We start from the raw sequence: 144,179 nt of genomic DNA on the forward strand, positions 1-144,179 counted from the left end.
TGTTTGAATAAAGACATTTTACTCACGAGTTCTCTTTCCATCACACTAACTAAATAAACATTAAAGTTTATGATGCTTTAATTTAACTCTCTTATTCATTGGCCTTACATTATGCAGTCCTTTCTTTTTTCAGAGAAATCTTTGTGAAATTCAGTGCATTATGTTCAATATATTTAAGAAAACCAGTGCGTTCGTAATGCATTCGTTCCTTGTTAAAGTCTACGAGATTCCAGGAGAGAAGCCGTTGCTCCTATTTGCAGGGACAGGTGGCTATTTGGTTCAGAGCATATTCAGCTGCATAGCATTCTCCGTACTTTTCCGGCCTTATCCATTTGCCATTTTTCTTGCATTTCTGTTCCTTTACATCCCAATTCCTCTGAGGCCCGCAATGGGAAATCCCACCCACCCCCAGACCACTGAAGATGACAAACTTGAAATGGCCTGGGCGGCGTTAGGGAGCTGTTGTCCACCAGGGGGAGCCGTCGTTTCTGTCTGGGGTACCCGCGGGTGAAGAGCGGGACGGAGGGGGCAGGTCAGGGGCATCAGCACCTGGATGTGGCAGCCGCGTGGGGACGCGCCTTGTGCATTACACTCGCTACCAGGAGACTGAGGCTTGCGATGACAAAGTGGGCTGTCTCCAGCCTCGGCTCTGCAACCCGAGCGCGTGGATGCCGCCAGAGGCGCGGGGTCTGCTGCAGAGCCGGGCTGAAGGCGACAACTTGGGCTCCGCTGCCCTCACTGCCCGGGAGAGATGGCGCGTTGCCAGGCAGTATGTGCCGGGGCAGGGGGAAAGGGACGAGTTCCGTGGGCGGGTCACAGAGTCGTCGATGACCCATGTGGCCCCTGCGCAGAGGAACCGGACTGACTTGATTTTTGGTCACACTTGGAAGTGGCTGACTTGGCGCTGTGGTAGCCGGAGACTGGCCCCGTGCGGATGCCCTTTGCATGTCCACCAGCTGCAGCCCTGTACTTCCTTGCCTTTAAAAAGAAAAATCCTGTTTGTGGGTGGGAGGCGGGGGACGGCGGGGAGTAGGTGGTGGAGTGATTGGGCAAAAAGGAAAAAGGGCTCTTGGCCAGGGACAACAGTGTGGTGATTGCGGGGATGGGGGGGCAAGGGGGGTAAGGGGAGGTGGCGAGGCAGGGGTGTGTGGGGGGGCGGGGGTGTGGCGGGGGTGAGGATGTACAAGGGACTAAACGGTAATGGGAAAAATTTAATAAAAATATAAAACTCAAAAAAAAAATATCATGTTTCTAAATGCCTAGCCAAAGGCTCCTATCCTCAATAGGGGATCTACCTTTCATTGGGGTTCTTGAAATCAAAAATCACTAGAAGCAATTTCCTAAACTTGATTTTTCCCCCTGGGGTGTGCACTGGGGACTGTGGCCCAGGGCGAACGAGGAGATTTGAATGGCCTCCAAGCATGGGGCTTCTAATGTTCATGTCCCCACTCACGAGTGGCTGGCGGAGAACTAGCAGTTCTGCTCCAGAAGCTGTGCTAAGTCTCAGATCAAATGAGCACATTTCATTTTCTTGGCCACCCCTCACCCTCATTTTGCAGAGGACAAAGTCAGGGCTCACAGAGGCCCAGTAACTTGCCAACGCTTACACACCCCGTTGTGAGTCACACTTCCCCTGTGGAGAGAGGGTCTCGGTTCCCCTTAACCTGCAGCCAGGAGCCTAGTTTCAGGAGAGGTTTAACTCTTACTCTCTCCTGTATTGAGGGGAGTGAGGAGTGGGCATAGGGGGTTCCGGAACTGCCGCCCAGCACTGCAGGGGTCAGGACTCCCTGTGTGTGAAATGAAAGGAGGCGGCCCGCATCCTCACCGTCAGTGTGACCAGGCTCCCTTCCCGTGTCCTAAAATTTTCCCAGCTTCTGGAGGAAAAAGTTCAGGTGCTATGTTAGGGTCACCATAACAAAATACCTTGGACGGGGGTGTTACAGAAAAGAAATTTGTTGTCTCGTAGTTCGGGGGCTGGAAGTCCAAGACTGAGGGTTGGTATCTGCCGAGGCCTCTACCGGCGGGCTGCAGATGGCCGTCTTCTCTCCGTGGCCTCCCGCAGCCTTCCCTCTGTGCCTGTGCGGTCTGTGTCCACATTTCCTTTTCTTGTAAGGACACCAGTCAGAATGGACTAGGGCCCACTTCAAAGATCTCATTTTAGTTACTTCATCTCCAAATTCGGTTACATTCTGAGGTACTGGATGTTAGGTCATATTCTAACTTCATTTTAATATTTTGGGGGGACAAAATTCAGCCCATAACAAGGGCTCAAGTATGATGCCCCATCCAGAAAGATACACACTGCTCTTCCACATGCAAATAAGGCAGCTTTTTATGTGTGCACGCAGACCTCTTTCCTAAAGACAGCCAGCCGTGAGAAAATTGCCCAAATACTCTGTCCTCTGCTTATTCATTGTTTTTAAGAGTCATGAGTTTTTGGTTTGGCCCAAGAAAAATCATGTGCAAAGTCCAATAAATGGGAAGTCTTTATTGCTCAACCACTTTTGAAAATGTCTATTATAGAGGCCATTTTTTTTTCTCTTTCAAGTCTCCTGTTTCTGTATGAAACCAGCTCTTTACAAGAAAAGGCCCAAGAAGGATTAAAACCACAGTACAGGCTGGTGGCCACTAGAGGGTGCATTCAGTCGTGCTTGACTGGCTTCCTTCAATCAAAAAGAAACTAACTGCTCTGATTCTAATGGAAAAGTAGGGTTTGTTTGTTCGTCTGTTTGCTTTTTGGTGGTAAGGAGCCCTCTGTAATCTAGGCATCCTAACTGAGTCAAGCTGAAGTGGTAATGATTATTTGTATTTTTTACTCCATCTGAAAAGTGAGGCATCTTCTGTGGCTGTTCTCAGATGAAAAGGGTCTGTGAAATGGATGCTAATGATGTCAGATTCTCCAGGCCACCACAGTCAAGCTGTGAGTGTGATTCCCAGACTCACATTCGTTTGTTCTCCTGGGGGACTGCAGGTGGGTGGTTGGGGGACCCTTGCTGGCAGCCACATCTCCTCTGGGCTTGGAGGATGGTAAGAAAGGACAATAGGAGGTTTATGTACCACTTGAAAATGTTCTCCTGGATGGCCCCCAGCCTGCAGAGTCTGATGTCCTGTTGGACTCACTTTTCCACACCAAGTGCTCTGCATCCTTATGTTCACAGGGAAAAACTGGGTGCTACACTCGTTTCCAATACTGGCTCCGCTTTTACCATCTGTGTTGGACGGTTTCCTGGTCCCCCAGCTCCCATCTCATTCTCAGCCTTTGTCTACTTTGCTCAGTGCCCCAGAAGCTGTTCTCCCCAGGCAGTGTCTGGACCTGGACCCCCAGATCTCCTGCCCCACTGCTTCCAGCTGGGCTTGGCCATGGGCTGGAGGAGAGAAAAGTTCCTCTGCTCCTTTCCAGCTGGTAGTGGTGGGCGTCCTTGGAGATCCCAGCTCCTGTTAAGGGCTAGCCTAGACTGAAACAGCCCACCTCATCAGAAAGGTGGGAATCGAACCATGTGCCCTGGCTGGGAATTGAACCGGTGACCTTTCACTTTGTGGGACAACACCAAACCCACTGAGCCACAGCAGTCAGGGGGTCATCTTGTTTTAGACAAGTCATTCCTCTGATCTCAGAAAGTCTTTGACATTTCAGCCCCTTCTCCGTAAGTTCCCTGCAGTGGAATGGCTCCAAGTCCCTTACTTCAATTGTGGATACAAGTACAAAGTAGCTCATGTTCCAGATCTGAACCCTTTGTAAGGACACCCCAGATCAACTCTCTGGACTGAGCCCTGTGACTTGACCTCTCCTTCTGGCAGATGGGATCACTGTGGCTCCCTCTGACTCATTTCCCATCCAGGCTAATCCTGGCGCCCGGGGCTCAGCAGAGCACCACCTCTTGAGCTGTGCCAAGGGGAGTGTGCTTCCTCTGGGGTTTATTACCTGCTGATACCTGAGGGAGGAAGGCCAGATATTTCCAAACGTCACGGAGCTGAGGCCCAGGTGACTCAGCTAGGTCAGAGTCTGCAGTGCAGCAGAGGCCACAATTGGCAGGTAGGGTCTGGGGGGGAGGCGTGGCCATTAATGAGGGCCTGCCTCCTCCCAACAGGCTTTGTATCTCTGCCCTGCCTGTTATTTCATCATGCACACCTTTGTAAACAATCCATTTAGCAACCAAATTATACCCTGGGTAATGATAGCTTCCAGCCTAATGTCAGGAGTCCCCAGCACAACAACCTGCTCCCCGCAATAGCACAGCTGGGAGCGGGGCACCTCTGCTTCTGCTAGAGCCCTGATGAGCTATCCTGAGAGGGAGACATGGCATGGTGGGGTTGCCTTGACTTATGTTAATTGTCTGTGTCAGGTATGCAGGTCTTGCTTTGACAGTCCCCAAATCGTGGTTGGACTCCTGATTAGCTCAGCATGGGAAGCTGGGCTGGAGCAGTTGTCTTTGAGGAGAGAACAATCAGTTAAGGTCAGATCCCATGGTGAGAAGGAGGGAGTCTCTCTTCACAGCCCCTCTCACCTTATCTCCGTGAAACTTGCCTTCTGTGCACCGACCTCTTACAATGGACCTAGGAAACCTGGCAGAGGGTATGAGCTATATAGGTGGGTGGAGTAACAACAGGACAAGAAGTCTTCATTTAAGGCCAGCCCATGCATTAAAAAAAATCAATTCAAGTGTTTATTCTGAGCCCTCCTCAGGAAATTGTCTTCATAAGGCACGATGGGAAAGGGGGGGCACAAAGTGGGAGACAGCAGCAGTGGGGGTGGCTGGTGGGAGTAACCGCTTGCTAAAGGAAACTTGGCTATGGCCCTGTATTTCTCAGATCTATAAAAATCATATCTGCTGGTGGTTCTTTTATTGACGACCTTGACACTCAAGCTTAGATCTGATGATTCTTTACACCTCTGGAGACAGAAAGATTTCCTCACAAATGTGGAGAGAGCCCCACTGCTGCCTAACTTGTTGCATTCCAATATCACACGGGTCTAAACAACCTGTCAGTCTGTGGCTGGAGTACCCTCTGCAGACCGATGGACCACCGCCACACTGACCCCGCTGCACAGGCTCCTGGTACGACACATTGATGAAAAGTAACAGTGGGGATGGGATGGAAATGACCTATGAGTGCCCAACCTGCCCCTGCCCATCGCAGAGGGCTCTTCACCATAGGCACCTGGCTGGCCTCGGCCATCATCAGAGTGTGTTTGTGCTTGCTCATCCTATGGCTGGAGATGAGTTCTTCAGGACAATTTGAGGAGAAAGATGCTGGAGATCAAGGAAACTAGATAGGAAAGGAAAGGAGATTTTTAAGAATCCTGCTGTAGGCCAAGTATCTCTATTACTGAGTTTAAGAAAAAGAACGTCAATAATTTTGAAGTTACTTGGGTTGCTGGATGGAGTTTCTTGACTCCAACACTGGTCAGTGATGGAACCTTGTGGGTCCTGGCTTCAGTGGGGTCATGGAAATATCAGTGTGAGGAAGCACATGAAAATTCACATGGACAGCAGCTATACCTTCCTTGTCTTTTTGGAGAGCCTGGGAATGAATAAAGGTCTTCTGGCCCAGCCCCCCTTGGGTCCTTGGCAGGTGCAGGAATCCAGGCTCTGATCTGAATCCAGAAGGCTCAGAAGGAACTGGGGGGGTGGATATTCATGTCTTTCTGAAGCTCTTGGCACACATTCATGAACATTCTCTGACAGCTGTGTTTCTAGGGCCATGGTGACTGTGCATTTAGGAGACTTTGCCCACTGTTTCTCAGTTCATTGCTGGAAGTTTTTGACAGAACTGTGGTCATATTTTAAAATTTGCTGGAGTGCTTCCTCAAATGCAATGAATAATCTGCTTAGCTATACTATTAGCACATATTTGCATATTTGTGTCAAAATTAAAAGAAGCAAGAATAAAAGGCCATGCATATGAGTTACCGTGATTAAAACAGTACAGAATAGTTTTACTTATTGGTTTCAAGATCCTGAGTAGTCTGTTATTTGTCGTTGCATACTCCTTCTTCTCATGCTTTCACTGTGTCATTAGTGCTGTGGTGGAAACGGCCCACGTGCTGCAGAGCTGGAGTGCGAAGGCATTCCTGAGCCTCAGGAAGACTAGACTCAAATGGAGAAAAGAGTCAATCTTAAGGACGCATGCTGAAATTACACCTAAACCAGCAGAGAATTGAGCACAGGCAGTGTTAGTGGTCTTGCTAAGACTCCAGGTCTCAAGGTGGGTGGTGGGTTTTACTATTATGCTTCATACTAATATAATATTACTGGATTTATAATCATATAAAAATATTCTTTGGAATGTGCTGAATGTAACTCATTTTTTATTAAAGGATTCTGACTGCAGGTGGACATAGCCATGAGTCAGGGAAGACACCCCAGTGCTCTGAAATCAATCTCTTTTCTTCATGAGCGAAAACTCGGAAGCATTGGTGATCTTTCTTCCTAATAAGGGCCCCCATTTTCCTGAGAGTACAGAGTTCTAATGAGTTGGCTTTTAGGGGTATGGAAAACTGAAAGTTAGAGTTGGGACACACTTTTCAGGAGGCACCTGGAGGAACTGTTTGCTCAAGTGACTCTACACAATTAAAGTAAAAATCCTAGTGGAGTTGTGCTCCTGGCTTCAGGGACTCCCTGTCCACGAAGTGACACAAACTGTGGGAGAGCTGAGGTTCTCCTCTGGCAGCAGGCACTGGGGTTGGAGCTGCCACAGTCGTGCACTGCTCGGGCCTTTGCAATGCACTCTCACCTCTGCACCTGAGTGCACTCCTTCGCCCTCACCTCATCTGGCAGTTCAGATCAACACTACTGAGCACTTACTAAAAGAAAGAAGTGGTTCTCACCCTTAGTCTTTGCAAACCCAACTCAAATCCTTTCTCATTGATTGATTGACTCATTTATTCAAGATACAGGTCTAAATAGGGGAAACAGAGCTGAGTGAAAACAGGTTTTTCCCTCCAGAGACCCCACACTAGAAATCTCTCGGGCTTTCTCCACTTTATGCTACCCCTTCCCACTCAGGTCCATGGAGATCTAGCTATTCTCTGAATTCCTATAGCTCCACATTAATCAGGATCTTTGGATGGCAAGAAGCAGAAAGTGCCTCAAGTACTCTTATGGTTTACTTATTGAAGTTTGGGCAAGACCTAAGGAGGAAAGGAACCTCCACCCCATGGCATGACCAGAGGTAGGCGTGCCAGTCCCACACCAGACCTCTGGGCACTGGAGGGTAGGCGGGGACTGATGGGGTCTGAGGCAGTTCTGAGACCTTGGGTTGGGGCTGCCTATCCTGTGAGTCATCCTGGAGGCCTTGGTTCTGCTGCCCTGCATGGTCAACCTGGCCACCTCCCCCTCTACTCTGTGGCTGGCTTTTTTCTGCCTTAGGGAATATCTCACTCCCCACAACAAGGATCTGCAGTGGGAGTCCCCTAGGAGGGGACTGTGGGCTGGGCCAAGCAGGCCAGCGCATCCCTCCTATCAAACTCCTGGATGCCCTTTATCCATCATTCTTCTCTGTGTATAGCCTTCTGTCTCCCATGCAGTTGTAAACCCCCTAATGGCAGGGGCTAGATTCTGATTCCGGAAGGCAGGAACTCACAGACTTGGTACCTGAGAAGTTTTAGAAAATTGATTCCTCTAGAAATCATAAAGGCACAAGATTTAAAAATTTGCCCACATCAGAACAGAGCAAAACAAAAACCTTCTTTATAGCTAAAACAAACAAAGAGACTCAGAAACCAGTCAGGAGAAATACCAAACAAGGGAAAAATATTTGGAACACAGATACTCAAACACTGATGTTTTTAATTTGCAAAGAACTCCTAATAAATGAAGTGACGGAGCAAGAAAAGGAAATACCAATAAACATACAAAGAGTGTTCAACTTTATTCACAAGTGAGGAAATAAAATCAGAACCATGCCAGGCCACTTTTCCTGAATCTGATTGGGAAATCGTGTAAAGTTTCATCATATCCAGTGCTGGCAAGAGAATGGGGGGAGAGCAACCCCTTAACAGTCTTGTGGGGAGGGACAAGCACAGCTTCAGTAGTGCCTGTGAAACATGGTGGGGCAGTGGTTCTCCAGAATCATGTAATGAGTTTTGAAAAGCACAGGTTCCCAGAGCTCGCCCCCCTCCCCATACTGATACCAGGCAGCAGATCCCCTGCCTCCAGGCAAGATGGCAGCAGGAGGAAGCATTGCACTGAGTGAGTGCCAGGTTAGCCAGACAATTGGGGGAGGGGAAGCCTTCTTACCCCCTTCCAGTACCTAATTGGGGGTGGGACCAGGGGAAGGCAAGCACGTGCACCGTAGATGTCAGAATGGTGGCAGGAGGAGGTGATGTATCAAAGAAACCTGTCAGTCTAGCAGGGGGGAAAGAAGGGATTGGTTGGAGGATGGACCCTCCTGGTGCACATGGAAGTTTGGGCTGAGAAAGCACATAGTCTGGTCCACATGGGAAAATGAATATAAACCCAAGGGAAGGAAGGGACATATCTCTTGCCTACTTCATGAATGTACAGGCTGGTGTATTTGTGGTGCCTTTTGGCCCTGGAACCTAAAAGGCCAGTGGTGGTGCTGGCCCCACACGTGGGTTCTAAGGAAGGAACCTGAAGCCTGACCGTGGCTGGGAGAAAAGCTGAGCTGCCTGGATGAGCACTCAGAGGCCACCGGTGGCTCCCACAGGTTGGTACTTGGAATGGGAGAAGGAACTCTGGATGCTGTGTTTGGTTTTGGTCTGGCTGAGGATGGCTGGGCTTTTCTCTGGGTTTCCCAGAGGGGGATGGGCTTTGAGACAAGAATCTGCTGTTCTCTCAGACTGTGCAGCTTTTGAATAAAGATCTCTTTCCTTTCTCATCAATTTTTGCCTCTGGGATTTGCCTATTGGTAGTGGAGGGCAGCCGAACCCCTATGTTAGTTTGGTAACAGAATCACTGTATAAACCCATGTGTAATTAAAGGCAGCATTTGTGAAGTTTCAAATGAGACTGGAGTAGTGGCACTCACGAGAAGGCCAATCTATATCAGCATCATTTAAATGTGCATGGCTCTTGACCCAGCAATCCCACTGTTCAGAGCCAGCCTGGCGCCTCCTCCCACAACAGAAGGTCAAGATAGATGAAGAAGGATCACTGTGACATTGTTTGTATAACAAACAACATAAATGCCTGGCAACAGAGAACCTGTTAACTGTGGTCATATCCTTACACCTTTTAAAAAGGTTTAAGAGGAACTCCATTTGCTAATATAGCACAGTCTCTGGGTTACACTGTGTGGTGATGACAAGAAGAAGACTATAATTAGGATGACCCCTTTTCCATCAAATTTTTAAAATGATATACTTTGTATTTTGAAAATGCATTAAAATCTTTTTTGAGGACATGTTTGCACTGACTTTTAGAGAGAAAAGAAGGGTGAAAGAGACCCGCACTTATATGTCGATGTGAGAGAGAAGCATTGATCACTTGCCTCCCGTATGTGCCCCAACTAAGGATCAAACCTGCAATGTAGGCATGAGCCCCAACCAGGAATTGAACCTGCAACCTTTCAGTGCATGGAATAATGCTCCAACCAACCAAGCCATGTGGCCAGGGCCACATATTCTTTTTTAATGGAAACTATACAAAAACTGATAACAGTGACTCCTTTGGGGGAAAGGATGGAAAGAGAAACTTTAACATTTCATTCTATACTCTGATTTTCTTTGTGCATTGGTGACTTTCACTGGAAACGTCAATAATTATCTCCTGAGTAACAGAATTATGGAATGATTTTGGTTTCTTCTTTATAATTTTCTGTAAAAATTTTCAAAAATTACAGATTCTCAAGCTATCCAGCAGATATACTAGGTCTGGAGGTAGAGATTTTGGGGTGGGGTGCTAGGAATCAGCTTGTCATAGGAGTCTGCTGATCAGTCAGATTCAAGAATTGCTACAGAAGCTTCTGGAAGACAGCCAGCCACTCTCCTATCTCACTCAGGAGTGGGGGCGCATGTGAGATCTGGACAGCTGCAGCCCTCTTGTTTCCATGAAATGGGAAGCAGGGTGACCATGTGCAAAGGACAAAGCAACCCATGGATGGCAGTGGCAGGTCAGAGACGGAAAGGAACTGGGGCCCCGGTGTCATTATGAGGCCACAGCATCGAGCCTCTCCCAAAGAAAGGCAGTTTTGTTTGGGGGCTTCTCAGTTATGAAGCCAATAAATCTGCTCTCTTGTTGAAGGCAGCTTGAGACGGGTCCTTTGTCACATACAGTATTAAGAGTCCTGACTGATAGACCTTCATTAACTGAGACAAACTGAGCATGCCTTTATCCCTCGCAGTCTGAAACAACCAAATTTATAAAGTATTTAATGATGTTTTCAAGACAATTCCTTATCTGGCACCCTGGGCCACTTCCATGGCTGTTATATTTCTACTTCTGGCAAAAAACTGTCAAACCAAGAAGTATGTCCTTGAAATGCATCCTCTGTGTTAGTGAAAAAAATCTCAGTGCATTTCTTCATTATTTAACTCTTGAATAAATTTGGATTTAAAGATGAAGGGCATAATCAGAAAATAAGTCTTTTGATTTAACTGATATCTGGGTTTGTTCATTTCATTATTCATTTGAAAACTACGTGTGGAGGGCTCACCGTGAACCAAGACCCTTGGCAGGCACTGGGGTGGGTACACAGAGGTGAGCAAGACAGACCTGGCCTCTGCCCTCAGAGAAGTTATAAACTAGTGGGAGAGGCAGACATTAAGCCAATAACCAGTAATCACATAGATACACAAGAAATGTAAATATTCAGGTAACTATATGAAAGAAAATACTGAGCACTGTTAGAGAGCATGGCAGGGGTTTCTAACCTGTATGAAGAGTTTAGAAAAGATCCTTCTAAGCAGATAACTTTAAGCTGAGAGCTAAAAATGAATTACTGTTAATTGGGCAAAGAGTGGATTGGCAAACATTCCAGGCAGGAAGAATGGTATTGGTAAAGGCCCTGAGGCATGAAAGAACTAGCCTCATCTGAGAACTTGAAAGAAGGCAGTCAGCAAGTCAGTGAGTCTATTGTCAAGAGAAGGGCTCAGGGGCAGGCAGGGGCTGCCCGTGGGGAGGTGCACAGTTCACATAGAGGATTCTGTATTTCATCCCATTGAAGGTGACTTAAAGCAGAGTGACATCACCTGAGTTATGTTCTTAAAAAGATCTCTTTGGCTATTGTGTACAGAATGGATCAGGGAGGCCAGGGGTGGAAGCATTGAGACCGGGCAGAAGTTTTGGGGGCCTTGGATTCAGATGGTGGCTCTAGAGGAGAGAGAATAGAAGGACTAAGACATACATTTTTAGGTAGACTCGATAAGGCTGGGGGATGGGCTGGTTATGGATAGTGGGGAGATTGAGGCAGGGAGCTGTCAAGTCAAAGTAAAGGGACTTGCAGAGGGCCATTGGACACGAAGCGTTCATTTTGGGTTTCATTTGTGTAGATACGTTTTGCCAGGGTAAGTTGAAATTTTGTCTTCCTGTCTCAGCTGATTGACCATACCAGAACTTTTCCAAGACAAGCTTTTCTAAATTTGTCTAGAAGTCACCCAAAAGTGGGAAACAAGTGTCACTCCTCTCCTAGAAAAGCAGAGAAAACAGGCCAGAAGCCAGTGCAACAGCAGCGAAATTGGAGTGGAGACATCTGGCGTAGAAGATGAGAAATTCCCTCAGATCAGTTCCTCCTTGCCACCCACATCACTGTCTTAGTTTGGACCCTCCCCATGTCTCACCTGGATCTTGGCGTTAGCCTCCTGCTTGTCTAGTCCCTTTAGCCCTGGAACAATGAAGAGTAGACGTGGCCAAGAGAGAAAAGTCAAGTCCCACAGCCTCTTGGCCCTGGGGACATCCCACAGTCAAAGTTCTTTTATTTTTAATATTCTTAAGATTGTTCTTCCCTTAGCATATGAGTTCTAAGGCATCTAAGATGCTCTTTTTAAATTTATTAGCTTATTTTTAAAACAAACTGTAGAAACAACTATATAGAAGAAATATTTGGAAAAAAAAGAGGGAAACATATTCATGATTCCATTACCCAAGTACAACAATGGTCTTTCTTGTTCTTTTTTTTAGTTTTTTGGTTTTGTGTATAACCTTCCAGTCCTTACTATATCCATTCAGTTTGATGAGTTTTTATTGAGCATGTTCTATGTGGCATCCATATAGAAGTGAACTAAAAGACAAAAGTCAGCCAGCACACATATTTCAAACAGTGAGTATAGTTAAGTACAGTGTCTGTGCCATTCTAAATTGACTTTTATGAATTTTAAATGGAATTTATGCCTTTCTTAATTACCACTTAATGCCTGCCTGTTATTCAACACATTAAGACTATAGTTTATTAAAACATTCACCACTTGGGACTTTTGGCTCTTCGCAAATAGAGACCAGACTGATTTTTGCCACTGCAACCCCAGACACTAGCACAATGCCCTACAGAGAAAAGGTGCTAAGTAAATATTAGCTGAATAAATAAATGGCTCTCTGTTTCTAGTTTGGGAATAAAAATTATGCTTCAGCAATCCTATTTGTACCTACAGGTTTCAGCTTCTCTATCTTTCCCTGTAAAGTTCTCCTAGCAGGAGTAGAAAATGAACATTTGGGGGCCTGAGGATGAGTGTATGTGACTATAATATACAGATATATTGAAATATAATTGAAATGACTTGGACCCAGAAGACTTTTTGCAGCCCTGTAGTTTTGAGTACTTTCTACTCCCTCTGTCACTCTTAGGAAGAATAACACTCAGATTTGACCCACACAGAAGGTTTAAGTAATAACCATGGGTCTTCTTCCTGGTAATTAGTGCTATGCCTACCATATCACTTCCCTAATATTTTGTAGCTGTTTTCACTGTGATAAACATGACTGTACAAGCAGAACTGTTTTACCCAAACTTGTCAGTGTTGGGTATCATTAGAAGTTGAATTGCGTTCCCCCAAAAGATATTGAAGTCCTAACCCCTAGGACTTATGAAATATATCCTTATTTGAAAATTGGGTCTTTGTAGATGATCAAGTTAAGATGAGGTTGTACTGGGTCCTTGTGGTCCCTAGGCCAGTATGACTGGTGTCCTTATAAAAAGGAGAAATTTGGGCACAGAGATGGGTACACATGCACGGGGAATGTTATGAAGATGAAGACAGAGATAGGTGTGAAATATCTATGTGCCAAGCAAAGATTTTAGCAAGTCACCAGAGGCAAAGAGAGGGGACAGATTGTCCTTCACAACCCTCAGAAGGAAACAACCCTTCTGATACCTTGACCTTGGACTTCCAGCCTTCACACCTGTGAGAAAGTCAGTCTCTGTTGTTTAAGCCATCTAGTCTGTGGTACTTTATTATGGCAGTCCTAACAAACCAATACATACATTTTATATAAATACTTTTTTAAACAACCTAGTGGGTACAAATGCCTGCTTCAAGCCTGCTTTCATTTTTTCACTTTATGACTTGAGAGAATGAACACTTTCCTGAGTTTGTTTGTTGCTGTACTTCTACTTGACTGTGTGTTTCCTGGGGTGGGGTCAGTTTCACACACGGCTTGGACCTGGGTCAGTATGCGCTCATTAGATGAAGAATTAAAGAATCAATTAATGGTCTGATTGAAGGTGATTCACTGAAACATCTGTTCAACTAAGTCTGATCAAAGAAAGTATATTCTTTGATTCCTGTATTTTCTGTCAGCACCTATGACTGCTCTGAATTTGCTGAAACAAGAGCTTTGAGACAAATCCTCACAACTAATGATTTTGCTCACGCTGTCTTCACAGATGTATTCTGGAGTGCTCGCTGCCTATTTGCCAGTCTTATCCCAGTAGACTATGCCATCTTTAGGGCAGCTCCATAATCTGAAGCCCAGAAGTGCCTGCCCATAGTCAGGGTTCCATGCAAGCATGAGAAGTGAGCTTGGACTAATGAACTGCACCAATAGCCTACTTCCAAGAACACGCAACGGGCTAAAAGTGAACGACTGACTTCTGAGGAATGTCTGAAAACTGATCCTATATTGTTTGGGTTACTACTGCCAGTGGCAACAGTAGACAAATCGCCACTTGGCGGGTTTGTAACTCACAGAGTCAGATGTGGGTCAGGTGGCCCTTCTCCAACCTGCAACTGCACCACCAGCAGAAGATGAGAGAGATGAAGGCCTCCAAGACAGGAAAAGAAGAGATGACAAGTTACAGCAGTTCTCAACTCTCAGGAAATGAAAGAAGAGGCTTCTGCTCCCATCTCATTGGCCAGCACCAGTCATGTGGCATCACCCTAGGTGACATGTAGGAGGAACATGATGTAGAGCAGTGCAAGTGAGCATCTCTTTGCCACAGCTTTCCAAAAAGCAAGCAGCCAGATAAGTGTATTTGTGCATGCACAAGGATGTTCATCATGAAAATTTATTTAAAAATTGGCTTCAAATAATCCAGAGTTTTTACAGTAGTGATTTATAAGCTGTCAGTTTCTCCCTTTGAAGCAATTCTCTTGTTCCTCCTTTGCAGGACAGATATGGAGATATGCGAAATGAAACCCATTGGAAACTGCAAACCAGAATTGAGCCTCAGTATGAAAAACCACAAAAATATTCATGTCCATTTGCAGGCACTTGGACAGGACACAGGCTGCTTTGGGAGGGTGTATGCCACGTGTGGTTGGGTTGGGTGTGTATGAATTGAGTATTGGGAACTCCTAGAGCTCTGATTTCTGGGCTCCTGGCAATGCATTCATCATGTGGGGGCTTAATGTAAGCCATGAAGATAGCACATGAACATTTGTTTGGTTGCAGAATAGCTTTCTAGGAGAAAGAGTTGAGAAGATAAAGTTCTGTCATGTCAGATGGTCTTGGTTTCCAGAACAGGAAAACAGAAGGCTGGCTTACTATTGAGATCTCACTGGAAATCTCCTCAAGAAATCTGGCAGCCCAACACTTCCCAGCTGGGGAGTCATCGGGGCCTGGAAGGATTCCACTGGAGTGGCTTCTCCTTTCTGTGGGGGAGGGCTCGGGGGGTTCCTGCTGTGAGTGTGGAGCTGCTGTCAGCACTCACCAGCACTCAGGCTGAGAACCTGAGACCCATTCCCAATTCCAAACGCCCTCTGAAACTCTCCTTCCTTCTCTTTGAAATAAATGGAAGCATTGATCAGCCAAAGCTTGCTGTTTCAATCAAGGCCCTTAGTCACTTGTAATTATGGCTCTGACCTGGATGTCTTTTTTTTTAACTCACTTAACCGGGAGGCAGTTGGTCTGGGCAATAGCACAGGAGTCAGGGGTCAGGACTCCAAGGCAGATTTATCTGTGATTAGCCCCAGGGGGCATAGCATTCTGTGACCCTGGAGTTTAAAAAGTGACAGTGTTGGCCTGTTCTCAATTCTGTCACAAGCCTGAGGCTCCTAAAACTAGAAGTGATAACAGAGCATCCATGCAGGAACCTGTTCTGTGGCCCCTCTGTGCTAGGGGCTTCTTATGTGTTCTTTTGAAACTATACAAAGTCAGGACTCTTGTCATACTCATTTTATAGATTAAAAAACTGTAACTCTGGAGGTTAAAGATATAACCAGCCCAAAGTCAGAAAATTAGCAGGTGCTGGAGTCAGCTTTCAAATTCACAGGGTATTAGTGGGCATGTAGCTCAAGCTCCTCTTTCACACAAGAAAGAGGCTTGGGGGATGTTGTGAGATCTACCCCCTCTCCACTTCCTGAAAAGTGGCCTGGTTTGTCACTGACAAGTGAGTACCAAACCACCCCGGGGCTTGTGACTCTTAGTTCTTTCCCCTTCCCTCTTACTTAAAGCACATTTGCCAAGATTCCCTCATCTGTGGACAAGAGTAGCTATATGTCCAATGCACAAGGTCAGGTGCCCTGGGGTGGGAGGCAAGTGGACAATTGCCCAGCAGCCTGTGGAGTGTGGTGACCTCTGTTCAGGGAGGCACAATCTCCACCTGGAAACTGCCTTCTGTGCAGGCTGGAGTCACAGGGCTTGGCTGTGTTGTGTAGGGCATAACCCTGGACTCTGATGGCCACCGTTTAAGGTGAATTGGGCTTATTTTAAAAAAAGCAGCAGAAAAGGGAAAAACATAACAAGAGATAAATGCTTATGAGACTACCTTCCAGTCAAGTTCGTAATATCCTTGACTTGTGTCAAACATGGTGACACTCAGACGCTGGGTCTTTTACACATCTTCACACGGTCATAACAGTGATAAAATGTTAGGCTATTCTGTCACAGATGTGGACAAGGAGGCAGCCCAGAGCTTGGTGCTTTCACTCAGTGGTCAGCAATGAGATCCATGTGGTCAGTGCCAAAGACCTGCACTGGTGCCTGAGACAGGAGTTGAAGGCTCTGTGGGCTGCCTAGTGTGGGTGTGGAGGCACCAGCAGGGTGGCCGAGGCTGATGAGACTGCTTTAGGGCCATGTGGTTGGCATGAACTAATCCATTTACTCTGTAAAAATGCGGTGAGGTGGGCACAGTGTGTAACAGGATGCCTGACCTATAGTGGCTTAAACAATAGAGATAATTATTACCCAACTACATAAGAAGCTTGGAAGTAAGTGATTCCAGAATTGTGTCAGGGGCTTGACAATGTGTTGGTGTCTCTGAGATTGCTCTGGTTCCTTGTGGTGATAAAGTGACTGCAGCAGGACCCAGCATCTGGTCCTCAGGTGGCAGCACCTGTCTCTGTCTTATCAGGGGGAAGCCCACTTCCTCTTACAGCTCCCTGACCAAATTGGGTTGCATGACACCTTGGACCAATAACTGGCAAAGTGAAGGGAATTTCCTCGAGGGCTCAGACTAGACATGATTCATTGTCACCCACCGCCCAAAAGGAACCAGAACTCTGTGAACAAGCGAGGTTGTGTGGCTGCTCAGTAGTCAACCCTGGGGCCTGCCCATTCGGTCCTGCTTTTGAAGTGTGCACAGTTCAGTGGAGCCAACAGGAGGAGAGGGTGGGAGGAGGCACCACATGAAAAATTATAACCCAACAAAGGTATGTAAACACAGCAGCAACAACTCCACTGTGCTGTTTGCAGGGTTTTAGGAATACAGGTTTGTCAGGTGGATGTAAAGGGTGTGTATGTGTGTGTGTGTGTGTAAAGTAAAGTAAAGTAAAGGGAAAAGCACTCTGAGCTAAAGGACCTGCTTGTGCAAAGGCACGTCTGTGAGTTAGGTAGGAACATGCATGGAGTGGACTAGCACAAAAAGAAGCTGCATAGGTTCAGGTCCAACAAATGGTCTACCAGACAAGAAGGGAAGGGCCAGGGACAACAGAGTGAGAAGAGGGAAGAGACAGGAAGTCATGTTAACTCGGGTACTCAGTGACAATGTGGGCTGCTGAAGGCACTTATGTGTCTCATGTAACCCTCCAAATAATGGACGAGATGCAAATTAAAATCCCCATTTTACAGATGAGAAGACTGAGGCTCTGAGAAGCAATGACGTGTCTGAAGCCACCTGGAGGTTGTTGATGGAGCTGGCATCCTAGGGCAGGGGAGACTCTCCCGAGCCTGGGACTCCGGGATCTTCTGGCATTCCTGGATTCATGGAAGCACCTTAGGGCTGAAGTGGGTGTTTAGGGGTGGTTGTTGCAGTGAAGTAGAGAGGCTAACAGGTGGGGGGGGGGCTGGCTTGAGGCCTCTCATCTTGGGCTGCTGGGGACAGCCCTGGCACCATGCTATGAGCACATGAGCTCCACTTTCATAGGTTAGGATTCAGCAGAAAATTCCTTTTAAGATATAATGAGTTCTACTACTTAAAAATAAAGTTTGTAAAAGCACTTTACTCTTCTGTTTCCTCTTAAAATTGGTAACCCATCATATTTGAGAACAGGAAGGGCTGTGGAGACCATCACATCCATCCTCCACACTGCCACCATAATGTCACTGGAGAGGCAGAGGGTGAAGAGCTGGGGAATGGCCCAGAGCCAGTGTTCGTCTGTGTAGGACGGACCAAGAACCTGTTCCCTGACCCCACTCTGGAGCCTTCTTCAGGATGGATCCTGAGATCCAGGAGAGGTGGTGTATTCGGTTCCTTAAAAAGTTACCACAAAACAAAAGAAATTTATTCTATTCTCTCACAGTTCTGGAGATAAAATGTCTGAAATCAAGGTGACTTCTGCAGAGGTGGTCCCTTCTGGAAGCCTGAGGGAGAGTCTGTCCCTTGCCTCTCTCCTAACTCATTCGTTCCTTGGTGTTCACTCCTTGGCTGTAGACGCGTCACCCAGTCCTTGTCCTCCCATGGCCTTCCCCTCCAGGCCTTCTCCCCGTGTCTCCTTTCTCAGATCCCCTCTCCTTCTCTTGTAGGGATACCAGGTGATCTCATCTCTAGATCCTTGGCTTAATTTCATCTGTACAGATCATATTTCCAAATAAGTTCACATCCACAGTTCTGCGGGCTAAGACCTGGACATACCTTTTGGGGAGATGTAATTCAACCACTGCCATTGGTCATCCAGCCTGCAAAATCACTGGCCAGCCAAGGGGAGGCCAGCGAGGGGTCATTGACAACAGAGTGCTTCCTGGGGCCCTCCATGAGGTCGCTGCCTAAAACAGTCTGCATTTGTCTCTGTGATGAGGAACTCATTTTCATGAGCCGGTTGGCTGGGATCAATAAGAGGGCTGCCAAGGAGAAGAGTCCTGAGTGAGCCTGGCCTGCAAGGTGAGGGGCCCTGGGGCTGAGATCCCAGGGTGGTGCTGGGATCAGGGACCTGACAGAGCACAAAGGCGGTAACTACAATTTGGGCTCTTGCCTCCCACATCCCCCCAGCACCTCCAGGTAGCACTGCTGAGCAAGTCATCAGAGCCTGGTCCTGCCTGGGATGAGTACCCAAGGCGAGAGAATAAGGAAATGCAATGGAGAGAAAGGAAATTTTCATTTGAGCACTGAATTGCTTTTCTGGATGCACAGTCAAATAGGTGGGGGTTGGGAAGGGCTGTGCTTCCAGCAGGCTGTGGCAGAAATACCAACCAGGCACAGCCTGTGACCGCAGGCCACTGACAGCTTCCACAGGAGACCACTCTGGTTTTCGCTTCACTTCGAGTCCAGTGGCCTGAGACAGACGTCCCCTTACTTACCTGTCCTCACCTACCTTCCTATCTCATCTTTTCAGCAGCCTTGTCACTTCTCAGGAAGTCCTGATGTTTTCTCTCATACAGGAAACTGCTGGTGTGTGGAGACTCTGAGGTCCAGGGCAGAGGACAGGGAAACGGGGAGCAGGAAGAGCCCCCCAGCACATCCTCCTTCCCAGCAATTTTTAGATGAGTTTCTTTTATCAGCATATTGAAGTATAATTTATATACAATTTAAAAAAATCAATGTTAAGTGCACATGTACCAGCAATGTAAACAATTGTACACAGTCACAATATGGAACCTTTGCGTCACCCCCAAAAGTTCTCCCCACCACCTCAGCATCAATAGCTTTCCCATAACGCCGGTGCCTGGAGATGACCGATCAGATTTTCCCCTGTAGTTTTGATTTTTCCATAATTTTTTTATTCACACAGTTACGCAATGTTTGGCCTTTTGTGTCTGGTTTCTCTCACTTGCCACACTGCCTGTGGGGGCTCCTGCACACTGCTGTCTTTATCAATAGCTCCGTCCTTTAGAAAAATGTGTAAAACACACAAATTTATGATCTTACCCATTTTCGGTGTCCAGTTCAATGGCATTCAGTACGTTCATGCTGCTGTGCTACCATCACCATCATCCGTCTCCAGAACTTTTCGGAGGCAGAAGATGACCAGCCTTTTTCAGCCCAGGTCCCTGAGAGATGTGTGGCTTCAAGGACACCCCGCTCAGGCCTTCTGTGAGGTTCTCAGCCAAGGTCAATTTCTGTGGTTTGTAACTAAGAATCGAGACTTGTGCACCAGGAGTAAAAGTGATCTGCCTACAAAGAACCTATGTGATGGGTAAATTGCATTGCTAGCGTGGAGTGTAGTGACCGGGGTAGCTGGTCATAGTTTATACAGCGCTTGAGAGAGCTGTTAGCACAGCATCACAGGCTGGTGGCTGTGGCCTGTGGCCTGTGGCCTGCATTCATTCTGACTTTGGAAAGCCTGTCGACAAGGACAACAGATTATATACCAAACAAGTTAGACAGGTTTCCTCAAGAGGAGAAGGGAAGCAGAGACCAGGGAAAATGGGGAGAAGTAAACAATAGTAATGACCATACAAGAAGCACATAGCATCTACTACCCACAGGTCCTGGCTCTGAATGGCTTCTGCACATTTAGTCATTTTATCCTATGACAGGCTTATGGTGTCAGGTGTCTTTTTGTTCCCAGTGAACCGAGTGAGCATGCTGCCCAAGCCACGTGGCCACTAATGGAAGAATCAAGATTTAAATCGGCCTGCTCTTACTGTGGCTGCAGACGACAGTGAAGAACTAAGGATTCTGATCAACTCAGTTTTCTCTGTCCTTGAAGTATAATCAGACAAATTCACACAACTAAGAAAAAAAGATAAAAGCCTGTAACGTCTGGCAGGACACTTGGAATAATTTGCCCGAGGCACCTAATTTTCCTGCAGATATTATCAAGAATCTTCCTCTTATAGGTGATTTTGGGGGAAGACTTGATTGTGGGAGGTTCTTCAGAGTGGTTTGAAGTCTCCAGCTCCCTCTGCAACCTGGCGGCAGGCAGAGGCTCTGTCCCCTACCTCACCCCCACAGTACATGGACAGGAAGCCTGCCCAGGCATTTGCAGGGCTCTTCACCCCAGAGGTTGTTGTTCTAGACCCTGAGGAGCCTTTCTCTGTGAGGCTGAAAGAGTGGCTGTGGCTGCCAGTGGCTTGTCACAGAGGTGGCAGAGAGAAACCTTTGCAGGAGGGAGGAGCTCTATGACACTCATTTTATAAGTGTCCACGAATGTTTCCCTGGGACCCAGGCCTTGGCATTGTTCTGTCCCAATACCCTGCACTGGCCACTGGAGCATTTCCTATGGGGCCATCTGGCAAGGGTGGGGGCAGGGATCTTCCCTCCTCACCTGCAATGAGGTATCTGCTGCTCTCACAGGAACAGCCTCTCAAAAGGCCAATGCTCTTCAGGTTCAAAGGTTTGTGAAGTAAAGCCTGGGCTGTGGTCTCTGCTGGGGGCTCAGGTTCCGTGTGAGTGTGTTGAAGCCATTCACAAACTTCAGCAGGGGCAGCTGACGGGGGAACCCTCTTCCACCTCCCTGTTTTTCCTTTACAGCTGCCACACTCCACAAATGGAGGCTGAGCCTCTTCAACCTTTCCCAGGCCCAGAGCCCTTTATTGGAAGAATCCAGAACCTTTGTGGCTACTCACTCCTCCCTGTCTATACAGCTACTGGACCTGGTGCTGGGAGCTCAGAGCTTCAGGGCACCATGTAGTCTAAGAGATGGGGCTCTGGAATCAGACTGTGAGTAAGGGAACCCAGGTTTCTCCACTTCCAGTTGCGTCATCTCTGTTTTCAGTGCTCTGTGCCTCAGTTCCCTTCCGATACGGTTGCTTCATAGGCCGGTTATGAGCATGACATGAGTGAAGGAGTTGGAAGACCTTGGCACATGGTGTGTGGTAACAGCTGGGTTAGGTGTTAGATGTTATTATTAGGGTAGCCTTTGTGAGCAGCATGAGCGCAAGAGTAAATGAATGAAATAATGACATAAATATTAATAGCCCACACCTCCCTCACTGGTTGTGTCTGTCCTCAGCCTCCTTGGTCCCACCTTTGCTTGGTTAACTCCCCTCACTCTTCAAGCCCCTGCTCAAGTGTTTTCTCCCAGGCTGGTCTGTCCTCAGAGTACCCCATACTTAATTTTAATGTAATGCCCACCACTCTGCACGGTGTCCTCATCATTCTAAGTAAGCTCCTGCGGGTGGTGGGTAGGGCCTGGGGGCATGTTCTTGTCACCTCCCCAGCATCTAGCATGGTCCAGATATCCAAAGTGGCTAAAGGAATTAGAATCTTTTGAGCCCCGTCGTTACTCAGGTTCCCAGAAGGGATTCCATGAGCCAGGGTTGAGTGGCCAGAGGCTGGAGGGGCCTCTGAATCCGTAGGCCTCCTTCTCTAGGTCATGGTGCTGTGAGCAGCAGACGGCCTATTGACTGATTTCTGAACTGCTGTGGGGGCTTGAGGCCCTGCAGCCTCGCAGCGCCGGTCACTGGATCTGGTCACTTGGAGTAAGAAATCAAAGCAGGTCCTCAATGCAGGCTTCACAAGAGAGGTGTATTTCGGATGGGGTTGGGGTGGGCGCAGGGGCAGCAGGCCTGGCCAGTGAGGACGCCCATTCAGTCTCATCCCGCTATCAGTGTCAGCCTCGGGGCCCACCGGAATGGAAATGACCCTCCAGCCCGCTCTGCGGCTCCTGTCTTAAAACTCTGATGTAAATGCTTACGTTAATTGACACTATAAACAGCTGGGCTCAGTCCTGCTGACACATGTAGTGCTACACCGTCCTTAGCACTGAACGAGGCAGCCACCGGTACCTCGTCTCCAGCGATTCAAAGACAGGGCTCACGGGCACGCAGCACAGCCCCTGGCACGGTGGCCCCCTTCACCACCAGATCTTTGGAGGAACTTTAAAAAGTAGGTAGTGTAGGCAGGATAATGACCATCCCTAAAGCGGTCTGCACCTAATCCCTGGAGCTTGTGAATATGTTACCTTACGTGACAAAAGGGATTTGGCAGATGTGAGGGTAAAGACCCTGAGGTGGGGAGACTGCCCTGGATTACCTGTGTGGGCCCAATGTCAGCATAGGTCCTTGTAAGAGACAGAGAGAGGCAGCAGAGTAAGAATCAGAGGAGCTGTAGTGCCAGTGTCAGAGGTTAAAGAGAGGGGAAAGGTTTGTAAATGCTATGCTGTCGGCTTTGAGGATGGAGGGAGAGTACAAGCCAAGGAATCAGGTGGCCTCTAGAAACTGGGAAAGACGAGGAAACGTATTTTCTCCTAGAGTCTCCAGAAGGAACACAGACTGCCTATCTCTTGATTTCAGCCAGTGAAACTAGCTCCTGACTTCCGACTTCCAGAACTGTGAAATGATATATTTGCGTTGTCTTAAGCCACTAAATTGGTGGTAATTTGCTACAGTAGCAAGAGAAAATTACTACCGTAGGCAATTGCCCTCAAATGCTTCTAATTAAACCCTTTCTTCGTCCTGCATTCCTGTCTTGCTTCCTTCGTTACCGGAGCAGCAGGTTGGGGCTGGAGGGATGTTTCAGGAGGGGAGTGAAGCTAACCTCAACGTTTGCCAAGTGCCCACCCATCTGTGGTACAGAGTTGTACTGTTTGGCAAAGTTTTCAACAGCAATTGTTGCCTTTTAAATTATTTTGGTGTGGAGTGATAGCTGGTGGGGAAGGGGTGCAGGTTCTTATTTCTTACAACTTTTGCATTTAAAAATACTTCTGTATGACTAATGTCTCCCATCCCTCTTGTTGGCTGTGCTGCCTGATGAGACCCTAGTTTTTTAACCACTGTTTGCCCTGACTCACCAGCCTCTTTCCAATGTGGAAAATGATAACAGGTGTGATTCACACTGGGATAGTGCATTGGGCTTCCTGGGCTAGAGGATGTGCTTCAGTGGCTGGCTGCCTACCACATCCAACAGCATCCAAAAGTATTTGTCAAAATAGAATGTTGTAAATAAGCCTGGGATCTTATTAAAAGGGATTTGGCTCAGTGGGTAAGGTGATACTGAGGTTCTACGTTTCTGACAAGCTTAGAGGATGTCCTGGTGATGGTGATGCTGCCGGCCCAGGGACCCACAGTGAGCCCCACTGTGTTTGAGCAAGCCCACAACCCAAGACAGGTGGCCATCACAGCCAACCAGAAGTTCCAGAATGGACTTTACAGACATGCTTACCCTAGTGTTTGGATTCTGAGGTCTATCTCAGATAATGATAATTTTTTGGTGTGTAACACAAGAAGAAATATTAATATTTGGTTTTGTGTCAGAGTGTCTTTTGTATGCTAATGAGATGATGGCAGTTGGGGGCTCCTAGATAGCACAGGATGGGGACTGGTGGCCAGAAAGGCCTAGGCTTGGGTAGAGGATTAGAACTTCCAGCTCCAACCTTTGGACTCTAGGATGGGGAGAGGGGCTAGAAGTCAAGTTCAGTCACCAATGAGCAATGATTTAATTAACCACACCTGTGTAATAAGCCTCCATAAAACCCCTAAATGATAGGGTTCAGAGAAATTCCTCCTCCTGGGAGGGTGGCACACCCAAATTCTGGGGGGACAGAAACTCCTGTGCTCAGGACTCTGCTGGACCTCACCCTTTGTACCTTTTTATCTGGCTGTTCATTTATATTCTTCATACTAATCCAGTAATAGTAAGTGAGGCACTTTCCTTTTCCTGAGTTCTGTGAGTTGCTCTAACAAATTATCAAACCTGAGGAGGAAGTTGTGGGAACTCCAGATTCATAGCGAGTGGTCAGAAGTGCAGGTGGCACCTGGGATTTGTGACTGGCATCTGAAGTGGGTGCAGTCTCGTGTAACTGGCCCCAAACCTTCAGGGTTTGTGCCAACTCCAGGTACTTAGTGTCAGGATTGAATAGAATTGTTAGACACCCAGCTGGTGTCCAGAGAACTGGATAATGTGTTGATGTTAGAAAAACACCACATATTTGGTATCAGAAATGCTGGTAGTAAAACACCCTGTGGTGATTTCATATAAATAGTGTATGTATTTCATTTTATAGAGTTTTTATGAAATGAAATAACAGGGACTAGCTGTGGTTCCACAGGCAACAGAGTGACCTTGACAAGGAACCCCATGGGACTGGGCCTCCATGTCCTCAACAAGAAAATGAGGGCATTGAATGAGGATCATACGATTCTCTACTTTAGAGCCTACTTTCAATATCTCAGGACAAGGCCGAAGTTTAAAATGACTGAAGTTTAAAATTACTTGGTTTTTCATCACTTATTGGTGATATCCCTGATTTATTGAAATCAGGAATTCAATCCTTAATGATAAAATGGTGCAATAGGATAATAATATCTCTTTTTCTTCCAAGTTTATTTATAGTAAAAACAGGAATATAAAATAGTTTTCCTCCCACACTTATTTTTTGTAAAAACAGAATTATGAAATAGTAAGACAATTTAAGAGATTAAAATCTTCCTTCCTCCCTAGCCCAACAGTTGCATTCATTTTGCCATGCTCCCTTCATGCACATGGATGATCTTAGTACACATACACATATTTGTATTCATTCTCCTTCTTCCTCTAGAGCATGATCTTAGAAGCACCCCCAGCAACATACGAAGAAATCTGTTTCACTTTGAAGTCACTGCCATCAGCATTTAACTTTGTTTGGCTAATGTGATAGGTGTAATTGGTACCACGTTAATGTTTTAAATTGCAATTTTATATTATTAGAGCTGTTGAGCATTTTCCCCATTTTTGTTTACTCTATGCATTTCCTGACTTTCCACATGTATAAATTGTTTGTTTATGTTTAACTGAGAAGACAACTGAAAAGTACCTAGCTTATGGCCTGGCGGCTAAGAAAAATCTGAACAAATAGGAGTTTGCCACCTTTCTGAGCCTCATTTCTTCCTCTGGAAATGGTGGGGTGGTAAGAAGGTTGAGTGAGACACTTGTGACAAGGGTCTAGCACAGTGGCTGGCATACAGAAAGTGAGGCTCTTCGGGTGTTCTTTGACCATCTGTCAGGGGTTGGTGGTCTTCTAAATTTAAGTAATATCCACTTTAAAGGTGAGCTTTCCATGACCACATTTGGGGGAAGAGTGAAGTCTCTACGTGAATTCCATAGCTCACTTTTCCTCATTTGCAAAATGGGGATAATAATAGCTACTGATTGGCTTGTGAGGATGAAATGAGATGATCCAGGCAAAAACACTTAGCCTTGGGCCTGGCCCACAGGAAACACACATTAGCTTTATTACATGCTCTGTCACATTGATATCCAAAGAGATTATTATTTTTTTGCTTTTAATAATCTTTGCCAGATTGCTTTCCAAAAATTTAAAGTGGATATCGTTTAAATTTAGAAGAAAAATCTGAACTTAGAATTGAATGACTTATTTGCATTTTAAAAGTGCGAAGCAACCACGTTCTACTAAATCTGTTCCCAAAGCTCTCGTTTAGAAAACGAGAAGAAAACATTGATAAAATAAAGGCATTTGCATAGTGCCAAGCAGAAATAACTATGTTTGGGAAGAAAGCATCTTTTAAACATTACTATTTGTTGATAGCAAGCACTGCCTTTTTCTTTTTCTCTTTTTTGCTTTTGTACTTGTATCAACAGAATCTCTTGAGGGAATTTCACTCAATATCACAAAAAGACTTACCAGTAAACTTAGACTAGCCATGCACAATTTAAAATTGAATATATATGTACCTCTACATTATATATGTGTGTATTTTTCAATGTGTCTGAAAATAAGAGACCCTGCAGAGGAGACTTCTCATTTCTTCTTATGATACAGCAAACCGATAAATGACACCTTGTAGGTGCTTTATGATCTGCAAAGCATTTTCGCAAACATTTTTAGTTTGAGTCTTACAATGGTCCATGAGGAAGGTGTAGCAGGTTTTACAATCTTTAGACTAGAAATGGGGACACTCACCCACCAGGAAATTCTGCCTTGATGAATATCCCACAGCTAGAAGCAGAGCTGAGTCTGTTTGGAGTTCCATCAGTTTTTGGTCCAAGCCTCTGCTTCTCACCACGTCACAACTAGAATTATTAAAACTCATTGGTCTTGATCAAATCCACCAAATCAATATAGATGTGAAAAGAACATTACTGAACCTCTAAACATAAGTCCCAGTCCATTTTCATAAGACAAGCATCGCCCGTAGAGACAGGAATGTGCTCCACGGAGACTGATGAACAAGTGTACTGGTGCCAGCTAGACTACTTCCACCTGGAGCTCCCACTGTGATTTATTTGGCCATGTCATGATGCACACTCCTCAGTTTTCAGGGACTCGTAGGTCTGTTAAATAAGCACAGAGCATGTTGGCTACCAATGCTGATATGGTAAAGAAACAGTGTACAATGCCATGCCCTGCGGAGGACTTCCTGCATGTGAGGACTTGGCAGTTTTCAACTTGATATCCTTCTTGTGGAGCCAGCAGAAAGGGCTAGGAAGGGACCTTGCTGATGTTGAGGAAGGACGTGTCACACACCACTCCCTCCTCCCCCCATAGATGAGGACTAGGAACAGTCCTGTGGCCATGTGACCTAGAGTAACCCTGTGGAACTAGTACTGAAGACTCCAGGTGATGCGATAAGATTACTGGCAAATGCTGACTCTTTCAAGCAAAGTTGGACAAACAGCCTTCTAGATATTCATGATCAATATTGGTAAAGGCGTATTCAGAGACGTGCTACGTCATAGGCAGAGTTCATTTCTGCCTGCAGAGTTGTCCTTGCCCAGAAAGATACCAATGGCCACTTTGGGTGATGCTACTGCCTTTCTCCTACCATGCCCACTGGAGTATCTGCTCAGACTGCTGGGCTGTGGGTCAATCCTGGGTGGGATACAGGGCTCCATCATTAATAGTCTTGTGATCTTGGGCAAGGCAGTTTGTATTTCTGAACTCTGCTTCCTAACCATAAAATAGAGATAACAGTGTTTATTATTTTTATTCAGTTGGCAGGTGTCAAGGTGATAATGTATGTGAAAGATGATTGACAATTGGAAAAAAGCTATTTCTTTTCTAGACATTTTTTATTTGATATTTTTCAAATTACAATAGTACAACACATTGGTTAATATAAGTGAAGCAGTCAAAAATATATGAAGACCAGCTCCCTGTGACTCACTTCCATTTCTACCCTCCTCCTGGCAGATGCGAAGTGGATACTCTCACAGCTTTGGTGTTGCCCACGCAACATATGCTGGCAAATACACACATATGCTGGGGTTTGGGTTTCTTTCTTTTACTGAAATGGGATCACACCAAACTATGGCTCTGTAACTTGCTTTTTCATTTGATGATATATCACTTACTATTCAATTTTTTTTAAGTTATATGTTTAAAAAATTTCTTCAGCTTTGAAATCTAGGGATGGTCAAGTCAAGGAACATATTTAAAGGACCTATGGACAAAGACAATGGGGTGGGGGGAGGATTGAATGTGGGTGATGGGGGTGGGTAGGGCAGGGGAGAACAATGGGGGGAAATGGGGAAAACTGTAATTGAACAACAATAAAAAAAAAGAAAAAACAACTTCTAGCCAAGATGGAGGCATAGATGAATACACTTTGCTTTCTTGCACAAACAAAAGAAGGACAACAACAAACTTAAAAACAAAAAATAACCAGAACTGCCAGAAAATCAAAGTGTATGGGAGTCCAACAACCAAGGAGTTAAAGAAGAAACATTCACCCAGACTGGTAGGAGGGGTGAAGACGGGCAGCCTGGGCAGAGAGGACTCGAGGCAAGGTGGTGGCTGGAGGTCTGGGTCGGGCAAGGCAGCAGTTGGCGGAGCAGGAGGTCCCACATTTGCGTGTGGATAAAGCGGGGGGAACAACTGAAGAACAAGACAGACTATACAACCCAGGGTTCCAGCTCAGGGAAATAAAGCCTCAAAACCTCTGACTGAAAAATCCTGTGGGGGTTCAGGTGATAGGAGAAACTCCCAGCCTCCCAGGAGAGTTTGTTGGAGAGACTTACAGGGGCCTAGAATATATACAAACCCACCCAACAGGAATCAGTACCAGAAGGGCACAATTTGCTTGTGGGTAGTGGAGGAGGTAACTGAAAGTCGGCTGAGAGCCAAGCAAATGGCATTGTTCCCTCTCTGACCCCTCCCTCACATAGTGTCACAACGCAGTGACCTGGGTTGCCCCACCCTGGCAAATACCTAAGTTTCCGCCTCTTATATGTAACGGGTGTGCCGAGACAAAAAAAAAATGACCCAAATAAAAGAACAGATCAAAGCTCCAGAAAAAATACAACTAAGAGATGAAGAGATAACCAACCTATCAGATGCACAGTTCAAAACACGTAATCAGGATGTCACAGAACTGGTTGAGTATGGCCACAAAATAGAGGAGAAAGTGAAGGCTATAAAAGTGAAATAAAGGGAACCAACAGTGAAGGGAAGGAAACTGGGACTCAAATCAACAGTTTGGAGCAGAAGGAAGAAGTAAATATTCAACCCAGAACAGAATGAAGAAACAAGAATTAAAATAAAATGAGGAGAGGCTTAGGAACCTGTGGGACAACTTTAAATGTTCCAACATCCAAATCATAGGAGTACCAGAAGGAGAAGAGGAAGAGCAAGAAATTGAAAACTTATTTGAACAAATAATGAAGGAGAACTCCCCCAATCTGGTAAAGGAGATAGACTTCCAGTAAGTCCAGGAAGTCAGAGAGTCCAAAACAAGTTGGACCCAAGGAGGAATTCACCAAGGCATATCATAATTACATTAGCCAAGATTAAAGATAAGGAGAGAATCTTAAAAGCAGCAAGAGGAAAGGAGACAGTTACATACAAAGGAGCGCACATAAGACTATAAGCTGATGTCTCAAAAGAAACCTTGCAGGCAAGAAGGGGCTGGACAGAAGTGTTCAAAGTAATGAAAGGGAAGAATCTACATCCAAGATTACTCTATCCAGCAAAGCTATTATTCAGAATGGAAGGGCAGATAAAGTGCTTCCCGGACAAGGTCAAGTTAAAGGAGTTCATCATCACCAAGCCCTTATTCTATGAAATGTTAAAGGGACTTATCTAAGGAAAAGAAGATAAGAAATACAAATAGTAGAATGATAACAAACTCACAATTATCAACAACCAAACCTAAAAATACAAATACAAAAACAAAAATGAACTAAACAAACAACTAGAACAGGAACAGAACCACAGAAATAGAGATCACATGGAGGGTTATCAGTGGGGAGGGGGTGGAGAATGGGGGAAAAGTTCCAGGGAATAAGAAGCATAAATGGTAGGTACAAAATAGACAGGGGAGGTTAAGAATAGTATGGGAAATGGGGAAGCCAAAGAACTTATATAAATGACCCATGGACATGAACTAAGGTAGGAGAATGATGATGGGGGGGTACAAGGTGGAGGGGAATAAAGGGAAGAAGAAAATGGGACAACTGTAATAGCATAATCAATAAAATATATTTAAAAAAAGAAAAGAAAGGAAAAAAGTGAAAGGCAAAATTCAAAAATATGTTAAATGCAAAAAAAAGAATACATTTTAACAATTATTTACAAAAGCTTTTTGGAATTTAATTAATTTTCCTTAAATATTTATAAATAATTCTATTTTCTTTTTTGCACTCCAAGTAGAGTAAGAAAACCTACCTCCAAATTAAGTAATTCTTATAAATATACATGAAACTTATAAATATGGAGACTCTTAAATTCTCTTAAGTGTTTCAATATTGTTTACCAGCTTTGTTCTTCTACTCTTTCACCTTAAAATCTTAAACATAAACCAATTACTCTATTACACATGAAGCTGGAATCACACAGCAAATCTGGTAGCTGCTGTAAAGTACCAACTTCTCATAAAACTGACTAACCTTGTAAATACCAAGCATACATAGATTATTCCTAAATTTATAAAAGGACAGGTGGATTGGAGTTCCTTTATTGTCTCTATGATTAATCCTCGCCTTCTCAGAGCGAGTGCCAGTTACCTACTAAGGACACACTTGTCTCTAGCAAGTTGAAGTGCTATCTTGAGAGACTGAGGTTAAACGGTATTCAGAAGGTTTTGGCCAGGAGACGGAGTTGGCTTGTGCCCAAGACCCTGCTGGGACACTGAGCTGTACTAGGACTGGGTCACCTAATTCTTTTTCCGGATCTCCCGCTTCCCTCCCTTCACTGATTTTACGTGCCTTTGGCTCTCTGCAGACTTTTAATACATTCCTCTCTGGCTCTAAAGCCCCTTGCAGCTATCACCGTCTGCCATGCTTATGTGACTCTTTTGTAGCCTCTTAATTTACTGCCTGATTTTGCCAAAGAATCTACATTCCTTTCATATTTTCCCACCTGGCAGGCCACAACTCTTATAGTCATTGAAAAAGCATCCAGTTAAAAGAGTAAAAAAGAAAAAGAAATAAAAACATCCAGTTAGTTTCTCAGTGTCTCTCATGTTTTTGACCTCAGGGTGACAACACTCACATCGTACCAACAACAAGGTAAAAGTTGTGTTATTCTTCGACGTGTTCTTTCTGTCTTCTAAAAATCACTTAATATTTGAATAGATAATAGATGTGTATGTTGTAACATTCAAAATCATAAAAGAGCAAAGAATAAAAGTTTTCCTCCTTCCTCAGTCCCCTGCCTCTTAGGACTCCTTCCCAGAAGCAAATGCTTGTCAGCAGTTTGTGTATTTAGTTCTAGACACAGTCTGTGCCTTTAAAGGAATATACACATACACACATAACAGCATGTTGTATGTGTGTATACATATGGTATACATGTATATATAGTATGTACACAGGATATGTTATAATACACGTTTACAGCAGGCTACACGTACTGCTGCATACTTTGGTACCTAGTATTTCTTGGTGACAGACCCACAGAAACACGTACCAAGCTGCCTTATTCTTCTTCATGACTTTTAGTTGCCATTTCTTCTTTCAAACCAACCCAACCTCAAGTTCTTTGGAAGCTGCAGTTTGCAGCTTGTCTTGTACACAGAATGGCCATATACCTGGTTGAGATCAGTGAGGTATAAGTTTGAGTTTATTGGATGGTGCTTCTGGGAAAGTAGTTACTTTCCTGGTAAAAAGGGAGAGCTTCTGTCTTTCCTTCTCTTTTTTTCTCTCTGCCTGGAATGTGGCCATGGTGGCTAAGCCCACAGCAGCCATTTTGTGAGCATGAGGAAGAAAGCTCCTGCTCAGATGACTAAGAAGTAGAGTAGCAGGTGGTTGGGTAGGGCCATCATATCTGCTCTGGGCCACCAACCTCTGACTTCTTATTACCAGGGAAAAAAACCTCTTTATTTGTTAAATCCAGAGTAGCCAGATTTCTGTTATGTGCTGTAAAATCAATCTTAAATGACATGATGTCACTTAATTGCTTGGATGTATCATTATTTATTTAACTAGCATTCTATAGATCAAAACTGCTGTGATTTTAAAATGAAAAAACTGGTACTAGTTGTTTTACATGTGTGACAGTGTATCTGTAGGAAAAATTCCTAGAACTAAAATGACTGGGTCAAAGGGTACATATATTTTAAATTTTGTCATCTAGTGCTGAATTTCTTTTCATAGAATCTTATCAATTTCAGGAGAATTCTTAATGTGCTTGGGAAAAGTCATCCACATTAAAACTTCAAGGACATATATGATCAAAAGTTTAAATCTATTTTAGAATTTCTCTCAATGAAATAATTTCTTTTTCTCCTTTGTAAGAAAATAGTAAAATTCACTTGTTAATTGAGAATTTTCAAAAAAGGCTGATAGCCATGAGCTGCAAAATCCTTTCTCTGAATTGACCTTAGGACCACATGTCAGGTGCAATCATAATCCTTAAGCAAAGGCCCTCATCTCCCGTCTTCTGACATCATCATAGGCAGTGATATAATTAAGTAAACAATATTTTGAGCATCTATTGGGTACCAGGCACCCAATAGCCTGGTGCTAGAGAGAGATGTATACTGTAGTGGGTTGAATTGTGTCTAATCCTTGATATCTGTGAATGGCACCTTATTTGGAAATGGAGTCTTTGCAGATGTAATCAAGTTCACATAAAGTTATATTGAGTTAGAGTAGAACTTAAGCCCAGTTGTTTTCATAAGAGAAAGGAGGAGATTTGAACACCAAGACATAGGGAAGAAGGCCACACAAAGATGGAGGCCAAGATATTGTCACAGAAGAAGAAGAAAGGAATAGGTCCTATAAGCAGGAAATACCAAGGAAAATAATTGCTGGGAACCACTAGAACCTAGGAATGGGTAAGGGAAGATCCTCCTCTAGATCCTCTAGAGAAAGTATGACCCTTCTGACACCTTGATTTCAGACTCTAGCTTCCAGGAACCGAGAGACTACATTTCTGTTGTTTATAGAACAACCAAGTACCAAGTTTTTGGTACTTTGGTATGGAAACCCTGGGAAACTAATACAGATACTAGAGTTGAACCCCTTCTAGGAAGTAGAAGGGCTACTCCTTCCTTCATGCCCTCAGTAATGTGCCCAGCATATACACTTCTATGTCTGTTATTGACCAAGTCACATTATATAGGTCATTATTGGCTGTCTTCATGTCTATCTGTCCTCTTTCTTTAGGGAGTAGCCATGTCATGTTTAATTTTATTTTCAGAGTAGGGGACAGTGGTGAACATGTGACAGGTGTTCACTAAATATGGACAGACTTGATCTGTTAATTGATCAATCACTTGTTAATCTGTCCATCAGCTCTCTGTCTTTGGAGGAGGAGAAACCTGGTGAGAACCTTGGTGCTGAAGAGGGAGTCATCATACAGTGTGTCCTCACTGACTGGCTGGTATTGATGGGGCTATGGCTCCTCACTCTCTTCTTCCTGCTGATTCTCTCTGGCACCCAAGACAATCTAGTCACCTTTACCTCCCTCCTTTCTCTGTCCTTTGCAGCTAGTTGGATATCAGCTTCTGTCCAGTCTTCTTTGACTTGTCTCTATAATCCCTTTTAGCTCTAAATACCACTCCCCTGGCACCCCTTCTTCACCTGTGACCTAGTTCTCCTTGTGACCACAATTTCCACCTCAATGTTGATAATTTTGAGGTCCCTTTCATGGGCTCAAATGACCTGAGATCCAGACTCAGCTCTGCAACATCCTCCTGAAATCTCTACTTGTTTATCTTGGAAGTGCTGGACAAAACCTGTCCAAACTGATCTCAGATTTTTCCCCATCAAACCTGTTCCTCCCTTAATGATTCCTACCTCAGTAGCTGACTCTGTGACCTACCGACTTGCTGACACCCAGGAGCCCAGGACTCATCCATCATTTTTCTCTCTCCCTAACCTCCCACATCTTGCTCATCACCAAGCCTTGACCAGTCAACCTCTTCAACATCTCTTAAATGCATTGATTTTCCCCCACCACCTCTGGGTTGAGGCTGCTGCACATACTCGCTTGTACACACTGTTCTTCCCTCTCTCCCTTTTTGATCTGACAAACTATACCCAATCTTCCAGTGTCAGTTTATAAGTCCCTCTTCCTTAGAGAAACTTTCCCAAATCATCTACCGCTTACTCTTCTGCTGTTGTGTAACTCACTGCACCTTTTCCTTCTCCCTCCTCACATGCACCACACCAGCAATTATTACTTTCAATATCTATATACCTTTCTGGATTACAGACTTTAATTAAGATAGGGAACCTCTATGTCTCCAGAGTCTAACACAGATTCCCACATGTAATAGATGTTCAACAAATATTTGTCTGACAATAGAATGTATGAATAAGTGAATCTCCAGGGTACAGAGTCAATGCTCAACAAGCATTGGTTGAATTCATGAATGCAAATAAAATTTTTCCTCTTTCAGTTGTAATCACCTTACGTCAAGCCTTTATCAACTCAAATTGGATTTTTGCAGCATCACCCTTACTAGTCTCTCTGCTTCAGCCTGCACTGCATAACACATACATATTCGCTGTTGCAAAACATTACTTTCCTTGGGTAACTCCAAGAAGAAAGTTTGTTCACAGCACTCTAATAAATTCAGAGCAAAGCCCAAACTCCCTGGCTATGCCAGAACCTGCAGTAGGTCTCCATAGGTTCTTTAAGTATTTGTTACTAGAGTTAAGGTGTGTGCTAATTGGCTTCTGTGGGCTAGTATTTAACCAGCATTGTTTATTTGGAGAAATGCCTCCCTCATCCCAAGCACCCTATTTACAAATGAATGTTTGGAATCTTGGCCTGTTATTAGGGTACAGTTTAAAATGCATTGGTTGTGACTTAAGGTCACCACTGGGATGTTCCAAGCAGCCAGCAGACACAGGTCCATGGGCTTTCAATAATCCTAAATTAGTGGTAGTGTTTGGGAAGGCTTAACAGAGTAAAGGGATATGTTGAGTGTATACTTGGGGGGCTAATTATCATGAATTGTTCAAACCTTAAGTGAGATTATGACTTGGTTCTCTGATCCTTTTTTAAAATAGATTTTATTTATTTATTTCTAGATGGGGGAAGAGGGAGAGAAACATCAACATGTGAGAGAAACATCTATCGGTCACCTCTCGTGCGCCTCCTACCGGGGACCTGGCCCACAACCCAGGCATGTGCCCTGACTGGGAATCGAACAAATGACCTTTTGGTTTTCAGGCCAGCACTCAATCCACTGAGCCACACAAGCCAGGGCACGGCTGATCCTTTCTTAAAAGTTAGAAAGCTCATCACCCTTAAGCTTGGGAATACCCTGATCTGACCTTTCTTGATTTGCAAGATGCTAACTCAGCTTATGGAGGTGGAAGGAGACCTGGTTAGGGGGTTCTTGTTAGTCCGGGATGCAACTGTTGGCCTGGGGTGGTTGCATGTGGTAGCCCCCAGCACAAACCCTGTCTGGTACCTCCTCTTCCAGGATCCACCTGGCTGGAAGTGAGTAAACAGTAAAGCTGGAGCCTTTATCTTTGACATTCCTGCCTTCATTTTCTTCCTACCTCTAGGCACCCAGCATCTGTGCTATCTCTAGCCCTTTCCCCATCAGGAGAGGGAAGTCCTATGGCCTGGGCCCTCACATCAGACAGAAGGAGAGTCCTGTGCATTCAAGGAAAGCTCAGAGTCGGTCAAATACGGGCTAATTTTCCTCTCATTTCTACCACTTCATTCACTGTGGATTTTGGGCAGTTCATTTTACCTCTCTAGTCTCAGTTTCCTCATCTATACGATGTAGATACCATGAGTTTTCATAGCTATTTGAGGATGAAATGCAAGGATCCAGGAAAGCATTAGTCTTGGATGTAGTAAGTGCCCATTCAACATCACTGTTGTTAGTGCATATCCTGTAGTGGGACTGAGGTGAACTGTATCTGAGTCTTTAGCTTGGTTGCTGACTCTGTCATGAGAGGGCATTACAGTTGCTAGAGCTGCTGGGTTAAGACATAGGTAGCTGGAAAGGAGGTGTGATGTGGAGGGCTTCTCTTAGCTTAGCCAACACTGACCATTCTGTTTCTGAAGCCTTATTACCAGGAGTTGCTGGGACCTGAGGCACAGCCACAAGACTTGCCTTTCCAGGAGTATACTGTGACATGGAGCTACTCACGGGCCCCAATCCCATCTTAGGACAGATCTTCCTGGCTCATTTGCCAAAGGCCACCTTCTCCATCTCTCATCCTTCTCTTGTTCTATGACCTCAAATGTCAGATGTTTGAAATTCAGAATTTGTCTTTATTGTGCCCTGTGCTACCATCCCTAGCTGGCTGTCCCTAACCTAAGTACTACTGTGACCATGCTGGTAACCTCACCCCAAGCAACACACACATGTGCAGTCTTTTGGCCGGTGTTCCATCAACACAAATGCTTAGTATCAATGGCAGACTTTTTGGAAGCTTCACCCCAGAGCAGGAGCTGGGCACTTGGTATCTGGAATTGCAGACATCATAATAAGGGTGAGGAATGCTGGCCATATTGCAGGGTGACCTAATCAATTCTGTTTTGTGGAAAACTCCCAGGGTTGCTTGTAAAAGAGTCCCACCCACAGCAGCTTAAAGGCATCACCTGGTGCCAGGTGTCCTGCTGGGCTTCCTCCCACCTCCTAAGTTGGACCTGCGTTGGAAGCCACACTCAGATTTATTGTTAATGAAAATAGCACACATTGTTTCCATTTATCAAGCATCAACTATGTGCTGGGAGTTGTGCAAAATACATTTATTAAGCATTTGGTTCTTTAATCTTCACAATAAACCAGTAAGGTAGCTACTGTTATTACCTCCATTTTATCAGGGAGAAAAAGGAGGCTGGGAGAGCTTAAATAGCTTAAGGTTAATTGAGGTCACTGAGGTAGTTAGCTAAGCTCTGTCGAATCTGTCCCTAGCTACACCTTTGTCCTGGCCTCCTTCTCTAAGCTCCTGGTCATCCCAAATTGTTCTCCTCCATCTTCATCATTCCTGTGGTCCCTGATTGTGGCATCACCACGCCCTCCTTCCCAGCCCAGTCCTCAAAGATGTGCTCTTCTGACAAAGTCAAATCTTGGCCTACAGCAGACAGAGCCATGGAGAGAGTGAGGTACATGGGACCCAGGTCTATAGTTTTCATTATACCTTCATCTTTTGCTTAATTATAACAGTGCATATCATAGGAGAAAAAATGAGGCCACCATGTTTGATTACAAATACATAAGAAAATTACAAACATTTGTAGGAGGTCAATCCTTTATTTGTTAGTGTACCCATTATATTAATAAATTGGATATCTGCATAATTATCATGCAGTGCAATGAAACATTTGTCCTTCAATGTAAAAGCATATTGGTTTTGTTAGATTAATTTTTATTTATGTACAAATTTTGTCTATAACTTTTGGAACCTCATGTTTCCTGGATAGAGAGTGATTAACCATATTTATCGGTCACAGCTAAAAACAACTAGGTAATGCAGGTGTGCATGACATATCTGTGTTTCGCCTGGGATCTTTGTCCAGAGAGAGCTCATGGCCCTGAGACAGGGTCAGAGGGAGGAGGCTATCTCCACCTTCTCTGTAACCAGAAGGTCTGTGCAGAAGTGAAGGTGGACTAAGAAGGGCAGCCCCCCCCACCAAGCAAGTTGAGGAGGGGAAGTGTTTTCTGTGATTCTGGTCTAAGCCTCTTCTATTGGGGGAAGAAGTCTATATTATTGTATGACTGAAGTAGACTAATTAGTCAGGTTTGAATAAGTTGATTTCATTTGTTAGTATAGATTTCTCCTTATGAAACAATAAAAGCAATTCAGTTCAGTATTTTACTCTCAGATGAGGAAGCAGCCTGCAGAGATGGCCACTGTTCAGCACGGATGGAAGCCATCCAGTCATGAAGTCATTCCTGAAGATCATGGGTGAGGCTGGCCAGGCTGCCCTCTGATGAGGGGTGGGTGAATGGGGTACAACCCCTAGGAGGGAAAGAGCCCTTCTCTGAGATGTCTTGGGGGAGATGCACTGCCGAAAGGGGAGAAAAATGGAAGGGACCTCACTAGAGGCAGAGCACTGAGAGGTCCAAGGTGACTCACTGCCACCTTGTGTCTGTCCATGACAGGCCTCAGGCACGCTTTCCGAGGGGCTTGCATGCCTAGCATGAAGGTCTGCTTCACAGAGCCCACACTGCATGAATTGATACTTAGTGACGACCTGATTCTTCAGTCCTCTTTGATCCTGGGTAGTGGCCTTTCGACAAAATGAGAGATTACAGATATGAGAGAGAAAAATTAGGCCAACTGCACACCATCTTCAAATATCTGTTTATTGTTTTCCAGCTCTGGTCAAATTTCTCAATTAGAAGGGAAGCAGATGGTTTCCCGGAAATAAAAATAGATTTTATCCCCTGAAGTTTTATGGCCTGTTTGGGGGGAAGTAGCTATAACTAGTGTTTGAAAGATCCTCTCTGAAGATGCACATTGGTTTTTATGTTGCCTTGAGACAGACAGCCAGAAATCTGGGACAAGTGTTGGGTAGGGCTCTACCGCCATTCCCATGGCAGACCTCTGGAGGGAAAATAAGATTGTACTGTTGCACAGCTGATACCTGGATCATTGTTTTATGATACCTTGAACTACAGGACCAGCCAGAGTTCAATGGAATTCCTAATCCTCAGAGATGGCGAAAACTAAGTTATTCAGTTTGAGGGTGATTTGTTATGCAGCAGTGGATCACTAATACACATTACTCCATCTAGTCTTCCCCACAGCTTTTTCCACAAGTGAGGACTCTGAGGCTCAGAGACATAAAGCAAATTGCTGGAGATCACACTATTGCTAGACCCAGATTCAATCCCAAAATGGCCTGGGTCCAGTGTTCAGGAGAGAGGGAAGGAAGTCCCAGTTTTTCTAACATAATCTTAGAAGTGACATCCCATCAATTCTGCCTGTATTGTAACTCACACACTAGATCCAGCCCACCCACAAAAGGAGGGGATTGTGCAGAGTGTGGGTGCCAGGAGGCAGGGGTCATTGGCAGCCATTTCAGAAGAAGCTGCGTGATGCATACATTAGATGCCGATCACTGCTTTACATAGTAGGTGCTCAATTACCATAGCAGCGTCTTCCTCTAGTTTACGTAGGCATCTAAAGCTTTAGTGCTGCAATGTCAACTCGTATTCTTGGGAACCTTCCATGGGCTGTCCAGAGCTGCACAGACTTTTCAGCCTTCCCCAAGTTAGACCCCCACATACACTATGGGAGCTTCTGTGTGGGGTGTGAGCCTAGGTGAGGGGCCAGTGTTGCACACAGAGGCTAGCAGGTCCTTATGAGGTAGCCCCTGCTGGAGCTCAAGGAGGCCAGATAGGTTTCCTTTAAGAACTCGCTGAGCTCCTGTTATGTGCTGGGAGATGACAGGGAACGAAACAGACTGAAGGCCTTGCTCACACAGAGCTCATAGGCCAGTGAGGGCAGGTAGACCATAAGCAAAACAAATGACAAACACTATGGGTTTTTTTTTGATATTTTATTTTATTGTATTTTTAAAAATTATATTTATTGATTATGCTATTACAGTTGCCCCATTTCTCCCCCTTCACTCCACTCCATCCTGCCCACCCTCTCCCTCACACATTCCTCCCCTATAGTTCACATCCATGGGTCATACATATAAGTTCTTTGGCTTCTACATTTCCTATACTATTCTTACCCTACCCCTGTCTATTTTCTACCTACCATTTATGCTACTTATTCTCCGTAACTTTCTCCCCTCCCCCTCAACTCCCCTATTGATAACCCTTTGTGTGATCTCCATTTCTGTGGTTGTGTTCCTGTTCTAGTAGCTTGCTTAGTTTGCTTTTGTTTTTGTTTTAGGTGTGGTTGTTAATAACTGTGAGTTTGCTGTCATCTTTACTGTTCATATTTTTTATCTTCTTTTTCTTAGATAAATCCCTTTAACATGTCATATAACAAGGGCTTGGTGATGATGAGCTTCTTTAACTTGACCTTATCTGAGAAGCACTTTATCTTCCCTTCCATTCTAAATGATAGCTTTGCTGGATACAGTAATCTTGGATGTAGGTCCTTGCGTTTAATCTTGGGTAATGTAATTATGATGTGCCTTGTTGTGTTCCTCCTTGGGTCCAGCTTCTTTGGGACTCTCTGAGCTTCCTGGACTTCCTGGAAGTCTATTTCCTTTGCCAGATTAAGGAAGTTCTCCTTCATTATTTGTTCAAATAAGTTTTCAATTTTTTGTTTTTCCTCTTCTCCTTCTGGCACCCCTATAATTCAGATGTTGGAATGTTTCAAGATGTCCTGGAGGTTCCTAAGCCTCTCCTCATTTTTCTGAATTCCTGTTGCTTCATTCTTTTCTTGATGTTTCTTTCTTCCTTCTGGTCCACACCATTGATCTGAGTCCCAGTTTCCTTCCCATCACTATTGGTTCCCTGTACATTTTCCTTTGTTTCTCTTAGCATAGCCTTCATTTTTTCATCTAATCTGCAACCAAATTCAACCAATTCTGTGAGCATACTAATTACTAGTGTTTTGAACTGTGCATCTGATAGGTTGGCTATCTGTTCACTGCTTAGTTGAATTATTTCTGGGGCTTTGATCTGTTCTCTCATTTGGGACATTTTTTTTTGTCTTGGTGCATCTGTTATGTAAAGGGGCGGAGCCTTAGGTGTTCACGGGGGCGGGGTAACACTGGTCGCTCTGCTGTGACGCTGTATGTGGGGGAGGGGCCGAGAGGGAGCAATGGCGCCTGCTCCACTCTCTGCCAGATTTCAGTCACTCCCTCCGCTACCCACAATCAAACTGGGCCCGTCTGGTGCTAATTCCCAAGTGGGTGGGTTTGTGCACGCTCTAGGCCCCTGTGGGTCTCTCCAACGACCTCTTCTGTGAGGCTGGGAGTTTCTCCTGCTGCCTCCTCAACCCCCATGGGTGTTTTCAATCAGAGGTTTGAGGCTTTATTTCCCTGCGCTGAAGCCCTGGGTTGCACAGTCTGTTTCACTCCCCCTTCATTCCTCCCAGTATATCTATGCACGAATGTGGGGCCTTAGGGTAGGCTAACGGTCGCACTGCCTGCCCATTTCACTCCACAATCTGCCAGTCTCAGGGTCCGGCTGCGTAGCCAAGGGTCCTGTCCACCCTGCCTGCCCGTCTCTGCCCCTCCTACTGGTCTGGATGAATGTTTCTTCTTTATCTCCTTGGTTGTCAGACTTCTGTGCATTTTCTGTCAGTTCTGGTTGTTTTTTGTTATTAAATTGTTGTCCTTCTTTTGGTTGTCTGAGGAGGCACAGTGTGTATACCTACGCCTCCATCTTGGTTTCTCTCCATACACTATGTTAAATGGGAAAAATTAGGATATGTTATAAGTCCACAGAAACCTCCAGTCAGTTTCCTAACATGCAACCTAAACACTGAACACCTATGAAGTACATAATTACGCTTGTTCACATTGTCACTTTCTGGTCTCTGATTAATTGGTGACGTTAACAGTCACCAGGTGGGCATAACATGTACAGTTTTCATCCCGTATTATAAGCACCATCTTTACGGTGAGTGATGGCAAATAAGCAAGGCAAATATCAAATGATTAACAATTTTTAAGTAACAATGCAATAAAATTTACAGTAAATTTTTATTTTTACAGTAAAAACCCCCACAAAGCAATTTTCCAAAACGAAGTGTTAGTCACCACGCACACTCAAAAAACCTTTCAAAATATGTGCACATGTTTCTGACATTCTACCAATTGTGTTTGGATTGTAACTAAAGACTGTCTTGTATGTCATTTTATTAAAGATGGCACATGGAGCCAGTGAGATGTAAGTACACATTTTCCCTATATAAACATCAGCTGAAGAAAATATTACTTTTAGAGATGTGTGTATTCTTTGAAGTATAAGTATGAAAAGCCAGAAGTATCTTACTGATAGGATATTAACTCAGAGGGTGTGTCCTGAGGGGGAGGTGGAGAGAGGCTAGGGAGAAAAAGCAGCCAGGAGCAGGGAGTAAGTTGCAATTTGAAATAATGGGTCAGCAAAGAGGCTGGTATTTGAATGGAGTCCTACAAGAGAAGGAGCAAGCCTGGTGGACCTCAGGGGGAAGTGTGCTGGGACAGAGGAAATAGCTAATGCAAAGTCCCTGAGGCAGAGGGTGTTCTGGAATGTTCTAGGGAAACCAAGGCGCCATTATAGCTCTCTGTGAGCACCAGAGAGTGTAGGAGCCAAAGTCCCAGAAATAAGAAGAGGAGGGGAAGGTGGTAGGCTCTACCCAAATTTTCCTCTGAATGAGAAGCCACAGGCTTTGCACTGTGATCAACCTTAAGTGTTGATCACTGGAGTTCCCAGAGTGGAAGGACTAAGTAGCTGTCTGTGTGTCTCCAATCAATTAAGTTGTGGCCACCACATCTGCCCCCTGAGGCAATGTCTGCAGCAGGAGGGATGGAGCAGGTTGGGGGGTGCTGGGCGTGAACCAGAATGCTGAGGCTGAGAAACAGGGCAGCATGGGAACTGGCCCTGACCTGCTTCAGTCTGGCTGGAGGTGTAGGATGTCAGGGATGACGATGGGGAGGGGTGTTCCAAGGGAGGGACACGTGTCAGTCTTTTTTGTCCTGGGGAGGGGCAGAGGCGATCAATGTGCAGAGATTTTAGAGGTGCTAAGGGGGCTCCTCTTTCTTCATTTCCTGAATATGACCCCCTTGGCGTCCCCCATGATGCTGAAACCATCACCCCTGATCATTTGAATCATAGTGATGCCCAGGGTGCTCACACACAAATGTGCATTTGGGGAGTAAGTTAAGTGACAGCAGGTGTTGTTTCAAGGGGCCCATGCTCACTGCTTTATATACACGGATTCATCTGCTTCAGCTCAGCAACCCGATAAGGTCATTATTTTTACCCCCGTTTTATAGGCAGGAAACTGAAGCCCAAGGGATAAATAACTTATCCAAGGTCACAATGCTAATAAGTTTTCTGAATGGGATTCAAGCTCTGGACCCTCTGATACCAGAGCCAACATTCTTAACACTGTCCTGCCTCGACTGATATGTGTCCAAAATCCACCATAAATATCATGACCACTTTGTGAGATTACGCAAGGTCAAGAGCAGGTCCCTAAGTGGTCAGGTATTTTCTACCTGACAGGCAGGTCCATGTAGAATCCCTGTGGGCAGAGAATAGGCTTGTTTGTTGGAGAGGGTCTTGGGAGTTTAGGGGTAGGAGTGAGTGGTGGGTAGGGACTGGGACTAGGGTTGGGAATTGAATGTTCCCTGCCCTTTTGGGAGACCATCACCAGACCACTGTTTGACTTCCCCACTGGATGGTCCACATCCCCTGTATTACACCATATATTATCATTACATTTTGCTTAGCAATCATTTTTATTAATAATGTAGAGATTCTCAAAATGATTCCAGCCACCAATACTGAGGCATTTCATTGAAAGTCCATTGCTTGGGAATTAGTGCTGAAGAAAAGCCATTTTATAAGACATGGTTCTATTTTCCATGTAAGGGAAAATGGGACAGGAGAGAGGGTTGGGTATTCTTCCTTCCCCCCCTTTTTCACAATAATAAGGTGATTCTAAATAAACATTGAAGATAAAAATTACAGCTTATTTTTGCTTTAATGCTGAAGTATGGGAAAATCTTTCATTCTTATCAGTCCTGGGGGCTGGAGGTATGAAACTTTGCTAAATAGGGTGCACCTGCCAAGCACATTTTATTAGCTCTACTATCCAACAGTGCTTTCAATATCTGAGGCAGTGGCTTTAAAGAGCCTCGTGGGACCTGCACAGCAATCTCAGTTAATCCCATAATAATAAAAATCAGCAGCTAAAGTGCTGCTCTAACTATAATGACCAACACACGGGCTTCAGGATGAACTGAAAGGAGGATTCCTGACAAAGAGTGTTCGGGTTCACCTCGGACTCCCTCCTTCCTCAGCAAGCAGAATAAGCCTCATTCTTCTTGTCAGGCTTCACTGAGTTTGCCTGAGGCAGAGATAGATGAGGTGGCCTCTCCGCGTCCTTTCCCAGCCTATAGTCTGAGGACATCTCTGCTGACCTAGCCCAGTGGGAATTGCCTTTTCCATTCTGGCCTGACTGAGTGAAAATTCAACAAAGTTCCTTCAACAAATATTCACTAGGCAGCTACCATGTGTAAAGCACCAGGAAGTTTTGGAGATGGAAAAGATGAGAAATGGGCCATTGACGCCATCCTCAAAAAACTGACATCCAGGGGAACCAAGATGGCAGCGTAGGTAGACACACAACCAGAACTGACAGAGAATCGAACAGCAAGGGGGACTGACACCAAGGAAATAGAAAATAAACACATCCAGACTGGTAGGAGGGGCGAAGACGGGCACCGGGGTGGAGAGGACTCGCGTGGCTGTGGCAGGACTGAGACTGGCGGAGTGTGGGACAAATGGCGCAGGCAGTCTGAGAACTAGCAGACCCTGTGGCCCCACATTTGCACAGATAATCCCAGAGGGCTGGACTCAGAGTGGCGGAGAGTGGGGCAGGCAGAGTGGCGGGTAGCACCCTGCGGCACCACATTCGCCCACAGATAAACCTGAACGGCGGGCAGTGAAGCAGACCGTGCAACCCAGGGTTCCAGCTCGGGGAAATAAAGCCTCAAACCTCTGATTGAAAGCGCCCCTGGGGGTTGGGGCGGCAGCAGGAGAGACTCCCAGCCTCACAGGAGAGGTCGCTGGAGAGACCCACAGGGGCCTAGAGTGTGCACAGGCCCACTTACTCGGGAACCAGCACCAGAGGCGCCCAGTTTGACTGTGGGCATCGGAGTGAAAGATTGAAATCCGGAGGACAGTGAGGCGGGCGCCATTGCTCCCGCTTGGCCCCTCCCCCACGTACAGCGTCACAGCGCAGCCACCAGCATTCCAGCATTACCCCGCCCCGGTGAACACCTAAGGCTCCGCCCCTTAAAGTAACAGACGCACCAAGACAAACAAACAAAAAATGGCCCAAATGACAGAACACTTCAAAGCTCCAGAAAAAATACAACTAAGCGAGGAAGAGATAGCCAACCTATCGGATGCACAGTTCAAAGCACTGGTTATCAATATGCTCACAGACTTGGTTGAATCTGTTCGAAAAACAGATGAAAAAATGAAGCCTATGCTAAGAGAAACAAAGGAAAATGTACAGAGAACCAATAGTGATGAGAAAGAAACTGGTATTCAAATCAATGGTATGGACCAGAAAGAAGAAACAAACATCCAACCAGAAAAGAATGAAGAAACAAGAATTCGGAAAAATGAGGAGAGGCTTAGGAACCTCCAGGACACCTTGAAACGTTCCAACATCCGAATTATAGGGGTGCCAGAAGGAGAAGAGGAAGAACAAAAAATTGAAAACTTATTTGAACAAATAATGGAGAACTTCCCCGATCTGGCAAAGGAAATAGACTTCCAGGAAGTCCAGGAAGCTCAGAGAGTCCCAAAGAAGCTGGACCCAAGGAGGAACACAACAAGGCACATCATAATTACATTACCCAAGATTAAACGCAAGGACCTACATCCAAGATTACTGTATCCAGCAAAGCTATCATTTAGAATGGAAGGGAAGATAAAGTGCTTCTCAGATAAGGTCAAGTTAAAGAAGCTCATCATCACCAAGCCCTTATTATATGAAATGTTAAAGGGAGTTACCTAAGAAAAAGAAGATCAAAAATAGGAACAGTAAAAATGACAGCAAACTCACAGTTATTAACGGCCACACATAAAACAAAAACGAGAGCAAACTAGGCAAACAACTAGAACATGAGGGTTGTCAATAAGGGAGTGGGAAGGGGAGAGGGGGGTAAAGGTACAGAGAATAAGTAGCATAGATGATAGGTAGAAAATAGACAGGGGGAGGGTAAAAATAGTGTAGGAAATGTAGAAGCCAAAGAACTTATAAGTATGACCCATGGACATGAACTATGGGGGGGGAATGTGGGAGGGAGGAGGGTGGGCAGGATGGAGTGGAGTGGGGGGGGAAATGGGACAATTGTAATAGCATAATCAATAAATATATTAAAAAAAAAGAACTGACATCCACTGGGAGACAGAAGGATAAGCATGGAAACCTAAGGACAAAAAAAAAAAAAAAGAAAGGTAATATATTAGGATTGCAGCCAAGTGTGGAGGGGGTTGGAAGAAGAAATAATTTATGACAGCTCAGGAATGAATAAAATCTCCCAGAAGATGTGGCAGCTGGGATCACTCTTTGAAGATGAATGGGATTCTGGTAACCAGAGAAGGTGAAAGGGCCCAAAGCTAAGGATACAGCATGAGGAGGCACACTGGTGTGGCCTTATGGGTTTGCTTAGGCTCCTAGTGAAAGCAGAGCTGAGCAAGGAGAGACAGAAGAAAGATGGCTTTGGAAGAAGAAGGAAGAGCTGGAACACAGATGGTCTTAAAGGCAACTTTCAAGAGTTTGGTCTTTACCCTGATGAGGATGATGAGGTTTTGAAAAGGAAGGAGCTAAGCTTCAGAAAACTAACTCCAACTAAAAATAAATCTCCAATTAAGAAGAAAATTAAAATACATCTTTTTAGGTGTGTATTACATTTTGTCTACATGGTCAAAGGAATCTTGTCTTGTCAACTGCACATGAGGAAATCTTCACTTAGATCCCAAACATCATAGCATCCTTTGGGTCCTTTGATAGTTTGGGAAGTAAGGCATTCAATGGAACTTTCCAAAGAGGTTCTGTTCATATGTGGTCCTGTGATAGTACTGCAAACAGAAGGCTGACTTCCAGGCCCAGAGCTTGTGAAATGCCTTTGCATGGTTTGGTTTCACCTCTGGTTTTCAGCTTTATATCTACAGACTTCATGAGGGCCTTAGGTGTTCTGAGGAAGCCAGGTTAGCTGAAGCTGCCATTGTAAGGCAGAAGGAAAGCTAAGTTTCTGAAGTGAAAAGGGGAGGGTATCTGTGCAGTTCTAGGCAGATGCAGTGGGCCTCCATTGTATTAGTCTCACTGGTTTTCATACAGGTTGAGCCCTATTTGCAAGGTCCTCAGAGCCCAGTTTGTTTCTTGTGTTTTCTTAAAAAAAGAAAAAGTACCGTGTACTCTACTTTCTTGGTCATCTTGCACAAACTGTACTCTGCCTTTGTTAGTTAAGTGCATTGCACTTGCAGTCATTCTGGGCACTAGCGTTGGGGTGGTTGCTCCTGGAGAAAGGAAATTCCTTCTCCCTTATAGCTATCAGGCTGCAAGGGTTTGATGGACATGAAAACAAAGGCAAACTGATCCTCTCAGGCCATGTCCCACCAGTTCATCTCTTCGTGGATTTGTTCAACAAATACCAACAACCTGTTTTGTCAGGTGCTGCCTCAGGTACTTGGGGAGAGTGGAGAACCTGACATGTTCCTGCCCTCGAAGAAGTTCAATTTCAACACATAATTTGTGTGTGGCTAGTGAGTATCGGTGGGGAAGGACAGGAGCTGCTAGAGGGTACACCGCTGAAGGAAGGGGATCTGCTATGTGAAATAAGGGTGGGGAGAGAGGTCAGGTCCAGGCAGACAGAAGAACAATAACAAATGTCTGCAGGTGGCAGAAGGTAGGTGTTTGAGGACCTGGAAGAAATTTGGGCATGTGAGCAGGAACAGCCAGGGAGTGTCATGGAGAAGAGGTTGGAGAGGAAGGCAGGACTGGCTCAGCATGGACTTTGCTATTGAGATTAGTAATTGTTCAGCTGGTCCTGAGAGGTATTCCTTCACCTCTTGAGCTTTCATTTCCTTTTTCCTTAATGAGATTAAGGTAATACATGCACACAGATGAAGTTAATGGAACAATGGAATATATATGCAGAATGTTTGTAAACAAGAAGTTATTAATAATGTTAGACAATCTAATGTGCAGCACTTAGTAACTCCAACTTACCTAAGACACATCTCTCACTATACAACTTGTCTACCACAGAAAACATGCCAACACAAACTCCAAAACCAGCAAAACCAGCTAACTCTTGGAGGTGTGGTTGAACTTAACTGAAAGAGAAATTAATTATTGATGTCAGTTACCACAGATGGTAGGAGACAGTGGGGGGACAGGGGAAAATTTCCTACAGGAGCCACAGAGTTCAGCTTGTGTGGGACCATAGGATAGTCTGGTCTTAAAATTCGTAGTAGACCAAACCAGAAGTGTTGTGACTTCATCGTGAGTCTGTAATTCAAATGAAATAAAGTTTCTCAATGGACTCATTCAAACCAAATTTATTTCACTTTGGTACATTTAAACTAGATTTAATAACTACAACTCACTACGCAGCAAGGATATTATTTACAAAACTTATTGCCCATATATGATTTCTATCTCCATAGATAGTACAAAAAACCCACCCCAGGCCTTGTAGATGGGGTATTCATAAATATTAGAGACAGGTTATCATTACACTGAGCCAAAGAAAACCCTTGTGAGCAATATATAAGTAAATCATTAACAATTTATTTGTATTTCTCTTCATTTGTTTAAATTGGATGAAAATTAAATATACTCTAAAGAAAAGTGTAGAAAACTGGCTGAAAGGTATTTTAAAATATTTAAAACAAAGCATAATTTAAAATGCTCAGGAGGTCTATACTTCATGTGGAGAAAAATCAAGCATTAAACAAAAATACCTTTTTTTCAATCCTTGTTGAAAAGCCTTTTAAATTGTTTATTTATTCCTCAGTGAGTAAAAAATATGAGCCTCTCTTCATCTTTTGTTGACAACTGAGGGTCTTGACTTGGGTTTGGCTGCAGAAATGCAATAAACATAGTGATGGAATCACAGAATTGTGGACTATCAGACTGAGAAGGTGCAAGAGAGACATTATAATCCTCTTTTGGCAAAGGGAAAACAGATGGTTAGAGAGGCAAAGGGACTTGCCTCAGATCTAGCTACAGCCAGAACCCAGGTTTCTGCCTTCTTATCCCAGGTTTGTCCCACTGCTCACGGTCCCTGCTTGTGCGGATCATGATGTACACCGTGCCAGAGTGTAACCCTGCAAGATGACTTTCTATATAAAATTTTACCTGTGTGTGTGCCTATGTACATGTTTAATTTTCACCTTGTGTCCTACAATGTAGCTTTACAAAATACAGTGACTTAAAGATTCTTCTTAGTTATATTTCTATTGATTATAGTGATTTTAGCATAAATACATTTTAAAGAAAATTTATAATGTGAAATGTGTGGATAATCCTGCTTCTCAGTGTTAAAAGGTTGAGATAATGGACACTACACAGATAGAATGTGCCCCAATCCCATAGACAGCCTTATGTTTATATGACAGGGATGCATAGGACCAATACATGTGGATTTTGAAATAAAGATAATTTTTTTTAAAAAGACAAATTGATTTTCTTTTAACCCTCAAAAGATACCACACACAGTTGTCATTTCCCCCAATTCAGCCTCATCTTTCCTTCGATTACACACATCCTATATGCCAGGCACTGTGTGAAGAATTCCACCCACAGTCAACACTTCCGTCTTGAAAAACTTGACTCCTTGTAGCTTGCCCAGGTTGGGGCAGCAGAAGGATGACTGGTAGAGTCCCCCAGGCCACTGTACGTCAGGTTTCAACAATGTGGGTTGTTTCAAGGGAGGGAAAAATGTCCTCAAGATGCTGCTTGAGGCAAGGATGCCCAATGGTATCTATGTGGGCAGTGGTCCTCTGGCCAGAAGAAAATGGGTTCTTGGTCATGGGAGAAGAAAATTGTACTGAACTTTACTATAATTTTTTTTACTTAAAGTTATTTATTTTAGTTGTGGTAAAATATACGTAACAAAATTTACCATCTTAACAATTTTCAAGTGTATAATCCAGTAGTGTTAAGTACATTCATATTGTTGTGTGGATAATTTCTAGAACTCTTTTAATATTCCCAAACTGAAATTCTGTGCCCATTAAGCAACATCTCCCAGGTCCCCCTCTCTCCAGCCTCTGGCAACGCCCATACTTTCCATCTTTGTGAATTTGACTAGTCTAAGAACCTCATATAAGTGGAATCATATGCTGGTGTATGACTGGCTTATTTCACTTGGCATAATGTCCTTGAGGTTTATTTGTGTTGTAGCATGTTTCAGGATTTCCTTCTTTCTTAAGACTGATTATTCTCCGTGGTATATGTGTACCATGTTTTGTTTATCCATTCATTTGTCGATGGGCACTTGGATTGTTTCCATATTTTGGCTATTGTGAATTTAACCTTATGATTTTAATTGCTTTATGAAATCTGAGGAATTGTTATGGGGGGTGGATGTGAGGGCAAGTGCTACTTGGGAGCTCCTCTGACCCCCATATATAGGATGGATAAGGTAGAGCTAAATCTAGTTTTAGAAAACAGACACCTGTTCTCCTGCACCTTAAAAAGATCTATTTTGCTTCCACATGAAATGCTATAGTCACAAGCTGGACACTGCCCATTTCCCAAGGGCACTATGTACAACCTCAAATAAAAACATAAACATTACAAAGACTAACTTAGTGAACTCTCAAAACCTCACCATCTTTTTGAGCATAGCATGATTTTAGGGTAGTAGTGGTGTTACTGTAGACAGTTGGAGCATGAGGGAGTCTCCCTATTGGCCAAGAGGGAGGCAGGGGGAAGGTTCTTCCACTGAGAGCACCAAAAGCTAAAAATATGAATGGATAGGGCCCGAGAGGACCAAAAGCTAGCAATATTATTGGATAGGAAAAATAACAACCCTCCCCTCCCTATCTCTATAAGAACCTCTGGCTTGATCAGGGAGATTAAAATGGTCTTTGAGACAGGAGTCCACCATTTTCCCAGGTCACATGGAACCTTAATAAAACCTTTCTTTTGCACCAGCACCTGCATTTCAAGTTTGATTTTTGTTGTGGCAGGGAGCCAAACCTCCATTTTTGTTTGGTTATAGTGGAGCAGGAGATTTGCACATTGAGGAACTCTGGACACAAACTTGGGCCTTAATTTTAACTTAACACCCAGGTTCCCCAGTTATTCCCAAGCCACTGTGCACCTGAGAAGAGCAGGTGTTCATCCTTTCATTCCCTGGAAGCCAAGAATTCCTAGCCTCCACCTCCACCCCCCCACCACCCCGAATTTGGTGGTGCAATCTTCTCCTTCCTTCCTTCCTTCATTCATTCAGCAGTTGTTCATCCCCTGTGCCCATCATGTTGGAGGTATGTATTCATGCTCCTGGTGAACTGTCTTTACCACTTTGCTTGTCATATCAGACAAAAACATTGTCAGGGCTTCGCCTATAAAAAGTAGTGAACCTGAGCCAACTTCAGCCTTTTGTGGGTGTTGGGCTCCAAGAGGGGAACCCAAGGCAAAGACCCAATAAAATTCTGTCAAAAGTACCCTTGCCTAGCTTTCACTGAGCATCTTTTGGTCATTTCCTCCACTGTTGGAGTGGGTTTCTATATCCCTTACCACACTTTAAACTTGTGCTCCCTTTTGAAGACATTATACTAAGCAAAAGTAGTAGAGGAAGACATTGTTCAGTAGATGGTGCCCAGGCATTCTCTGTTTCCAGTAAAATAATACCAAATACGAAAGATCTGCTGTATTCAAACACCGATGTAGTGAACAGTTCCTTTTCAACTGTGGAACCAGAATGCTTGAGTGTGAACACCATCTCTGACAGTTCCTGGCTGTGTAACCCAGGGCAAGTTACTTCACCACCCTGAGCCTTGGAGAGTCATAGTCTGAAAAATGTAGATAATAATAGTACCCATATTGTGGTTGCTGAGGATTAAATGGGTTAAAACATGCAGAGGATTTAGAGCAGTGTTTGGCAAATTGATCAATCGATTGATAAATAGGTTAAGAGCTAGATAGACACTGTAACAAAGGAAGATCTTTAAAATGATGTGTATTACTTGGGGAGATAATGAAATTGTCTTCCTTGAACAATCCATAATAGGATTGGTTCTCAACTTCCCAGCTCAATAAAGATGAGATTGTTCTTAAGGAGATAACAGATAACATTATGAGGCCCAGAGAGGCCACAAGAAGAGGATTCCCTGATGGGTAAGTGAATGGGTAATAAAGATAGTTATGTGGCACCAGTACTGTGAATCCAGGTGCCCCTGAGTCTAGTGGGGCCAATATGGGCTCTGACCAACTTTCCTTATCCTTGTTATACATGGTGTTGTTTTAACACATAACATCCCCCACTCACTGATGTGAATTCAGGAGCCTGTTAAAGTGGACGACATGCCCGCAGTGGGGGTACAGTGCCTGTGGGGCTGAAGAAATGAGGCACTGCAGGAATTAGATCCAATTTACCCCAGAAACTCGTGTCCCTTGGTACAGAGTAGGAGCCTGGTACCTTCTTCCTAGGACGATTGCCAAGTGGTGTCCCTGGAGTCCTCTATGATGAAATGGGTTCAATAGTTGTCTTGAGTAGGCCATAACACAAAAATAATTGCCCAGACGGGATCCTTACTTGAAAATTATTTCTTCTCCTAGACAGGAAATATGGAACACATGCATGAAGTTTCATGTCACGAATGTGGTTCATTCACTCTTAAAATCTGCCCTCTTTCTGAGGAGGCTATGCACAGCAGCTCTGGGAGAAGCCAGAGAACTGGCCTTTCAGATTTGATAGCATCTTTCCTTCTCCCCTCATAGCCAGTGGACACCTCCTCCTATTCCTCTTTCTTTCTTGTTCTGGACACAAAAGGAAACATATCCTCTCCAAGTGCCTTTTCACTTCAGGTTAGTGTTTGGGAGGAACAGAGTGTGCCAGGAAGCTTGAGGGTGTTTCCAGCTACTGTCTTCCTGAGGCTTAAATGAGGTCTTCTGGCTGTAAACTGCCATCGGCTTCACTGCTGCGGGTTTGGTTGTGTGATAGGCCACACCTATCTGAGTCAAACATCCCCCTTTCCTTCTTACTAGAGCCCTTCTCCTCATCACTGCGAATGGAGGGTCACTTTCTGCTATTGTGCAATGAGGCATCACTGGCTCATTACCCATTGTGTTTACCAGACCACTCATTCTTGCAATTTATTCACCCTTTATTCATTCATTGTTCCTTTAACCAATGTCTACTGATGACTTATGTATGGGCCAGACACTCTGCTAGGCTTTGGGGATCATGATAAATCAGACAGAGCCTTGCTCTTGGGGGGCTCACAGTTCACGGCTTTGTCATGAAGGCAGAGCTGCTGGTCAGGAGAAGGGATGGCACATTCAAAGGAGTCACCCAAGAGAAGGTTAATGAGTGGACTACTGCTCAGGGTGAGCAGGGTTAAGGGTGAGGGATACGCAGGCTCCCCATATAGTAATGGGAAAAGCCATCATCACCCCAGCCAGAAGTGGTAAAGGGATGAAGTATTATTTTAGAGACAGTGAGGACTAGAGCCTGGGGGAGGATCCTGTATAGAACAGTACCCGGAAAAAATTCAGCCTCTGTCAGAATCAAGTCTAGTGGCATTGGGGCAGGGTGGTGAAAATGCCTTGACCTCTCTCTCCCCACCTTTGGTCTCCCACGGCTGAACCCAATTGGTAGCCAGAGGGCCAGAGAGCCCTCATGATGCAGACCTTACAGTAGCATCTGGGGCACAGAACAGTCAAGGAAAGGTGGGGGCTGGGGAGAAGGATCAGCTGAGTGGCCCCTTGTGTGTCCCCTGGATGTGGGGGTAGGAGGACTGAATGTGTGCACATTGAATCCTCAGCCATGTGTGCCACATCGTACAGAAGGGGGAGGCCTGGTGGAACCATCTTCTGGACATCACTGCCAGAACCCACTCTCCTACTAACAGCTGGCTGCTGGGGTCTGGACCCTTCTGCACCATCATGGTCAGCAGGTGTGATCTGGCTTACTTCAAGAACCAAAACGAAACTGCAGTGGCATGATCAGCTAGGGTGGGGAGAGTCAGAAAAAAGATTGGGAGAGCTGCCATAGAAGTGCCTCAATTTATAATCTCACTTGGGAGAGCAAAAGTATACAAAAAAAATTTTAAACACTTACAATGAAAGCAGCAAAAACAAAAAGCAGTCAAGGTGGAGGCTCAGCCACAAACAGCCAGGTGGCAAATGCAGCCTGTTCCTCTGCCCAGCAGGTAGGTGGGGTGGCCACCGGCAGTGGGCAGCATCACTGTATTCTGTGCTGCTGGCACCTGCTGCTTTTGGTGGGCACACACACACATGCACACACAGAGATGCATGTGTGCACATGTTCATACATGCAGACCCGTGTGCACATACATGTGTACACCCACACAATATGATCCATTTCCACTGCCACCTGATTGCTCGTGACACATTCTTTATCTGCCTTTTCTGAAAGCATGATGGAGAGATGGAGAGATGGATTGCTGTTATTATTGGTGCTGGGGCTCCTGTTTCAGTAGCCATGTTTCTTCTGGGTTTTGGGTTCTTCATGTTTCTTCTTAAAAGAAAACAAAGGCCTATCTGCCTTGCTGGATTCTTGGTGATTTTATTGATATTATACTGTCCAACTGAACACCATGGGATTTAGGGCATGGAGGACTCCAGCCTAGCTCGAAAATCCTGATCATTGCTTATACAAGAGGAAAACACCTTTGTTTAGTGGTTTCCTTCCCAATACTTGAAGTACCATTTTCCCATGACGGAGGGTGCAGAGGCCCATCAACAGTGGGGAGGGAGAAATTGATTTGCCACAACTTTCCTTTCTCTGAAAGGTGTTTGCCTCTGGGTGCTTCTTCCCATGTCCTCCTCCTGACATTCAGTTCAGCATCTCAGTCCTGGGCTCCTCCCCAATTCCAGAATTACTGTCATGAGGCACACATTGAAATTACACAGACACTACATGTCGGTGCAATGGTTGAATATTTTAAGACAGGGATTGTAGGTTATCAGTGTGTGGATCTCTCTGACTGGTAGGGAGATGTGGGAGCCTTGGAGAGTAATGAGGAAGAAACTTCCTACAGCAGTTTTAATGCTGAGACCAGAACACATCTTGGTCCTTATTTCAACCATCTTCAAAAGACAGCCAGAGAGTTCTACCATCTGCAGAAAAGCCACCGGTAGGGTGGCTGCTCTGCCACGGCCAATTGAAATGATCCTGGTATTTAAAAAAAACAGTTTTATTTGTGAAAATGCCTAAGGCTCCACCACATTTCCAAAAATAGCATGTTTCCTTGGGCTGATGTAAAACCTAGAAGAGCAGGCTTCAGAAGTACAGAATTCACAAAACACCGGAAAATGTTTGGGTACTTTCAGTCATATGACTTCTTGTACTCATACATTTTTCCATCAGCAAATATGGATCCTCAAAACCTGGCCAACGAATTTTGTACATGGGCCTCTTATCAGCCAGCATCTTATCGGGAGACGTGAGAGAGGTTAGTTCCAAACCAGACCATCCTGTGCAACATCTCTGCTTTCCATCATCTCACCACTCTTGCTTACCTACTACTCTCATTGATGTATGTCTTTATCTGAATGCCCTCTGAGCCTCACAAAGGGAGTGGACTGGTGGGAAACACCTAGAGATGTAACATGGGTGTGAATCTGGCCAGATCGCTGGGGAGTAGGGGAAACCCCAATTCAGCAAGAAGCTGTACTCCCCCAGAGAGGGGAGAGGTTGCAGGAAACCCCAAGGCAGTGGATTGAAACAGCAGCCAGGGAAAGAGCCTGCTTTCCCTGGAGAAGGGAGGGATCCCTGAGAGGGGTTGGGAAGTGCCAAAGGCAGCCCAGGACTGAAACCAGAACTGGGACTTGACAGGCTTCCATAACCCCAGGGAAAAGTAAACAACTAACGCATCTCATGACACTGTTTGCACAGAGCACCAGTGGGACTGGAAAAGGTCACAACACATGTGTGACAAGGTGACACCACATGCCAGGCGGAGGCGTGGTGTTTCCGTGCAGCTAGAAAACTCTCCTACCCACGTACAGATCATGGCGGCTGGAGGGGAAGCACAGACACAGTGCAGACTGATGCTCACGGTGGACGTTGGCTCACATTGGCTGGGAATTCAGACACGCCTACAGCGCGTAGGATTCAGGGGTGGGGGTGGCAAGATTTAAAACGTAGGGGTGTAGAAGCTCTTCTCTTTTTGGATTCCTCTCAGTTGCACGGTTGGGAGTCAGCTTGTGAAGGCTGAGTTGTGCACACAGGGTGTGTGCCCTGCCAGTGGTGGGCCTGTGGGATGCTGGGCCCTACTCGCAGCTGTTGCATTGCCCTGCTCACATGGTCTGGAACAGGCTCGCGTGGCATGTTCATCTCACCAGAGATGAGTTCAGCTGGGACACGGCGGGCCTGCGCCTCTTGGCACAGGGCCTGGACTGCTCCCATTCTCTCACCCTGAGAGCAGCACACAGAGGCATGGGAAGGGAAAGTTCACTGGTCCCAGGGGTGCAAGCAGCTGGCTGAGCCCCTAGCACAACCAGCTGCAGTAATCTGGCAATGCACCCCAGGCCCAGGAGAGAGAGGAAGCTGCGATGAGGCAATGGAGACACTGGCCTCGCAAGTGCGCACTCCTGGGAGGGAGAGAGCATGGAGCTGGTGAGACCGAGACCCATCTATGTAGCAGCCTTGGGCACAGATAAGAATGGAGGGGTGTTCTCTGGGCATGGATTTGGATTTCAGTCTTTTGGGGGAATAAAGGGATTTCTGTGTTTTGAAGAAAAGGATGGCTTGGAGCAAGGGAGCCCCCAGTCCCCCAAATTGGGCACTTTGTTAATAAAAACCTTTTTCCTCCTCCATCAATTATTGTGTTATGCTTATGTACCATAGCAGACAGCCAAATTTCATTTTGCCCTGTAACAGAGAGGCACAAAATATGTGCTTGATAACAGAGACATGCCTGGGCACATCACAGAGGAGATGCCAGTGGTAGTGGTCACCTACAGCTGGACCAATCTATCTCACATCTTCTACTCCAGGGCCATCCTTCAGAATTACAGGTGGTTGGCTCCTATTGCTGAAGGTAGATATGTCTTTCTGAGAATGTTTCACCCTCTGAAACATTCAGTGCTCCCTTACATCCCCAGGGCCCTTGACTCAATGCTGTAGTATTTAAACAGGTATTTGATGTAACCAGAGGCTTCCTAAGAAGGCCATACCCCTCTAGTTGACTCACCTAAGTTACTTTGTTAATTTTTTTTAAAAAAATGATTCGTGGTCCAAAGCCCTTGGGAATTATCCAGGTCACACCTGGCTGTCACCAAACCCTGAAGTACATTACACGTGACAATGAGGGGAACCAGCCCCACTAGCCACCCCCTAAGATCTCATTTGCACACCAGCCAGAATTTTGTGTGAGGAGGGTCACATCCCTTCCAGTCTGTGCAATGTATATGTTCTCTCTGGGCATCTCACATTCAGCAGGAGACCATGGTCACCTCTCCTTCTACAAGACCCAGTTTTCAAAACCCTTATCTGCTTGCCCAGACAAAGCAGGATGGATGGAGGAGGCAGGGGAAGTGATGCCAACATATAAAATGAAAAGAATTGTAAAACATGTATTCATGTTTTGGATGAGATGTCAAGAAAGCCTTCTTCAGTTATGGAAAGTTCTTTAAAATAAAACCCAGTGGGTTGCATTCTTTTGTGAATCCTGCTGTTCTTCTCCTCCTTTTTGTTTTCACCATAAGAATCCATAACCAAGCTAAAGAACAGGTCTTCCCACAAAACATAAAAGCAGTGGCACTACTGGTGATGTTAATAATACTTTACATTTATAGAGAATTTTTTACCTTTAAAGCCCTTTATAAATATTAACTAATTAATCTCCTTAGCAACAAACTACTTACTTTGTTTGCTTCTAGGCATAAAGTCTGAAATGGACTGAATTATAATTCTCCCTGGGAAGTGATTTGGCATCTTTTTCAAATATACAACCTTGGCAAAGATGCTTTTTTTGTCCAGTTCTCAAGTTAATTTTTAAAAATCACTGTAAAAGAATAGAGGAAAAATAAAAAGGAATTCACAGCCAATGGACCCCATGTCAGCCTGCCTGTGCAGAGAATATTTTCAGCACCGAATGTCATCTACGGCTCTCTAGGTATCCACCATGCCCTAGATGCTACCGTCTCTAATGGCTTAAATAGAAAATTCTAGAAACAAACACACTTGATTCTGTTCCTGAGTATATAAAAATAAAACTGATTTCAACACTAATATTGCTGTGGGCTTTTAGTGCCTTGGGTGTATTCTCCTCTGCCCTTTCTGAAGCTTCAATCAATAGACCAGCAGACAATGGGTAAAATATCACCTCCCTCCTCTTTCCCATCCTCCCCCTGTCTACACTTCCTCTGTTTTGTGTTAGTCCCTCTGGTTAGCATGGTTTCTGGCATATAGTAATTGCTCAGTAAAAACTGAATGAACATGTGAACCTTTGAGAACTTGAGAAATTCAGTATTGTACAAAGCACAGGTATGCCAGCCAAAATCACTTGTTCCCAAGGCACGCCCCACCCACCTCCGCGGCCTGTACCACCGGAAAGATGATTAACTAGGCTTCATGCAGTCTAGGGGCCACACTATTTTAACCCACAAGCTAAGGCTGACAGTGTGTGGGCAGAAGTTGGCTCCCTAGATGCTACAAGGGGGAAAAACGACCATAAAAGTCCTTACCCAACACAAGGCCAGATCAGCAGTCCCACCCTCGGTGCTTTCAGATATACCCTGTAAATGCACATCACTCTTCTCTGAGGCCCCTTCCTGTTTTCTTCCACCCATGATTCTCTTCTCCAGCACCTCACAGGCTGCTGCCTTAATCCTCCTCCCAACTAAAATAGAAGTCATTTGGTCCAACCACTCAGGCACCTCCATTTGCTAATCCTGTAATAAATATTTCTTATTTGGAGTTTTCTACAGACAGAAGAATCACTAACCTCTACTGAGCACTTAATACCAGATTCAGTGTGGTGCACTTGGAGATACTCTCATTTAAGTGTCACAGCTACTGTGCAAGACAGCATATGGCAAAGCCACCTCAAATCCAGCGTGTCTGATACAAAACCTAAGTCTGGCTCTCCATCGGAATCCCTAGTTCAGTGAATGGCACCCCATTCTCCCAGTAGTGTGAGCCAGAACCCTGGGTGTCAGCCTCCATACTTGCCATCCTCTAACCCCATGTCCAAGTGCCATTGGCTTGACCTCTGAAGTATGCCTGGATACCACCTACTTGTTTTCCCTAGCCATGGTCAAAACTTTCCCCACTAGAATATAAGCTTCATGAGAGCAGAAACTTCATCTGTCTTCTTCACTGCTCCATCAGCAGACACTGGTCTAGGCCCTAAGTCCTAAGTGAGTGATTGACTAAATAATGAGTGATTGCTCTGGTTTCAATCCTGGCGACTGTCACTTCTGCTGTGGTTGCTGCAGCAGTCTCTCGCCTGGTCTCTTAATCCACTCCTGGCCTCCAATTATGTCTGCACTCTGTAGCCAGCTTGGTTCTTTAAAAACATGTGTAATTCCCCCTCCTGCCTAACGGCCTCCAAGGGTTTGTGGTTCAGACCATATTCTTGCAAAGTCAAGCGTGGCCAGCCCCCACCCACCTCTCAGAGCCTTTGCTTAGGACATATTCCTCCACCAGCCTGACCCTCCATCCCTTCACTTTAAAGTGGCTCCCACATACCCTTGCAATCCTTTTCTTTTCCCACATTTTTTCTTGTTGTTCAAGTACAGTTGTCTCCAGTTTCCCCCATCACTCCCCTCCACCCCACCCATTCCCACTTCCCACCCTTGATCTTACCCCCTTTCGATTTTGTCCATGTGTCCTTTATAGTTGCTCTTGAAAACTCTTCCCCCCTCCCCGCCATTACCCCCCACCTCTCCTTTGGTTACTGTCAGATTGTTCTTAATTTCAATGTCTCTGGTTATATTTTTGCTTGCTTATTTGTTTTGTTCATTAGGTTCCACTTGAAGGTGAGATCACATGGTATTTGTCTTTCACCGCCGAGCCTATTTCACTTAGCATAATGCTCTCCAGATACATCCATGCTGTTGCAAAGGGTAGGGGCTCCTTTCTCTCTGCTGCATAGTATTCCATCACGTAAATGTACCATAGTTTTTTTTTGATCCACTCATTTGCTGATGGGCATTTAGGTTGCTTCCAGCACTTGGCTATTGTAAATTGTGCTGCTATGAACATTGGGGTGCATAGGCTCTTTTGGATTGGTGTTTCAGGGTTCTTAGGGTATAATCCCAGCAGTGGAATTGCCGGGTCAACAGGCAGTTCCATTTTTGGTTTTCTGAGGAAATTCCATACTCTTTTTCCATAGTGATTACACCAGTCTGCAATCCCACCAACAGTGCACTAGGGTTCCATTTTCTCCACAACCTCTCCAACACTTGTTGTTTGTTACTTTGTTTATGATGGCCATTCTCAACGGTGTGAGGTGCTATCTCATTGTGGTTTTAATTTGCATCTCTCTGATGGCCAGCGATGCTGAGCATCTTTTCATATGTCTCTGGGCCCTTTGTGTGTCCTCCTTGGAGAAGTGTCTGTTCAAGTCCTTTGCCCATTTTGTAATTAGGTTGTTTGTCTTCCTGGTGTGGAGTCATGTGAGTTCTTTATATATTTTGAAGATCAAATCAACTTACACCATACACAAAAATAAATTCAAGGTGGATAAAAGACTTACTTATCCTTTCAATCGTATCTATCCTCAAAGTGGTGTTGTTCTGCACAATTTTCTGACAACTTGGTCTGGTGTCAGCACACTTTATCCTTTCCCTTTATAAGACCTGTTACAGTTTACAACTGTATAACAATTTCCTCTTTTCCTAAATAGCCAACCAACTCTTCCATTAAGCAGGAGTACCAAGTCTTTGAGCAGCCAGCTCTTTTCTAGCTTCAGGCCTAGCACAGACTATTTGTTGAAAGTATTGGCCCAACCTCCACCCTCCCCTGCCCTGCCTCATGCCCTGGGAGGCTGATCTGAATGAACTGCATCCCTCAGTCCCATCAGACCTCCAGCTCTCACTGGCTTTGGCCCAAGGGAGGCAGTGATAGGAGCTGGGAGGGTGGAGGAGGGAGATCTGGGTGTTGTTCCCTCCCCACATATGGGCTGCCATTGTCAGTGAGTGTACTCTTCCCCCACCTTTGCGTTTCTGAGCAGCTTCCAGCAACACACTTACATTGACTTCCCCTGGTGGGCAATACCTGAACTGGGTGCCCCCTTTTCACTCACATCTTGGTAAAGAGCCCGATTAAAGCCTCCCTAGTTCCACTTGGACTGTGCCATTGCTTTCTGCCAAAACCCTGAGGTACCTGAGGAGTGATTTTGCTCTTGCCCCTTTCTCCATCCTTTCTCCGGGTTAGCCATCCTGGTTCTGTGGCTGACTCATGCTGCCAGCATCTCTGTCCACCCAGATCGGCCCTGTTCTGGTCTTTCCTGATGTACAGGTCTGCTCATAGTAGCTCTGCCTGAAAATGGGAAAAGTTGAGTCCTGGGGGTAGAGTGCAATATTGCATTTTTCTACTATTCTTAACCCTACCATTTCTGGCCTAATTGCTATTGCCTCAAACCAGGATGCCCAGGCACTATGGGCAACATTCTCCAGTGTGACTCCCCACTTTTCACAGGCACGCTCTGTGATGCCATCTGCTCAGTGCTGGGAAGTTCAGACCCATAACAGCTGTCCAGCTGGTTCCAGAGGCCTTCAGCATTCTCCCAGGTTCTCATGGCTTCTATGACTGTGTCCACTTCCTCATCTTTTAACCTCCCCTTGGCGACACTCGTGGTTTGAAGTCTCTGTTTATAATAAAGTTCCTGCTGCATCTAAGTTACAATGCCAGCCACATACAGAAACCAGGTATCTTCTAACCCTTGATAATAACTGGCCTTTGGAAACCCCTGCATGGTTTGGAGCACTGGAGCTGGGGGAGAAGTGAAGACAAGAGCACCATGCCCATGCAAGTGTCTCAGCTCATGGTGGGTGTGGTGGGGTGTCATGGCCATTGGACTCTGATGGACCTGGTTCTACTGGACGCTGTACCACCCACTGGGTTGCCCCAGGCATATAGCTGGGGAGCACAGAGTCAGCACTGATCCCTTGGACTGAATGCTGGATTATTCCTGAACCTTGGGTTTTTCATCTGAGCTAAGAAATGAGTTAAGCATGTTTACCACAGAGGATTGTTGGGGGGGGGGGCAAATGATTAGAATCATGTAGCCATATGACATTACAGTCAACAACAAACCACATATAGGACAGTGGTCCCATAAGATTATAATGGTCCCAATAAGATTATAATGGTGATGGGAAAATTCCCATCACCTAGTGACATCATAGCCATCCTAATGTGGTAATGCAACCTATTGCTCAGGTGTTTGTGGTGATGCTGATGTAAAGAGACCTACTGCCCAGCCAGTTCTATGCAAGTACAGCACATACAATTACAGTAGTGGGCTATATACCGTCTAGGTTTGTGTACGTGCCTCTGTAATGTTTGCACAATGACAAAATTGCCTGATGACACATTTCTCAGACTGTATCCCATTGTTAAGCAGCTCAGGACTATACCTGAGGATGCATGTAAGACCTTAACTTGGCACTTAGTAAATACTCATAACAGCCAGTTCCCCTTCTTCCCTTTTCATGATTGCAAATGTTCTCAGGTTCTTTCTCTGTGGATGCCGGCCAAGTTTCCATATGGACATTCAGGTCCACTGGGAGAGGAGCTAGCCCTACCCCAGGTGCAGTGAGCCCACAGCCACAGAGGTTAAACACATGCTACTTACCAAACAGCACATCCAACGCAGCTCTGTCGCCATGGACAACAATGACCCTCCTGTTAATTGAAACACTGCTGTACCATCTCTTTCACAATGGAAAGGGGAACATGTTCTACTGAGGAGTGGATATGAAAGGATTCACGCATTGTGCCACCCCGAGCAACAAACGTGAATGCCAGTGCTGCCAGAGGAAGCATGTTGAGATCAGCATGCTAGCCAGGTGGCCTCATCTTCAGCCCCTTGCTAGCTGGTCTGGGAACATCCCAGGATACTGCTACTGCAGAAATTTGGAGGAGGCTCATAGAGCCCAGAGCTTGACCTCTTAAATGGCCAGGTGGCTGGGTCTTTACCTCCCAGTCTTGGGCCGCACTGATGTGTTCTAACTCTAGCCCTGTGGCTCCCCATGCTCCACAGCATGCAGGGAGGGAAGACGGCTACTCCTCAGGCTGAATCAGGGAAAGTCATCCAACTTCAGAGAAACAGCTGGTTCCAGACATACAGCTGGGCAGGGCAGAGCACACTGAGGAGTAGTTCTGACAAATGCGTAGCCTTAGGAATTCTAAAATAGAAAAAAAGAGTCCCCTCAAAGTGAAAAGCACAGTGACAGGGACCTCAAGCTGAGGTCAAGACCCGAATGTCAGGCAGACAGGGTCTCCCTGGGACAACCTGTGAAGGTGCTGACAGGGAAGCAGTGCTGTGCTTTCAAGAAGGGGATAAGTAGCCCTGGAGGGGGTGGGGCTTGGGGGCACCCAGCCTCCAGGTGGGAGTCAGGCAGAGGGTATTGTAGTAGGGGGATTGAGGGGCTACATGGGGCCAATGTTCTAAACCCCAAAGGCAGTATTGAGGCCATAATAAGAGTGGTAGGGATGGGAGAGCAAGGACTTGAGCAACATGGCTTGTCTGTAAGACAAGACCACAGGGTGTCTCTTCCTGGTTCTAGAGGCTGAAGAAAGAGGGAACCCCTGCATGGCCCCAGATTCTGGTGCGGGTAATATGCACCTCTTGGAGAAGGCATGGGGAGCAGGGCCTGAGGGCATGAGACAGACTGAAGCTGGGAAGGGGAGTGACTTCCTTCTCTGGTTCACTCCTGCTGTCCAAGCCTGCTGAAAAGAAGGATGTCAGAGGGGCAGGGGGCCCAGCTCATCATTGGACAGTTTGGGAGAAGGGATGGTGAAGGCCAAGACGAGTAAAGATGCCTCATACCTGCCTTCTGCTTCCCAGGGGCCTGCAGGGCAAGGGTTGGCATGGAGACCGTTCTAGCTACACTAGTGGCAAGGAGTAATTTTGCGTCAAGAACACTCCCAGGATGGGGGGGAGGCTGTGCTGTGGAGGAGGCAGGTCAGCCAATGGGAAGATGGGCCCACGCTCTTCTGGGATGCAGCCCCCGGGCTTTGAGGAGGCCCTCCCCTGCTCACCTTCACAGCCGAAAAAAGAAACATTTGTAGAAATCAGAACACTCTTGTGAAAATCAGTAGTTCCTGATCAGAAATGGTCAGAAAGAAGCTCCTACCTAAATAGTCAACATCAGGAATAAATTTACAAACCAAAACCACAGTTAGTCAATGTGCTGATGAACTTGAGGTTGAACTCTAGTTTAGTTGTCTTTGGCTGTGAACAAATAACAAATAAGCAAGTGTCTCAGATCTATGGGCTTGGTGTGTTCCTAGAAGATTTTGTTTGAAATCACATTACTTTGTAATTATACACATTCTTTCCAAATGTCTATTATGTGTTTGAAAATTTATCCCAGTTTAAGAAAGAAAGACTGGGACCTTATTTCATTGAAAATATAAACATTGAGAAGTGGATTAACCCTTTAAAACCCAAACATTTAAAGGGGAAGTTGTGATTTCTTTAAGTAAAATGACTTATAAGGCAGGATTTCAGCCCTAAGAGGCAGAGCAGGAGTTCAGAATCTGGCACTTGGAGCTAGAACCTGGGAAGGGAGTGTTTCTTACCTGATACTTGATCCTTTAACTTCATTTTCTATTTCCTAAAGTAAAAACATTCTTTTAAAACGCCAGCCTTTTAGCAACTCTTTTCTGAGTGTTTATCTTTTGGGCTATTAATTGTCCATTTATTTAGCAAACCTACTTCCCTGGGACTGACAGATCTGTTTAATATTCCTCTTGTAGATAGAGCTTTCTTTACAAAAATGTTATTAGGTGCCTGTTCCAAGGACCATTACCTAGATATTTTTTCCTCTGCAGCAAATATCTGATAATGGGTTTTTCTTAATCTGTACTTCTTTTTTTCTCCATGTATTTCCAGTGCCTTTTTCGTCTCTGTTTCTTAAGTGTTGTGGGGGCAGGAAGTTCAAGGGCATCAGGGATGGTGTGGGAGGAAAGTGGTACCAAGGACTGACATTCATCAGAGGATTGTGGCTCCGATTCCCACAGCCCCAGGTTCCTGTGACCTTTGAGAGGACCTCCTAGGGTGCATTAAGCCTGTGCCTGGAGAGCACCCTACACAGAGCCATGGCACCCTACTGGTCAGGTGTAAGGTCCCAGCTGAGCACCAGCCACCATCTACCAGAAGAGCAGGGGCAGGCGACCAGGGGGGCAATGAGACCTGAGCCAGTCTGGGGGTGGGGATGCCCCACAAGCAGCTCCCACTGGGGACACCAAGTCTTCACCCAGAGTTCAAAGGCCTGAGAGAAGTCATTCCAGCACTGGTTTGTTCTTAGTCTTGGTGCTGGGATGAATCACCACTCCCTCTTTGCCTTCCACTTTTAAAATGAATGTATGAGTAATACTCTTAATATTTTCCATTTAAAAAGAAATTCAGAAAGTTAAGACAGACTGTGGGCTGTTGTGTGGTTTTCAGCAGATTTTTTTTCTTAAAAAACCCCAAATATATATAGTTACATCCTTTTCTTTCTGTCTCTCTCTGTCTCTCTCTCTCTCACACACACACAGACACATCAGAGATAAGTACTTCCAATATCAAACTTTAATCTGGTCACATGGGAGGACAAGAAAAATACTGTATTGATGTTTTTGAACAAGATTCCTTTGGAGGAAAAAGAAGACAAGAAAAAAAAGTGTGTGGAAGTTTTAGCTTTTCCTAAACTGCTGAAAGACCCAATACTTAATTTTCTCTCTTGAAAATTTTCTGGAGCACTGGAAATATAAAATATGAAAGAGCAGAACAGAATTTTTCTGTGGTGAAATAAATCAGGCTACAAGGCTGTGTGCATGTGTGTGTGTGTATGTGTGTGTGTGTGTGAGAGAGAGAGAGAGAGAGAGAGAGAGAGCACCCCTCCCATTCTGAGACTCTAACACTCATTGTCAACAGCCCAAACTACTACTGACAATCACGTTGGCTATGAAGCTCCATCATTCATCACTTCATACTATTTTTGCTTGTGTTTTTCAGGACGGTTGACAGTACTAAGTCCATGGCATCCTTTTGCTGTTGTTTATGGGATCGAGGAGAGGGTGGAATGTGGGGGTAGAGCCGCCCTCAGTATGTAAATCTGAGCCCTGCCTTTTCTCAGGGCTGCTAGCTTGAGGAGCATGTGGGTTGTGATCCTTTTGTTCCTTTGGAAGAAAAAAATGTTCTCTGGGTAAAAATTGTATTTTTAAAGTCTTTTAAAAATCAAAATGCCACATTAGAGCTGATGACAAGGGAAGCTGTTCCCTTGGGTGGCACTTGTGAGTAACTGAGTTGGGAAGGCTTGCATTCTCCCTGTACCCCTCCTTCTCCAGGCATCTACCCTGCTCAGGGTTCCCTTCAGCAACAACACTTGGGGAATGAACCCAAGACACCCACTTCTTTCTCCTCTCATTTGCCTTTAGGGTCTCAAGGAAGTTCCCTCGCTCAGATGTTTAACTGGATGAGGGGAGACAGTGTCTGAGCCTCACAGGACTCAGCTCCCTCACATCTGCTCCTGCTCCTCAAAATGCCCCTCACTGCCTCCTCCATTGCTCTTTGGAGTCTCTGCTCCTATTTGGTCTCCTCTGATTTCAATTCAGAATTCCAAACCTTTTTATTACACCTCCCTATTCCTAGTTTACAGGTGTTGTGTGCCTTCTTTTCAGCAACATCATCTTCCTCATCGGAATATGGCATTTTACAAAGAATTTCAGCTCCATCTGGGAAAGCAGGCATATCCAGGAAAAAGCCCCTTTCTCTATTATTCTGGAGCAGGAAGTACCTGAAGCACTGGGGCTGGGTCTATCCCTTCTTTGACCTCCAAAACACTTATTTCTTCCTTTATGATACTTCACTTTGAGGCAGGAACTGGCTCTTACATTGAGGTAGGATAGAAATAAGTTAGGAAAACATCCCTTTAGGTGGAATGAGGAAGTAGGAGTGGACATCACAGGCTGATAAACAGTTGGGTCCTCTCACCAGAGCCCCTACTTCCTCATGTGACCAAAGGGAAACAGTTCATGGCAGGAAACTCCTGCAGTGGTCACAAAAGTAACCAACAAGGACTGGCTAACACCAGATCAATCCAGGATGGAGGAAAAATTGACCAGAAAACACCCCAAAGCTCATTAGACCATTGTTATAATGAAAACTGACAGCACAAGAGGAAGGGAGGGCCTGGGGAGGATGAACACCATGACACTTCTGGAATGGACCATACTAGAAACAAGACCCCATCCCCAAGGTGGAGTCAGAATTTGGTGCCATAAAGTTTAGAAACAATTTGCCCTTGGAAATACTTAAAATCCCAAGGACGGACTGACCCAGTGCACAACTCACTCATGAGTTCGCTCATGTTCACCTGGACATGTACTTCCTCTTCTTTCACCATGGAGCCCAGTGAGACTTGCAACCAGGGAACATCGGGTGGCAGCAGCTCTTCCTGGGCTCACCCTCTGATCCTGTCTCTGGGAACCCGCATCCTAGCCTCTTTTTCTCTACATAAATAAAACTCACTTTTGCTCTCACTTACACTCATTCTTGAATTTTTTCTTGCACGAGTCAGGAAACTAGAGGTCCCAGACCATGCAAGGGGAGGGCCACCCTAGCTCAGAACTGGTCAGGTGACAATCAATAAAAATAAAAACTTCTGGTGGTTCCTAAGAACCTCTCCTCTGCACAGCCTTGGGTCCTGGTTTATTCCCACAGTGCTTGGCTCAGTCCCTGTGTAGCCTGGGTGCTCAACCAGGGGACTGCTCCTCACTCCTAACTTTGGAGGAAGGAGAATGGGGACCGTGCTCTCAAAACCCAGTCTTGTTATTTTAGAGGGTCCCGCTTATAAATAAAATCAGTAATAACTACATTCAGAGCTCTTGTAATCCAACCCTTCTTCGTTTTGCAGATGAGGAAAATGAGACTCAGAGATCTGAGGTACTGCTCAACATGAAGTTAGTTGGTCTAAGAGAGGGTGCTAGAAGGCAGATATCTGGTTCTTTGCTCATGGGTCTGTCTACCAGGCCACCATGCCTCCACCACAGTGTGTTAAGACAAAAGCCATTGGGTCACTTCAAACATCTTTTTGTGAGAATTGTCTAAAGGGCTTAATTGAACTCCTTTACAAAGGAAAATATCAATATGCACATATAGGTGTATTTTTAACAACTTTAAACTGAGTGTGACAGCATGCAGGATTTGTTTGGAGACCACGGGCTCTACCTCCTTTGAGTTACTAAGAAGGGGACCCAGGGACTGCTTAGAGCCACAGTGGAGCTGGGACTGTCCATGTCTTGTTCTCAACTTCACTGGCTCCCGAAAATGGCCCTGAAAATTCAAAATAAACTTCTTTTTCTATTGTATGATTCAGAATGGATGGGGTTTCTTTAATAATAGTCCCCCTTTTAATGCATCTTGAGTATTCAGTTCCACAGCCATTCATCACGCACCCACTGTGTGTGGGCATGGGTGCGCTGCTGTGAGGTGATGGCCTGCAGCCCTGTCTGCTCACAGCTGGATGTGGGAGCCCACTTTCAAACTGGGTGCAACATTTAGGACTGCCTGTGGCCATATCCCTTGTCCTGGTCTTCAGTTTTGAATGATGGCCAGCCTGCTAAAGTTTACAACTATTGACCAGAATTGGGTGAGGGATCATCATTTTCATTTCTGGACTTGGTCAGCAGATTCTGCTGCAGGCAGAAGCTGACCCTCTGAGTATCTCCCTCCACTCTGTCTCTGAGTCACTTGGGGAGAAATATTAGTGAATATTGCTTACAGGCTTGACGTCCTTACACATAAAAGAAATGCCAATGGCCTGTGGAGTTTCTAAGTCTGAATATGAAAGACCCAGAGTGACTTAGGGAACAGGCTTGGAGCACCCCTGTGGTGGGCAGAACATGTGAGCAGCAGGAGCACTGGAGTGTGGGTGGCCAGGACAGAGCAGCAGGAACTGGAGCACCGTGAGGGAGAGGCTGGGAGGGACACCAAAGGGATGTCACCAAAACTGAATAGCTAAACACCTAAGCCCTTTATGGTCCCCAGAGAGGTGGGACCTGAAGAGAAGGGAGCAGGGCAAACATGTATGACTGTCTTTGATGTAGTTAGTACTTATGCACAGGACCAGCCTTGGCCATCAATCTTCTTCTGTCGATGTTATCTGGCTCAGATACGGTCCCAGTTGTCTGCCATCCTAGTACTTATTGTGCGCTTCTGCCATGGCTACCAAAGCATATGAGACACTTTTCAAAGGCCACACAGCATGATGGCTCACCCTCCATCAGAAGAAGCACATGGTAACATCAACCTTCCTGCTCCGAGGTGAATGGTGACAGTCACTCCCCGCTTTGTATGGTGTTCCAGGGAATACCTGCCATGTCCACCTGTACCACCTCATTCCCTCCCCGCAACTCATTTGAGAAGCAGGTCTGGAGCAGTGGAATGAGCTCAGGACTTTGGAACCAGACCACTCTAGCTCTAAATCCCAAGCCTGACAGTTACTCTATGTTACATTGGTTAAAAAAAACTAATGAGTCAAAATTTCTTCCTGAGGAAAATGGGGATTATATATAACACCTTACCAGGAAAAAGAGGGCTTTGGGACACATATGAAGTTTGGGGGCAAATTAGAACAAGATGCCTTTACTTCAAGACCTTTCATTTCCATTTGTCAGAAAGTAACTATAACCTGCGATGACCATGATGTGAACGCTGCCCCTGAGATAGGGTCCCTGTGTGGTCCCAGGGATACTTCTGGCCTAGGATGGCATTGAGACACTTTGTGAAGTGTCAGGCACATGTGGGCCCTCAGCTGTCACCAGGCAGAGAACTCTTGTCCCCAGTCTGTCTCAGGAGGAAATCTGAGATGACAGGTAGGGCCAGGACTGAGCCCCAAGTCTGCTGACTTCTCCAATTCCCTTTCCTTTGTGCTTTAAATTTGCCTCCAGAAAATATTCCTATCTTTTAACAGAACACTCAGCTATTTCTCTAAGCTGAAATACTGCATTTTTTGGAGAGGAAATACAAGTATGATTCTAAACACACAATCAGGAATATGGTAAACGAGCTCAAAATGGGGCTCCCAAACAGCCAGATTCTGCCCACTCCATAGTAATCTTGATGGAATGACTCAGCCACTGGTGATTCAGCTCCCTTATATGTAAAATGGAACAATACTTTTCTTTCTTGCAGAGATATTATCACATGGGGTTTATGAGTTTTTCAAAGAACATTGAGTGAGAGCCAAAGATATATGGCATAAAGCACCATAGAACAGCAGGTTAGCATTGCGGTTGTTATGAAAGAAGCCTCAGTGGACATGTAAAATCATTCTGAAGTTCTCTTTCAAAGAACCCTATCTATGGAAATAATTAAATTTGCCCAGGGAGTAAGTATAAAGGGCATGTAATGCTTCATTCATTCAGCCATTCAACAATTTTTCATTGAGATTCTTCTATGTGCCCAGCAATGGGGGTGTAGTGATGAACAAGAAACACACAGACATTTTCTCTAGGAGCTTACAGACTAGTGGGCATGTAGAAGGGGACCCAGAAAAATCAGATGGGAAAGTCCCAACATTATTGGGAGTAACAGAGAGCAAGACTCATTTGTTTGAGCCCCGTTTCCCTTTTTATCTTGGTCTTCTCGCTGTTCACGGAGTAAGTTATAACGAGCATCTGTTGTTTTGTCTGCCATACATGCAACCCCTCTGTGGCAAAGCATCTGGCCAGTGACCATTCTCTACTCCCAGTCCATGGGATTGGGGACTGGGATGGGGACACCCCACTCCTGGGATCCACAGTGTGGACACATGTCCCAAAGTGGACCAAATACGCTCTTCATGTGCCTGGCCACATGGACTGGTGAAGAGATAGGGTTTCCAGACAAATTATAGAATGCTTACTTAATTTGATTCAAAGTTAAATTTGGATTTTAGGTAAATAATTTCTTGTATATGTCCTCCAAATTATATGGAATATACTCATACTAAGAAATTATTCATTGTTTATCTTAAATTCCAATTTAATGGGCCTTTCTGTATTTTTATTAACTAATCTGGCAAGCCTATTCAGGGGGCCATTGAGAGCCCTTCCTGGGACCATTCTGGAATTATTAGCAAAAACCCCCAAAAACAAAAACAAAATCACTCTATCCCTACCAGACTCATGATAGTTGTTACCCATCTCTGGGAGAGCCTTCCTGAGGAAGGACATGGCAGCTAAGCAGAGCTGAGAGACGGGAAGAAACATGCCTGCAATATCTTTAGAGTCTCTGGATCTAGCTGTCCTGATAGAGCCCTGGCCTTTCCAGTCAGGTGAGCCAATATCATCCTTTTGCCCCTTGTACTTGTCCTGAACATACATTCTCAGTGTTGTACTGCTGCTCTAATTTCCCCAATTTTAAAGGACTTTCTTTCTCTCTATCAAAATCTTTCCCATTCCTCAAAGAAGTCCACTCAATTTTAATCTCTCCAGAAATCATTCTCAGACTTTCCAAAAAGACTGTCCCCCATGTTTACAGGATCATACAGATGAGTTGTTTTCTATCCTGAAAAATAATATGTCTAGTCCAGAGACTTCACTTAGTTAAAGCCCTTGATGTTCGTTCCCTGGGCTTCAGCTCTCTCAGTGTCACATGAAGCCTGATAGTGTCCCAGAGTGGATTTATGTAACAGATGTGAGCAAAAGTAAGGGGCGGTGACTAGGAGTAATCATGGTCTCTCTTGAAGTGGCAGCACATTTTGTAAACCTCCTTGTGTGTGGAATCAGGAGCTTAGGCTTTGAGTCAAGAAGCTGTCACTGACTACCTCCCTGCCCTAGACGTCTGAGCACTCGTGTGAGGACTTGGGCAGGTACCCTTAGTACTTGTCGTGAATATTCCTGTGGGGACTTGTGTAAGTATTCATTGAGAGTACTCATGTGGGTACTCTCATCTTCTATTTTCCCATCAGTGAAGTACTGAGTTGTACAACATCTAACATATGTTTCCAAGTCCATGGTTTAATGATGCAAAATCATGCTGGTAGATCCAAGGATTTCATGAAAAGAAAGCACATCTGAATTTCTGGAGGTGGGGTTATTTTACAAAGTTTTCTTGATCCCTTTAGGATACATGTGAGAAACAGAGAAAGGGAAATTCAGTCATAGTAACAGAAGATTGGCATTCCTCTCTACAGAGACAGGCATTCTTAAATGCAAGATGTGGCCTGTAGCAAGGCTGTTTTGTCATCCTGGACTTTCTTACCAACTTTTAGGTGACACAGACCTGGGAGGAAGGGCCAAATGTCAGAGGGTACCAACAAGATTTAAACTAATTTAATATTCTGAATGATGGTTTTAAGTTCAATCAGTCTGTCTATCTACCCATTCACCCATCCATCCATCATCCATCTATTTATTTATCCCTTTATCATCCATCTTATCTATCATTTATCTATTGTCTGTCTATCTGTCTATCTATCTATCTATCTATCTACCTGCCTATCCATCTGTCTAAAAGATCAATATCCAGCAGGTTAAAAAATGTCAGCCACTCAAATGCACAATAACAATGTGGTTCATGTGAAAAAGATAAGGAAGGTCTGGTTTATGACAAACTGAATACATATCATCAGTAATAGTCCAAAAGCAAATGCAATGCTTGTTTGTATATCAGCTGGGAGTGCCTCATTCAAAGGGCAGAAGAACTTCTTGTGCTCAACACGGCTGCCCCAAACCCCACCCTTTGTAATACTGGGACTTATCTTGAGCAGATCAGAATGTGATAGAAAAGGTCTAGAAATTACCCATTAATTTTCTCATTCATATATACATATCTTTGTTATCTCAGCAAACACATTCAGCCTTAATAGACAGTGGCCTCAAATTCTTTTTGAAAAGTCCATAAAGTGAAGTTGGTCCGATAGCTGTGGGCTATTGTTAAGCTGATGAACCAAAGTGGGAATTCCAGGTCTCCGTGGGAGCTGCGAGAGGAGTGCTGGGAGTGAAGGTGGCGCAAAGGGAAGGGCACTTGCGGAGAGCAGTGAGTTAATCACACTCAGTTCCTGGCCCTGCTGCCTCTCCTTGTTTGCTGATTCTTTATTTCCTCCTCTTGTTTTCCCTCACCCAGGAGGCAATCATTGGAATGGGTTTAATGTGTTTTCTTTGATTTGTATGAGTTCTTGAAGAGCAAGGGTTGCTGCTTTGTCTACACTTTCACATAAGCAGTGTCGTACTAGTATCTGATTCTCTTTCTTGCTTTCTTCCTTCAGTTCTAAGTGGTGAGAACTAACCAGGTTGTTGAGTGTATAACCAACCCTCATTATTTGTGGATTCTGTATTTGCAAATTCATCCACTCACTAAAATTTATGTATGACCTCCAAATCAATACTCAAGGAGCCTTTGTTGTCATTCACATACTTACTCAGAGCAGTGATAAATTTGAGTAACTACTCGTGTGTTGTCAACTGAGAAGGACCAAGGTAACACTCTGCTTTCTTGTTCCAGTTCTCGGATGATAAATAAGCGACCATTTTGCAGCTGTTTAAAATGACACCCAAGGCTTGGTGCTGAAGTGCTGTCTTGTGTTCCTAAGTGTACATAGTCTGCCATGTGCCTTCCAGTAAAACCTGCTAGATGAGCTTCCTTCAGGCATGTGTTACAGTGCTGTTGGCAATGAGTTCCATGTTAATGGCTCAACAATACAGATTGAATAGGTGTCTTAAATGAAAAAACACATAACATAAGGGTACATATTGATGATTCGACAAAAATGTTGTGACCAGGGACTTGTAGGAACCTAATCCTATATCTTCTTCCCCTGGGAGCAATGGTCCAATATTCCCTAATTCAGTAATTTCTATGACTTTATAGAACAGAATGACTGCAATTAATAAGAATCAATTGTATTTCTGCTTCATAGCTTCTCACTGCTTCATAGTATTCCATACCACCCTTTATTTCTCTACTCCCCTCGGTGAGGGAGTGCCTCCAGTCAAGGCTATGACAAGGATCTTCACGTATCTTCCCTCAGAGACCAGTGTGAGAGTTTCTCTGGAGGCATTCCCAGAATGGACTTCTGGGTCTAGGGTAAGTGAATTTGACCAAGAACTGCTGGGTGGCTCTAAGTAAGGGCTGCCCTCATTGGCACTCCCGCCAGCATCACAGGAGGGTCCTGTATCCCCTCAGCCCAGCCATGACCTGCTGTCATCCAACTTGCAGTTCAGTGGGGATAAAGTCATAGCTTATTATAGTTTTTATTTTATATTTGTAATTAAAGGAGTAACAGCATTTCTTTATTTGCTTATCATTTGGCTTTCCTCTTTTGTGAATCACCTATTCATCATTTTTTTGCCCATTTACCTATTGTTTTTTTAAAAAATTAATTTGTAAAATTTCCCTGTATAATTTCTATATTTGAACCATGTCAGGTTTAGACACTTTAAATATATTGTCCTGAGTTGTCATTTGTCTTTATACTGTGTCTATGACTTTTTCATTAAGTGGAAATTTTTAATGTTGACGTAGGGAATATAACTTTGAATGTGTGGATGATGTCTAGCTGGGAAGTCATCTAAGAGTGAGTTTCCATATGAAGGCTCATGTCATTTAAAGAAAGAGTAAAGGCAATTGAAATTGTTTGGGTGGGTGGGGGATGATAACATATAAATGGCAGGATAGCTACTGTATTTTGCCATGTATTATGTGCACTTTTTTGTCCAAATTTTGGAGGGAAAAATAAGGATGTGCATTATACATGGGTAATACTAATTCTGTATCTATATAAATGTCTTTAATTCTTTTACTTATGCTTATGTGTTAAAAGTGTAACTCCAAAAAGCAATAACGATATCTGTATGCAAAATAATACCCCGGAATATGATAATCTGTTTTGTTTCTAAATATAAATAAATAAAACTTGAATTAAAAAATTAAAATGAAAGATTTTTTTCCTGAAAGTTTGGGCCCAAAACGTGGGTGTGCATTATACACCAGTAAAATATGATATTTTATCTGTAGAACTGTATGTCAAAGAACCTTTAAACTTAGTCCACTCCAAAGTAGCAAGGACTGCTCCTTGTTCTCTGAGATGGCCAAGCAGAGGCTGGATAAACATCAGGAATGCTGCATGGAACTCTGGCCTTAACTGGGGAGCTAGAGTCAAGGAGCACTATCAACTAGAAGAGTCTGTGAATGGCAAGGAGATTGTTCTTAAACAAGCAATTCATCATTTCAGCGCTAAGGCTCACTTGGCTAAGCTAGTCTTCCCAGTATCTGTCAATGTTTTCTCACTGTACTTCACTCCCGCCTCTTACCTACATGGGCACAACTTGTTAACAATATGGACATGGCATTAGGCAAGCCCATGCTTTGACTTCTTCCTCTTCTTTTTAAAACTCACAATTATAATTTAGACTTCCAAATGGCTTTCTTACTTACAGGTCTGAGATTGGAGACAAGTAAGAGGAAGAGGGAAGGTAAAGGGTTGAACATATCTCAGTGCAGTTATGAAATGGGCAAAAAGGGTAGTTTCCGTCTTTTATTCATCCTTTAATTCATTCATTTTATTATACATTGGTGAGTGCCACATTCATGTCAGACACTGGGCTCAGCACTGGAAGTACAAGAAGTGAGAAAAACAGCCACTGTCCTACCTTCATGGAACATAGACTCCACAGGGACAAACATCTATTTCCCACCAAATCTATAAAATTCTCACATTTCTACCTGTGTTCTCCCTTTAAAACTAGTGAAATGAGTAAGAAAAGTGGAAATTAGACATAAATAAAATACCACTTTCACCTGTTGCAAACATTTCATCTATTGACGAACATCAGAGGGTTGACAAATGCTCTGCAGGGGAGGCTGTGGGACAACAGGCATTCCCAGGTGTTGCTGCCGTGAATGCAGACTGGTCACATTCCTGCAGGGTGGGGGGTAGGGATGGGACTTGGCAGCGTTCAACTAAATGACATTTGCATTTAGCCCTTTGACCTCGCAATTCTATTCCTGGCAAAATCTGTTTAAGATAGGCCGGCAAAAATAAAATAAGATTTATGTACAAAAGTATTTGTCACGGTACTTGTTGTGATATCTGAAGACTAGAAAAACAACGCCAGTGTTCACCACTGCGGGACTAGTTGAAGAAACCTTGGCTTAGTCAAATCCATACAATGGAGAACCATGCATTATAAAAAATAAAATAAAATAAATAAATCAACAAAAATGAGGACCGCTGCTACATCCTACTATAGAGATCATTAACATATATTGTTAGAAAAAAGCAAACTGAAGAATAATGGGGGTAGCATGATACATTACATCTTAAAACATGGGAGAAATGTACATATACTTACTATTTAACATGTCTAATGTAAGGAGAGACCAAAACTAATAAAAATTGTTACCTATTTGGGAGGGAAGGAACAGGCGATGAGGAAGACAATATAAGGTGGATTATCTGAATGGACTTTATTTTATAGATTAGGCTTTGGTGCCATCTGAACGTCTTATAAGACAAAATTTAATCAAAAAAGAAAACTATAAGCGGAAGTGGAGCTGCAGCCACGCCGCGCTGACCCCGGAGTGGGCCTGGGCGGGAAGTTGACCCCTTGCCCTGCAGTCCTCCCACAAGATTGACAGCGGGTAAAAGGGAGCTGGTACAGAATGCCAGACTCCTGAGCAGGCTGAGCGCTATGATGATGCGGGCGCAGCCAGGAAAGCAGGCACGGAACAGGGACACGAACACTCCGGGGAAGAGAGAGACCTGTGCTCCGTAGCCTGCAAGAACGCCCCTCCTGGCGTGTCCTCTCCAGCACTGACTGAACTGAAAACGGAGGAAAGAAAAGCAGCAGCAGGTGGGCTGAGCACCGTGAGAACTGCGGGACAGTTGCAAAGATGTTCTGGAGGCGTTGGACAACTACCTCCGTCCCGATGCCGCACAAGCAGAAAGTGAGGTGTTCAACTTGAAAATGAAAGGAGATTATTTTAGATGTCATTCTGAGGTGGCATCTGGAGACAGTAAGCAAACCACTGTGGCAAAGTCTTGGCAGGCTTACCAGGAAATATTGAAAATTAGCAAGAAAAAAATGCAGCTTCCACACCCAGTTCAACTTGGCCTGGCACTGAGTTTCTCAGTCTTTTACTATGGAGTTCCAAACACTCCTGAGAAGGCAGCACGGTGGCAAAAACAGCATTGGATGAGCAATGGCTGAATTGAAAACAATGAATGGAGAGTCATACACAGACAGCATGCTGGGCGTGCAGTTGCATAGGGAGATCTCCCTCTGTGGGTGTGGAACACCAGGAAAACGAAGGAGAAGCAGGGCAGGGAGAGCACCAATATCTCTCGTGTTTTCTGATCTGTTCAAGGTCACTCTGTACCTTCCACATATATCCCTTTGAGCAATTAAAAAAAAGAATTGTATGTCAACTTTTTGATTTTTCACAGCCTCAGCCTAGCAAAAGTGGTCTATGGGCTAAATAGCTGGTATTTGTATCCCAAACTTAATTCGGTCACTAAATGCCATGGCAGCCTGAGGTTTTTCTTCTTAACATTGACAGGATTACTGGGTGTTTAATTTTTTCAAAAAAACTGACCACTGTGATAATGGGGTTTTGTAACTCAGCAGAACTCTTAGTGGTAGAGAAAAAATAGACCTCAATGATCTATAACTGTTGAAAAACTTTAATCTGATATGAAAACAGTCACTGAAATACAGGTCCATTGTAAAGTTGTACAGAAAGTTACCGAGCCCTGGCTGGGTGGCACAGTTGGGTGGAGTGCTGCTCCCTGCACCAAAAGGTTGAAGGTTCGACCTCCAGTTGGGGCACGTGTGGGAGGCCACCGATCGATGTTTCTCTCTCTCTCCCTTCTTCTCTCCCTCTAAAATCAAGAAACATGTCCTTGGGTAAGGATTTCAAAAAGGAGAGAAAATTATAGAGATTGTATTGTGATGCCGGGACTTGGCGGGAGACACCTATTATTTCGTATTTGTGTTTGATCACAAGTCTGCCTGTTGTTCAGGGCTTATAGACACTTGACCAAGTTCGGGCCATTGCCACTCAAAAGTTCATGACCTCAGATGTTCAGTGTCTTCCTCTGAGGAAACTCAAAGTCTAAAATTGAAATTCTTTGTGGCAGATAACTGGTTATAACACCATGAGAAGGTCCAGTGCTCATATAATCATATAACACTTGTGACTAAAACCCTGACCTATAACAAAGACACCGATCTGTGACTTGTGCTTTCGTCGTGGAATCTCTTTTTCTTTCAACCATGAACTAAAGAAGAAAGAAAGCCATGTATCTTATGAAGGGCCTTATCTATCTCCTGGGTACCTTGAAGAATAATGTTTTGCAGAGGTTGCCTTTCATATGAGGATCAGTCTAGGTTCTTCCTAGCTTGGGGCTTTTAAACTTTGAAATCTAAACACTCTTTCACACTCCTCTTTTTGGTTGTTGCTTTCTCCTCCCAACCCCTCTTTAAATTTAGGTCCTTCTGCTTCTTTACCTTTTTTTCTCTTGGAAGTCTATCTTTATTTGTCTTTTGTTCATGGTTTAATACTCTATGGGCAGGGATAGCGGGCCTGGAGGGGATAAGAAGTGAAACTGGGGAGCACTTTGGTGAGCAGGCCCGCTTCAAAGAGTCAAGAAGAGCTTCTAGCACCACAGCTCTGTCTTCTTCCAGTACTCAGCTCGGTTACTGCTGTTCAGTCACACCAAGAAATGAACCACAAAGCATTTTTAAATATCTGTGATTCTTCCTGCATTACAGCCAGCCCTGATAATGCTTGTTAGTACCTGTCACCAGGTCTCCCAACTGGACTCATCCAGCCAAGTTCACAGATGTGTTTAAACAAGGCCCTGTAATGCAGGGAAGTTGCACGGGGAACCCAGAGTACCCGAGCCTACCAGTGTCGCAGTATCTCCCCTCTCTCTTTAACATTCCACACAGCTGTAGTGTCCACCTGTTTGTCCATCTGCTGAAATGAGAAAAAAACATTCATGCACTGATGGAAACAAACCAAAAAAAGAAAAAAATATCCTTCCTTTCTAGCTGAACAAAAATGTGCAGTTAAATACTTGGCATTTGAAAATGCAGTGCTGAATGTGGAACGAGCCTGTCTGTATATCTGGTGGCTCTTTCTTGCTTTGTTTTTCCTTACCAGTATTTGGCCTCATGTTTGCAGCTGTGGTGGTTATATTGCCTAGCAAGCACACCCATGGTTGTGAAAACTGTATAGCAAAAACGAAAATCCAGATGTACTAGATTTGTGTACATCTTTTAAACAGTTCTCATTTCTACCTTACACGGAATGATCAGGAAATGTGTAAAAATTCAAAAGTGAAATAAAAGGTTTATCAGTTAATAAAAGAAAACTATACTTCCCAAAAATGTTGAAAGAAAAATAAAACAATGCAAATGTATATAAATGTAGTGGCTTAAGCACATGTAGAGAAATTATTTCAGATGACTTGAAAAGCTAGTAATTAGATCGTGCATCTTTTGCAGGATATCTATTCAGGTGCTCCTCAGATTACGCTGGGGTTATGTCCTGATAAGCCATTATAAGTTGAAAATACTGTAAGTTAAAAATGCATTTAATACACCTAACCTACTGAGGAGCATCAGAGCTTATCCTAGCCTACCTCAAATAAGCTCAGAACACAGTATCAAAAAACACTGTGCACACAGTCTACTGTAGAGTACCGGTTCTTTACCCTCACGTCTGAGGGGAACTGTGGCTCGTTGTCCTTGCACAGCGTCACGAGTATCTCACCACATATCATTAGGCTGGGAAAAGATCAAGTTCAAAACTTGAAGTACGGCTTCTACTAAATGCATATTGCTTTCCCACCATCATAAAGTTGAAATATCTCAAGTCAAATCATCATAAGCTGGGGAACACCATCTGTATGTCCCAAAGACTAAGAGGGTTGCAGAGAAAACTTAAACTGTTTCCAACAATATAAAATTATTGGTAATAGTATTGGTGTTGTTATTTTGAAGTTATCATACATATAAAGCCTATTCTGTATTTTAACAATATATATACATATTTATAAAAATATAACACAGAAACAGATAGTAAGATAAACCAAATAATTTATTAGAATAAAGTTAATGAGTAAGAACTACGATTTTTGGTGTCAAAGAAATAAGTATTATAAAGTTATAATATATTTTGTCCTAAAATTTTTTTCTAGCTTTGTCCACTGAAAAGGACTAGAAACAGTAATCAACTTGGTAACAATGAGTACCCCCAACAGCCAGATTGTGACCTCTAACTGTCACTTCCCACTAGAAAGAACCACAGGCCCATGGAGAAATGGTAGGTCTGGGGCAAGATAAACCAGGAATATCTTACTATATGAAAAAGCAAGAAAGCCATCAAACTATCGGAAATTCTTCCAAAGGATTCAGAAGTCATCTGGAAAGAACTGTTTCTGGCCAAAAGTGGGGCAATTTGAATATTGAAAGGATTAGTAACTGCAATGGATTATGACATATCAACTATATTTAGATCTATAGTTTATAATAATACTGAATTTATGAACTTCACTGGTCACCTTTGAAAGATGCCAAGGAGCCATTCAATATTCTAAAAATTGGTAAATCCAAAGAAAGAACCAAGCATAAATCCTGCATTTCCTGTATGAACTGTACCCCAGGATAACCAAATACTTGATGAAGAGAAGTCCTTTCCTCTCCCTTCAAGAACTCTCATCAAAATCTGAAGCAATGTGTACTAGTTTCCTAGGGCTGTAACAAAGAGCCACAATCTAAGTACCTTAAACAATAGAAGTTTATTGTCTCCTGGGTCTGGAATCTGGAAGACCAAGGTGTCAGCAGGGCCGTGCTCCCTCAGAAGGCTCTAGGGGCAGATCTGTCCCTGGCCTCTCCCAGCGTCTGGTAGTCCCGTGGCTGGAGGCAGCATGACCCGGTCTTCACGTGGTGCTTTCCCTGTGTGCACGTCTGTCTCTGTGTCCAAATTTCCCTTTTCTGTGAGAACACCAGTCACATTGGATAAGGGTCTCATCCTAGTCTAGTATGACCTCATCTTCACTAATTCTACCTGCAATGACCCTATTTCCAAATAAGGTCCCATTCTGAGATACTTGGGATTAAGGTTTCAACATATTAATTTGGCGGGGGGGTGGGGGGGTGGGGGGGGGTGGGGGGGTGGGGGGGTGGGGGGGGTGGGGGGGTGGGTATAATTCGACCCATAACAGAATGATTGAATGAGAATAACATCATTTGGTAATTCTTAATGAAATAATGGACCTAGACAGTGGCCATCAGTAACCATTAAACCATTAAGCAAAACCTAGTAAGGAACATTATATGAGGGGAGACACCCCCAAAAATGAAATTATCTTCTGGAGGGTGGGTCCCTTGTAGTTCAGGCTTTGCCCACTAGGTGAGTGTCCTAGGAACCCATCTGTATCAGTGTACCAGCTGGCGTTGTGAGAGACTGCATTTGGCTTCAGTGTATTTTTTTAAGACTCTTTCAACACATTTGCCCATTTCATGATAACACATCTGCCCACACGGCAGGGAGGGTTCAGCAGTTTTTGATGAAAAATGGCATGACCCCCGTGTTCCACCCTCCCTATTCACCTGATCTCGCCCCAAGAGACTTTTTTTGTTTCTCCAGATGAAAAAAGTCCTCAGAGGGAAATGTTTTGCTGATGTGAAAGAGGTGAAACAAAAAAACAGCAGAAGCACTAAAAAGCATCAAAATCAATGAGTTCAAAAACAGTTTTGAGCTGAGGAAAAAATGTTTCGATAGGTGTATTGCATCAAATGGAGAGTACTTTGAAGGTGACTAAAGTTTAAACATGTAAGAATAAATACACAATTTTTACAAATAAATTCTGGGGCTTTGGGGTCCCCCCTCGTAGTGAATGGAGCGGGCTGACAACACCAAACCCACTGACTAATCTTAGCATCACAAGGCACAGGAAACCGGACATAATGGTGCCTCCTGGTGTGATGCAACAGGAGGGCACAGCCCCTGCTGTGAGGGGATCCTGCCTCTCCCCCCTCAAAAAGATCAGCCCCAAATCTGAATAAGCCTTTAGATGTAAGAGGTGAACTACAGTTTAGAGGATTTACAAGTGAGAATGTGTTAAATGGCACCTTGGGTAAGCAATCAGCGAAATCCAAAATGTGAGAAATTCTATAGGAAAAAAGACCTAGTTTCTTAACAGATGTTAAGGGGAAAATAAAGGAAGGGGAACCTGTAGAACAAAAGAGACTTTACAAAGCATATGGACCAAATTCAACGTGTGAACTTTGTTTTGGTTTTGATTTGAACAAACCAGCTGTGAAAAATAAAAACATAGAAGAGACAATCAGGGAAATTTGAAAACTGACTGGATATTTCATGATGTTAAGGAATCACTGATTTTTCAGTGTAATGGTAGTGTTGAACAAACTCCAAATGAGTCTGGAGGTTTTGGCTAGAAATAAAAAAGATTTATTCGAGGTCCTTGGGTTTGCAAACCAGAAACACAACTAGGTACTACTCAGAGTGTTCCAAAGAAGGGTGGGGGTGGGAAGCTGGAGGTTCTTGTGGTAAAAAGTACATTCTTGAGAGCAATCAGTCCTGCTTTCTTAGTCTCTTGATTGTTCCGAGATAATAAACCTCTGGATGACCTGTGATCTTGTAACAGGGTGCAGCCACGGGGCCCCCCAAAGTAGAATATGTAATGGGGTCCAGAACTCAGGGTGTCCAGGAAATATTAAAAGTAGAGGATGTCCTCACTCCCACAAGTCTGAACTGAGGGATGGGACGCATGGAGCACGGCCATTGAGAGTTGTTTTGTACAGCAACAGTTTTGCAAATAACCTCAGGCGTGGTCATTTAACATGTCTATAACCTTTAACTGGTTTCCTTGATGTGTTAAATGGCTGTGGCCATGCTTTGAGCCAGGGGGATGGGAGTGACTTCGGCCCATGATGTAACTAGGAGGCAACTCCCCCTGGTTGCAGCGTCTGTATTAGAGCTTGGAGATTGGCTCCATGCTACCGGGCCACACCTGCCCAGACTTACTATGGCAGCCCAGTAAAGCTGGAAGAATATGGAATTCTGGCAGGTATAACTGATGGTGGGAGGAATCGGAAAGGGGGGTGCAGAGGAAGGTTGGTGTGGAGATCTAAACCCAGGTGCTGCATCCATGCAGGGAGAACCACGTATCTTTGGGTGTCCTTTTGCCATGTGGCTTAGGACATGGGAAAGACCTTGCAGGGAAGGAAAGGGGTGAAAGGACTCCTGCTGGTGGGCTGTGAGAAGGTGCCACATGGGTTTGGATTAAGAACTGGAGATCATGGCGGCAACACAGCTGAAGGTTCTGGGAACCACGGGGGACCTGCCAGCTGAGCACGGACTATTGGGAAGAATGGGGGGCTACCTGAGCCATGGACTTCTATTTCTTTTCCTGAGATATGGTACCCCGGACTGGGAAGACGGGAAAAGGAAGGACTTTGTGTGTTTGTGGGTGTTTTAAGAGACTTTGGGATTTCTAAACAAAGACTTTAAGTCATTACTCTAAGTTTGGATAACTTTTCAATAAATAGTTCCTTTCCTTTTCACCAATCTCTGGCATTGAGAGCTATAATTCCCTGCCGGCAGGCAAGGCAAACCTAGTACAGGGGGGCCCCCAGGAGAAGGAGGGGTCCATTTGGTAATAGTATATCTTCCCCCTCACCGGTCCGTTCTGTAACAGCCTGGACACTGGATGTCAGGCAGTCTGGCTAACAAATTCCAGACAGTCTGGATCTGTGAACATTCTCTCCTTGGTCATTAGGGGGTCGATGTAGATCTGGGTACTGATGCAGGACTGGAAAGTTCAAAAGTTTAAGTTCTTAGACTAGTTAGAACAAAAATAGAATCATTTTCTGATACCACAACCAACCTGATATTAGTAATTTAGCAGCTTGTCTATAGTCTTCAGATATATTTCTTCATTCTATTCCTCAATAGTTTTGTTCTGATTTTTAAAAAGCCATTGCTTTTAGGGATACTACTGAGGTTTTTATGGATGAAAACTTATAGTGTCTTGAATTTGTTTCAAAATAATCAGGGAAGGGGGTAATAAACTGGTGGGATTATAGATGAAATGCCATTGGCCACATGTTGAAGCTGGGGTGATAGGCTCCTGGAGTTTTATTATACTTTTCTCTCAACTTTTATATGTGTGAAAATTTACACAATAAAGTGTTAAAGTAAATTGATAAAGTGGTCCTGGCTGGGTGGATAATTTGATTGGAGCATCATCCCGTACACCGAAGCGTTCAGGGTTTGATACCCAGTCAGGGCACATACTGCCGCAGGTTTGATTCCCGGTGGGGGCGAATATGGGAGGCAACTGGTCAATCTTTCTCACTCACATCAATGTTTCTCTCTCTGTGTGTGTCTCTCTCTTCCTCTCTAAAAATCAATAAATATACCCTCAGGTGAGGATTAAAAAATGATAAAGTGGCTCTCCTCCTATAAAATTCCTATCTCTTTATCTTTTCTGGATACCATCCCATCTTCTCAAGGATGTAGCTTTCCATCTATTGCCTCTCTGAGCATTGACACTGTCTCTCTCCCTATTGAACCATAAACATTCTCTGCTATCTCCCACCCCCCACCCCCCTCAAAAAGGAAAGAAAATCAAGAAAACCAATTCAATTTCTCCCTTGGCCCTTCTTATCTCATTCCATTCACCAAAACTTTTCTATTCCCCAGCACAGACCAAACTTCTCTTCTTACACACATACTTCCTAATTCCTCACCATCCATTTGCTCCTCAACCCACTGCAATCTGGATGCTGCTGGAAAACATTGTTAAGGTCACTACCGACTTCCATGCTATCAACTCCAGTGGTTATTTTGCTGCATCTTCGCTACTTTAGGCATGATTCTGTGTCTCTCTCCTGCTGCCCCCTCTGGCCCTGGCCACCTATTTTCCCCACCTAGTATCCCTGTTTGCTAACACACAACACTTTCTCCATGCCCTTCAGTTCTTCAAACCCAACAGCCTGTTTTTTATACTTTTACATATTTCTTGGCTGTTTTGTATCTCTTTCTTTTTAGTTCTCTGCACAGTTGGTTCCTGTCACTCTTCCAGTCCTTAAGATGGCTTTCGTGATCACTGCCTGAATGGACCCTCCGCCAATCCTTGTCGTGGCACCTGCTTTATTCCTTTTATAGCATTCCCTTACAAAATCTGATCTGTAATCAGATTTTAATCTGTTGATTTCCCACTGGACTATGAACTTAACAAGGAAAAGAAGCAAGTCTGTTATGCTCACTCCTATAATCCCAGCAAATAGTACAGTTCCTGGCACACACAGGCACTTAAAAAAATTGGTTGAATGAAAACATGAAATGATACATGAGTCAAATGATTACCCAAATTAGTATTACAAATTGTTAAAAAGCGATGTAGAAAAAAGCACATTAGGGGTGTTGAGCTAGTCTGACAGGATGGCAAAAGCTTCCGTGATGAAACCGCGTCTGAGTGGAGATCAGAAGAGTGGAAGGGAGCTATGCAGGAGAAGTGGGGCAGACACAGCAAAAAAAGGTCAGCAGACCCTGCTGCAAAGGCCCAGGAAGGACGTTTGAAAGGGAAACTTGCCTGCAATCAGAAGTCTATGGTTTCCCCACCTGGTGTGGGTCAGAGTGTGTTACACAAGAGTAAGTGACATAGTGCAGGGAAGTCCAAAAGTCAGTCTTGTCCAGGCTACATTTAACCACTTGTGTACCAGCAGCCAAGGAAGCTTAGCAAGCTTTCACTCTTCTTGTTCCTTCATAGCAGAAAGTATGTCTCATGCCTTAGTGGGCAGCCAGGGCTGAGCTGAGTCAGTTGAGCTGGAGGAGAGCTTAAGTTTAACCTTCTTGTGTGATAAAAGCTGCATTTACACAAGCAAAACCTCAGACACTGCCTAACTGAGTTTGCCCAACAGACCTCCTTTGCTCAGACATCCAGGTTTGGGCTAAGGGGTGATCAGAGTTCAAATACATCTTCCCTAAAGGCAGTTGTCAGGGGCCAGGAAACTGAACACGCCTCAGTCAGCAACAACCAACAGGGAGTGAAGATTCCAGGCACTTAAAGCTGTCCCCAAAGGAATGAAGAAGAGTTAAAAGGCTTTTGAAACTAGGTCAAACACACACACACACACACACACAAATAGTAAAAAGGTTTTATAAATATATAACCTGTCCTTTGACCCAGTAACTCTGTTTCTAGAAACCTGCCCTAAGGAAATAACGAGAGGCAGACAAGGGCAGGTTAGTATGACTGCTTTAATGCTATTCACAAAACTTAGAAACTGGAGAAAGCTAAATATGCAAAAATAAATTACAGCATGAACTAGTATGCAGCCATTACAATTATGTTTACAAATAACTGTAATTGGAAAATTCTCATAGTATAACACAAAGTAAAAATAAAATAAAATGAATAAATAACTGCTTATACAGTATGAACTCAAGTATTTGACTTTATCTATGCACATGATAAATCTATATATGTATAGGATTGGATAGAAATCATAATTATAGTTAAATCTGTCCTGTGAATATTGTGTTATTTTATTTTGATTTTTATACTTCTCTGTATTTAATTTTTAACAAACACATGTAAGTAAACAATAAGAATCTTTTTGATTACCTCATCTATTGTTTTTATTGTGGTAAAATATATATAACATAGAATTTACCATTTCAATCCTTGCTAAGCACAAGTTCAGTGGCGTCAAGTACGCTCACACAGCCGTGACGACTGCTGCCCACCCCCAGAGCTTTTCCATCTTCCCAAACTGAAGCTGCACATCCAACAGCGCCTCCTTTGCCCTGTCCCCAGCCCTGGCACCCACCATTCCCACCTCTGTCTATCAAGTTTGACTGCTCTGGGAATCTCATATAGGCAGAGTCACACAGTATTCATCTTGGCTTATTCTGTTTAGCACAATGTCTTCAAAGCTTATCCATGCTGACTTATTTTTTTAAGCTCCTAGAGTGGTTTCTACATTCTGTTAAGCTGCAGAGATAATCCACAAAGAGCTGTACCAAGGTCTTCTGCATGGGACGTGGTGGACTCAAATCTTTTGTTTTAAAAGTGAAGGTTCCCCTTGAAGGGTCTCAGGAAGTGGTGTTAATAGACAGCATCGAGTGTTAAATGCCCACACCCATTGTGCCGCCAGCAGCCTTAAGTAGCCAAGGTTGCCACCATTTTGTACTAAGTCTTGAGTACCTGTGAGTAGAAGAAGCCAGGACTCAGGTTGATTGAAGAAAGGCCTGGAAGGAACTTTTAAAACATCTACTAAAACCCTTTCATTTTACAGAGTTGAAATGAAATTAATTGCCCCCTGTGCTTGAGGGAAGCAAAAGAGTGTCCTTCCTCTATGTTATGAAAAAGATAAGGTTTCACTTAAATACAGTTGTATAAAGAGGAATTTTAAACATGCTCCTTTTAAACCAGAAATTAAGAATTAAAAAAAAATGGTGGGAGTGAAACACTGAAGAAGATGAGATTTTGATAGCTTCTATGTGGCATGGCGAGCTGGGCAACAGAAAGTCAGCAAACTCTCTGGGCTGGGCAAACAGAGGCAGTCTGATCTGCAACATTTTTACTTTAGTTCCGAAAAGGACCTGCATTAATCAGGGTCCTCCAGAGAAGGAGAACCAGTGAGAGATGTATTATATGGAGATTCATCACGAGAAATTGGCTCCATGATTGTGAAGGTTGAAAAGCCCCAGGATCTGCCCTCTGTCAGCTGGAGACCAGAAAGCAGGAGAAGTGACGCAGTCCCAATCTGAAGGCCCAAGAACAAGGGGAGCGGATGTTCAAGGGAGGAAGATTAGAGGACATGTCCTCACTCAGTGAAGCAAGGAGAAAAGCAACAGATTCCTCCATCGTCCTCCTTTTGTTCTCTTCAGGCCTTTAATGGGTTGGGCGTCTACATCTACTTTACTGAGCCCACCATGAAATACTAATCTCATCAAAACACCAAAAACTGTGTTAGGGTTCTTCAGAGAAATAGAACCAATAGATTTATTTATTAAAAAAAAAACTTGACCCTTGAACGCTCTTTCCTTTCTTTTCACTCTTCTCTTTAGAAGTCTGGACTCTGCAGAGGAGAAAGGGCAAGAGGAGGGGACAAGGAGATAAAAGGGGAAGGAAGGAGAAGAGTGGAGATAGGAGATCCCATCTATAAGAATTTGCATCTGCCCAGAAGGAATAGAAGAAGCAGACACAAAATCGTTATTTTGCAATTTACAAGCGCAAAGCCCTTTCCTACATAGTGGTGATTAGATGTGTCAAGAAACATCTATGTTTTCTTTCTCTCATTTTTGAAGATAGGTCAACCCTCATTTCAGCAGGTAGCAGCTAGAAACATCTTGGTTATGACAAATCTTGACTTATTTCAAACTATATGTAATATGGAAAAAAAAAAAAACCCTAGACTTCCAGAACTTTCCATACATGATAATTCTCAAGATTAGCTATAATTCTCTTCAAAACCCTGGTGTGTAACCTTTGGTTCCTATTCCCTTCTTCTGAAGGTGGCCTGTGTGATTCCTTTCAGTCTATCTGAGCAGTGCTGCCCATGGGGAAGATGCCTTTCCTTCTGCTCTTGGCCATCTGCTTAGTCTGGCTGAGGAGGAGACACCTGACTTCTTCCACCCACATGGTCTTGTAGCCAAAGACCCAAAACACAGTGAGTGGTCCAATTAAAAACTGGGCACACAAGGAAAGGCAGGCATTAAAGAACAGCTCTGTTCTCACTGGAAAGAAAGAGGAGAAAAGAAAAAATAGCATGTAAATATGTTATTTCAAGTTCTCTTGTGCTAATTAAGGAACATGGACAATTATTCTTAAAAGGTTTTAGCAACTACTCATTTTGAGTGGAATCTTCTTAATGGACTGATATAAACAAGAAAGAATGCCTAAAAGAGAAGGCTCATTCATTACACAGGCTCAGCCTGCAACCATGTTCCCTCCAGGCATCTGTGAGCTTCTAGGATGTGATGGGCGAGCTGAGATGTGCCCAGAGGAGGCGCCTCTCTCACAGGGCATCTGTGACGGCAGATGCAGGCAGTGCCTGTCACCAAGTGTGCACTTCAAGGGTGTCATTTTCATTCTCCAATGTTCAAGTGTCCTGTTGAAAATGCGTGCCAACTTGGCATCGGCTCAGGGGACATAAAATAAAGCAGGAGGAAGAGGAAAACATCAAGAGCCCAAATTTTCTAATTACGTCTCTTTTCTCTCCTTCTTTCCCCATCTCACCGCACCCCACCCCCCACCTTCCTCTCACTACCATTAACCTGACCAATTTGGACACGGTTTTAACTCTGTGCTTCCTTGGCGTCTCTCCAGGTTTAGCGTTTGTCTGCCACTTAAGAATTCAAGCTGCATGGGCTGTGCATGGGTGTCCTCCCCAGCCTGGCTGGGGCCACCTGGCTTGCCTGACGACTTTGAAATATGCAATCCAGAACAGGAAGCAATTTCTCTGTTCAGAACAACTGCCCTTGGCCTGAATTAGTCAGACAGGATTTATGGGCGAAGGACGAGGGAAAAGAAGAGGAGGGAGACGGGCACAAAGAGTATATGAAATAAACACAAGCTAAGGTATGGCTCGGGGTCACAGGGCAATGACACCAGGGAAACAGGAAGCCCCGACCCCTCAACACAGCCTGTTTTAAATACAGCCTGTTTTCAACACAGCCTGATGCAAAGTTCTACTTCAAAGTGAGTAACAAATGTTCATAGTCAACAAGGGTGCCAGGCATCATCCGGGGGGCTTTCATGGACCAGGTCTCATTTACTCCTCCCAGGACACTCTGGGAAGTTTATCCTGGGAAGTCACCCTGGTATCCTAAGAAAACAGACCCAGAGGGGTCAAGGCCCCAAGGCTCCTTGCGCAAGGCATGGCTGCACGACCAGTGGTCATCCACACTCCACAGGGACAGAAATCCCAACCGCTGTAAAAAATGCCCTGATCTCAATTAGCTTCAGTGATGTAGATGTTAACATTGGGGGGAACCGGGGAAGAACTTTCTGCGCTGTCTTTGAAACTGCTCTGTAAATCTAAAACTATTCCAAAATAAAAAAAAATTTAAAGAAATAGGCCGTAACCTGGAAGTACAAATACTTCAGAAAGGGATGTAATGCAGCAGGCAACTCTGTCATCCCACTCTTTGCCCTCCCTAAACTGGTGGCGATGGCACAGTTCCTGTGCAGGCTACACATCTGTTGTGTTGTACGGGTGTGCAGACACGCACAGGAAAAAGAAATAAAGGGGCTGTGCTGTGGTGGACAGCGACCTGATGTAGACTGAGGGGTCAGAGGAAATGACAGGTACCACTTGTAGCTTACTGATGTTTGGGTGTGCCAGTAAATGATGAATATTGAGTTATGTGTTGAAACTACTTTCAGTAGTTTCTTTGGTTTTATCATGTCTTCTTTTTTTAATCTTTACCCGAGAATATGTATTTTTACATTTTATTGATTTTAGAGAGAAAGGAAGAGAGAGAGAGACTTATTGCCTCCAGAATGTACCCCAACCAAGGCTCAAACCTTCAACCTAGGTATGTGCCCTGACTGGGGATCCAATCCACAACCTTTCTGGTGTATGGTATGATGCTCCAATCAGCTGAGCCACCTCACCAGGGCTTGCTTTTATCATGTCTTTGTGATAAAAAAAAAAAAAACCTTTAATAAAAAGTTACAATTAGCAGCCTTCCTCAGTCTCTAAAATGAAAAACTTGGGGGTAATCTGATTTGGGGGAAGAAAAAGGTATTTTGGAGCCACGGGAAACTGAGTTCCACACTCAGTTAAATGGCTTTTTGGTTGTGTGATCTTGACTGAGTCGCTCACAATCTCTAAATTCCAGATTTTTTATATGTAAAACAGAGACAATCATACCTACCCAACAGGATCATGGCATTAAAATATACAAATATATGGTATTTAGTGATACATTGTAAATGCTCAGGAAATACATATATGAATGAATGAGTAAATATGGATTATGACTCAAAATGCAATATCTATGCCTAATTTAACAAAAAATTAAGCATCAATAAAAGGAAAATGTATTCATTTAGAAAAAAACCCATGGATAATTATGGCACTATCTCTGAATCCCACTCAAGCAGAGTTTTCAGTTGGTCTTCGCAGTGGGGGCATCTAGGCTGCTGGTGTTGAATATAAGCAGACTTGAAAGTAGCTGGTCCCCCCATGTGGTTCATTGGCCCATAGCCTGATGAGACACAGGCATGTAAATCAGAGCACAGGGCTGTGGAAAGTCCTCGTGAGGCAGGCAGAAGCAGTCCTACTCATAGGCTCAGACTGGGGCTGTGACTTGTCATGAGGCTCTAAAAATCTTTGCTCTCTGTCTTTGGAGGGGCCTAGGGATGCCAGGAGGGTTGTACAAGGAGGGACCGCCATGACCCGGGCAGTGCCCTGTTCCACACGAGGAGTGGGCAGCACAGAGGGGTGTCAGGTCTGTCTTCCAAGCATGGTAAGGACGGTCTACACAAAGCCTCCTTCTCCGCCAGCTGGCCAGGCTGTAAGTCCCCACTGTCTCATAAAATTAACATGCCAGCTGAGGAAAGCAAAGGCAGACACCTAGCCTGAATAGATTAGCCAGAATCAGGGTCCCAACAGCTGTGACCTGGACAAAGGTCTGCCTATCACTCACATTTCTTTCTCTTTTTTCTCTCTTACTCAGTCATCACAGTTGAAAAATGCCAACTTTATCACAGAGAAGCCCATATCTGGGCCAGCTTCCTCTTCCATAAAATGTGTCTGTGAGGGGCAGGGGAAGGACTAGGTCAGTGGTTCCCAAATCCATCTGAACTTAAATCAACTATTTAAAAATATGCTGCATGAACTGCTATGCGAGTGGACCCAGAAATCTGAATTTTTTGACTTCTCCTGGGGTGACTCTAATATTCAGCTGGGGTTGGGAATCACTGGACCCATGAGGTACCAGGTCCCTATGATCTGGGACCTTTTTGATGATAGAATCCAGATCCTCCCCTAAGCCATTGTCATCACCCCAGCTACAAGAGAGTATGTAGGAAGCTTAGAAATCATTTCTTCCCAACCTGGTTTGGGTGTGCCAGCCAGTAAATGATGGGGGCAGTTCTACCATGAAAGGGGCTTTCTTGCTTTCCTCTGCTCATTCTTGCCTAAGATGCCTTCAATATTTTCCGTCTTCCCTCCCCAAATCACTTGGCATCAGAGGGCGACAAATAATACACCTTGGCTTAGTCTGTTTAAGGTGTGGTCGGTCCACAGACCAGCAGCATGGGTGTTGCTGGGGCACTTGGTGGAACCACAGACCCCGGAGCCCCACACCAACCTTCCTGAAGCATCTCCACTTTACAAGGGTTCCCAGGTGACCCAGGTGTACATTAAAGTCAGACAAAGCACCAGTTCAGCTCACTGGTTCTCAACTTGGTTGTACTTTAGAATCATCTGGAATTAAAAAAAAAAAATGTTGATGTTTGAGTTCCCATGCCCAGGATTATTTAAAATTTTATAGGGGATTCTAATGTGCAGTAAAGCAAAAACTTGAGTGGTTTAAAATAAAAAGTCAAATGAGACTTGCTTAGGAGCAGGGTTGTAGCAAGGGATTCTGTGTATCATCGCTGGTTTTATTTTTTCCCCTCATTAAGTGGATGGACATGTTTGGGGTAAAACAAAGAACTGAAGAATTCTCCCACAAATAGGGTTGGCTCTGAAATCCCCCCATCAAAACAGGAGAGAAGTGCAGAGGACATTGGGATGTTCACTGCCTCTATGGAATCTGATTTCTTTTGGAGCCGACACAGACAGATAGCACTTTCTGGAACAGTACTAGTTTCCCCCCTTCCTCGAGAGGGGCACACAAAAATCATTAGAGACCACAAGAACACACCCCATAACGTGATGTCTCTCTCCCTCTAACAGAAAGTTGTTTCTTGTACTCTAATTTAAATATATTCTTTTTCTGTCAAAAGGTAAGTATATGTTATGTATCTAGTGAAATGTAACAATAATCTATTTGGGAAAATTGATAAAAGACTCCATGTAAAATTTCAGTTCTGTGGCTTTCAACTGAACTTGATTCCCAGTGCAGCCAAACTCTCCCTGAGCCCTTACCCACCCCCAGGGTCAGTCTTGATGGCATTCAGGGGTCAATGATCTGGGACCCATCTTTCCACCTGGGCCATAGAGGGCTGGGGCGTGCGTGGAATGCGCAGGCTTGATGTTGGTTTGGACAGAACTCTGCTGCCCGATTTTCTTGCCTGTGTTCTATCCACCTCACTTTTTAACTCACAGAGGAATAGACTGGGAGTGACGATTGGTGAGACAGTTAGAAGGCAATCCTTCACAACCCCATGAGGGACTTCTCCTGAGTCTGCCTGGCCACACAGCTGTCCCTGAGCTGTGGGCCAGCAGCCCCTGGCCTCCTCAGTGCCGTGGGGATGTCTCTCTGAGGCTTGGCCCCGGGCAGCTCTGGGGCAGTGGAGGTGGCCAGAGGCATTCTCACAGCCTTCCCATGGACCCCGAGGAAAAGGTGAGGCTCAGAGAAGCCTCAACAATTAAACCAGCTCCAGGCAGGTGGCAGCTCCGAGTCCTCGTGCTTCAGTGTGGGTGATGCCTTTTTCCACACCACTCACTGGGAGGCTCTTAGCAAAAACATTTGCAATACCAGATAAAAAGTGCTGACTGAGTTAACTTTCCTGGAGCAGCATCACTGGAAAACGGTTTCCCCCGTTCTGTTTCTCTGACTGCCTTCTTTGGAGGAGCCATGCCTCACTCCAAGGGGGCAAACAATCTACAGGCGATGTCAGCGGGGAGGGAGAAGGGGCATGTGGAGGGCAAAGGGGCACAGTTGTGAGGAGGGTGCCGACCAAGTTCCCTCGGGCAGGACCTCCCATCTGACCTGGGGTTGGCTGTCAGCGTGAGTCATGCAGGACCGAGGCCCAGATGGTGGTCAGGTCGTTGTTCTGCGCCCGCCCTCCCTGGCACCTCCCTGTGACCCCGAGGACAGTTCTCGACCACTGGCTCCAGTGGCTTCTCAGCAGATGAGTGGTGACATCTAAGAATGCTCTCACAGTTTATAATGCTGTGACTTCTTGGGGATTTACAGCTCAAGAGAACAAAAAAGAGAAAAAATGCTGGTGAGAGTGTAAGACGCTATTTTAGGACAAGAAATGGTATTTTGGGTGATAGTAGTATTTAAGGGAGTAATTTTGTGAAGTTTCAGACAGAAGCAACAAAAAAAATGACTGTATTCAAATATAGAACACAGAAAAATTTGGCGTGGCCAAGCTGAGAGGAGGTTTGCTTTGGAAGCTGACGCTAGAAGCCCGAGCAGCGGCTCCAGTGCCCGCCCGCCTGGAGCACAGACTGGGATCCGCAGAGCGGCCGGCCGCTGGCTGCTGCCTCTTCCGACCAGAAGCACAAAGAAAACATGATTGGCTCCAAACCCAAGGACATAGCAGAGGAGAGAGACAGACAGAGACAGAAGGAGAGAGGGCCACTTATCAGCTGGGTGACCTTGAATGTTAACCATTCTGTGGCTCAATTTCTTCATCTATAAACCAGAAATAGCATTAGTGTCTACCTTACAAGATTTCTGTGAAGATTAAATTGGCAATATTTATTAAGCACCTAGGAGAGTGATTGGCTTATAGTAAGTGCCTTATAAATGTTGGCTATTATTACCCAGAAAAGCCAACCCCATGGTAGGGAAGCTGGGCTCTGAGTCAGTCTCAAGTATCACGGCAATGCTCCAGGCGGGCTTGTCCCAAAGAGTTGGTTATTTGGGGTTATTGCCAATATTACCTCTTCCAAAAGTGTGTGCAGGGTTTGTCTGTCACATTAGGCCACCAGCAGGTAATTTGTCTGTGTGGGGTTCTATGTTGTGGCCTTGGACAGACAGCACCACTCACTGAGACCCAGACAGAGGTGAGTGGCTCGCGCGGAGCTGTGTTCGGGCTTGGGAAGCCGTAGATGTCACAGCACTCCTTGTTTGCAGAGTACTCCAGATGGCTAGCACCTCCAGAACCAGTAGTCTGTGCTAGCATTCCAGAAACTTCCTTGTGCTCTCTTGGGAATGATGTTTCTCTGTTGCCTCCAGGTCTCAAAAATTCTCTTTTAGAGATGACTTTAAAAGTACTGACACCTGGCTCTAACACCCCAATATTCTGAGTTAGCTGGCCTGGGGCGTGGCCTGGGCACCAACATTTGTTCCAAGTTCTCCAGCTGACCCAAATGTGCAGCCAGTGCTGAGGACCACTAACCCGGGCTGTCCTCTGAGAGTAGATGTGACTGTGTGCCCAGTGTCCCTCCTCTGCTTTCGAACCTCCGGCAGGGCTGGCTGGCTCAGGGGCCCCAGCCGAAGACTGCATTTCCCAGCTTCCCTCACAGCAAGGTGTGGCTGTGTGATTTATTTCTGAGTGGCCACGAGGTGTGCCTCCTTCAGCCCCTTTCCACAGGCTGTAGAGGAGACACAGAACAAGGGCTGCAGCTGCAGCCACATGGACGAGAGCCTCTCTCCACGAAATGGAGCGATGACCAGGACTGCCCAGGGGAGGGGTCACCGCCCTGCCCTGGTCGCCCACCTCCTTTTTTACTGTTACACGGAAGACAAGTGAAATTCCATCAGTTTGAACCTCTGTGTTTTTCGGTCTTTTTGTTGAAACAGCTAAGCCTGTATATCCTAGGAAAGGCACCGTTGTTGCTTTTAAGTAAAGGATAAATGTCACAGTCCCGTGAGGAACCTGAGAATGCTCAGGACCCACCGCAGCTCTCGCCAGTCACCATGTCTGAGGACAGACAAGGGCCTCTGTAGTTTTTATGGAATTTTTGTTTGCTTGCTTTTAAATTCTTTATTCATTGCTAACTACAGAATGAAATTAAATGATTTTTACCAAATTAATTTGATAGAGACTCAAAAAGCCAATTCGTCACATGCTTAGGAAGTGAAGCACCAACAGGGTAATTACTAAGAGAGATCAGAGGAAATGCCAGTTTTGCCCGCTCACTGCCTTCCTAGTTATTTCCTGAGCATGTACTATGGGATCCACTATTTTTTTAAGACTTTATTTTTTAGGGCAGTTTTAGGTTCACAGCAAAATTGAGAGGACAGTGCAGAGATTTCCCAAAGCTCCCTGCCACCACACCTGTACAGCCTCCCCCATTAGCAACACCCGCCACTGGAACGGCCCGTCGGTTGTGACTGATGAGCTGACACTGACATGGCAATATCACCAATGTTGCATTGCAGTTCACTCCTGGTGGTGTACATTCTCCAGGCTTGGACAAATGTGTCTTGACATGTATCCATCATTACGGTATCATACAAGTATTTTCACTGCCCTAAACATCCTCCAAGCTCTGCCTACTCATCCTTTGCCCCGACTCTTGCCCCCTACAAGCCCTGGCAACCACCAGTTTTTGTTTTACCATCTCCACAGTTTTGCATTTTTCAGAATGTCATATAGATGGAATTATACAAAATATAACCTTTTCAGATAGGCTTCTTTCGCTTAGCAATTTGCATGTAAGTTTCTACCCTGTTTTTTTATGGCTTGATAACTCATTTCTTTTTATTGCTAAATAATATTTCATTGTGTGGATGTATCACAGTTTATTTATCCAGTCATCTACTGAAGAGCATTTTGGTTGCCTCCAAGTTTTGGCAATTAGGAATGAATGATAAATAAGCTGCTCTGAACATCCGTGTGCAGGTTTTTGTGTAGACCTCACTTTTCAACTCATTTGGGTAAATACCCAGGAACAGGATTGCTGGATCAGACATTTGTCCTTTTTAAAGCTCCACAGGTAAACTTTATGCTGGGAGGGAAACAGCCAAGACTAGTTGCTCCACCGGACAGACACCCCAGAGCTCAGGCCTCTCTTGGTGGAGACACACAGCATTTCGAGCCCAGGGCTGGGTGTGCCTCACTCTCCTCTGTTCCCGGCAGCGCTGTGGGTGCCACCGGACCCACGAAGGGAGCTCAGTGTGCATTGCCCATGGACCCCAGTGAGCCAAGAAGTGAAGGGCCATGAGGAAACAGGGAGGGACAAGTGAGAAGCCACCATGTCCTCACTTCCTGTAGCAGGACAGAACTGTCAAAGCAAGCTATTCTCAACAGGCTGATATTTGAAAAAAAAAGGGGACTTACAAGATGCATATATACAAATGTCCTTCTTTTATTTTTTTTCTTTAAGATTTTATTTATTTATTTTTAGAGGTGGGGGAGGGAAGGAGAAAGAAAGGGAGAGAAACATCAATGTGTGGTTGCCTCTCGTGTGCACCCTACCAGGGACCTGACCCGCAACCCAGGTGTGTGCCCTGACTGGGAGTCAAACCGGCCACCCTTTGGGTTATAGGCTGGCACTCAGTCCACTGAGCCACACCAGCCAAGGCTAAATGTCCTTCTTTTAGTGTAAAGGGTTGCCATGGAGACCTGTGACTGGGACACCAATTTATGGCTTAGAAGTTTGTCAGTCTCTTTGTATTAAGCCAGGTAGACTTCTGGGCGTGAGCTGGCTCTGGGTGGCAACTGCAGGTCCCTGGGGGATGATGGGGAAGTTTCCTCAACGTGGAAACCCTTCCAGGACTGAAGACTCTACATTCTCTTCCAGAATGGCTAATTAGGCAAGGCAAGCAGCATTTGTCTCCCAGAGATCAAATCGTCTCTCAAAGACTTCACTTATGTGAGCTACCCCAGCCCTAATCTGGCTCTGGCTGTCAGGACTCGGCCTTCAGAGTACCCAAACTCAGACCACCCTCCATAGTCCAGACAAGCGGAGGAGTTCCCAGGACCCTTATCCAGCATGTGTCTGCTCGTAGAAACAACCCAATTAACAAGAGCATTGGCACTGCTGCTGCCTTGCCTGCAGCCTCCACAATGCTGATAACTGCATGTCTCACTGAATGGAGCCCTTTTCTAAACTGTGAAGACCTACACACACACACCAAGTTCCTCCTGAACTGCGTCTTCTGAAACTCAAATGCCTAAGATGGAAACAACAGTAAAACTAACAGGGAGAGACAATATCAGGGAAGAAAATACTGCCTTGGACTCCATGAGAATGTTTCCTAAACTCCAAAGCCCAGAGTGTCTGCTTTCAGGGCTGATGGCAGAGTCCTTGATCGTGTCCTGATGGGTGGCGTAGAAGTGGACCTCACCTTGTGGTGTGACTTTCTTGGATTACAAGTTTCTCGAGGTAAGCAATGGGTCTACAGTTCCTCTCTCAAGGACTATTTCCTATGGGAAACTGATTGGCTGATACTCGGTGACACATGGCTCAGCCTCCGGGTCAACTCCTTCCCTTCTGAGGTTCTGATCAGATTGTCTCAGTGCCTTTGAGAACTTGGCATCTCTTGTCCCTGGAGCATTGTTTTCTGCTGGGGTGGGGGGGGTGCTGCTTCTAGGACACAGCTCAAAACAGCACAGCTCACCCCAGAGACTGGGCTCTCAGGGTCTATTAATGCCAAATTCTTGACGTGTTATATAAAAGCTCTTCCTGTGTCCTCCAAAACAGAAATCCAAGTAGATTAAGAGGTGTGTAGGTTGGGAACTGGCACGAAACACTCAATTTATCCAAAGAGAGCTGATAAAGGACAAGTGCCTGGGAAGACTACTGAACTTGCCCTCCTCCCCACCCCTTCCCTAGTTGATATTCTAATCTGGTCTGAGAGCTTTGTTATGACAAAGCCCTAAACTGTTGCAGAAGAGGAGGCTAAAGCTCTCTGAAGCTTCTTCAAGGCACTTCCCCCTTGTGGATGAGAAGCACAGGCTGGCTGACCTCCTCAGTCAATGAACCAAGACAAGAAAGAAGAGGATGCCCAGGTGAGCTTGAATGCAGAGGCAGCTCAGCAGTCGCCACTTCCTTCTTCACCTAACTCAGGAGAAAATGAGGCACATTCTAACAGAACAGGACAGGGCTAATGGGAGGATGCAGCTTGTGATTCCCAGGACTATGACCCTTAGACAGGGCCCCTCGGAGGTTCCTTTTCATGGTTGCCCATGACGTCAGCTCTTGGCCTCATGCCTGCTCACTGTGCGCAGAGGCTTGACCATCACTTAGCCTATTTACTTGTTTTCTAGATGGTTGCTCTGTCACAGCAGAAGTTTCTAGCAATGTCCCTGAATTTGCTAATGATCCATTGTCATTTTAGTTTCTCAATATGGTAGCTATTCTTTTTGACTCTAGGTAATACCCTACCAAGAAATTCCTTAGTTGTCCATGTCCACAGCTAACTCAGATCTCACAAGTGACCCTCTGCTCGTGGCCTGGTGGACCCAACCACAGTCTGGGCTACTGTCCTGTAGGGCACAGGTGGCAAACACAAGGCCCATGGGCCGAATCCGGCCCTCCACCTTGTTTCTACCCGGCGGCCGTGCCAAGCTCTCGCTTAACTGTTACAGAGTAGTTACATTTATACAGTTCTGAAATTACATTCAGCCCTTTGAAGGCAACCGTGAGGCTGATGTGGCCCCCAGTGAAAATGAGTTTGACACCCCTGCTGCAGAGGGGATGGGGAGGCGTGGGGGGTGGTCAACACAGGGCAGAGTAACCACAAAGATTCTGGGTCTAACAGGCATGAAATCAGATCTAGGCTCCGCCACTTGCTAGCTGTGTGACTCCTCTAAATCTGTTTTCTATCTATGAAGTGAGAATAGCAATAGTCTCATCTCACAGGGGTCTTACAAAAATTAAACAAGATACCACCCAGATAGTGATTAACATAGTTCTGGCTTTAGTATTATGCTATTAGTGTTAATAATAAAATAATAATAAATTTTATTATTATTTTGGTTTTCAGGAGCATAGAATTTGATACATCATGATATACTATCATTATCAGTCCTTCCCTGTCTCCTTCTCCTGCTTCCCTGCCACAGAGCTCCCATTTTTTCCAACATATTTGCTTATCAATTCCCTTGTTTTATTGTCTATTGTCACTATTTTATCACATATACTATGTTAACAATAGCTTGTTTAATTTGACTCTATAAGAAGAGTATTAGCCCTGGCTGGTGTGGCTCAGTGGATTAAGTGCCAGCCTGCAAACCAAGGGGATGCTGGTTCAATTCCCAGTGGGGGCACATGCCTGGGTTGTGGGCCAGGCCCCCGGTGAGGGGCACATGAGAGGAAGCCACACATTGATGTTTCTCTCCCTCTCTTTCTCCCTCCTTTCCCTTCTCTCTAAAGATAAATAAAAACAATCTTTAAAAAAAGAAGAGAATTATCCTCTATGTAGTTCCTGGAAATTATTTTCTTGTTCAGTGTTAACCATCATTACACCAATGTTACTGATATTCACTTATGTTGGTATATGTAACTGTAGTTCATTCATTTGTCATTGCTGTGTAATATTCTATTATGTAAATTTAGTAATTATATATGTTTACAGTCCTATTTGAGAGCATTTGGGGTTTTTTTGTAAACCACTTTATTCAGATATAATTCACATACCACATAAGTCCCCTATTCAGAGTGTACAATTTGATGGTTTTTAGTTTGTTCAGAGTTGTGTGTCCATCACTGTGGTCAATTTTAAAACATTTCTATCACCCTGAGAGGAAAACTTGTATATCCATTAGCAGTTACTCTCCAATCTCTCCAGTCCTCCAGCCCCTAGCAACCATCAATCTGCTTTCTGTCCCAATAGATTTGCCTGCTCTGAACATTTCTGATACATGGAGTCATATAATATGCAGCCTTTTGTGACTGGCTTTTTTCATTGAGTGTAATGATTTTAAGGTTCCTCTATATTTTAGCATGTATTGGGACTTCACTTTATTGCTAAATAATATTCTATATTTTACTTACCAATCTATGAGTTTATGAGCATTTGGTCACTTGTTTAAGATTTTTGCTCTTACTAACAGTGTTACAACGAACATTACACCACGTTACCTCCTGGGCACACATGCCAGAGTTTCTCTGGGGTGCTTTCTTGGGTAGGGCTGTTGAAATGTGGGGAACACAAATGTTCAACACTACAAGTTGATGCCAAATTGCTTCTCAAGCGTTTGAACAGTTTACACTCCCACCAGCAAAATAAAAGGTGCCATTGACCCATATCCTTGCTAATATTTGTTGGTATGGTCAGAATTTCTAGTTTTTGAAAAGCTTGTTTTTTTATTCTATAATTTTAAGCATTCAAACCACTGCTCTACATTCAACTCATTTCTAATAATAAGAATCTACTGGAGATTCTCCTTCCATAATTATCAGTTCTCCTCTGTAATAGATCTAGCTTCTACTTCCTGAGCCAGAATTCTGATGTCACTGTTGGTACTAATGTTCTTCCATCCCAGACGGGCTCATATTTCGTCTCCTGGCTGGTCGCACCCCCCTCTCCCCATGAGAGAGCAGAGAGGCTGTCCTGTGTCCTTGGTCCTCGTAATAAACACCACCCCCCACCACACACGGACACACAAACACATTCACACCCTGGGTCTCTGGACACACCCCGACAGCAGGATAACCGCGCAGGAAGCTGGCTCGATCGCTCTAACTCAGAGAAGGAAACCCAGCTCTTCACTCGCAAAGGCTCATCCTGTGAGTGCTGGGAAGGGAGCGAACCCTCAGGTTTGCTTTTCCGCTGTTAGTCATCCCTCTCCTTTGTCCCATTAAATTCAAGTTACAATGAATATAGCTATAATTCCTGTGCACTGAATTCTCTCCAGAATCTCATTTTATTTACTTGCTATCTCCTTCCCATTAATTAAATTTCAATAGCATTTTCCCTCCAGAGGGCTCTACAAATAATGTGTACAATAAATGCTTCATAAAAAAGGCTAACTCCAGAAATAGTAGAGACAATAGAAGTAGAGAAGAGAGCACAGAAATTAAAGGCACAGAGAACAAAGGCTTTCATGCGGCTGGTGGACACGGAGATGCTCACTGTGCAGATGCCCCTGAAGAAAGACATGCTGCTCAGCTGAGCAGCTTGCCCAGGGAGAGGGTATGGAAGCTCCGTGCCCCTGCCCACAGAACTGGCCCTGTGTAGCTCTTCCATCTGACTGTTCCTGAGTTACATCCTTTTATAATAAACCAGTCATCCAGGAAGTAAATTGTTTTCCTAAGTTCTGTGAGATGTTCCAGCAAATTAATCAAATCAAAGGAGTGGTCATGGGAACCTCCAGTTTATAAACAGTCAGTCAAAAGCCCAGGTGACAACCTGGTCTTGAGATTGGTGTCTGAACTGGGGGAGGGGAGCCAGTCTTGTGGACGGAGCCCTCCACCTATGTTCTGTGCGGGTAGACTGTGTCAGACTTGAGGTGAACTGTAGTACATCCAGCTGGTGTCACCGAATTTCATGGAGTGGGTGACCAGGGGGAGGTATTCAGTGAGCAGTAAGTAAGGAGGTAGAGTTTTCATTCACAAGGGCTTCAGGGAGAGTCTATTTCTCTGAGTCCACATTTCATGTTTGTAACCTTTTTCCATATGTATGGAAGTGGTTATATTATTTTTGTTCTAATTTTTATCTCTTTGATTATTTAGGAAACTGAACATTTTTTAAGGAAAAAACAGCAAAAGATAGTGTTGAAATAAGGACACACTTTTAACAGCTCTGTTGACCTATAGTAAATTGTATATTTTGATAGTGTACAATTGGGTAAGTTTTGATATGTGGATACAGCTGTGAAACCACCACCATAATTGAGATAATTAACATATCTGTGACCTGATAAAGTTTCTCAGGCCCTTACACCTTCTCATTTCCACCCCATCACCCCACCCACCACTCCCCAGGCAACCACGGACCTGTTTTCTGTCTCCATAGATCAGTTTTCATTTTAAAGTGTTTTATATAAAAGAAATAATATAGCTTGAACTTTAGTTTTCTTTAGCTTCTTTCACTGCACTTAACTATTTTACTGTGTTTCATGTTTTGATAGTTCATTCCTTTTTCATTGCTGAGTAGTATTCCGTAGTATTAGTAGTATTAGTAGTATCCACTACCCTTTTTTATTCACTCATCTCCCGATGGACTTTTGGGTTGTATCCAGTCTGGGCTATTACTAATAAACTAACATAAACATTCATGTTCCAGAATATGTGTGGACATATGGTTTTATTTTTCTTGGGCAGGCAGAGTGGCATGGCTGTGCCACATGATTTTAGTTGTTTCAGGTGGTGAGGTAAATCTGGTCCCCATTATTTAATTTGGGCCAGGAGCCTTTTGAGCATTTTTCTGGAGTGCATGTTTTTAAGGCAAGTAAATTGAAGATAAGGTACCTGAGCTCTTGTGCAGAATACTTTCAAAATGTTTACATTCGTACTTTGTCGTTTTCTTTGCCACCACAACGAATTAAGTCCCCCTCCTTCCCATGCAAGGACATTCAGCTATTGCCCTTGTAAGGAATGGGGTTGTTTCCCTCGGAGTAACAGCCTTCAGTCTCAGGGAGTTTATAGTCTAGGGGTGGACGATGAGGTGTGCCAGGCTGGAAGCTTCAGGAAGAGCTCCCCAGGACCTGCAAGCCAGGCTATGTTAGAACACTGTTGGACATGGAGCTGCAGTCTTCATCGAAGCCAGCTCTGAGCCTGACTTCTGCCCTCATGAAGCTTTTATTTTGTGAGACTATTCTGGATACACAGGTACATAAATGAAGCTAGAGAACATGACTGGGGTTTACTAGTAGGCTTAGCTACTAACTAGGGCAGTTCCAAGATGCCTAGATTCCAGGAAGTTCTGTCAGTTTTGTGGTTGCTTTGGGCCCTTGTCCCTCGTCTCCCCTTCAGGGAATTTGTAACCAGTCTAGGAAGGACATGAGTGGCTTCGTCCTACCGCTCAGGGACTTTGTCTTGTGGACCGAATGTGCAAGATCCATCACCCTGCGTGCTCAGCAACAGCCTTCTCTCTATTCCACGGCACACACTAGCCACCAGCCCCCACCCCCCCATCACTGTCTGCTAGACAGTGTACAAAGCAGGACCTCATTTCGGCTTCACTGTATGCTGCAACACATAGCTAATGCTCCCATTATATAGTTAAGGAAACTAAGGCTCAAAAAGTTTGCCCAAGATCATTCCTCTAGTAAATGGAAGAAGCAAGATTTAAAAGCCAGCCTAAAGTAATAATGGCTGATAATTTTCCAAAATAAATGATAGGCACCAAACCAAAGATCCAGGAAGCTCAAAGAATACTAGGCAGGAAAAATACCAAAAAACTATATCATATCATATTCAAACTGCAGAAAACCACAGACAGAAAGAACATCTTGAAAAAAGCCAGAGGTGTGGGGAAATCTTACCTATAGAAGATCAAGGACAAGAATTATATTGGATTACTCATCAGAATCCATGCAAGCAAGAAGAGGGTAGAATGGAATATTTATCTGATACTATTATAGCCCATTTCTTCCTTCTTCTGATTATTTGCACAATGTATCTTTTTCTATCCATTTACTTTAAACCTGCCTATATTATCATATTTGAAGTAAATTTATTATATGTTGTGAGCCAGTATATGGTTGTCTCATGTTTATTAATCTACTCTGCCAATTTATGTCTTTTAAAAAAAATTTTAAAGATTTTATTTATTTTTAGAGAGAGAGGAAGGGAGGGAGAAAGAGAGGGAGAGAAACATCAATGTGTGGCTGCCTCTCGCATGCCCCCTACCAGGGACCTGGCCTGCAACCCAGGCATGTGCCCTGACTGGGGATTGAACTGGCTACCCTTTGGTTGGCAGGCCTGTGCTCAATACACTGAGCTACACCAGCCAGGGCCAAGTTCTGTCTTTTAATTGATATATTAAGATCATTTACATCTAATGTAATTATTGACATGTTAGGATTTAAATCTGTCATTTCTATAATTTTTTCTTGCATGATTTAGGGGAATATTTTTACTAACTCTTTTGTAACTGCAGATATTTTCATAGGTCTAAGGAGAAATAAATTCTATGTTGTATCAGTCAGCATCCTAGGAGGGTGTCTTGCGGCTAAGATATTTATTTTAAGGAATTGGTTCATACAGCTGTGGGGACTGGCAGCTTTGAAACGAGTAGGGCCAGCCAGCAGGCTGGAAGCTCAGGCAGGAGGCAATGCTGCCGTCTTGGGACAGAACTTCTTCGTCTTCAGGAAACCACTGTTTTTGCTCTGGAGGCCTTCAAGCTGATTGGATGAGGCCCCACCCACATGATCAAGGGTAATCGACTTCCTTTAGAGACAACTAATTGTAGCTCTTACCCTCGCTACAAAATACAGGTGTGCCTCAGTTTGTCGTGCTTCCCTTGACTGCACTTCACAGGCACTGCGGTTTTGACAAATCGAAGGTAAGACCCTCCACCAGTAAAAAGGTTACAACACGCTGGAGGATCAGATGATGGTTAGCATTTTAAGTAATACAATATTTTAAAAGTAAGGTATGTACATAGTTTTTTTCTGACATAATGCTATTTCACACTTAATGTGACGTGCTATTTCACACAAAATACCATCGTTTTTTGTAAACATAACTTTGATATGCACTGGGAAAACAAATAATTCGTGTGACTGGTTTCGCTGTGATACTCGCTTTATTGTGCTGGGCTGCACCTGACCCTGCAGTATCTTCCAGGCGTGCCTGTACCTTCACAGCAACACCTACGTTGGTGTTTGATTAAATAACTGGGCACCAGGGCCTAGCCAAGCTGACCCATGAGGCTAGCCATCCCATTTTTTTCTATTTAACTAAGTGTAAAAGCTTTTTAAGTGGTGAAATCACATTTTGGTTGGTTGTTTTTCTGTTCAGCTAAAACAGCAGGCTATCGAACTGGGGGAGGCTTGGCAGTCTCAGGTGTCGACCTAACACTCCATGAACTGGTGGGCTGGGGCAGATTTTAAACCCATACGGTGAAACATAACTGAATGATAGTTTGAAATCACAATCTTGTATTTGATGTGTCTCAAGCATTTTAAATTCCTGTCTTCTGCATCCAAACAACTTTTTGCTATAATTGCTTTATGGAAAAAATCTCATTCCCCGATCTTGGCTCTCCCAGTCAGAATCTGTGCTACCTGTGATGTCTTTTTTAGAGGTAGCATAATTATTTTCCTGATACCAATGTGTGGGCCCTGCAGGAAAGGGGAGGGCAACAAACATTTGGCAGCCACACCTTTCTCCCAATGCGGCAAAGATCTCTAAAGAGGATGCTTACTTCTAAACGGGTCTTTTCCCCAGTGGACACCAAGCCGCCTTGAGCTCAGGCACTGATCAGCTCTGCTCAAGGGGTTCCACAGCAGCCTGCAAAGGAGGCGTGGGTGCCTCTCAGCCAGAGCCTTGGGGCACTGCTGTGTCACCCCAGGACTTTGCAAAACCACAGACCCTTTAAACCAGAACCTTTGAGGGGTGGAACTGAGAATTAGGGCTTAAAAAATTGTTAACTTTTATTTGGAAATAACTTCAAACTTCTTGAAAAGTTGCAAGACTAATGCAAAGAATATCCACCTGTCTGTTATATCAACTGTGAATGATTTAACCTATTTGATTTATAATTTCTCTATACACACACACACCCATTAGATTAGTGACATCATGATCCTTTGCCCCTAAATACCTCAGTATGTACTTCCTAAGAAGAGGAACATTCTCCTCCTAACCACAGAACAGGTTTCGACTTCAAAACATTTTGCATTGACACAGACTTTTGGAATCAGTCTTTTTTAACTCTCTAGGTGAGCTCAACGTACAGCCAAGTGTGGCAACTACTGGGGCGACTGAAACTTGCCCCAGGATCTGGGTTCCTAGAAAAAAAACAACAGAGAAGAGATTGATGGCTCAGACTGGGTTCTATAACTTCTTGAGACTTAAAACAGAGCAAACTGGCCACACATATTACAAAATAGCCACAGGGGTGTAAAGTACAGCATAAGGAATATAGTTAGTGGTATTGTAATAACTATGTATTGTGCCAGGTGGGTACTGGAAATATCAGGGGGAACGTAAAGTATATGACTCTCTAACCACTATGCTATACACTTGAAACAAATACAAAATAATATGGAATGCAAACTATAATTGAAAAATAAAGTTTAAATTAAAAAAAATGGCTATGCCCATGGAGAAAACCTGGGTCTGGGCGATACTCGGGAAAGCTATGTTTGACCCTTGCTCTCCCTCTCTTTTCCTCCACCTCACTTCTCCATATGCCCTGCGGGACTCTCCTATGACCCAGGTTTGTTCCGTTCATTCACCTGGTCATGGCAGGTGATTTATTAATAGTCTAATGTTAATACCTATTGAGAAATGGACAATCTATTGAGAAATTACCCTGAGCTTTATTCAAACTTCTTTAGACTTTTATAACTAAAATGAATATTTCTTATTTCTAGTAATCCACCTCCACAGCCTTTGAAGAAGACCATAATGGTTGGCATTATGTATCAATGTGAATGGGCCACAAGTTGCTCGCATATTTGGTTAAACATTATTCTGGGTGTTCCTGTGAGGGTATTTCTGGATGTCATTAACATTTGACTCAGTGGACGGAGTGCAGCTGATTGCCCTTCCCAAAGTGGGTGGGCCTCATCTAGTCAGTTGAAGGCCAATAGAGAACCAGTCTGAGTGAGGGAGAATTCACTCTCTGCCTGACTGTCCTCCAGCTGGGACATCAGTCTTCTCCTGCTTTCAGAGCTGAACTTGAATAGGAACCACACATTAGTTGTTGGGTGTCTCCAGCTTGTAGACTTGTCTGTTTTCCTCATAACATTTTTTGAGATATCTGAAGATGATCAGGAAGGTTTTATGGATTGTGCCCTGGGACAGTAGAGAGCTCTGAATACTCTGAAATTTGTTGTATTTGCAAATGTGCATTTTTTTCTGGGGAGAGAAACCCATAAACTGGATCAGACCTTCAGAAGGGGTTGGATCTAAAACATTACATGCCCCTGTAGTAGAGTGAAAAGGTCCTGTGGGGCAATGATCCCATTTCTGATCCACCTGCCCTGAACTGGTCACTGGTTCATCCAACAGCAGTTTACTGAAGCCCCTCCATACCTCAGGCCCCGTGGCTCCGAGGGCAACACTCTGCACGGACTGGTTCTCACCTGTAGTCTTTGGTCTTCCACTCGGGGATCAGACTATGCTTTTCAATCCCAACTCCCCTTATTGCTCTCTCTCTGTCTTCAATCTCAAATGGTCCTCACTGCCAATCCCTCTTCAGAGTAGTCAAGCAAGCACTACTCCTGAAAATGGAAATTTTCCACTTTCTCTCCTCCTGGCTCCACCTGAACCCCGACAATGCCCTGGAGCTTCTCAGAGAATACCCCAGCTGAGGCATTTTGCCAGTGTATTCCTCCTACAAGGACTATTTGCAGTTTGGGGGGGAGGATCTTGGGAAGAATGAAAAATCTTCACCAAGCGAGGAGTGCACCTCAATTAGTGACAATGAGACCCAGTGAAATTCGGGTGGAGGAATTGACTGGGGCAGATCAGGCCCCCGCTGGAGCCACGTCGTACCACCAGGGCAGTGTCTTTCCCCTTAGTGGGTTGGCCCTACCTCCAGTAGCCCCTGTGTCTCTGTTGTCCCACACTCCCTGCTTCACAGTCCCTTACTTCTCACCCAGCGCTCTCCCTGCCTGGTCTTTGCCCACACTGTTAAACCTGGCCAGGGTGCCTTCTTTCCACCATCAGCCCAATCGAAGCCTTCATTCTTTTTTCAAGTCCTCACTCAAGTTCCACCTCCTCTGAGTCCCTTGCCAGGTCTCTGGCAGTGGGGCATGTGTCTCTCACCCCCACAGCATCCTGTACATCCGCTCACTTTCATAGCACGTATTTTCACTTAGAAGCTTACTTCTCTTGAATTCTTTAATTACTTCAGATGGAAAGGCCTTACCTCCTCTAGTGAAATTATTAACTTTGGGGCATTTATTTTTCTTTCATAATTGAGAGTTTATTGGGTTTTTGTTTGATTATCGTGATGAAGACGTTATGAGCAATATACACATAATTTATAATGCAAGTACTAAAATCCACAAGGCCACGTAGTTGTAATACTTTCCCAAACAATTATCCCAGTTCCTCTCTGAAATTATTCCAGTTACTCTCCAACAGAAATTTAGAGGAAAACTTTCCTTAAAAAGAGGCTATTAACCACCAGTATTTTGAAATGTTGACAGGTGGCTCTGAATTCCCACTAATTCATAATTTAACATCGTGCACATCACATACTTACTGGTATCCGATTTCTCACAGCAAACTATAAAGGACGGCGTGATGGCTGCCACTTTCTAATGGCTCTGCTGTTTGGGCTGCTTTCATCAGAGGTGGCCTGTTTGCTAGAAAGCCCCATCAGAGGTCACCAGGATCAGTGATCATTTAACACTGTGACAGTGGCTGGGTGTGGCCTGCAGGCTGGAGGGAGGTGGAGGGGAGGAAATGAAATGGGTATGAAGGGACCTGCCTTTCTCCTCCTGGACAGCAGTTAGAGAATGGGCTGGGGGAGAGGGGATGAGCTCAGGTGGTGACTTGAGAAGTAGCCCCAGGGGACCCATGTTCCAACTGTATGCTTTAGCTGAGAGCTGACTTGTCCTTCTTCCCACTTTCAATGATCAGAAATGCAGCACTGTCTAGTCTATCCATCACTCCCTTTCACCTGTCCCTAGTGACCAGTGACATGCATTTGCAAGGTGAGAAGGGCTCTGGGCTGCATAACAGAGGCTTCCTCTGGGCACCATTAGAAGCCCTTAGAGGCACCTCACCTGGAGCTCATTAACGCCTCTTAAAATCAAGGTGGCAGGTGTAGCTGACTCCTATTCTGTGTGTGGTCCACTAAGACCCTCCAGATCTTTGTTGGCTCTGTGTCATGCCCCAGCCTCTCAGTGCCATGTTTGCACAATTTGATTTTTGTGCCCAGCAGTCTTGGAGGCACTGTCTTTATAGGACTGACTTTCCTTGCTCTGCGACCTGGGGCAGGCTCCAGGACCCAGCGGGTGGCAGGTCAGGCTCCTAGAGGGTGGGGGCAGCCCTGTTTCTGTTTCATCCTTGCATACACCTCCCCTCCACAGAGTGGGCATCCAATAATTAATTGTATTGGGACCAGAGCAAACTTGGGAGGGAGCAATGACAGTACATCGACCAGGTATCAGGAGAGAACAGAGGTGTGGGTGGGGGGGGCAGAGCAGCAAGTCAGACTCCAGCGATGACAGATCAGCAGTAGGAACGGACGGAATTGAGCTGGGCGAGGGCAGTATTGTGCCCCACCAATCAAGAAGCCCCAGTAATGCTCAGCACCCACCCCCAGCAAAGCAGGGTGGTGGGGACACTGTGAGGAATGCAAAGTTAAATTGCACATTAAAATACTCACACAGACCGGGTGAAGTAAGTACTGAGCACTATGCAGCAGTCAGCAGGGAAGGACAGGGAAGGAACTAGGCACAGCTGACATGAGGCTGGGGAGGGCTGGGTCTTAGACAGCATCTCAGAGGAGGTGACCTTCCAGCTGGGCTGCAGTAGAGGAGTGGGATTTTGCTTGTTGTCGGAGAAAAACTATAGGCTTGACGAAGGTGACCTGTACCGATTTCCTGCATTCGTGGGTAGAACTGGCGCAAGCATTTAGGGGCGTCCGCCTCTTTACCTTCAAATGACTTCCAAGAGTGATACAGCTTTAACAGATTTGGGGCCCTTGTTGTTGCCAAACCACCTTCTTTTCACTCTTCCCCATGCTCCACTCAAACACAGGCACACTGGACTTAGTAGGAAGAGTGGGGAGCTGGCCCAGGTCCTTAACACATTGCAAGGACTCAGGCCAGGGGATGGGATGGAGTTTTAGGAAGCAGCTTAGCGGCTCAGCTCATTTGAGAGCGTCCCAGATCTGGCTTTCTCAGACAAGGCAGCTGCTGGCTCAGGATGAGTCTGGCCAGCCAGAGGATGAAGAAAACCACAGCAAAGCCAGGAGGCCAGGTCATCCAAAGCTAACCTACAGAGGCCTCATTTTGCTTCTTTTTCCCCTTTCTCTTTGCATTAGAAATGCACTTGAAAGCCCTCCTAATTCAAAGCACATCAGCCCCTTCATTCCTATTTTGGGTCCATGGTTCATACTTTTGTTGTTTGTACATCGTAGAGGGTGGCAATCTGATCTCATTTGTTGTGCACATTCCACCATCATAGCAAACCATCTTTGTGGGAACTGAACCACGAGCACAATCCTTGGCATGAGGAGCAGAGAAGCTGTGAGAAGCCGGCCCTCTGAGGGAGAGAAGAGTTCAGCACCACCCCCAACAGAAGGTGGGGACGGGGCAGGACTGGGAGCTGCACGGGGGGAGGGGGAGGCCAAGGTTTTCAGGCTCTGTACACACTTCCTATCTCAAGTCCTGGTGTTAAGAATGGAGGTGGGACCATCCCTGTGACTGGGTGAGCACTGGGCTCAGTGGGATTCCTGCGACCATGATGCGGGGGCGGGAAGGGGTGGCACCAAGGGAGACGAGTCCATCTCAGGACTGTCTTCCAAGGTTGGAGATGCAGCATGTATTCCGTGCTCTGTGCATTTTAACACTTCATTACCGTTACCTGCGATACAGTCTCCAGTAACTGTGCAGGTTGGCAGGTCTGTAAGCTCCTTCAGGACAGGGGCAGAGAGTATTTTTCTTTTCTGAACCCCACAGTGCTCAGGAAAGCTTTGAGCCTGTAGCAGGCACTCAGCAAAATAAGTAAAAATAAGGACTTGCTGAATCGCCTCACCTTGGACATGATGCGCCTCCAACAATTTTTAGAGCTTTGTAATAAAGTGTCAGAGCAAGAGGGGTGGGGTGGGCGGGGCTCACAGCTGTCCAGGACTTGCTAAGAGGGAGATGGAAAGAAGAAAAGACAAAAAAACCGTTATTTTCTTACTCTCTCTGGGATTAGTACTGAGCACCTTCAGCATCATCTGTGGTATATTGAAGGGACAATATACAGAAAAAATCCCCATCTTGCATCATTTCTCCAAGTCACTTGGGCTGTTCCTCTGCTCCAGTGGGTCCTGATTCCATCATGGACAACGTTCTATTTTCTCCTCAATCTTGGAAGTGTAGTGAGTCCTGGACCTGTCTGTGGTGTGAGAGTTAGAGGGCCACCCTCTCACACACTTCCTCCAGGAAATCCACCACTCCTTACATGTCTTTTATCCGACTGAATGTCCACTGAGTGCAAGATCACTCTGCCCTTCAATGGCCTCTGCTCTCTGAAACGAACTAGAATATTTAAAGAAGAGATGCCTCAAAGGAATGGATAGGATTGATAGAGCAGTCTTAATAAAGTTTCCTTCTCCCAGTTATTTCCCCAAGGTGTTGAAGCCCAGGCATAGTTTGGTTTTGGTTTTTTCCTGCTATTGATTTTTCTGCTTAGCAGCATCTTGCTCAGGGAGAATCCCGACTCTCATTGTCATCTGATTTCCTTCTCAGGAGCTGAACTATCCTATTGAGGCAAATCTCACCGGGGCAATAGAGCTGCTCTCATCGAACCCCCTCTGCTCTGCCCTTCTCCTCTGATGTATTGGAGTGGAAACCTAACTGCTGTGTTGGTCCCCAACACTGAAGGAGCAGAAAGGAGCAGAGAGGAATACCACTCCCAGGCAGTTCGCACCCGACTTCTCCAACATAAGCACATGCCACATTATGAATAATAAAATCATAACTTTGCAACTCTCTCTCTCTCTCTCTCTCACAGTGCAGTTTGCCAACACGATCATGCCACCCCCTACAGCATTATGTAAGGCAGGCACAAGCCCCTCTCTGTGGTCTCCTCCAGCCCCCATAGAAAAAAAAGGGTGTGTGGATTGCGTTGCACCTCAGCCCTCCTGTCTTGGCAGCACTTGGGCTGCACCCTGCCTGGTTCATTCTTCATGTTGCCTCTATAAAAAATATACCGTGTGGGTGGGAATAATTGGGTAATATTAAAATGTCTTGCTTTACCAATTGAGAAAGAGGAAACGAAATGTTCCCAGGAATGCATCCCAGAGGGAATGAACATGTCAGAGACACAAAATGCGTCTTGACCATCTGCTCCTGTATTTAGGTCTCCTTTGCACTTGGGCTATCCCAGCATCAATGTCTGCCATGTGGGCAGGATCCAGCTGGTGACATTCAGGCCATCACTGAACTCTGACTTCAGGGGACACTTCCCTGGGAATGCAGGCAGCTGGCAGCAGTGGCCCCCACAAATCAGCAAGGACATGCCTATTTTCCATCAAGTTCCAACCAGAACTTAGCTGAAAAAGTTTAGTTCCTTTTTTCATTTCTTACTTCCTCTTTTTTTTTTTTTCCCTTATCCATGATGCCCTTTCTTCCAGCCTTTCCTGGCTTTAATTGATTTTCAAGCTCTGCTGGATCCACCTTTCTTCACACTTTCTCTTCTCAACTCTGTCGTTTCCATTTTTCTAGTCACCTTCTGGCATTCTTATCTAAGCATATAAGAGAGAAGAACACAATCCTTCTGTGAAAAGATGACCCACTTTACAGTCAGATTTTCCGTCGTGTGTTTGCAATGACCCTTTCAAATCTCTCCCTATTTACTGACCTGTTCAAAACCACCGATGAGCCAGCAGGCGGCAGGTACAGAGAGAATGAGTCTCTGAGCATTTGGTAGTCAGAACAATGCCTCTTCATAACAATGGCTTTGGTCAAGTGTGAATGGTGTTTGTACACATTTTACATTTTTGGCTTTAAAAGGTGGTTAAATCTTGGATCAGATCCTGTCAGGATTACTCAGCCTTCCTGGGCATGGCGTTAATTTGTGTTTATTCTTGTTCTCTGGACATATTTTTGGATCAAAGAAATACCAAAGCACAGAAGTTCTCAAATAGAGGCCTTTTGAAAGCTGTTTCCATTTACTAGCTCAGTATATCTCAATTGATAATTTTTTAAAAAAACACGTTTTTTTCTGGTTACCTGATACTGGGTATTCCACCCCCAATGCCTTACTCCCCCAACCGCTCACCCAGGGGGAGAGTTTCGGGAAGCAGGGGTGTTACGGGTCTTGTTTACGTGTAGCCCAGCCCCAGTGTGGCACCGAGCACAGAGTAGGTTCAAGGAACGTTTGTTGAGTGAGTGAGTGAGCAAGTGCGTCAACGGAGGTTGCCCTGGAAGGTGCTAGAGGACCATATGCTAGAACCAGGTGCTTCCAAGAATAATTGACCATGTGGAGCAGAGGGAGGATTTGCTGGGAGAAGAAGAGAAAACCAGAGAAAGCAGAACTCATTGTGGTCTCGCCCAGATCCTTCAACCTAGTTCCATCACAAACACACATTTCTATTTAGTATACTAAATTTTACCGGACCTTGCCTTCTTCTGGACACTATGCTAAACTCCTGTGATGACAAAATAAACAGGGCATTGTCCCCGCCTTCAAAGAGTTCTTGGTGTAGTAAGGAAACAAACAGTTTTTTAAACTCAAATATTCTATTTCCATGTATTGAATGTTGTACTAAACTGAATCAATGTTTTATTTTTAAAAAATCTGATGAGCCAGTCCTTTTGAACTACTGTTCTGTGTGTGTCTGTAGTTCCTAACTCTTTGCGCTGGCGTAGCACAAAGACAGCAGACCATTCTTACAGGCACTTCCCAGAGGAGACCCTGAACTGAGTCCATGTCCTTCTCCTCACTTGTTTGCTCTTTGCGCTTTGCATAGGTCAGCATCTTTTTTCCCTAGCTGCACCTGGAATCTTTAATGGGACCTGTCACCAGTTACCTAGCAACCCCTCATTCATATTTGTCACAGAAGGAGCACTCATCTCATGAAGACCTTGCCAGTTTCACCCCCTGACCTCACTGTTACTTTAGGGAAAGGTCCCTTTTATAGAGTTATCCCTGAGAAACAGGCTTAGGCTGGAGGCTGTAACTAATGCATCTAAAGTGGTTCCCCTGTTTAGAAGCACTTAGATGAATGGGCTTGTGTATTTGTGTTCCATTTCCTGCCCTGGCTACCAGTGGTTCTTAGCTGGACAATTTCAGGACTGGCCCAGATGAATGTGATAAAACTTCTGGGATGTCCTAAATTAAATTAGAACAGACCTGAGAATAGGGGGAGAGAAACAATAAAGGTTAACCAGTTAAGAGCAGTGGGCAGAAACAAAAGACTGCCCAAGTTCCGGAGTGGGGGGTGAAACTGACCCGATGTTGGGGTGGCCATTTCCACTCTTATCTGTGGGGAGAACGGCTGACATCGACGCCACTGCGTCTTGCTCATGCACGGGCCTTCCGGACTGCTGCCTGCAGCCACTGCACAAGTAACAACTACTTTTTCCTTTTGGACTGCGCACCTATCCCAGGACTTGCCCCTGTCCCAGAATTGTCTCTGCCTCACCTTTTCCTGCCCCACTCCTTATCTGTAGCCAATGTAAATTCTTTTAAAACAACTTCGTTCCCCAAACTCATTGTATAAAAAAGCCAGGGGCTGGCAAGAAGTATTCCAAGTCATGAAAGGCAAGGACCTACATCCAAGATTACTGTATCCAGCAAAGCTATCATTTAGAATGGAAGGGATAATAAAGAGCTTCCCAGATAAGGTCAAGTTAAAGAAGTTCATCATCACCAAGCCCTTATTCTATGAAATGTTAAAGGGACTTACCTAAGAAAAAGAAGATAAAAAATAGGAACAGTAAAAATGACAGCAAACTCACAGTTATTAACGACCACACCTAAAACCAAAACAAGAGCAATCTAGGCAAACAACTAGAACAGGAACAGAACCATAGAGATGGAGATCACATGGAGGGCTGTCAATAGGGGAGGGGGAGGGGGAGAGGGGGGGAAAGGTACAGAGAATAAGTAGCATAGATGATAGGTGGAAAATAGACAGGGGGAGGGTAAGAATAGTGTAGGAAATGTAGAAGCCAAAGAACTTATAAGTATGACCCATGGACATGAACTATAGGGGGGGAATGTGGGAGGGAGAGGGTGGGCAGGATGGAGTTGAGTGAAGGGGCGGAAATGGGACAACTGTAATAGCATAATCGATAAATATATTTAAAAAAAAGCCTCATCAATCCCAGGATGGGGAACATGATCATCTTCTCCACGCGGCCCTGCTGCTGGTGGCTCAGCCCGCACGCCCCAGGATTGGTCCTTTTTCTGGCTAGCATGTGGCTTGATAAATCCTTTCTTTCCAAACAACTTCCAGTCGTGAAGGTTTTTGCTTAACAAATAAGACCTTACACAGCTAACATCTGCCTGATGCTAGAACTCTCTCCTTAGGGTCCTAACAACTGGCCATGTAATTTGTCCTGCTGGATGACAAAGAGCTCTCTGTCTCTGGAGAGTGCTGTTTCCAACACCAAGCCCTTTGGCTTGTGAGACATTTTTTAGAAAGCTTATTTCTTATATTGAGGTAAAAATCACCTCCTTGCCACTTCCTTCCTTATTCACTTCCTTCTGCTCTTCTCTCAACATTTCTTCACTCTTTATTCCTATTCTGTCTTTTACCGAAATAAAGCCTACCCATTCCTTCTTCCTCACAACCACCATATAATATTTCAAGGTAGTTATTATTTCCTAATTTTCTCCCCTCCAAGGAAACATGCAGCGCCTTCCAACATCTTATATCTGGCACTGTTTCCAGATCCCTAGGCATCCACAACTCTTCTCTAGATACATTATGACATGTTATGATACATCTTACACTGCCTTGAATTGAACGTATCTTTCAGTTGTCATCTGACCAATGTATATTGTTATGCTTACTTGCTATTTGACACTATATTTCCATTTAATGGAGCCTACAATTATATTAGCTTTTTAAAGCAACCACATCACTCTATTGTATCATATTAAGCTTTGGCCAAAGAAAATCTCTAGGTATTTTGAAAAGAGAAACTACACCAGGTTTCCCTGTTATGCTATTGTGCAATTGGTTCTGAACCCGTGTGTTGGCACAACGCCAGCTGTATTGATGTAGGGATGTTGTTTCCTTCAAATGCTTCCAAAGCTCATTTTGGGCTTATGCCTCCAGCCCCGGCCCTTCCTCTCTCCCTCTCCCTGCCAACAAGAATGCGAGGTCTCCAACCTCAGTGGTCCCACATGGATTGCGACTGCATTTCTGCTTCTTTTTACATTTTACTTTGTGCCACGCGCAGACTGTGGGAGAAGTCAGTTCCTGAGTGTTTGTTGACTGGCCAAACAGAGGCATCATATGAAGATTTGCAATCAAACTTCCTTCCCAGGACTCAACGTTGCCATCTAATGCGGAAACTCCTTGCAGGTTTTATGTCCTATATCTTTAGGTGAACGTGAATTTATTCTGATAATGGAAATTCCCCATACGTTCTTTCTGGAGGACTTGAGAGAATTTTCTCTTTTTTAAGAAATCGCTGGCTGACAATGCTTATCTTTATAATTTGGTTTCTAGAACTGCTCTCTAAGCACCAGGGTAGGAATATTATCCACCCAATATGCTGGCATAAAAAAACATGGAGAGAAAAGTGTAATGATAGCTCTAGTATAGCAATTTATATCGTATGATGAGAAACATTTCTACGAGTGCTTTGGTCTTACTCGAGACCAGCCAAGCCCTGGGAAAATATTTGCGAGTTATCTAACCCAGCAAACATTTGCTCCAAGAAGAGGGAGGGCGGGCAGCTTTCATTGTCCATCCCTACGCCCGCGATTGCGAAAGTGCTTCTTTTCTGAATGTCATGTGGCTTTTACCACCACCACCCTCCCATGGCAGCGCCATTGAGCAAGCTGGTATCACCGATAGTTTAGTGAGTTCTGGAACCTGCTCTGGCTGCCCGTGACTCTAAACCCAAAACCTTTTCAAGGGAAAGTTGGTAATTACTGGGCGGAGTAATGTTTGTGCTCCTATGAATCCTTGCCCGGGTGAGAACGAGGCTGCCCAAGCTGTTTCCCTCCGATGCCAGCGTGGTGGTCTGTGCAGTGAGGCCACTTGTCTTCAGAAATCTGCAAGGGCTGTGCCTCGTCTAGAAATGGAAAGGCAACAGGGGATTCTCTTAAACGAACAGAGGAGAAGAAATTGTCAGAGAGCAAGAAAACAGATATAGTTAGGTCTCAGAAGAAATCAAAATGGTAAACAGAAAAAGATTATTCATTTTACTCTCCTCTTCTGTCCAGGCCATTCTGAGCCCTGGGGTGGGATGGGCAAAGAGAGTGTAATTTCCTTTTCTTTGAAATTTTCCCAAACTCTGGCATCCAGAAGACGTTTGTAACATCAAGGGATATTGCATCATTAACTTGGAGTTGGCTTACACTGGCTGTGCCTCAGTATTCTTATTAAAAACAAAGCAAGGAGTTTAAGAAAAATGTAGCCCTGCCCCCTGCCCTTCAGTGCCCCTTAGTCACTGTGGAAAGTGTCAGGGCGTGCCAGGTGAAGTTGCTACGAAGGGGAACTGCAGGAGGGGTTTGGATTCCTGTGTGTTTTTAAACAGCAAACCACCTCTCTATGCACTGTGTGGTTAACATCTGTCCTATGCTCTGGCAAGACCATGTTTATAGTGGTTGGAAGGTACATCCAGGGAGTCAGCTAGATGCGGCTTCAAATCACAGACACACCACTTTCTAGCTATGAAGTCATGAGCAGCACACTTAAGCCTTCTGGGCCTTGGTTTTTCTTACTATAAAAAGGTGATAATAGTATCTCTCAACTCTGTTGTAAGGAATAAATGCATTAATGACTATTAAGTGCTCATCACAGAGCCTGGCACACAGTAAAATAGTAAAAGGCTTTTTAAAAAGTTATTTTCCCAGTAGAGCTGAAACACAATACACTTTTGGCAACATGAAGCTATTTCCAAAGACTTGAATGTATTTAGTGAAATCCACTATGTGGCCAACCCTGCCCCATGCATCAGGCAGCACACAAAGGAATGAAGCATTTTGGCATCAACAGCTTTCCTCCGGATTTTCCATGTTCGCTGCGTGCCATTCATGAGGAAACTGAGGGTATAAACAGATGCCCTATTTCTGGACTCCAATGAAACACTCAGCAGGGGTCATTCAAACCTTTCAATAAACTCACAACATCATATTTGTGTCATTGCCTTCAAAATCCTCCAGCTCCAAAACATTTTTATAAGAGCCCTGGCAAGAAAGATCTGTTTTTTTCTCTCCCTGATCTTGTCCACTTTCTGGAGAGAAGCTGAGCTGCCCGGTGCAAGGATGCACAGTGGGGCAGCCGTGAGTAGAAGCAGGAAGAGAGATCTAAGTATTCCTCACTCCAATCGTTCACCTCTGGGAGGGTGGCAAGCATGAGGCTGTGACCACCAACAGGGCCATGGCCTTCAGACTCCTGAAGGCTTTGGCATCTGGAAGCGAAAGAAGACTGGAAGCTTGGAGCAAGTTATAGGTGGGTTATTTTTTGTTTTCACTTACTGAGTAAATTAAGAGGAACTGAAAAAAGAATTATGAGACTGGATCAGGGGAAGGTGTGTGGGGGGGGATCCATGCAGGGTGTATGAGAGGAAGACCGACAAAGGGACAGGGAAAGAGGCAGACAGAGACCCCTCCCAGGAGCCCAGATCTGGCCCCTTTAGGACAGAAGGACAAAGTGGTTAACGCTGGGATGAGAGAACAAGGAAAAGGAATCTGATACCTCACTTTCGTTAATAGTTAGAGCCTTTTTTTCTAGATGTAGGATCCACTCTAACAGGTTCCTCCTGAGTTGCAAACCCCCTGTCTTCTGTGGTCATAAACCATCAATCATGAGGTTTACAGGGCTGGGTGGAGCTGACACTCGCCCCCTTGCCAGTCTTGGGTATGTCAGCACGGTGGAGGTCTCAGCTGCTCCTCGCTCCAAAGGAACGTTTGGGGTCTCCAAAGTCAGGGGCCCTCAGAGAGCACCAGATCCCCTTCCTCTGGACCTGGTCAGTTGGGCAGGGACACAGGTCTTTGCAGGACCAAAGCTATAACTTCAGTGCTCAGGATAACAACCAATGAGGGAACACTAATTATTTAATCCAACAACTGAAAATAACACCTATAATTTACTTCTAGCTTCCATATCTCCCTTAGCTCTCAAAACAGTCCCTAGAGCCTTCAGAAATTTCTGTACGGCATGGTCTTGGTATTTACCCCCTCCTGCCTGCGAGTCTGCCCTCTGAGTTGCCTCCTGACGGGGAAGGATGGGTAAGAATGTGAAAGGCCTGTTTTCCCTCATCCTCTGCTAGTGGCTGCATGGGCCCTGGCAGAATGAGCCCAATTTATGAGAATGTAAAGGAAGGTGCCTTTGGATGGTGATGCCTGTTTTCTTTCAAGGCAAGTTTCATTTGGACTATAAACAGAGAGTGCCTCTCTCCTCTCCTGCTCCCCACTCTAAGTGGAGCGATGTCAGGCCCTCAGTCCTCAGTTGTGGAGGTGGGAGGATGTAGTAGAAGCTGCAGGACCAGGAGGGAGGAGTGGCAAGCCTGGGCTCTCTGTCTGGGAGCTGACCTTGATTTTGATCGGGCCAGTGGTACGTAGATGTGCTCTGAGTATATTCATTTTGCTTCCTGCCCTGACAGGCCAATGTGGAGAAGTTCACTTAGAAGCTGGATCACGACATCTCCAAAGAGAAAACCAGTGCTCTCAACCATAGAGGAGAATAGGAGGAATCCCCGCTCCCTCACTGTTTCCCATCAGAACCTGGATCCTGCGAGAAATGGGGTATACTTAGGATGACAAAGATGATCCAAACATACTTGGGGCTCCTGGGCCACAGCACATAAGACTCAGAGCCAAGCCAACCCTAAAGGAAGGAAGACACCCCTGAGTGGCTCTGATGAATCTCTCCTTAGTCCTGTGATGGGCCCCAGGATAGGCTCACAGCAGCTGCTCTCTGCCAGCGCACCAGGTTGCTCTTACCAGTGTCCTTGGTCCTCTCACTGGAGTGACCAAGCCAGATCACACCCCTGAGTCTCCATTTGGGAATAAGATGGGTCTTTTAATCCACAGGCAAACCCGTGACTGGTCTCTAAAATGGGTTGACCTGCTGAACATCCCCAGGTGGGAGATACAAGCTCCATCACACCCAGTGGGTATCGCCAACACTTGCTCTCCAGACCTAGGTCATCCATTCACTGGAGCAGATGCCTGTTAAGCAGCTCTCATTAAAATGCGCTCACTGCCTCTCTGTACAGGAGCATGGTTTGAACACAGGCAAATGGTCTGCCTATTGGTCAGCCATTCACCACATCCCTAGACATGATGGCATCCAGGGACTGGCCGGGCCATGGCTGTGGAAAACCACTTACCCAGACACAGTAGGAAAGGCATACAAGGGCCTCCCCTCCTGAGGACTGGACCTCCCAGGGGGCAGTGTGGGGCTGCAAGGCTGTGACCCTCATGTCAGTGCTCATGACTCTCCTGGTGCAAATGCCTCATGGAGCTGATGAGCTGGTGTTTAAAGATACGGGTAGTTTTTCCCACAATGAGATATTACCTCACACCTGTTAGAATGGCTAATATCAAAACGATTCATAATAAATGCTGGTGAGGATGTGGAAAGAGGGAACCTGGGCACTGTTGGTGGGAATGCAGACTGGGGTGCAGCCACTGTGGAAAACAGTATGGGGGTTCCTTGAAAAATTAAAAAAGGATTACCTTATGATCCAACACTCCCATTTCTGCGTATTTATCTGAAGGAAACAAAATCACTGTCTCAAAGAGATATCAGCACTCCCATGTTCGCTGCAGCATTATTTATAATATGGAAACAAGGTAAGTAGTTGTTTATAGATGGTAAAGAGGATGTGATATGTATGCGTGTCTGTCTGCCTGTCTGTCTGTCTGTAAGTATATGTACATACGAAGTGGGTAAAAGTAGGTTTACTGTTGTCCGTATGGAAAATACAACAGTTAATAAATAAATAACAATACAAAAATAAACTATTTCTCATACTCACAACTAAACCTCTCCTGCCTTGTCCTGCACACACACACAATGGAATGTTATTCAACCACGAGAAAGAAAGAAAGAAACCCGTCCCTTTATGACAACATGGATTAGAGGGCATGTGTTAAGTGAAACAATAAGTCAAAGGCACATATTGCATGATCTCCCTTATGTGGAATCTAAAAAAACTGAACTCATAGAAACAGGGGACAGGTTGGTAGTCACTGCAGGTAGGGGCTGGGGAGAACTGGGAGAAATGGGAGACGGTGTTCGGTTAGGACCACAGTTCTCTTGACCACCTGAGCTGACTACGACTTCACTGGACACCATCCAGGGCCTTCCCTGCGGCCGACACTTCCTGTCCTGGGAAGCCAGCCCCACAGCTCTACTCCCCGGAGGGGCTCTGCAAGGCCTGCCTTTGCCTCCCTGTCACCCTCTTCTGTCCTGAGTTAGTCATCATTTTTTCTTTCCATATTTTACTTCATTTTGTTTGCCCATAATAGTAACACATAGTCTTCACAGAAAATTTGGACAGTAAATTATAAAGAAACAAACAAAAACTCTCACTGTTTCTCAAAAGCCCATTTCCTCTCGGTAGGGACAATGGAGTCGGTCAGGCTCCCTCACCCGTGTGTCCGGGGTAAACGTAACTTAGCAGTGTTCATATAACCTTGAGTAGGGGCCCGCATGCCTAGAATGAAGCTCTGTTATATAACTGAAGGTCAGTATTGGCACCCAGCCGGCTTTGTGTGCCCTCGGTATGTAAGGGAGTCGTGACTTCCCGCAGTGAGACTCCCGGCTTGCGGCGCACACGGCTCGCCCACCCAGAACAAAGGCATGTCAGACACACCCACAGCTCCGCGGATTTTCTCCCGTCTGCCCAAATCCCGTGTGCATCTGCCTGGCATTGAATGGCTACAAGACACTCTCAGATTTCCTGCCCCATTTGACTCCCTGCCTCCTCCTCCTCCTCCCTGCTCTTAGCCCTTGTTAGAAGATGAGTTTCCATTAGCATTTTCAGGTCTTGCTATCTTAGGGTGGCAAATATTATCATACAGATTAGCATATTACTCCCCAGTTACTTTTCAGTCACAAGCAACCCCAACCAGATTGGGGTTATTCTTAATCTGCATAATTTTGGCAAAGAAGTAAGAGGTGCAGTGAGAAGCTGTGGGGTCCTGACACATCTCCAAGTGAACACAGCCAGACCTTGCCGTGGAGATGAATGTGGTTTGGAAACAAATAAAGAGAAGATATATTGAGTAATAGGAGCACATGGCCATTTAACAGCAAAGGAGAAGCACCCAGCGCTCTGCTGTGGGTGAGCCCTGTTCTGCCCAGACAGAGAAGCAGGAACCGCCTGATTTCTCACACTCCCTTCCAGCCACATGTGACACAATTTGGTTTCAGGGAAATAGCATTTACTGAAGTGGTTCGTGGAAGAGGGGCTGTTCACTGGCACTGTCTTCCTTGTAGGTCTGTGTGAAGTTCGCCCTGGCAGCCTGCTCAGGTCAAGTAGACGTGTTAATAACTTCGAGACTCTGCATCCCCACCCTCCCGTGAAGGCTCCCAGGGCATTATGTTCTAAATAATAACTTCAGGACAGAGGGCCTAGGTGGGCTAACATATGGATGGATGGTCGATGTAACAGAATAATAGAATGGCTGCTACCCCAAAACAGGCACGTTGTTTGATTACACTAAGAACACGTGTGGAAGACACACACAGGAGAGGCAGGGGCAGTGCCTGGCGCGGGTTTGCAGCAGGGCTCCTGGTGACAAGCAAGGGGACCTGCATGCACTATGAAGGAGCTTTGCCTTAGTCTGTAGGACACAGGAGGCCATCAGAGGATTTACTTATTGTTCTTACTTCCATGCACATTTTTCTTGTCCTGGCTTCCATGTACTCAGGAAACGTATAATCAGCATCCTCCTGCCAAAAACCTGTCATATGTTTGAAAACAATGACATTTTACAATTTGATCTTGCCTCATTTCATTAAATGGTCCTGATTCTTTAACCTTTCTTCATGGGACCCCTTTTTCATCTGCATTCTGTCTTTTTATCTGTGTCACTCTTTCTATAGTGTCTCAAGTTTTTCCCTATCTTTTCAAAAGTATAATAATCAAGATGGCATGCAGTTTTGTAACAGTTTACAGGGAAGCATAACAAAACAACTATTTCTCTTTTTTCTCACATACAATTTTTTAAAAACACATTCTAGAATCATGGTGGGATATTTCCCACAATAACATGGCATGGTTCACATGTTTCCCAGCCGGGGAATATAGACATATCCAGTCCCCTTCCCCATATTTCTACCGGTGTATTTCCAGCCACCTCCCCATCAATTGGCAATGTTTGGTCACAGTGCACTACTTGCATTTGCCTCTAATCATTACTAACCATGATCCATTTTGTTTTAATCACCTTAGTTTATATTTTATTTAAAATCATAAGTCCTGGATCTTTTCCCTTCTACCCCTCCCTGCCCCCCCAAAAGTCTGGTTCTAGGAAATAAGATGCTGGGTGTGTCCTGCTCAGGAGTTGAACAACATAGTGACTGAAAGTCTGAACTGGCTGAACGACAGGCCCGGTCCTGTGTTTCCACGTGAATCACCAGTGTCAAACCTACTTTCTGACTATGACATCATCCCCCTGTTTTCAGCCCCCTGTCACTTTCCATTTCTTAGCGAATGTCCTGCCTCTGAGGTCTTTTCTGAAATGTTGCTGTCAGGATTTCTGGAGTTATTTCGAACCGTTCAAGGATTGTGACCTCACCACCTCCCGTTCAGGATTTTCCATGATCCCTAAAATGATGAATATCACACTGTTGCTCTTGCAAGCCTTTTTTTTTTTTCAATTAAGAAAAATCAATTTCCTTCCTTCCTGGTGTAAATGTAGTTTATCTCATTTGCCCTGGTTGGGAAGCTGTAATGGTGTTAATTACGTTAAGGGTTTCACACTGATTTGGAGGTGCTTACCAAGAGACACATTCTCAGACACTGGCAAGAAAGCTCAGGCGGGATCGAGAATTCACAGTGATGTGAAGACAGAAATATGCTTTTTGGAATGTGTATGCAGCCGTTAGGTTAAAAAAATTGGTTTGCCCATTAATTTTAACTCTGAATTGTGAATTTTCTACATGTAATGTTCAGTTGTGAGGAGTTCAGAAAATAATGCTGACTTTTTTTTTAACCCTAACCAGAGAAAAGTGGAAAAGGAAACAGCACATGGGTGTTTTTCCCTACCATTAAAAGAAAAAATGGCTTAGCAAATAAGGAGGGAGTTATAGAAACAGCTAGGAAACTTCTCCCTGGGAAAATTTCACTCACTAGAGATCACATTTAAATAGAGAATTAAATTTTGCAAAGAGCTTCTCCATCTGTGTCGTGAGAACCCCAGCAGGTGTGCAATGAGGAGCAGCCCCGTCCTGACATGGAGGGACTGGGGCAGAGGGAGCTGAGGGTCCCTGGGCCCAGAGACAGCAGCAGAACTGAAAATGACCCTGTGCCCCCCTTGTTGCCAGTACCGCCTTCACTCAGCCCTTCACTGTACCCTACCGGTCCCCACCTTACCCCATCCCTCAGTTAGTATGAATAGAGTGTCAGGCTTATTATGGTGAGCACTCAAAAACGTCGCCGTTATAATGAAGAAAGGCAGGGTACTGGGCAGGTTCATGGCAACTCAGCACATACCCTGGAGTCCTCTGGGAGCCCTCCGGCTGAGCATTCCCCTAGGACCTGGTGCACTAACAGCATGAGCAGGTGCAGGTGAGGGAGCCGGGGAAGGGACAGGCACAGGCAGGGGCTGAGGCCTGGACCTGGCTGGGTGTCTCCACCAGAAGCCTCCAGGCAGCAGGCGGGAGGCGATCCTAAAAGTAAATGGGGGTCTCTAAAGGGAGGACCAAGGGGAAGCCAAGGTTGACTCAGCCCACTGGCTCCAACTGCTGGCTCCATGCCTGTTACTGTTCACGTTTAGGGGGGCTGTGAGGGTGGGGAAGGTCTGGGCACAGGCAGGACAATGGGAGGGGTTCCCTGGCTGAGTTGGGTAAGTAAAAGAACACAAATACTGGGACCCAACTGGCAGACGTGCCTGTTGCGCTGAGACAAGTTCACCGGACAGCGGGGACTGTCTCTGCGTTGAGAGCCGACTGGTGGGATGATGCAGTTCTCACTTAAGGAGGTGAGGCATCGAACTCCCTGTATCTGGCCCGCTGCAGGGAAGGGGGCACGTGGCACCCCCAAATGATGCCTCACACACTTCGGTGTACTAGCAAGGAAGCAGTTAACACCTGCTCTCTGCCTGAGGGAAAAACAGCCGACACAGGGTGTCCCGGGGCTGGGCTTGTTTACCATGTTATAAATAAGAAATAAATATATGTAACAAATTTTAAATTGTTGACACAAAGACTAATTGTCAATTTCATATGTGTAAGCAAGGCCTAGTAGGCAGAACTACCAGACCTTCCCAGGAGAGTTCTTCATCCCCTGATATGTCCCTCCATCTGTCTCTGTCTCTCCAGACGTGAAGGGGATGGAGCGCGCTGGTGACCAGCCTCGTAGGTCCGTCTCAGGACATCAGGCTCTGACAGAGAAGATGTGCTCTCGAACTAGGCTATTTCATTATTGCTGTCAGTTTTCAGAGTGTGTCCTGGGCTGGTGACATGTTGCTAGTGAATTGCTATAGGGTACGGTTAGAGAAACAGGAAGAAGGGAAGGAAGCACACTGTGGGGGCGGGGGAGTGTTGGGAGGGTGGGGTTGGGCAACTCTTTTAGCCTAAGAAAGGAAAAGGAAAAGGAGAAAAATATATAGAGTCTATAACTCATCTAAAGTGAGGCAGATTGGATTCTAAATAACAGCATTTAACTCAGTAAAAGCTGTGTCATTCCAACAGCTCTCAGCACAGAAGTAGAATAGCATGAAGTTTGAGGCAGAACACACCCGAATTAGTGTGTGCCCTGTCCTTACAGGGCTAGCAGCCTAATAGTGGTGTTGAAGGTACGAAGTGCCCTTTAATTGCATGCAGAAAGTTAGAGGATTAAAATACTCTCCAAAAGCAAAGAGGCGAGGAGAGAGGAAAGGGGATTGGTAAAATGTTGATAATTGTTGAAAGTGGGGCTGAGTCTACGGTGCTGGTAGTGGAGGTCTGGTTGTCTTGTCCTAGTCCTTCTAGTTTCTTGTCTGTTTGGAAATTTCCCTGATAAAAGTTTTTAAGTGGTCGGGAGACAGAGGAAAGAGAAGAAAAGCTACATTTACATGTGTCGCGTAAGCAATTTTTGCCCTTGTTAAGTGGGGTTATCTTGATCATGTTACAGAATGGCTAATTCTATTGGTTAGACACCAATAGTTAAGCAGAAATGTGACAGAAGGCAGCAAAAATGTTAAGAAGAGAAGAGAATCACAGTGAGCACAGAGGGTGGTGTGGATTCTGGAGTAGATGGAGGGGGTCCTTGAGGGCCCAGGGGCAGGGATGAAAGAAACCACCACAAGAATGCCAGATTCATTGTTCTCTCAGCAAATATTTACTGAGCCCTCTGTTTTGGCCCAGTTCTGAGCCCCAGGGACACAGCATGAGGCAAACAGCCTTCCTCCTCACGGCACTGACATTCTAGGGAGGTGGCTGACATGGAAGGAGCAGGACTCCACGAACATTCCTGTCAGCCTATTTGCTGAGTTTGGGGATCCCAAGTCCCTAATTCAGCCCCTGCTGCTGCTTCTGGTCAGCACTTCTATCCTTCTATCTAGGAGGTCATGAGCGGACCAGGCAATGGGACAACAGAAGGGCTGGGGAGCTGAGTACCAGCCACCAATGTCACCTTAATTCTACTAAGAACTGAGGTCTTCCTCTCTCTTCTCTTTTAGAAGTTCATTAAAGCTGACCCACTTAACCTTCCTAAACACACTGGCCAAACCCTGAAAGGTTTGTTTCATGGCCCCAAACAACATCTGACATCACAAGTGCAATACTGAAGAAAGCTAAGCCAGCATGCAGGGTATGCAGTGCTCCCCTTGTCTAGGGGACAGACTTTCTGAGGCTTTTAGTGGATGCCGAAACCCACAGATGTTACCGAACCCAAATATGCCATGTTTCTCCTGTACACATACCCCTTTTCACTTAAAGGAAAACTTGATGACCTCTCTGTGGAATATCTCAATTGCCAGCATCACTACTCTTGTTTTGGGGCTATTAAGTAAAATAAGGGTCACTGGAATGCAAGTACTACACCACCACCACAGTGGATCTGATAACCCAGGTGGCTACTAACTAATGCGTGGGGAACAGAAGCAGCATGGGGACATGGAACACAGGGAGGGTTCTCATCCCAGATGGGACAGAGCAGGGTGGTGCGAGATTTCCTCATGCTATTGAGAATGGTATGCAATGTAGAATTTACCATTTGTCTATTTTTGGAATTCTCCATTTAATATTTTTGGACCATGGTTAACAGTGGGTAAATAAAACCATGGAAAGTGAAACCTCAGATAAGGGGGCTGAGCTACTGAATTTTGTTTAATACCAATCAAAACCTCAGGCTTGTGGTGGGAACATTTCACCAGGTACAGGAAGCTGCTACAGGCAGTTTCCAAGTCCTGCCCTCCACACTTTGACCTTGACTTGTTTCTCCCTTTCTGTGAGGGGAGGCTGCCCTACACCTGCTAGGGTACCCCAGCCTCTCTCTGGGCCCACTGCCTGCTGGGTGAGATGGTCCTCTACCAGGAGGTTCTCCCCACTTTGCTGTGCTTTTTTTGTCCCTACCTGGGGTGTCCCTTTCAGGGAGGCTATGATAGAGTGAAAATGAGACCAGCTCTGCAAAAAGGCAGTTCTGAGAAGGAATGTGCTTCCAGTCTGCTCCTGCAGTGCCAGGTCCCACCAAAACGCTAGGATTAGAGCTTGTTAGTCATTGTTGAGAAACTGCAGTGGGACCCATTTATAAGCACAAAAATGAGAAATTCCAGGATTGAAAGCCTGGATTTATTTTTAACACTTCAGACCTGACACCTCCAAACACCTGTATAATCAGCTACCGGTCAAAAGAGGGAACAAGCATAGCTTGGGCTGTGAGTGACACCTGCTCACATGAGGTGGAAGAATGTGGCACTTTGGGAAGTGATTTAGGGACAAACAAAGCAGAACATGGAGAGAATGCTTGGTTCTCACAGCTTGTAAAAAACAGCCACAGTACAATGAGTATGTCAGAACCCATGGGGGCCCTTGAGGGGCACCCCTGCAGGCTGGGGCATCCCCAGCGTCATCTCTGCCACCACTAGCTTTGCTGTGCTGCTGAGCTCGGCATAGGCAATGTGCTCTGCAATATTTGATCTCCTTGCCCTGTTCCTGTCTTTGGTGTTTGTGCTTGTGGGCATGTAGGGTTCACAGCCAGACTCCAGCCCGGCTGGCTCATGACTCTCACTGTCACCAGGCACCCAGTCCAAGGGCCTTTCTTCCCCCACACCCTGTTCTCAGGCAGGCTGCTGCACACCAGCTCTTTTCTGCAGCACCATCTCCTGCCACTGGGCCACTTGTTCTTCCCAGGCAAATGCTAAAGGGACACTATGCTCTCCAGCAGAATGGCACACTCTTATATTTAGCCACATTGTGTAATATGTGACAATAACACTTTGTACTCAGGGTGCACCTTTTATCAGAGGAACTCCATGCACTCTGCAAACATCTCCTGCACAACACCCCTGGATGGAAGGAATATGCCAAATATTGTGATCTCGGGCTCCCAGCTGGAGAGACTGAGGCCCGGGGAGGGAGGCATGGCCCAAGTCTCCCAATGAGTCAGGACCCAGCAAAGGACCATGGGCTGCTCTCTAGATTTTTGTCAGACTTTGCTTTCTGAACTTTATAGCCTGCAGCTCCCCCAAAGCTGGTCTTCTTCTCTGGTACAGAAACATTCCTCTGCACACAGAGACATCTCTGTGCAGAGACATGCTTGACACTTGCCTTGAAAACCCACACATCTGTCTCAGTAGAAATGCAAAAATGCTATCTTTGCTGTGGCCAGCATTTTCCTCACTGTGGTACCTCAATGTTTTGGAGAGCTGTTTCCATAAAAATCCACACCTTGGCTGACATAGGAAGTTATGGGGGACCCCAGAGAAAGTGCTCCAGAACTTTGAGTAATGTGGTTAGATTCCAGATTCCATCTTTCTGTAACACTGAGTGGCTGATCAGATGCTCTAGTCAGAGAAGTGGCTGTGACAGTCAATGACTGAAAATTCCGTTTCCAGCACAAATCTAGGTAAAGGTTTGCATAAGATGGAACTCATAAGATTATCTCCTTCTCACACCTCTAATATCTTTGGCCACTTTTCCCATCATAAACACTACTATTAAACTACCCCAATTTTTAGATGACATAGAGAACCCTAAAGACTCTACCAAAAAACTATTAGAGCTGATAAATGAATTCAGTAAAGTTGCAGGATACAAACTTAATTTGAAGAAGTCTGTTGCATTTCTAAGTGTTAATAAAAAATTATTAGAAGGAGGAATTGAGAAAACAATCTAATTTACAATTGCATCAAAAAGAATAAAATACCTAGGAATAAATTTAACCAAAGAGGTAAAAGACCTGTACACTGAAAACTATAAGACCTTAAAGAAATTGAAGAGGACACAAATAAATGGAAGGATATACCATGCTCATAAATTGGAAGAATAAATATCACTAAAATGTACATACTACCCAAAGCAATCTACAGATTCAATGCAATCCCTATCAAAATGCCAACATCATTCTCTTTGGAACTAGAACAAATAATCTTAAAATATATATGGAACCACAGAAGACCTTGAATAGCCAAATCAATCTTAAGAAAAAACAAAGAAGGGAGTATCATGCTCTCACATTTCAAATTATACTGCAAAGCTATAATAATCAAAACAGTATGGTACTGGCACCAAAACAGACACATAGATCAATAGAACAGAGTATAGAGCCCAGAAATAAACCCTCGCTTATATGGTCAATTAATTTATAACAAGGAAGGCAAGAATATACAATGGAGAAATGACAGTCTCTTCTATAAGTGGTGTTGGAAAACTGGGCAATATATGCAAAAAAGAAAAAGAAAAAAAAGACTCTGGACCACTCTTTGACAACATATAAAAACAAGTTCAAAATAGGTAAAAAACTTAAATGAAAGACTGGAAACCATAAAATTCACAGAATAAAGCATAGGCAATAAACTTTTTGACATCTATCTTAACAATATCTTTTTGGATATGTCTCCTAGGGCAAGGGCAACAAAAGCAAAAATAAACAAGTGGGACTACATCAAACTAAAACGCTTCTGCATAAACAAAACTAAAAGACAACCTACTGAATGAGAGAACATATTTGCAAATGATATATCCAATACAGGGTTAATATCCAAAATATATTAGGAATTCACATAACTAACATGAAAAAATCCAATTAAAAAATGGGCAGAGGGCCTAAATATATACCTCTACAAAGATATACATATGTCAAACAGACATATGAAAAGATGTTCAATGTCATTAATCATCAGAGAAATGTAAATTAAAATCACAGAGACATCCCCTCATGCCTGTCAGAATGTTTATCATTAATAAATCAACAAACAAGTGCTACTAGTATGTGAAGAAAAGGGAACCCTCCTGCACTGTTGTTGGAATTGTAAATTGGTGCAGCCACTGTGGAAAACAATATGGAGGTTCCTCAAAATATTAAAAATAGAACTAGCAATTCCACACCTGGGTATTTACCTAAATAAAATGAAAACACTAATTCAAAGAGACAAATGCACCTCTATATTCATTTCAGCATTATTTACAATAGCCAAGATATGCAAGAAACCTAGGTACCTGTCAATAGATAAGTGGATAAAAAAGTGGTCGTACACATACACAATTAAATACACGTATTACTCATCCAGAAAAGAGAACAAAATCTTGCCATTTGTGACAACATCAGTGGACCTAAAGGGTATTATGCTAAATGAAATAAGTCAGACAAAGAAAGATTTCACTCATATGTGGAATCAAAAACAAACAAACAAACAAAGAAAATAAAACAAAACCAGACTCGTAGAGACTTCCGGCCAATATGGAGACATAGGTAGACACACTGTGAAGGTGTCTACCTCCTTTCACAACCAAAAGAAGGACAACAACAAACTTAAAAACAAAAAACAACCAGAACTGACAGAAAATCTAACTGTATGGAAGTCCGACAACCAAGGAGTTAAAGAAGAAACATTCATCCAGACCAGCAGGCGGGGTAAAGACAGGCAACCAGGCTGAGGGGACTCTAGGCAAGGTAGCAGCTGGAGGACCAGGGCAGGTAAGGTGGAAGCTGGTAGACAGGGCAGTCCCACATTTGCGTGGAGATAAACCAGGAGGAACAACTGGGAGCAAGACAGACCGAGAAACCCAGGGTTCCAGCTCAGGGAAATAAAGCCTCAAAGACTCTGACTGAAAACACCTGTGGGGGTTGAAGTGGCAGTGGGAGAAACTCCAGGCCTCACAGGAGAGTTCATTGGAGAGACCCACAGGGTCCGTGAATGTACACAAACCCACCCACCCAGGAATCAGCACCAGAAGGGCCCAATTTGCTTGTGGGTAGTGGGGGAAGTGACTGGAAATGCGCAGAGAGTGGAGCAAGCCACATTGTTCCCTCTCGGACCCTTCCCCCACATACGGCATCACAATGCAGTGATGTTGGTTGCCCCACCCTGGAGAACACCTAAGGCTCTGCCCCTTACTACATAACAGGTGTGCTGAGACAAAAAAAAAAAAAAAGTGGCCCAAGTGATAGAACAGATCAAAGCTCCAGAAAAAATACAACTAAGCTATGAACAGATAGTCAACCTATCAGATGCACAGTTCAAAACACTAGTAATCAGGATGCTCACAGAATTAGTTGAATATGGTCGCAAATTACAGGAAAAAATAAAGGCTATGCTAAGTGAAATAGAGGAAAATGTACACGGAACCAACAGTGAAGGGAAGGAAACTAGGACTCAAATCAATGGTGTGGACCAGAAAGAAGAAAAAAATATTCAACCAGAACAGAATGAAGAAACAAGAATTCCAAAAAATGAGGAGAGGCTTAGGAACCTCCAGGACTTCTTTAAATGTTCCAACATATGAATCATAGAGGAGCCAGAAGGAGAAGAGGAAGAGCAAGAAATCGAAAACTTATTTGAACAAATAATGAAGGAGAATTTCCCCAATCTGGCAAAGGAAATAGACTTCCAGGAAATCCAGGAAGCTCAGAGAATCCCAAACAAGTTGGACCCAGGGAGGAACGTGCCAAGGCACATCATAATTACATTAGCCAAGATTAAAGATAAGGAGATAATCTTAAAAGCAGCAAGGGAAAAGGAGACAGTTACCTACAAAGGAGTGCCCATAACACAGTTGATTTCTCAAAAGAAACCTTGCATTCAAAGAAGGGGCTGGAAAGAAGTATTCAAAGTCATGAAAGGCAAGGACCTACATCCAAGATTACTGTATCCAACAACACTATCATTTAGAATGGAAGGGCAGATAAAGTGCTTCCCAGATAAGGTCAAGTTAAAGGAATTCATCATCACCAAGCCCTTATTATATGAAATGTTAAAGGGACTTACCTAAGAAAAAGAAGATCAAAACTATGGACAGTAAAATGACAACAAACTCATACCTACCAACAACCGAACCTAAAACAAAAACAAACTTAGCAAACAACTAGAACAGGAAGAGGATCACAGAAATGGAGATCACATGGAGGGTTATGGGGGGGGATGAGAGAGAGGGGGAAAACAAGTAGCATAATTGGTAGGTAAAAGATAGACAGGGGGTGGTGAAGAATAGTATAGGAAATGTAGAAGTCAAAGAACTTATATGTATGACCCATGGACATGAACTAAAGGGGGGGAATGTGGGTGGGAAGGGGTGTGCAGGGCAGAGGGGAATTAAGGAGGGGGGAATGGGACAACTGTAATAGCATAATCAATAAAATATATTTAACAAAAAAGAACCCAGACTCATAGAAATAGAGGACTGATGGTTGCTAGAGGGAGAGAGTGTGGGGGGATGGGTGAAAAGGTGAAGGCAAATAAGAGGTACAAACTTCCAGTAATAAAAAAGGAAGCCATGGGGATGTAGTGCATAGTACAGGGAATACAGTCAATAATATTGTAATAACTTTGCATGGTGATAGGTGGTTATTAGACTGAGTGTGGTGATCACATCATAAGGTATATAAATTTTGAATCCCTATGTTGTACCCCTGAAACTAATATAATATTTTATGCCAACTATACTTTAATAAAAATAACAATAAAATTAAATTAACCATTAAAATAAAATAAAACTAAGAAAAAAATGGCCCTTCCAGATCAAATACGCATAACCAGTTGATCTTGACAGGAAGCAGGGGCCAGCTCACCTGGGCACCCTCTCATTGGCTCTCCCTATTCCCTGCCCCTCTGCCCTGGCCTCTCACTCTTCTCTCCTTTGGAGTAGTGGACACATGCTCTTGCAGCAGGCTCTGCTTTCCAGGGAAGCCAGGCTAAGACAAAGCCAGCATGCCCGTGGATATCTTCCCTCCATCTATCCTCTCTGCCCTTGTCTTCCCCATTTCCCAGCTGGCAGGGCCCAAGTGTGTCTGTGTTAAGGAACATGTAAGAAACAATAACAGAGCAGAGGTCAGTCTTCTGGCAGGAGCAAGTGAAGCCCTACTTTGTCTAATGCTTCCCAATCTTCTCGTCCCAGATAAACAACATCCCAAAGTAAACAAGGTTTCCGGTTATATAGATAAAAAAGATAGCTTTGTAAATTAAAAATTGTTTATCTCTCATCAGCTTCTTTCTGAAGAAAATTTAATGCAGAGCTCATTTTTAATAGACTGTGTTGAATAGATGCAGAAATGTAGGGATAAAATCCAGAGAGTTTTACCAAAAACTTCATTCCAATTTCCCTGCCATGCCCCATGCATTTGGGATCTATCCTTTGCTAAGCTCATTTGGGGCCCTGGTTGGGTCTGGCTTCCTCACCTCTAAAATGGGAGTTATGGTTACGCTTAGCCCTGTCCTTATAATCTGATTCTCACTACAGTCTCAGTTCCCAGGAAGATAAACAACGTTCTTCTTTCTTTTTTAAAAAAATATTTTATTTATTTATTTTTAGAGAGAGGGGAAGGGAGGAATACAGAGAGGGAGAGAAACATCAATGTTTGGTTGCCTCTCACGTGACCCCCACTGGGAACCTGGCCCGAAACCCAGGCATATGCCCTGACTGGGAATTGAACCAGCGACCCTTTGTTTCGCAGCCTGCACTCAATCCACTGAGCTATACCAGCCAGGGCACATTCTTATTTCTTGAAAAAGAAAAATCCAAGTTAGAAATATTATGTGCTGGGTCCCAATTCACATTTTCATTCATTAACCTGCTTGTGCTTTTAAAACATTTGGGGGGCGTCTGGCTAAAAGAAAATGAGTTTAATAACCAAATGGCATTATTTCACAGGGATTACAATAAATGTGACTTTTCGTTTTCTGAAGAGTAGCCCAACTTAATGTGACTTGAGGGACTAAATATCTGTAATGTCTATGACCTGCATGAAGGAATCCCCACTGTTTGGAGCCACCAAAGTGATAGAGAAAACCCAGGTCTGTTCTGAGTTGGAAGTTCAAAACCCAATTCAGCAATGACCATACTTTTGAGGGTTGCACCATCCCATAATTGTTTTGATGTTGTAACCACCCCTTCTCTCTTTTCTGCAAAGGCACCCCAACATCTTACCAAAAAAGTTTAAAGGATTTAATGTTATTTTAAGAATTTTTAAAACAAGTTCTTTAAACCCATTGACAACTTTGAAAAAACCCTGGGGCTTGTAAAATATAGACTGAGGATCTTGAACTCTTTTTAAAAAGTATCATCTTTCTCTAAATCTTTCATTATTGGCCCAATTTATACAACTCTATGTCACAATAAACAAAGTACTTTCTCTCTCGAAATTTGTTTTTTTAAGTCAGAATAATCAAATCTAATTCCATCTGTAGTTCTGTAGCTTGTGAATTCACTATTATTCTTTTAAATTGGCCACCATATCATTAATTCAACAAGCCATTCTCCGACAATGTCCATTGTTGTACCTTTTGACTTAAACTGCATTAAAATCTAAGGAAATATTCAAACTTTTCAAGAAAGCATTAACTTTAGTTCTTCTTTCTTCCAGATCCAAGGATCCCTGGCTACCCCCTGAATTACTCCCATCCTCCAAAGTTGCCTTCTACTGATTGTATGTCATTTGAAGCAAGCACAGTTATCCCGAGAAGTCATGGGCCACTCCTAAATTAGGGTTTTTCTAAACACTCCTGGTATTGCCATGACTTTCAGGTTGGAGATTAGACCCAATCGCTCTTGGTCAGTCACATCATGTCCAGAGCACAGAGGTAAACGAAAAGTTCCACCCAGCTGAGGGTGTGCCTCGCAGGGCTGGCAAGGGTTCACTCTGGGAGCTAGGCATTGAGAAAGAACAGGGTGAAGCCACGTCATCAAGATTAATTAACAGGTGAAGTCTAACTCTGACTTTTAAATTTATTACTAGAAAAAAAAAATTCTTTCCTCTTCCCTTCGCTCTCCCTTTGCTGGTGTTTTTCTGAAACTGAAAAGTGTTATTTGCCCTTTATAACATCTACCTTCAAAACACAGTCTTGCAACTCAGCCAAATTTTCTGCTGAGACAGCCAGTGAGAACAAACAACAGGGTTCACTGCAACCACAAACGTGTGCATATGTGTTCACGTGTGTGTGTGTGTGCCCTCTAGTTTCCTCCTCCAGAACCATCAACCAAAGCAATGCAAACTTCCTGAAACACAACCCACACCCCGACTCCCGCACAAGGAACTGAATGAAGGATAAGCAAACCCTTGTACCGAGGTTCTCCTTTCAGGACCCAAGCACAGGGATTGGGTCTAGATTGAAACCTGCCCTCCAAGGTCTTCATTCTCTGAGAATGAAAGAAGGTTGCCTTAATTGAACATCATGCTTCAGGCTTCGGTCTTTCCCTTTCAGGCATCATCTTTATTATTCCAGTTCTTTTGCTCTATGGGAAGGAGATGTTTCTCTGTGTTTAATGAATGCCAGAGATTTGGGAATTCCAGACAGTTGGGTTCTAACTAGTCAAGTATAGTCTCCATGACACAGAAAGCTTGAAAGGAAACATTTTGGCCAGTCCTGCATCAGAAGCCAGAAGCCTGAGATAGAGCAGAACATGGAGATATCATTTTGTTGTTGGTCATTGAGAGAATCAGAGGAAGAGTTGTGAAACCCAGACCTAACCCCCTGAGCAAAAACAACCATAGAGGTCTCAGCTCTGCTGGCCTCTCACTCACACCAGCAGCATTAACTTCCTTATCTGTAAAATAAGGGTGTTGAACTCAAGTTCTGGCTCACTGACTATGTGACTCTATATAAAGTTCATTAGTATTTGGTCGGTATTACGGGAATGTCAGGTTAATAGACAACCTGGCAGCTTAGCATTGGAAACACTGTGGGACAGCTAAGGAGAATGATAGAGGATTCCCAGAGGAGTGGAGGACGTCTACCCACATCAGGGGAGTACATTGATTCATTTAATACAGGCAGGGTAAATTCTGGGCAAAATTCTGAAGTAGCCAGAGTTTAAGACCAGCTCCTGCATAATCCTGTTTCCTTAACAATCTGAGGAAAGGATTTAAAATCAGTGACTTCCAATTTAGATAGGTTTGAGAGTCACATTTTTTCATCAAAGGCATGTGGGCTGAGTCTTATTTTCCTTTGTGAAATGAAAGGCCTTTCCCCCCACCCCCCTGAGGAATTATAGTCATGAGTAAGAGGCTGAGGAATGAGTGTATGTGTTTAGCAAGCAACTTCAAGGATCTCAAATCTGATTTCCTTATTTCTGGTGCTGGGGTTTTTCATCTCTCTCTGTCTCTCTCTGTCTCTCTCTGTCTCTTTCTCTCTCGGCTGATAGCCTATGTTTTTCCCCAAAAAGCACACCCAAATTTTCTGTGCTTACAACTTGCTGAGCAGAAGGGGTAACCCAGTTGTCCTGAGCCCCTCAGTGGGATGGCCTCTTCTGAGGATTGGCCCCCCTCCCAGAAGACAGGTGCTGGGAGCCCTGATGGTTTGAGGGTGGCTCTCCCGCTGGTGAACCTGGGCTGGTGCTGGGAGAACAGAGTATTAGAGCAAGCACGGCTTTCCTTTCTGTTTGTTTGCATTCCATCTGATGAGACAATTGGCAAACCCTCCGACGTCTCAGCTGTGTGGTGTGTGTCCTGGCCACAGGCTCCGAAGTGCTCAGAGGTGATGGCATCAAGCTCACGGGAGCATCACTTGCCTCCGGACAGAAATTCGTCTGTCCCGGTGGCACCCAGAATATGAAGAAAGGATTTCACAATCCACTCCCAACCACTCCCAAAGGAATTTCCTTCTACCTTTGAGAGGAAGGCAGAGGGGAGCAGGAAAGACATGGCAGCACCAGGCACTGGGCATTTTAGGCAGAGAGAGGCTTCTTGTAAAATAGGGAAGGAAGGTCTTTGAATCACTATTGGGTATGGCATTCCAGGCTCATAAACCCAGCAAAAGAGAGGCAGGATACTGTCACCAGCAGGGGGCGCTGTACTGCTCTAGGATCCAGAGACAAAGGTAATAAATAGGGAGGTTGGATTCTTAGCCCTGGAGCTGGCTCTGACTCAGGGCCTGTTGTTGAAAGCTGTTGATTAGAGGAGTGGCTAAGACTAGAGAAATCCTGATTCAGGCTGGGTCACTTAGCTGGCCGCGTGGTGCCATGATCATGCACTTAGTGAGACTGTGCCTGTCCCCTGAGCCATTTCCTGATGTAAAACAAATATTTGAGTTGGAATTGCTGAGTAAAGCTGCAGAATGTTCTGCAGATTCTTCACATTTTCTCAACTGCTACTGGAAGCCTTGGAGAGCCTTATCAATGCAAGAGCCTTGTGGTCATAGGCAATTTGCCTTGAGGGCCAGGGACTTCATATGTCAAGAATGTTCTTTCTGGCTGGCTTGCTGTCTCCATGTGCTCTTCTATTTTGCTTGTGTAATTAGTGCCTAGAAATAATTTTCAAGTGTCTCACTCAAAATTGAAAGCCCAGGGGATTGTGGCACAGGAATAATCTACTTCCCAGCCGTTAGATAATTCTCACCCTAATCTGATAATCTCCAGCTCTGAGATGGGAGTGAGCAGATCAGTGGCTGTTGGGAGGTTCAGATACTAGTCCTCAGCCACAGGCATGATATATAATCTGGGCAATTTACTTAGCCTCTCTAGGCATTAGTTTCCTGACCCGTTAAAATTATGTCCAAGGTCCCAAACAACTAAACTTCTGAGCTGAAATGTGTCTGGATTTAGTCCAGGACATTTTTGGGTCGTGGGAACAGCTCAAAGTCTGATCTGGGGTGTGTGTGCCTCCTGAGGGGCTGTGCCACGGCCTCTACCTAAGCCAGAACTCAGGCGCAGGACGAATGGAGCCAGTCCTCAGCACCACCTCAACATTTCATGGCCTTTAAGTGCAAATTTTTAAGCCACACTCCCAGGTCCATTAGAACAACAGCAACCGCCAGAGTAGTCTAGATCTAGACTAAGGGGGCAGGGAAATTCCTCAGAACAATTGCTTCACAGCCATCATCTTACAATCGTTCAAAACCCATATCTTCAGATCACATTCTCTCTCTCCTCAGAGGTCAATTTTCCTCTGCTTTTTGGCTTTGTCTGCTTTGTCTCAAATTTAATCAGCCTTTTATCCCTCCATCTGGGCAGTAGAACCACTGGATTCAACTCTTACACTGAAGTTACATGAGTCCTGAAGTTCAAAGAGGAAACTGAGTCAGCAAGATGGTCTGACTTAGTGTTCCCAGGTTGAACAGCGTGAGGCCAATTCTCCAGTTCTTATTTTGGCCTAATTCCCATTGAAATTCAATGCCTGGTAAGAATTACTGAATGAAGGTTTTTAAAGGGCTAGCGGGTAAGAAATAGAAATTTGTATCTCTGTATTAGCAATTAACTGGTGTTTATCACTATAATAGCCCAATTGTCCATGTTTTCTCTGCTTGGTTGCCACAGGCAAGGAAGCCCCTCTTGTGCCCTCTTCTAGGCCCTGCCCACTCATTGCTGATGGAACCTAGTCACCCTCACATAAGGCATTAGAGAGGAGAAATGGGAAACGGAGGGTTGGAAAGATTTTATGTGCTCATCATTCCCTACAAGGTACTACAACTTTGTGCTTTTATCACGTAGCATTCTATGCAGTAAGTTATCTTGAACAAGCACTTTACTATAATGGAAATAAAAAGGCATACCAAGAGGTATTCAAATGCTTAGTCATCTTGGGTGCTTGGAGGGATTTAGAGAACAAGGGGAAATGGACAAATCTGGGTATCAACAGTGGGATATTCTGGAGATTGGTTCCCCCAATAGTGTAGCTCTTTGCTCCAGAAATAAGGGCTGGGAGGGCATGTGACAGAAATGGTAAAGTCTCTAATGATTCTCATCCCTGGCTCTATATAAGAAACACTTGGGAAATAAAAATTAGTGATGGCTGGGCCCCAGCAACTGAAGCAGAATTTCCAGAAGGTAAAATCCAAGGCTCAGTATTTTATTTTATGTTTTTTATTAACAGGCTGACAGTGACCACAGGGAAGAGGGGAGGGGATTATAGGGGAAAAGGGTGAAGGGTTTGCAGGAACTATTATAAAGGACACATGGACAATAACAAGTTGGGGGTGGAAACAGGGGAGGGAGGTGGGGAGGGCTGGGGTGGTGGGGAGGGGTGGGGAAAAGGCAGAAAACTGTACTTGAACAACAATTTAAAAAATGTTAAAATAAAATAAATAAAATTACCTATGGTAAAATCAAAAAAAAATATATAAATATATATTTTATTGATTATTCTATTACAGTTGTCCCTTTTTTTCCTCCCCTTTCCTCCCCTTCACAATGCACCCCTTCCCACCAGCATCCCCCCCCTCTTAGCTCATGTCCGTGGGTCATACATATAAGTTTTTTGGCTTCTCCATCTACTAAACAATTCTTAACCTCCCCCTGTCTATTTTCTACCTACCATTTATGCTTCTTATTCCCTGTACCTTTTCTCCCTTTCTTCCTCCTCTGCCTCCCTGCTGATAACCCTCCATGTGATCTCCATTTCTGTGATTCTCTTCCTGTTCTAGTTGTTCTCTTAGTTCATTTTGTTTCTGTTCTTTTTAGGTTTGGTTGTTGATAGTTTTGAGCTTGTTGTCATTTTGCTGTTCATAGTTTTGATCATGTTCTTTTTCTTAGATAAGTCCCTTTAACATTTCATATAGTAAGGGCTTGGTGATGATGAACTCCTTTAACTTGATCTTATCAGGGAAGCACTTTATCTGCCCTTCCATTCTAAATGATAGCTTTGCTGGATAGAGTGATCTTGGATGTAGGTCCTTGCCTTTCATGACTTTGAATACTTCTTTGTAGCCCCTTCTTGCTTGTAAAATTTCTTTAGAGAAATCAGTTGATAGTCTCACAGGAACTCCTTTGTAGGTAACTGTCTCCTTTCCTCTTGCTGCTTTTAAGATTCTCTCCTTATCTTTAATCTTGGCTAATGTAATTATGATGTGCCTTGGTGTGTGCTTCCTTGGGTCCAACTTGTTTGGGACTCTCTGAGCTTCCTGGACTTCCTGGAAGTCTATTTCCTTTGCCAGATTGGGAAAGTTCTTCATTATTTGTTCAAATAAGTTTTCAATTTCTTGCTCTTCCTCTTCTCCTTCTGGTGCAGGGGTCAGTATTTTAAAGGCTCCCCAGAAAATATTGATGAACAGGGAGGTCTAAAACACCAAATTATAGAAAGGACTGTTTTCTTCACTAAATAAGGAAGTTAGGAAATGCTCCAAACACTGAAAAGAGACCATTTTAGTATTAAATAAGTAAGGTACTATTGGTATAATATTGATAGTAGTAACAATGAATAGTTACTATGTGCTAAGCTGTGTGACAAGGACTTTACTTGTCTAAATTCTCTTCCTTCTGGTACTAATCCATACCCCATTTTATAGATAAAGACATCAAAGCTTAGGGAGATACAAGGCCAACATACTGAAACTCAATATGTGAAAGGAAAACATGTCTATATAGCATGAAAAATGCAAAGGTAAGACATAGCTCTGACACTTGAGGTCCTAGCTCCCAGCAGAGGAGCGAAACGTATACACAAATGACTAAGAGTCCATACCAGGATGTTCCAATTGTCATAGAGCTATAAAGTGTGATAGAACCACGAGAGAGGGGATTAGGAAAGGTTTCGAAGAGTGAGCCCTGCATGCTCTCAGGCAGTGCTGGCTGGGGTGTTGTGGCAGGGAGAGGAGATATCTCAGGAAAAACACACAGTGCACAGAAATCCAAGAAAGCAGCAGAGAACTGGCAGCTGGCCTGGTATGATTAAAAGGTTAAAAAAAGTTGAGGAAGGTGAGTTGCCCAAAACTGTGGGATCTTAAATGGGGTGCAGGAGGCCACAGAGCACCCCTGCTGATATCTGAACAGGGTGTGTGATGGCATAGCATTTCAGAAGGAGCCAGGCCAGCTGGGGCATTCAGGAAGCTTGGAAAGGTCCTTTACAGGGAAACAAAGCAGGCCCAAGCCACTGGGCTCTCCATGGATTGAAGAAGGAACAAATACCAACAACACCTAAGAAGATGTTTAGCATACAGGCCTGTTTTATAGTGCTGGAGTTAGCCACTCTGCACATTTCCACGAAACCCACCTTCTTGTCAGGAAATACACCCTTGGCCAGGACGGAAAATGTCTGGGTACTGATGTGTCCAGTATGTTCGTTAGCTGTGGTTGGTGTATGGGTGCTTACTGTGAAAGAGAAGGAGTGTAGCTGTCTTCTCTACAGAATTTGATTCCTGCTGCTCATGTATTTATTTAGATATTATATGTTTTCTCCCTGTCTGTGATGACTTGTGATATTCAGTTTTCCCTTCAAGGAGGAAAATGAAAATGTGGGAGCTGGGTGAGGTGTGACTTCCCTATGTTTCCAGAAGGCAGAGCTTTTTAAACTTTCCCCTGGAGAACTTCCATTGAGAATTAGGACTCTGGGGGTGTGGTCAGTTGTGACCAACTTAAAAAAGTACACTTCTTTGCAACTGCATGTTTTATCTTAAAACTTCATGTAAATTCTGCATTCCCATAATATATTCATCCCTTCCTGTTACAATGTACCAGTTTAACACTCTGGGTATGTGGACGTCTGGCTCCATCACCGCGGACCTCCCTTTAACAAGAGTCCATTGTGATCATTCTGTGTAGGACTGGATTATTGATTTGGACACGAGTCACTTGAGAGACAGCTTTAAGCTGTCTATTCACTATGATCAAAGAAAACAACTTGTAAATCTTACTTGCTTTTTTTCCCCCTGCACAGTTTAGCCATTGGCAGATATTAACATATGTCATACTAACAAGTCGATGGGTAAGTGCTCTTCAATTAAGGATCCTTTTGTTTACAGCAGGGTTCATAGAGATATATCGATATTAAAGCCTAATTACTAACTTCTCTGTAGTGTGAAATCTACACGGGGGCAAACTGAGGAGTAAAGGGGAGTTTTGGAGAGGAAAAAGGACCTTGGTCATTTGACTGATACAGGTTGACAGTAGGAAACTATCGTTGGTTGATTATTTCTGTGAAAATCAGGTACAGCCTGTAGAGCTACATCCTCATACACAATAACGCCACTTGCTCCAAAGGCTTATGACCTCCCAAGTGTGCTTTAAGTTGCTTCTTTCCTTCCCAATGTCCTGGCTTCCTCTCAGATCTTTAGTTTCTGATCTCTAACACAATCTTTCAGCTTATATCATCATCATCATCATCATCATTATTAATTTTCTTCCTTTAGGCCTTCTACAGCTCATTTACCTTTATTCTATCTTGATGAAGGAATTAATAGATTCCGTCTTCCCATCCCATCCGTCACTTTGTTTTTCCAGAGATCATGTCTCTTTGATGGAGTAGTAATGTCAGGTTTTCCCCTAAGTCACAACACTCTTGTTCACTTGGATTGAGTGAGAGCCTTTCTCCTCACCAGTTCTTGGCAGCTGGGTCGCCTGTCTGTGGCAGCATTGTATGAGGCAGGGCTAACCTTGCCTCGAAATACTGAGACTCCTTAGTACCAAAGCCCTCCTGCCCAGGAGGCTCACTAGGCTTTTCCTTCCCCAGAACCTGCTCTGGGTCACCTTATCTGATATCGATACAGTTCTTCCAGTGACGGGAGAGCATGGGGACCATCTCAGTTAATGATTTAGAATTTAGAATGGCTTAGGTGATAAAAATGGAATGGTAAAAATTCATTTAAAATACCCTTCTTCATGTTTT

At 44.5% G+C, this 144,179-nt stretch overlaps 1 long non-coding RNA gene and 1 pseudogene across 1 annotated transcript; both read left to right on the forward strand.

Annotated features, from left to right (window-relative positions):
- Window positions 1–668: 668 nt before the first annotated feature.
- Window positions 669–79,272, forward strand: LOC112323148 (14-3-3 protein beta/alpha-like; annotated as a pseudogene).
- Window positions 79,273–98,731: 19,459 nt separating this feature from the next.
- On the forward strand, window positions 98,732–112,595 carry LOC123478751 (uncharacterized). Its single transcript, XR_006654060.2, has 3 exons — window positions 98,732–98,864; window positions 111,121–111,237; window positions 112,392–112,595. It is a non-coding gene; the product is annotated as an uncharacterized lncRNA (long non-coding RNA).
- Window positions 112,596–144,179: the final 31,584 nt, after the last annotated feature.

This window comes from Desmodus rotundus, chromosome 3, assembly GCF_022682495.2.
Source record: "Desmodus rotundus isolate HL8 chromosome 3, HLdesRot8A.1, whole genome shotgun sequence".
In the NCBI taxonomy this organism is placed as follows: domain Eukaryota; kingdom Metazoa; phylum Chordata; class Mammalia; order Chiroptera; family Phyllostomidae; genus Desmodus; species Desmodus rotundus.